The 122,254-nt window shown below is 50.9% G+C and overlaps 3 protein-coding genes across 3 annotated transcripts; 1 reads left to right on the top strand and 2 right to left on the bottom strand.

Moving 5' to 3' along the window:
- The first annotated feature begins 1,930 nt into the window (after window positions 1-1,930).
- On the top strand, window positions 1,931-22,629 carry Scnn1b (sodium channel epithelial 1 subunit beta). Its single transcript, XM_042689831.1, has 13 exons — window positions 1,931-1,990; window positions 8,232-8,549; window positions 9,982-10,237; window positions 10,589-10,779; window positions 13,400-13,503; window positions 15,558-15,721; window positions 15,846-15,953; window positions 18,235-18,352; window positions 19,020-19,095; window positions 19,277-19,334; window positions 20,208-20,269; window positions 21,351-21,426; window positions 21,876-22,629. The coding sequence occupies exons 2-13, from the start codon at window positions 8,239-8,241 to the stop codon at window positions 22,254-22,256; spliced, it is 1,905 nt and encodes a 634-aa protein (XP_042545765.1). The 5' UTR covers window positions 1,931-1,990; window positions 8,232-8,238; the 3' UTR covers window positions 22,257-22,629.
- A 2,155-nt stretch (window positions 22,630-24,784) lies between these two features.
- Cog7 (component of oligomeric golgi complex 7) lies at window positions 24,785-75,914 on the bottom strand. The gene is made up of 17 exons (XM_042689827.1): window positions 75,579-75,914; window positions 74,250-74,398; window positions 73,442-73,558; window positions 70,377-70,545; window positions 64,875-64,957; window positions 64,089-64,211; window positions 53,912-54,110; window positions 48,656-48,783; window positions 47,127-47,281; window positions 46,170-46,286; window positions 43,736-43,801; window positions 37,259-37,445; window positions 34,944-35,084; window positions 31,446-31,529; window positions 30,099-30,213; window positions 27,531-27,674; window positions 24,785-25,296 (listed from the first exon to the last, which is right to left on the bottom strand). Exons 1-17 carry the CDS (start codon window positions 75,745-75,747, stop codon window positions 25,130-25,132), a joined length of 2,313 nt encoding a protein of 770 aa, XP_042545761.1. The 5' UTR covers window positions 75,748-75,914; the 3' UTR covers window positions 24,785-25,129.
- A 4,233-nt stretch (window positions 75,915-80,147) lies between these two features.
- Gga2 (golgi associated, gamma adaptin ear containing, ARF binding protein 2) lies at window positions 80,148-116,472 on the bottom strand. Its single transcript, XM_042689832.1, has 17 exons — window positions 116,313-116,472; window positions 106,155-106,239; window positions 104,655-104,730; window positions 102,265-102,363; window positions 100,241-100,364; window positions 99,476-99,579; window positions 98,250-98,330; window positions 96,974-97,111; window positions 92,812-92,893; window positions 89,887-90,012; window positions 88,113-88,235; window positions 87,843-87,871; window positions 87,440-87,555; window positions 86,425-86,582; window positions 83,376-83,545; window positions 82,020-82,130; window positions 80,148-81,704 (listed from the first exon to the last, which is right to left on the bottom strand). Exons 1-17 carry the CDS (start codon window positions 116,410-116,412, stop codon window positions 81,594-81,596), a joined length of 1,833 nt encoding a protein of 610 aa, XP_042545766.1. The 5' UTR covers window positions 116,413-116,472; the 3' UTR covers window positions 80,148-81,593.
- Window positions 116,473-122,254: the final 5,782 nt, after the last annotated feature.

Here is a 122,254-nt window from a genome sequence, read left to right on the forward strand (position 1 = left end):
TAGTGCTCTACCATTTCAGCCATAGCTCCACTTCTGGCTTTTTTTTTTTTTTTTTTTGGTAGTTAATTGGAGATCAGAGTCTCATGGACTTTCCTGACTGTGCTGGCTTTGAACTGCCATCCTCAGATTTCAGCCTCCTGAGGAGCTGTATAGGTGTGAGCCACCTGTTCCTGTCTGTAAGATGGAGCTTGGAGGACTTTTCTCCTCAAGCTGGCTTTGAATCATGATCCCCATATTTTATGTTCCCGAGTAGCTAGGATTCTGGGCATGAGCCTGGCTATTTTGTGATGTTTTTTAAAGCCTTATCCTTAAATTCTTTGGTGGTGCTGAAGTTTGAACTCATGATCTTGCTCAGTCTTTTACAAAGCACAAAAGATTCCTGAGATCAAACACTTCAGAGAATTTCTGTGTTAGGACCACACATGGAGAAATCTCCATGGAGGGTTTAGGACCACTGGAAAGAAAGCAGGAGAGCCTGATGCTGATGGTTCATACCTGTACTCCTAGCAACCCAGGAGGCTGAGATCTGAGGACTGTGGTTCAAAGCCAACCTGGCGAAGGAAAGTCTGTGAGGCTCTTCTCTCCAATTAACCATTCAAAGAGCCAGAAGTGGAGTTATGGCTCAAGTGGTAAAATGCTGGACTTGAGCAAAAGTGCCCAGGGACAGCACACAGGCCCTAAGTTCAAGCACCCAGAATGGCCCGGGTACACACACACACACACACACACACACACACACACACACACAAATGGAAAAATTGGGGTGGGGAGGAAGCAGGAGAAATCCTAGTTGTGAGCTTGGAGTGCCAGGGAGCATCGGGGAGAAGGAAGGGGAAGCCGCTGGTGGGGGGGGGGGTACACCCCACAGCCTCTGGCCGCCTCTCGCTGACCAGGGCCTGCGCAGCTCGGCTCTCCTTGACAGCAGACCCAGTGGTGATCCCTGAAACTCACCCATCCACCGCCGGGGCCCGGTGATCCAGCCCATCACCCGTGGCTCCACTCCTGCTCTGAACTGGTCAGGGCCCAGCCCCCGTGCCAGGGGCCCTGTGGGGCTGGGCTTGGGGTGGGGGCTGGGCCGGGGGCTGGGCCGGGGGCTGGGCCGGGGGCTGGGCCGGGGGGGGGGGGGGACTGGGCCGGGGGCTGGACCGGGGGCTGGGCCGGGGGCTGGGCCGGGGGACGTGCAGGCCGGGGTGTTAGGGAAGCCGGCAGAGCGGCATGGGAGCCTGGGAACACGCGGGGGAAGGAGGGGTGCAGGGACACGTGTGAGATCTGCCTGCCCGCAGCTGCCTCCGAGGGGGACATTTTGGGGTGCACTTGAGTTCTGTGTGCTCCCAGTTGGGGGGTCTCTGGGAAGTATCTTGGGGCCTTGTGCTCATATTCTGTGTGTGTATTCGGGTCTGCGGGGACACGTGTGTCTGTGTGCAGGGCGGGAGCAGGGTGATCTGGGGGCGGGGCGAGCCAGAGGGCGGGGCGATCCGAGGCGGGGCGAGCCAGGGGGCGGGGCGATCCGAGGCGGGGCGAGCCAGGGGGCGGGGCGAGCCAATGGGCAGGGAGACCCGGGGGCGGGGCGGGGTCGTCTGGGGCGGGGCTATTCGGGGAGGAGCCGAGCCAGGGGAGAGCAGAGCAGGCACGAGGCGATCCGGGGGCGGGGCGATCTGGGGGCGGGGCGACCCGGGGGCGTGGTGATCCGGGGGCGGGGCGACCCGGGGCGTGGTGATACGGGGGCGGGGCGATCCGGGGGCGGGGCGACCCGGGGGCGTGGTGATACGGGGGCGGGGCGACCCGGGGGCGGGGCGATCCGGGAGCGGGGCGACCCGGGGGTGTGGTGATACGGGGGCGGGGCGACCCGGGGGCGGGGCGGGAGCCGGGCGCGGAGCGCAGGCCCCGCCCCTTCCCGCGCCCGCCCCTTCCCGCCCGCCCTCCGCGCTCCGCGTCCTCCTCAGAGTCGCCGCGCTCTGGCCGCCGCCGGCCGCGCCGCCGCCCGGAGCAGGTAGGAAGGCGCCCGGCCTCCGCAGGGTCGGCGCCGCGCTCGGCCGCGCTGGGGATGGGGCTGGGAACCGCGGGGGGGAAACTGAGGCTCGGCCGGGGGTGGGGGCGGGCGGTGAGGGCTGGGAGCCGACCCCCCTCCCACTGCCCCCTGCCGCCTGCGGCCACGGGGGAAACTGAGGCACGGGAGGACGCAGCCGGGCCTGACGCGCCTGAGCAGCACCGAGGGGAGAATAACCTGCTACACATGCGCATCTATGGAGAGACGGACAGACAGACAGGCCGGCCGGGGAGAGGGCGTGGTGGCCCACGCCTGTAATCCGGGTCCTGTGGAGGCTGCGGCCGCCGGGGCCTCACCGAGACCCACCTCCACACGGCGGGCCCCCGCGGGGCGGCCGCCTGGGCAGCGCGTCGGCGGAGCTGGTGCCGGAAGCCCTGCCGCGCGAGCGTGTGCGTGAGCGTGTGTGCGTGAGCGTGTGTGCGTGAGCGTGTGTGCGTGAGCGTGTGTGCGTGTGCGTGAGCGTGTGTGCGTGTGTGCGTGAGCGTGTGAGCGTGTGTGCGTGAGCGTGTGTGCGTGTGCGTGAGCGTGTGTGTGTGTGTGTGCGTGAGCGTGTGTGCGTGTGTGCGTGAGCGTGTGTGCGTGAGCGTGTGTGCGTGTGTGTGAGCGTGTGTGCGTGTTGCGTGAGCGTGTGTGCGAGCGTGTGAGCATGTGTGCGAGCGTGTGTGCATGAGCGTGTGTGCGTGTGTGCGTGAGCGTGTGTGCGTGTGTGTGTGAGCGTGTGTGCGTGAGCGTGTGTGCGTGAGCGTGTGAGCGTGTGTGCGTGAGCGTGTGTGCGTGTGTGCGTGTGTGCATGAGCTTGTGTGTGTGAGCTTGTGTGTGTGCGTGTGTGTGAACTTGTGTGTGTGAACTTGTGTGTGTGAACTTGTATGTGTGTGTGAACTTGTGTGTGTGTGAACTTGTATGTGTGTGTGAACTTGTGTGTGTGAACTTGTATGTGTGTGTGAACTTGTGTGTGTGAACTGTGTGTGTGAACTTGTGTGTGTGAACTTGTGTGTGTGTGAACTTGTGTGTGTGTGAACTTGTGTGTGTGTGAACTTGTGTGTGAACTTGTGTGTATGAACTTGTGTGTGTGAACTTGTGTGTGTGTGAACTGTGTGTGTGAACTTGTGTGTGTGTGAACTGTGTGTGTGAACTTGTGTGTATGAACTTGTGTGTGTGTGAACTTGTGTGTGTGTGAACTTGTGTGTGTGAACTTGTGTGTGTGTGAACTTGTGTGTGTGTGAACTTGTGTGTGAACTTGTGTGTGTGTGTGAACTTGTATGTGTGTGTGAACTGTGTGTGAACTTGTATGTGTGTGTGAACTTGTGTGTATGAACTTGTGTGTGTGTGAACTTGTGTGTGTGTGAACTGTGTGTGTGAACTTGTGTGTGTGAACTGTGTGTGTGAACTTGTGTGTGTGTGAACTTGTGTGTATGAACTTGTGTGTGTGTGAACTTGTGTGTGTGAACTTGTGTGTGTGTGAACTTGTGTGTGTGTGAACTTGTATGTGTGTGTGAACTGTGTGTGAACTTGTATGTGTGTGTGAACTTGTGTGTGTGAACTTGTGTGTGTGTGAACTTGTGTGTGTGTGAACTTGTATGTGTGTGTGAACTGTGTGTGAACTTGTATGTGTGTGTGAACTTGTGTGTGAACTTGTGTGTGTGTGAACTTGTGTGTGTGAACTGTGTGTGTGAACTTGTGTGTGTGTGAACTGTGTGTGCGCGCGTGTGCGTGCGTGTGCGTGTGTGCGTGTGCGTGCGCGTGTGTGTGTGCGTGCGTGTGTGTGTGCGTGTGCGTGTGCGCGTGTGCGTGCGCGCGTGTGCGTGCGTGCGCGTGCGTGCGTGCGCGTGTTGCGCTGGTGGTGCTGGTGCGTCTCTGTCTTACTGCGCTCGCTTGAAACGGCTGAGGCTCCGCGTCCGCAGTTCTGTGTTCTAAACGCACTGCGTGGAATCCACATTTGGGAGTGAGGCCCCCACGGCGGCCCCTGTGTGTGTGCCTGTGTGTACACGTGTGTTCACACCCGCACCCCATGCACACGCCACCCTTGCTAGTGCGCACGTGCACCCCGAATGCCTCTTTTTCTATCTGTGGTTAAGAAGAGTGCGGCACCTCTGGTGCCTACAGTTGCTATGAGGGCCAAGCCCCGCGGCAGAGGCCCGGCCCAGGCTCCCTCCACAGGAACCAGAGCCCACAGAGGGCCAGCCAGGGGTGAGCAGCCGTCGTGGCCAGGAATGGGGACTGCAACCAACAAAAATTGCCTGGAACTCTCCATAAAGCCAGCCGGGGACACTGAGGCTCAGGGCCAGGCGGGCGTGGCTCACACCCCTAACTCCTAGCTCCACACAGGCCTGAGATCTAGAGAGTTATAGTTCGAGGCCTGCTCAGGCAGAACAGTTCTTGAGACTCCAGCTGGAATGAAACAGAAAGCAAAAACCTGGACTGGAGGCATTGTGTAAGCGGCAAAATGCCAGCTGGGAATGAGGAAGCCAAGAGAGCAGAAGGTCCCGAGTTCCAATTCCAGTATGGCCAAATGAAAAAGAAAAGAGTGAGAGACATGGTATTCTCATCTCACTGTCAGGTGCTAGGCAGGGTGCTCCCACGAAGCACAAGTGTTATCCTGCACCAGAGGATCCCCCCCAGATGACCCCCTGAAGCCAGAGCCCTGGGCCCTGCGTCAGACCAGGATGGGGGTTCTGATTGCTCATAACCAAGTCTGGTTCACGGTGGAGTCTAACTGTTACCCTGGTACTTACAAAGAGCCTGCTGGGTGCCTGCCCAGCCTGAGGTACAGAAATGAAGTGGACTTTAAAAAAACAAACAAACAGATTTGTTGCCAGGTTGGGCACTGGTGGCTCACGCCTGTAATCCCAGCTACTCAAGAAACAGATCTGGAGGTTCAATATTTGAGGCCAACCTAGAGCCCCCTCAGAAAAGGTTCACGAGACCTCATCGCAAGTGAAAAAGAGAGGCGCATGGTGGTGCACTCCTGTCATCCCAGCGACTTGGAAAGTGTAAATAGGAGGATCACAGTCCAGGCTAATAGCAAAAGCAAGAAGGGCTGGAGGCACGGCTCAAGTGGTGAAGCACCTGCCTTGAAAGCATAAGGACCTGAATTCAATCCCTAGTCCAGCTTTAAAAAAAAAAAAGACATGGTTTATGAAATAAATGGTCCTTTTCCCTTTCAGTATTAACAAGAATATAATAATAACTATAATAATACTAGGCAGGTTTTTCATTATGACCCGGTCTGTATTTGGTGCTGGGCATAGAGCACAGAGCCTTGCACCCCTGGGAGCCCCGCCCCCAGCCCCTCAGCAGCCGCCTTGGGCTCAGAGACAGTCGTCGGCCTGGGTTTAAGCTCAGAGAGGTTCAGTAGTTTTCCCACGGTCACACAGAGCTGGCCAGCAGTGAGCTGGGGTTCAAAGCCAGGCCGTGGATGTGGTAGCCCAGCCGCTCCTCTGTTTCTGGGATCATTTGCGCAGAGAGGGGAATCAGGAGTGGAAAGCTTTTACAATTCCAGATGTGTGTTTATGCACGTGCACGCGCGTGTGCATGTGTGCACATGGGTGCTGGTGGTGGGGCTTGTGCTCAGGTTGGCTCTTTGTCCATGGGGAGTCGCGCTGGGTCACTGTGAAGGTGTCCCCCACAGACAGGGCGCCCAGTGCCCCATCCACACACACCCCCTCCAGCCTTCCTCCTCTGAGGCGGTGAAGTCTTGGCCTCCATGCCTCCCTGGAGGCCCAGCCTCCAAGGCTGGGCAGCTCAGACAGCCAGGGTTTGGGTGGGCCAGGCAGGGGGGAGAGGGGGGGGACCAACCAGATAAGGGTGCACAGCCCAGGCTTGGGGCACAGAGACACAACCTCTGCGAACTTGCAGTCTGAACCACCACCGTGGTCTAGCTGTGTGACCTCAGGATGCCCACCCAACCTCTCTGAACCTCGTGGGCTTGTCCATAAGATGAAGATGGGTCTGTGGCAGCGGCGGGGCACGGGGGAAGCACTGGGGCAGGTGGAGCCTGGCGCCCATCCTAAAAGCAAAACAAACACACACACATTGGCCGGGGCTGGGCTGGGCGGGAACTGCCCGGGGCCCTGGCAGCAGGTAGTTCCCAGCACCCCTGCTTTTGAGAAGGAGGGGGTGGGGGTGGCCAGAGCTGGATGGGGTGCATGGCTGCTGGAGAGACCCCTGGGGGACCCCGCTTGCTGCCCCCAGGTCGGGGATGGGGGCTCGACCTGGCCCAGGACTAGTGTTCCCAGCCACTCAGGAGGCTGAGAGCTGAGGATCCAAGTTTGAAGCCAGCCCAGGGTAGGAAAGTTCCTGGAGACTCTCAAAGAACCAGCAAAAAGCCAGAAATAGGGCTGTGGCTTGAGTGGTAGAGCAGCAGCTTTGAGTGAAAAAGCTTAGGGACACGGTGCCCAGGCCCTGACCCCAGGAGAGGTGCAAAAACACGAGAAAAAGCCAAGAGCTTGAGGTCCTCACACTTACACACACACACACACGCACACACACACGCATGCGCACAGTATATGTCCAGCCTACTGAAATGCCTACTGGGTGCTGTCCGTTATGAACGCTGGCCCTGGCGACATCGAGGGATGGAGGGAGGAGGAGGGGAATGGGAACCTTTGAAGGTCGTGGGGAGAAGTGTAGGTTTTATATTCTAAGTGACCTAGGGCGCCATCACTAGCGCCTCACAAGAAATCTGCAGGACCCCATTTGCCAGAAGTTCTGAAGTGAAGAAAAGAAAGAGGGAGAGGGAGGGAGGAAGGGAGAGAGAGAAGGAAGGAAGGAAGGAGGGAGGGAGGGAGGGAGGGAGGGAGGGAGGGAGGGAAGGAAGGAAGGAAGGAAGGAAGGGAGGGAGGGTGGACGGACAGGCATGGTGCTGCACGCCTGTAATCCCAGCACTCAGGAGCATGGCAGCTGCCAGGCCAGCTGGGATGTGTGAGTATGGGTTGTGTAGATGAGAGTTTGGGCGTCAGGTCCTGTGTTGTGGTTGGAAACGAGAGAGGACCTGGAGAACTGAGCGTGGGCCACCCAGGGACTGGGGGACACTTGGGGAAGAAAAAAGCAGGCTGGCAGGACGGAGGTGGCTGTGTGTGGCGCTGCGTGGCGGGTGCGCTGGGCCCTGTGGTTCCCACTCCAGGCCTGGGAGCCTCAGGCCCCCCCCTTACCCCCCCCCCCCCGCCCCTTTGCTGGCTTCTCTCTGCCCTCTTCTTTTCTCTCTGTGTTTCTTCTTCTTCTTTTTTTCTGAGTTTTGGGCTTGAACTCAGAGCCTGGGCGCTGTCCGGAGTCACAGCTCCACTTCTGGCTTTTTTTTCCTAGTCATCGGAGTAAGAGTCTTACCAAATTTCCTGCCTGGGCTGGTTTTTAAACCTCAGTCCTCAGATCTCAGCCTCCTGAGTAGCTGGGATTACAGGCGTGCGCAGCAGCACCGGTTTGCTCTGTCATTTCTGTCTTTGCAGTCAGCTCTAGCCAGGCTGGGGCCTCCCATGCTGGGCCTGGAAGCCTGAGTCCAGAGTCAAGGAACCAGCCAGTTCCTCTGCCTGAAGACAACCATACTGCCCTCCTGGCCTTCTCTGAAGGGCACCTCCTGGGGTCCCTTTGTATACCTCAGGGGTTTTTTGTTCTGGGGTTTTTTGTTTTTTGTTTTGGTCGGTCATGGGGCTTGAACTCTGGGCCTGGGCGCTGTCCCTCAGCTCTTCAGCTCAAGGCTAGCGTTCTACCACTTGAGCCACAGCGCCACTTCTGGCTTTTTGCTTATGTGGTGCTGAGGAATCGAACCCAGGGCCTCATGCATGCAAGGCAAGCGCTCTACCACTGAGCCACCTTCCCAGGCCCTTTGGGGCAATTAGTAGGTTTGGGGGGCACATAGTAGGTCCTCAGGGCACATAGTAGGTCTTTGGAGGGCACATAGTAGGTCTTTGGAGGGCACATAGTAGGTCCTTGGGGGGTACATAGTAGGTCCTTGGGGGGTACATAGTAGGTCCTTGGGGGGTACATAGTAGGTCTTTGGGGGGCACATAGTAGGTCCTCAGGGCACATAGTAGGTCTTTGGAGGGCACATAGTAGGTCTTTGGAGGGCACATAGTAGGTCTTTGGAGGGCACATAGTAGGTCCTTGGGGGGTACATAGTAGGTCCTTGGGGGGTACATAGTAGGTCTTTGGGGGCACAGCATGGATGGCTGCTTTGGGTTGGCCCGCGCAGGTGCAGCATGCCGCTGAGGAAGTACCTGCGCAAGGGCCTGCACCGGCTGCAGAAGGGCCCCGGCTACACGTACAAGGAGCTGCTGGTGTGGTACTGCAACAACACCAACACGCACGGCCCCAAGCGCATCATCTGCGAGGGGCCCAAGAAGAAGGCCGCGTGGCTCCTGCTCACGCTGCTCTTCGCCTGCCTCGTGTGCTGGCAGTGGGCCGTCTTCATCAACACCTACCTGAGCTGGGACGTCAGCGTCTCGCTCTCCATGGGCTTCAAGACCATGGACTTCCCGGCCGTCACCGTGTGCAACGCCAGCCCCTTCCGGTGCGCGACACGCTCAGAGCCATCTGCTCCTCCCTTCCCTGCTCCCTTCCCTGCCTTCCCTGCCGGCTCCACCTCTCCCCTCCTGCCTCCTCCCCCGCCTCCCCTCCCCTCCTCTCCTCCTCCCCCTCCTCCCCTCCTCTCCTCCTCCCCCTCCTCCCCTCCCTTCCTCCTCCTCCTCCTTTTTGGTACTAGGACTGGGACTTGAACTCAGGACCTCACCTGAGACGCTCACTTGACTTTCTCTCTCCAGGCTGGTCCTCTACTTTTTTGCCGGCTCATCGGACATAAGAATCGCACTGATTGTTCTTTTGCTCAGGCTGGCTTTGAACCTTCATCCTCAGCTCTCAGCCTCCTGAGTAGCTAGGGTTACAGGCGTGAGCCACCAGAAGCTGGCTTCCCCCGCTTCCCACCATCTTTCCTGCTTTCCCCCCCACCCCTTGCTTTTCACTCTTTTGCAACAAGATTAAACAATTGTAAGCTTCTTAAGCTTCCTAAAGAGAAATATATGTGGGAACTACTAGCACAGCAAGCGGTTCACGCCTGTAATCCCAGCACACAGGAGACTGAGGCAGGAAGATCTGAGTTCCAGGCCAGCTTGGGCTAGAGACTCTGTCTTTCAAAACACAAACACACAGGGTCTGGGAAGGTGGCTCAGCGGTAGAGTGCTTGCCTAACATCCATGAAGCCCTGGGTTCCATTCCTCAGTACTATATACACAGAAGAAGCTGGAAGTGGCACTGTGGCTCCAGCGGTAGAGCACTAGCCTTGAACAAAAGAAGCTCAGGGACAGTGCCCAGGCCCTGAGTCCAAGCCCCAGGACTGGAAAAAACAAAACCATCACAGCAGACAGAAAAGCCATATATATGTGATACTCCCTGTCTTCCGAAGAGCATGTGTCATTTTGTGTGGTCCTTCTGAGTTTACTGGGCATCTACTATGTGTTCTGAGGCCCTACTGTGTGCTGGGCACTGTTCTAGGCACCAGAAACACAGTAGTGAAAAGAACTCAGCTCCTGCCTTCTCTACCCAAGGGGGGGAGGGGAAGGCATCCAGATTTTCCCATAAATATTGAATTGTTACCCTGATGATTAACAATATATCAAGTTGCTGGGCACTGGTGGCTCACAGCTGTTACTCATGAGGCTGAAATCTGAGGATTGGAGTTCAAGGCCACAAAACCATGGGGAGAATGTTACGGCCAGTTAACCAGCCAAGAGCCAGAAGTGGAGCCATGGCTTGAGTGATAGCGTTCCGCCTCGTCTGTGGGTGGGCACGGTGAGAGGAGGTTGTGCAAGGAACGGGTTAGGGGTGTGAGGAGCACGAGGCCCCTGGCAGGGGCCATCACCAGCTACCAGCAGTTCTGTGGGTCGCATGCGGCTCACAGGCGCCTGCGCCCCGGGCGGCCTCCCCGCGCCCCGGGCCTCCTCCTGCAGGTACTCCAAGGTCAAGGCGCTGCTGCAGGACCTGGACCAGCTGATGGAGGCCGTTCTGCAGCGCATCCTGGCGCCCGACGCCAGCCACGCCAACGCCTCGCAGACCCTGAACTTCACCATCTGGAACCACACGCCCCTCATCTTCATCGATGAGCGGGATCCCCAACACCCCGTGACCCTTGACCTCCTGGGGAGCAACCCCAACAGCTCAGCCAGCACTTGTAATGCCCAGGAGTGCAAAGTGGCCATGAGACTCGTGAGTGATCCCCCATCGAGCCCGGTGCCTTTCCTCTCCTAAGTGTGATTGCTGGATGTGGGTGTGTGTGTGTGGGTGAGTGAAAAACTTCTTTACAAATAGAAATAGTGAAGCTGGGGCTCAGTGGCTCATGCTGGTAATCCTAGCTACTCAGGAGGCTGAGTTTGAGGATCATGGTTCCAAGCCCGCCAGGGCAGGAAAGTCTGTAGATTCTGATCTCCAATTAACTACTTAAAAAAAAAAGCACCAGGACCCCGCGTACAGACCCGGCACCGAGGGGTGGGCCGGGGCGGGGCCTGGCCCCTGGGGCCGCGACAGCCCCCGAGCCTGAGGGATACTCTGGACCCGCAGTGCAGTCTCAACAGGACGGTGTGCACGCTCCGGAACTTCACCAGCGCCACGCGGGCCGTGACCGAATGGTACGCGCTGCAGGCCACCAACATCTTCGCCCGGGTGCCGAGGCCCGAGCTGGTGGCCATGGGCTACCCGGCCGAGCGCCTGGTGCTGGCCTGCCTGTTCGGCACCCAGCCCTGCAGCCACCGGTGAGCCGGGCCGGCGGGCGTGGTCCGGGGAAGGGGGCGGGGCCGAGGGGTGGGCGGGGCCTGCAGTAGGGGCGGGGCTGGGAGTGGGCGGGGCCCTGGGAAAGTGGGCTCTGTGTGAGGGTGGGTGTGGCCCTGCGGTGGTGGGCGGGGCTGGGAGAGGGCGGAGCCATTTCAGGTGATGCCTGTAGCAATCTTTCCTCCTCCTCCTCCTCCTCCTCCTCCCCCTCCTCCCCCTCCTCCTCCTCCCCCCCCTCCCCCGCCCTGTGTCTGTCTGTCTGTCTCTCAGGCAGGCTCTGGCCCTGTCTAGGTGACCTCTAGGCTGAGGTGAGCGCGCCCCTGCCCTGGGGTGGGGAGCGGCGGGTGGCAGGCGTGCACAGCTGCACCTGCTTCCTGGCGTCTGTGCCCAGCGGTTGCAGGCAAGGGTTTGGAGGGAGCCCTGGCTGTGAGATCCGAGGCAGCCCGCGCTGGGCACAGGGCTGCTGACCCGTGAAGGGTTGGCACAGGAGATAAACCGGGAGAGTGGCAGCCCGCGGGGGAGGGAGCTGGCCAGGCCTGGGGACCGCGCGTCCTCGCAGCCTGGCCCTCCCTGGGGATTGAACTCAGGGCCTGGGCTCTGTCCTTGACCTTTTTCACCCAAGGTTAGTGCTCTAACCACTTGAAGCACAGCGTCACTGGCTTTTTGCTGCTTCAAAGAGACTTAGGGACTTTCCTACCCCAGCTGGCTTTGAACCTCGATCCTCAGAGCAGCTAGGATGGCAGATGTGACCCACAGACCAGTGGGTCACCCCAGGGCTTGTCTCAGCCCAAGCCTTTATCACAGATGACAGTTAATTCACCAAATATTTACCAAGTGTCTGTGGCCCTGCACCAGGCCTGGGCCTGGAAGGCCGGGTGGCTGCTGGCATCCTGGGGGAGGGGGAGAGACAGACAGACAGAGACAGAGACACAGACAGAGACACAGAGAAAGAGAATGCACTTTCAGAGCAGATAGACTTGAAGGAAGAGGAGACGCGCAGGGGAGCTGAGAATGGAACATTAGAGAATGTTCCAGATGCAAGAGCAGGTGCCAGGCACTTGAGCCTGGAATCATCTGGAGAGTTGCAGAAGTGGTTCATCAAGAGGATCAAGGCAGGGTGTTGGTGGTTTTTACTGTGGGAGCAGTGAATGCCCTGGGGTGGGGGTGGGTTTTCCCTAAGCATGGCTGGACCTTGTGCACCCACAGATGCAGGGATAGCTGGGGCCCCTTTTTGCAGCAGGATTGAAGGGAGAAAGAGGGAGGCCAGAAATCCTGCAGGGACCAGGCTGATTTTCTTTTTTGGTTTTGGAGCATTTGAGGCACCATCCCCCCGCCCCTTCCTGTTTCACTAAATATCAAAAAAAAAAAAAAGATATGAGGGGCTGGGAATGTGGCTTAGTGGTAGAGTGTTTGCCTAGCATGCATGGAGCCCTGGGTTCGATTCCTCAGCACCACAAACACAGAAACTGTTGGAAATGGCACTGTGACTCAAGTGGTAGAGTGCTTGTCTTGAGGAGGAAAACAAAGTTCAGGGACAGTGCTCAGGCCCTGAGTTCAAGCCCTAGGACTGGCAAAAAAAAAGAATATGAATTCATAGAAAGATTGACTCTGCCTCCTGAGTGGCTGATGTGAGCTCCACACCCACCCAGATCATCTAAGATGACGTCAGCTCAGGAGCCTTGCTTACAAGTGCCAGCGTCCAAGCTGGGAAATAGTGGCTCACGCCTATAATTCTAGATACTCCGTAGACTGACATCTGAGGATCATGGTTCAAAGCCAGCCCAAGCAGGAAAGTCCATGAGACTCTTATCTCCAATAAACGACCAGAAAACCGGAAGTGGTGCTGTGGATCTAGTGGTAGAGCACTAGCCTTGAGCTAAAGAGCTCAGGGACAGCGCCCAGGCCCGGAGATCAAGCCCCACAACCAACAAAAAAAAGTGCGAGGGCTCTTTGTCCAAATGAGGTTATAGCCACAGGTCCTTGCGGTTTAGGATATGGCTGTTTCTTTGGGGAGATGTGGGTGAGACAAGTAAACTTCTGAGAAAATTCTTTCGGATACTGGCACTAGTGGTTCACACCTATAATTCAGGCTACTTGAGAGGCTGAAATCTGAGGATCAGTGATCGAAGCCAGCCTAGGCAGGAAAGTCTGTAGACTCTCATCTTCAATTAACCACCAAAAAGCCGGAAGTGGAGCTGTAGCTTAAGTGGTAAACCGCCAGCCTTGAGTGGAAAAGCTAAGGGGACAGCACTCAGGCCCTGAGTTCAAGCCGCACTACCAGGAAAAAAAAATGCTCTGATCTAGGTTCAAAGTCAACCCAGGCAGAAAAATTCATGTGACTCTTCAGTTAACCAGCAAAAAGCCAGAAGTGGAGCTGTGGCTCAAGTGGTAGAGTGCCAGCCTTGAGTGAAAGATCTTTCTCAGGACTCACGGCTAAGGCAGAGGGACTGGGTCCCAAGGCATCTGGGAGCCCACCTTTGGCTTCTGCAGAGGGGTGACCTGTGGTTCATCTCCCTCCATTCTGTATAGCCAGGATGGCAGACACTCCCAAGAGGCTCGGCCCTTGGTAGTGTGCCCCTTCAGCCCATGATTCTTATTTTTTAGGAATTTCACACCCATCTTCTACCCATATTATGGCAACTGCTACATCTTCAACTGGGGCATGACGGAGCAGGCCCTTCCTTCTGCCAACCCTGGAACTGAGTTCGGTGAGTGTTGCTGGTGGAAGTGCATGCCTGTAATTCCAGCGACTCAGGACACCACAATCAAGAGAATCACAGTTCAAAGAGGCCAGCCTGGACAAAGGAACCCATTTCAACACATAAACTAGGGCTAGTGGTGCAATCTGCGATGCCAGCTATGCAGGAGACACACATAAGAAGGATCGAGATCCAAGGTCAGCCAGGTGCTGGTGGTTGATGCCTGTAACCCTAGGGACTTAGGAGGCTGAGATCTGAGGATGGAGGTTTGAAGCCAGGCCTAGGCAGGAAAGTCTGTGAAACTTTTATCTCTAATTAACCACCAAAAAGCTGGGACTGGAGCTGTGGCTCAAGTAGCAGAGTGCTAGCCTAGCAAGTATGATGTGCTGAGTTCAAACTCCAGTACTGAGAGAAAAACAATTAAAAAAAAAACAAACCTTAAGTATACTGAATATTCTACAAAGTTTTAAAAGTAATTTTCTCCACAATCTCCAATTTCTAAATGTCATTTATTTGCTCAGTCTCTCTGCCATGCAGTTTGTTATTTTGATGTTTTAAGCAGGGGTTAGACTGGCCTGGAACTCTCCATCCTCATTCTTTTTCCAGAGTGCCGGGATTATAGGTTTGTACCACCATACTCACCTTGCTTGTACGCTTCTTGAAGAGAGAAAATCCCAGAGACAGAGAGCGAAGGAGCAGGAGACAGTAGGGGGTGGTTGTGGGCCAAAGACCCTTCTTTTCAGGCGAAAGCCTTCCTCTGTCCCCTCGGGAAGGGCTGGGAAGAGCCTGGTGCGCACACCTGTAATCCCAGCAATGGAGAAGCATCATTGCCAGTGTGCGGCCAGCCTGTCTCACAATAAACACAATCGAAGGCAGCACTCCGCACGAATGGAGTCCTCAGTAAACGCCAGCCCTGCCGCCCTCAGCACAGCCTTAACTCCAAGCCCGCTGCGCTCAGGACCAGGGTGGGCAGAATACTGGATCTGCACCCTGAGGGGCTGGGAGGGGGGAGGAGAGAAAAGCGGGGCAAGGAAAGTTCCAAAGCTTCCGAGGAGGTGACACCTGGACTCCATCTAAGGAAGAGCAGGAGGTCCCAGGTGAAGGATGCCGGTGGGAACAGAGTTCTGGGCAGAGGGAACAGCACTGCAGAGGCCCCGCAACAGGAAGGAGCAGAGAAATTCAGAGGCGAACTTTCAGGAGAAGGGCGGGGCCTTGGAGGGGAGGGGCTGCGCGGGGAGGGCGGGGCCTGCTGACGGGTTGGCTGTGTGGAGTGGACCAAGCCGTGTGAGCAGGTGTGGCCTGTGGAATGGGAGGGGCTTGGAAACGAGGCGGGGCTAGGTGCTGGGAAGAGTGGGCGGGGCTTGCCGATAGCATGACTGTAGACTGGTCCAGGCGGTGAGTGGGTGGGGCCGTACAGGGTGGGCGGGGCTGTGGAGTGGGCGGGGCTTGACTGGTCCAGGCGGTGTGAGTGGGTGTGGCTGTACATGGTGGGCGGGGCTGTGGAGTGGGCGGGGCTTGAGTGGTCCAGGCGGTGTGAGTGGGTGTGACTGTACAGGGTGGGCGGGGCTGTGGAGTGGGCGGGGCTTGACTGGTCCAGGCGGTGAGTGGGTGTGGCTGTACAGGGTGGGCGGGGCTGTGGAGTGGGCGGGGCTTGCCTGGTCCAGGCGGTTGAGTGGGTGGGGCTGTACAGGGTGGGCGGGGCTGTGGAGTGGGCGGGGCTTGCCTGGTCCAGGCGGTTGAGTGGGTGGGGCTGTACAGGGTGGGCGGGGCTGTGGAGTGGGCGGGGCTTGCGGTGTGGGCTAGGTAATGATTGGGCGGGGCGTGCTGTACATCCAAGCTCCACCTGCTATGCAGAATAAAGGTTATGGAACTCGGGGAGAGAAGGGCCCAAGAAGGAAATCGTGGGTGCTTTGGAGAAGGCAAGAAACGTTTGGGGTCCATGTGTTCAGCCGCTGTGCCAGCCTCCTTGGCAGGCCTGAATGGGCCCCTTGGCTGTACAGAAGCTTGCTCCCCCACCCACATCCGGGCTCTTGCTCAGCAGCCCTGGCCCGCCTTCCCCGCAGGTCTGAAGTTGATCCTGGACATCGGCCAGGAGGACTACGTCCCCTTCCTGGCATCCACGGCGGGGGCCCGGCTGATGCTGCACGAGCAGAGGGCGTTCCCCTTCATCAGGGAAGAGGGCATCTACGCCATGTCGGGGACCGAGACGTCCATCGGGGTGCTGGTGGTACAGCTGGGGCCCAGAGGCTGCTGGGGCCGAGGGTGGAGGTGCACCTTCCCAAGCCTGGGGCCCAACTGCAGCGGGCTTCCAAGGGGGGCCTGGGGTCCCCATGAGCACCCTCTCCTCCCAGGACAAGCTGCAGCGCAAGGGCGAGCCCTACAGCCGGTGCACCGTGAACGGCTCCGACGTCGCCATCCAAAACCTCTACAGCAGCTTCAACACCACCTACTCCATCCAGGTGGGACTTGGGTCTCCAGGCCACGGGTACCCCTGGCCTACTGGGCCTGTGTGTGTGTGTGGTGTGTGTGTGTGTGTGCATGCGTGCGTGCGTGCGTGTGTGTGTGTGTGTGTGTGTGTGTGTGTGTAGGTCCCAGGGCTTGAATTCAGGGCCTGGTCATTATCATTATCCCTGACCTCCCCCACCCTTTTTCTGGTCCTGGGGTTTGAATTCAGGACCTGGACTCTGTCCCTCAGCCTCTTTGTGCTCAAGGCTAGCACTCTACCACTTGAGCCACAGCACCACTTCCAGCTTTTTCTGAATAGCTGATTGGAAATAAGAGTCTCATGGACTTTTCTGCCCAAGCTGGCTTCAAACCACGATCCTCAGATCTCAGCCACGTAAGCATAGCTAGGATTACAGGCGTGAGCTACTGGTACCTGGCTCATCCTGTAGCCTTTTTCATCAAGGTTGGTGCTCTACCACTTGAACCACAGCTCCACTTTCAACTTTTTGGTGTTAGCTGGAGATGAGTCTCACAGACTTTCCTGTGCAGACTGGCTTTGAACTGCAATCCTCAGATCTCAGCCTCCTGAGTAGCTGGGATGACAGGTGTGAGCCACTGGTGCCCAGTCCTGCTGGACCTCTGAAGGCAGAACAGGGCACGCTGACAGCACTGGCTGCCATTCCCCCCACCTGAAGACAGCCAGGGTGTCACTCTGCAGGTGTTCCAAGAAGAAGCCAGAAGAGATGATAGTTATCATCTGTGAATCATCCCTGTGGGTAACACACTGCGCTAAGTGTGGGTGCATTATTTTTTTTTTGTTGGTTGTGGGGCCTGAACTCTGGGCCTGGGCGCTGCCCCTCAGCTCTTCAGCTCAAGGCTAGCACTCTACCACTTGAGCCACAGCGCCACTTCCAGTTTTCTCGTGGTTTATATGGATTTTCCTGCCGGGGCTGGCTTTGAACCATGATCCTCAGATCTCAGCCTCCTGAGTAGCTAGGATGACAGGCGGGAGCCGCCGGCGCTGGCACATTACATCATCTTTGACCCCATTCCACGAGGCAACACGCTGTGGGAACACACCATGACAGCCGCTCACCTGGTGCTGGGCAGGCTCTACTACTGCAAGACATTACACGGATTATGTCATATAACCCTCACCTCCCAGCACCCTAATGATAGCCATGCTCTTTTCAATCCCTAGTTAGGAACAAGGAAATGGACTGACCAGCCCCAATCTACCTGCCTGGTCAATTTACCTGGGAAGTCCCCCTTTGTATCTGCCTTCAATCTCCCTTGCTGTAACTGGGAGCTTCCCTCTTGCTCTGGTTTCTGGGGTTGGCCCAGAGCAATCCATCCTTAGCCTCAGCTAACCTGAGAGGGCAAGGCTGACAGACAACCTTTTGCTGGTACTCTGTGCTCAGTCCAGCACGGGGAGGAGCCAAGGGAGGAGACTGAGTACCAGTACTCACTGAGCATGGCTATCCCCTGTGTGGCCCAGAGTAAACTGAGGCCCCGGCACATGTGGCTGGTCCCTGAGAAGACTGAAACCAGGTCAGGATGACCTGGACACACCACTGGAGGCCTCCGTGTCCCCCCTTGTCCGTCCCTGCTGGCCACTCTAACAGTCAAAGGTCATGCTCGGCTCCCTCCTGGAGGCGGGAGCTCCGAGCTAGCTTGCTGTGGTCAAGTTCTGGGTAGGCGCATGCGCAGAGCCGCTGGAAGAAGTATGCTGGTGAAGCCTGGGCGAAGCATGGGTTTGGGGCAAGCCACCCTCGCAGCGTCTGTGGTGCCCAGGATTCTGGGGCCAGGCCCAGGATGCAGGACAGTGCCCAGATCAGAAGGACAGCTACCCTACTACAAGGGCCTGAGTCTGACTTTAGGGTCATCTCACGTTGCAAATGGGGCCACTTCCAGCCCCTCAGCCACCAGGGCCTGACTTTAACCTCTCTGGATGAGTTTCTTTCCCTTCCTTCCTTCCTTCCTTCCTTCCTTCCTTCCTTCCTTCCTTCCCTCCCTCATTCCCTCCAGCTTTTCTCTCTCTCTTCCTCTCCCCCACCCCTTTCTCTCATCCCTTAGCTTTTTTTTTTTTAACTCAAAGCTGGCGCTTTACCACTTAAGCCGCACCACACACTTGCTGGCTAATTGCAGATAAGAGTCTCACCTACTTTTCCTGCCCAGACTGGCTGCAGCCTCCTGCGTAGCCAGGACTACAAGCATGCGCTACAGCACCCAGCCAGGCTCCTTTCTGTGGAGTGGGAGCCCCACAGGCTGCTTGTGTTCCCCCCACTCCCCCAGGCCTGTCTGCACTCCTGCTTCCAAGACCACATGGTTCACAACTGCAGCTGCGGTCACTACCTGTACCCGCTGCCGCCCGGGGAGCGCTTCTGCAACGACCAGGACTTCCCGGACTGGGGTGAGCAGGGGGCCCGGGTGGTCAGGGCGGGCGGGGAGAAGGGGCGAGTGTGTGCGTGTGTTCACCCATCTGCAAATGCACGTGTGCGAGTCACACTTGTGATGCAGAGGACTGGCGCGGGGGGTGCGGGGCCCGTGTGTGTGCACACCCAGGCTCTGATCACTCCACTGTCTGCATCTGCACGCACGCCCAGCCTGGGCGCACACGTTTGTGTGTGTGCACCTCACATCCACAGTGGCGGGGGGCCGGGATGGGGACCACAGGCTCGAACCTGGGGTCATGCAGGACCATGCCTAGCTGGAGCCCGGGCCTGGCAGCCGCGGGGGCCCACAGTGCCTGGATGTGGTCAGCGGCGAGCAGTCGCAGAGCATCACAGTGCACACTCGCATGCTTCATGGTCCCAGAGCTCCATGGCTCTGGGCGGGGTTCAAGGGGAGCCCCTCCGCCGTGCTGGGCTGTGTCCAGGACCTCTGCGGGGAACACTCCCCAGCCTGGCTGCGGGGCTGGACAGGGAGGGCCAGGCTTCCTCATGGCAGAAGAGCTAGGACCGAGACTCCCATAGATGCGCAGGGCATGGAGAGCAGACGCACCCGGGGAGGTCCCTGGGGGAGGCCCCCTCTGCCCCAGCTGGCCCCGCAAGGCTCCTGACCGCAGCCCCCCTCCCCAGCCTACTGCTACCTGGGCCTGCAGATGAGCATGGCTCAGAGAGAGACGTGCATCAGCATGTGCCAGGAGTCCTGCAAGTGAGTGTGGTGGCTGGGGGCGGGGCTTGAGAAGTGGGTGGGGCGCCCTGGGGCGGAGCCTGGGGGAGTGGGCGGGGCTGGGCACGGTGGCTTGGGCGTGGCCAGTGGATGAGGTCTGAGGTGTGGGCGGGGCCCGCTGGGGAGCCGCCGTGAATGGCGGCGCCTTGTCTCTCTCTGTCAGTGATACCCAGTACAAGATGACCATCTCCATGGCTGACTGGCCTTCCGAGGCTTCGGAGGTGAGCCGGCGGGGTGACAAGCTCCTGGTCCCCACCTTTGAGCTGAGGATATGTATAGGAATTAGGGGGTGCCCTGCTTCCCCTTCCTTCTCTTCCACGCACTCCCTCCCAGGTCCCCACTGTGCAGGGACGCATGTGACACCGCTGGGGAGGGAGACACACACAGAAACGAGATCGAAACAGAGACTGGTGGCTCACACCTCGAATTCTACTCTGATGATCACGGTTCAAAGCTAGCCCAGGCAGAAAAGACCAGGAAACAAAGCATCTCCAATGAACCCGCAGTAAGCTGGAAATGGCACTGTGGCTTAAGTGGGAGAGCACTAGCCTTGAGTGAAGAAAGCTAATGGACAGCACCCAGGCCCTGAGTTCAAGCCCCAGTTCCACACACATACACACAAAAAGCGGGGCTAGAGCCATAAGCAATAAAACAGTGTGAGGCCCTGAGTTCAAACCCTGGTGGAGGGAGGTCTGGGGTGGGGGTGGGGGGATTGTGCCATCAGGGCTATGAATCTGAGAGACAGGACTAAGGAAGAAACAAGGGAAGACCCCCTCTTAAAATGTGACATCTGACTGCACCGGAGGCAGAGCCAGGGAGGATTCTGGGAGCAGCAAATGTTGGATGTGGGGTGGGAATGGGCTGAGGACCCAGTGGCTGTCCCCTAGGGGAGGAAGCTGGAGACAGCAATGGGGGACCTCCCCCCCCCACACACACACAGCAGCCAGGCCTCCACTTTCTCCTGTGCCACCCCCCTGCCCCCAACCCCAACTTTGGGACAGAACAGGGCAGGAGCTCACCTCCCTTGGCCGGGGCGGGGGGCCAAGGGGGAGCGCTCAGAGGCCATGTTTTTCAGCTGTCTTTTGCGTTTCCAGGACTGGATTTTACACGTCCTGTCTCAGGAGCGGGACCAGAGCCCCAATATCACCATGAGCAGGTGAGCTGGAGCCTGGGCGGGGCTGGGAGGGCAGATTAGGGAGGAGCCACAGCCCCTCACGCTGGTGGGGCCAGGCGCAAAGGAAGGGCAGGAGGGGGGAGGCTGCCGGGCGGCTGGGTCTGCCAGTCCCTAAAGGAGCAGCACACGGCCCCACTTATGACTGGAACATCCACCCTCCATCCAGCACCCACCCATTCTTCCCCTCACCCATCCACCCCTCCATGCATTCATCCACACACCATCCCTCAGCACAAAGACACAGATGAGTGCTGGTGGCTCAAGCCTGCAATCCTAGCTATTCAGGAGGCTAAGATCTGAGGGTTAAGGTTCAAAGCCAACCTAGGCAAGAAAATTTGGGGGGCTGGGAAGGTGGTCCAGTGATTGAGCGCTTGCCTTGCATGTATGAGGCCCTGGGTTCAATTCCTCAGAACCGCATAAGCAGAAAAAGCCAGAAGTGGCGCTGTGGCTCAAGTGGTAGAGCACTAGCCTTGAGTTGAAGAGCTGAGGGACAGCGCCCAGGCCCAGAGTTCAAGCCACAACCAACAAAAAGAAAAGAAAAAAAGAAAGAGAGAGAGAGAGAGAGAAGGAAGGAAGGAAGAAAGGAAGGGAAGGGAAGGGAGGGAAGGAAGGAAAGAAGGAAGGAAGGAAAGAGAGAGAAAAAAAAATTGGGAGATTCTTATCTCCAGTTACCAGCAAAAAGCTGCCTTGGGCCGGGCGCCAGTGGCTCACGCCTGTCATCCTAGCCACGCAGGAGGCTGAGATCTGAGGATCGCAGTTCAAAGCCAGCCTGGGCAGGAAAGTCTGTGAGACTCTTATCTCCAATAAACAGAAAACTGGAAGTGGCGCTAGGGCTCAAGTGGTAAAGCGCTAGCCTTGAGCTGAAGAGCTGAGGGACAGCGTCCAGGCCGAGTTCAAACCCCACAACTGACCAAAAAAAAAAAAAAGCTGCCTTGCTCTGTGTGTGTGTGTGTGTGTGTGTGTGTGTGTGTGTGTGTGTGTGTGTGTGTGTGTGTGTGTGTGTGTGTGTGTGTGTCCTCCCTGAGAGGAGCAGCAGTCTCCACCATCTTGCTGTCTCCTACAGGAAGGACGTTGTCAAACTTAACATCTACTTCCAAGAATTCAACTACCGAACCATTGAGGAAACCCCGGCCAACAACGTGAGTTTGGGGAGCCCCTTCCCCCTTCACCTCTGCACCCCAAGGCGGGGATTAAGAAGGTCCGAAACTAGCTGCAGGCTGGTGGTTCATGTGTACAACTCTAGCTACTCAGGAGGCTGAGAGCTGAGGATGGAGGTTCAAAGTCAGACTGGGTAGGAAAGTCTATAAAACTCTTATCTCCAATTAACACCAAAAAGCCAGAAGTGGAGCTGGGGCTCAAGTGGCAGAGCACTAGCCTTGAATGAAAAAGCACGGGACAGTGCCCAAGCCAGGCTCTGAGTTCAAACCCCAGTACTGGCATGCAAAATATAAGGTCCAAAGCTGTCCCTACGCTGATGGCCACCAGCTCCCCTCCCCAGCTGTACCTCACCACCTAGGGGCCCCGGTCTGGGCTGGGGGCAGGAATGTGCCTGCCCTGACCCCCATCAGACCCGAGTCTCCTCCCCCAGATCGTCTGGCTGCTCTCGAACCTGGGCGGCCAGTTTGGCTTCTGGATGGGGGGCTCGGTGCTGTGTCTCATCGAGTTTGGGGAGATCATCATCGACTTCCTGTGGATCACGGTCATCAAGATGGTGGCCTTCTGCAAGGGCCTACGGCAGAGGCGAGCGCGGGCCCCGTACTCCGGCCCCCCACCCACCGTGGCCGAGCTGGTGGAGGCCCACACCAACTTCGGCTTCCAGCCTGACGCAGCCAGCCCCGACCCCCACACGACCGCCTACCCCGAGGAGAGGACTCTGCCCATCCCGGGGACCCCGCCCCCCAACTACGACTCCCTACGACTGCAGCCCCTGGACACCATCGAGTCTGACAGTGAGGGCGATGCCATCTAGACCGGCCGGACTGCGCCCGCAACCCTGCCCAGTGCCCTCTCTGGCCAAGCCAGAGCCGTGTTCCTCAGAGAAGCCAGCAGCAACCGGCCATTGCCCAGCCGGGGCGCTAAGGACCTGATGCCAGTCCCTCCATTGCAGTGGGCTACTCTAAAAAGGTTCAAAGTTGAAAAAATTAAAAAAAAACAAAAAAACAGAACATACTGTCAAATGCTGGTGGCTTACACCAGCTACTCAGGAGGCCGAGATCTGAGGCCTGCAATCAAAGGCTAGTCCTGGCAGGAATGGCCGTGATACTTTTGTCTCCCATTAACCAGCAAAAAGCCAGAAATCAGTTGAGCTGTGGCTCAAGTGGCAGAATGCCAGCCTTGAGCATTAAACCTAAGGGACATCACCCAGGCCCTGAGTTCAAGTTCTAGTACCATTATACAAACAAACAAGAAAACCAAGATGCTAGGTTCAAGATAAACTGTAGTCACCCTGTTTCTGCCCACCTGTCCTGATCTTTGGCCTAGATCAGGGTCCCTCCCCTACACCCTCTCCGGGTGGCAGCCTCTCTCCTCCCAGTGCCCCGCCCACTCCATCTGCACAAAGCTGTACAACTGGGCATGCCAACTTCTCATTGGCCTCTGCCGACCTCTGGGAACAGGCTCAGGAGGGCAGTGCTGGGTCAGAGCCGGGGAGCACCAGGCATGAAGTAGGATGGAGAATTCCACGCTTGCCTGGGCTGCGGAGCAAGTTCCAGACCACACAGTGAAACCCTGTCTCTAAAAAGAATGAAAAATAAATAAGGTAAAGAGGGGAAACACTGAGTGGTGCTTTGTTCTGGCTCCACGGGCAGCGTCTGGAAGGGCAGCTTCAGAGCCAGGCCCTCAGGAGGCCACGGGAAGCCCCTTGTGATTCTCACGGTTCTTCTCACGCTGGTCCTGACAGAGATCCAGCTGCTATTTTATCCTGTTTGATGGTACTGAGGTTTGAACTTGGGGTCTTGGGTTCTCAAGGCAGGCACTCTACCATGTGAGCCATACCCCCAGCTTGCTTTGCTTTAGTTATTTTTTCGGGAAGGGGCTCATACTTTTGCTCAGCGTTGGCCCAGGACCGTGATCTACCTATACTTCATGCATAGCACAGCATGCATATCGCCTTTGCGGTATAAACCATCCTGCTTCGGGGCTGGGAAGGTGGCTCAGTGGTAGAGCGCTTGCCTTGCATGCATGAGGCCCTGGGTTCGATTCCTCAGCACCACATAAGCAAAAAGAAAAAAGCCAGAAGTGGCGCTGTGGCTCAAGTGGTAGAGCGCTAGCCTTGAGCTGAAGAGCTGAGGGACAGCGCCCAGGCCCAGAGTTCAGGCCCCACGACCGGACCCAAAAAATAAACAAATAAACCATCCTGCTTTCCTAAGGGCAAAGAGAGACATTAATGCCTTCAGCGAAGCAAACTGATCTTATTCAAACCATCCAGTCTCTCTCTGCTTCCCAGGCCGCCTCTCTTTGGTCTTGGTCCCTGACCAGGTCACGTGACTGTTTCCGAACCAATCATCTGAACCAATCAGTGGGCCCAGCTGGACAGGCTGCTTTGACTGGTTGGACCTGAAGCCATGGATCACATGCCTAGGATCACTAGCCATAGTTGAAGCTGCTCATTTAAATTTGAGATCAGAAAGACAAGTCAATTTCTTAGTGGAAGTATATTCCCACAATATTTGAGACATATACCAGTAACTCAGTCACTTTTTTCTGAAATTCAAGTTCAAGCACTTCATTGCTAAGTATGGCTCCCCTCCCAGATAACAGGCTCTGCCCACCTCCCAGGCCCTGGGTTTGAAGGGGCCCTGAGTTCAGATCCTGCCCTACAGGACCAGCTGAGCGCCAGGGTCTGGCCTCCCATGTGGGTCTGGGGGTCCCCATGGAGGAAGGGTAGGGTGGCTAGAGGCTGTGGAGCACAGGCTGGGCTTGTTTGGAGACTTCTGCAAACTCAAGTCAAGCTCCACTTCTGGCTCTTTAGTGGCTAATTGGAGATAAAGAGTCGCAGACTTTCCCGCCCAGGCTGGCTTTGAACTTGGATCCTTTCATCTCAGCCTCCTGGGTAGCTAGGATGACAGGTGTGAGCCACCGGCTCCTGGCTCCCCTGTGCACATTTTAAAAAGGAAAAACTGATGGGCTGGGATGTAGCTCAGTGGCAAAGCGCTTGCCTAGCCAGTGCAACGTCCTGGGTTTGACCCCCAGTACCCCACCTGGCCTGGCTTCCTGTGTCCTCCTATTGCTGCTCTACCCGGCACCCCGGCAGCCCGGGGACCGGCCTCGGCCAGTGCTGCGCTGGGCCTGGGTGGACGCGCTCTGCCGCAACGCTGAGCTGCGGGTCCAGGCTGCCCGCTCCCCTCTGCACTCGCACTTCCCCCAACCCACCTCTGCCAGCCCCCCTGCCCTCCCCCTGCCCTCCCCCTGCCCTCCCCCTGCCCTCCCCCAGGGCCTCCGCATGGCCGAGGTGTGCAGGAGACGAGCACTCACTGTGAGACTGAGGAAGGAAGCAGCCGCTTTCAGCTCAGTGTTTAATTCGTGTTTAAGATCATTTATTTTAAAAAATCAACTGAAAAGTTCTAATAAATAATACCCTTCTCATTTATAAACTTTGTTTTGTCTGAGACAGGGTCTCACTGTGTAGCCGGCTGCCTGGACTCCTGCCCCGCGCCAGAGGCGCTGGCTAATCCCACTCCTGCAATCGGGTGTCTTGCCATGCCCAGCTTACCACCTTTCCTTCATTATACAAAAGAACCAAGTCACTTCAGAGCAAGCCCTACCCACCGCCGGCACTGTCGGCCCCGGTCCGTCTGATTGGCTGTGGCTGCAGACATCGGCCCTGACCTCTTCTCCAGGGGGTCAGAAATTCACACCCCTCATGGCAGCCACCGTGGTGGCCAGGCGGCGCGGCAGACCTTTGCTGGCCTGCCTGTAGTCCTCGGGCTTGGCCTTCAGGAGGGTCCCGATGTTCTGCAGGGTACGGGAGGGCTGCAGGCCCAGGGCGTCCATCACGTTGATCAGATAGTCTGTGGGGAGGGCAGGGGGTCAGCAGCATGCAGGACGGAAGGTCTCCCCACTAGGAGCGGGGGAGAAGCCCGCGAATCCCCAAATGCCGGACACCTGGCCTGCACCTACTGGCCTCGCCTGAGTGCAGTGATCCTAACAGAGGACTAGGCCACATGGCCACCCCCTGCCCCCCACCTACACCTGTGCCGGCACCCCGATATTCCCCACACACACCAAAGGCGCAGGGGACATGGCCGCTTGTTGCAAGGACCGTGGAAGGTGGAGGCTGCCTTCCTCTCAGAGGGTTCCTCGGGGCTCAGTCTGATCGGTGCAGATTTCTGGGTCAACCCTCTACATCCCCCTCCCCCCCCCCAATCAGATTGTGAGCATGCGCAAACCAGGACTCCAGGCTCTGTTGTCCCAAAACACAACTACCTGGAGAGGCACGGGTGGGGGGCTGGGAGGGGGAAACAGCAGCCAGGGACGCCCCTTCCTCCATCTGGCAAGGCACTGGTGGTACCAGGCGGAGGGAGGGACCCGAGTCATTGCATGGGAGGAAGGGCACAATGGCCCTGGCAGGCCAAGGGTGATCAAAGCTCAGGAGTCCTCTCCTTCCTCCTCCCTGGGTGGGCTGACGCAGAGCCCCGCAATGCTCTTGCCCCCGCCTTACTCTCACGGCTGCGTGGGCCTGTCTACCATCTTTCACTGGGCCTGGGTCTTCCCTTGGGGTCTCCCTTACAAGGTCCAGGTCAGGCTGGACCCCCAGGCGGTGGCTGCCCTGCAGATCACCAGTGGTTGTGTTGCTGATGCTGCTTTGCTGCAGCATCTTCAAGGAGGCCCACGCTGCCCTGGCCCTGGCCCTTGTCTACTGTCACTCCTGCTCAAGTTTCCCATCAGCCTTGCCTCCTCAGCCCAGGCCCTGCCCCTCACAGTGGAGCTCAATCACAAAAGGAAGCATCAAGTGGCTCACGCCTAGCTACTCAGGAGGCTGAGATCTGGGGATCACGGTTCAAAGCCAGCCCGGGCAGAAAAATCCCGAGACTCTTATCTCCAATGAGCCACTCAAAAACTGCAAGTGGAGCTGTGGCTCTGAGTGGCAGAGTGCTAGCTTTGAGTGAAAAAGCTCAGGGACAGCACCCAGGCCTTGAGTTCAAGCCCCATGACTGACAAAAAAAAAAAAAAAAAAAAAGGCAGCATCTAGTTCTCCCAGAAGGAACACTGACACACAGCAGGTGCTCAACCCGTGCTGAGAGGCAGAGCATGAGAACAACTGAAATCTTGGGAACCCTGCATCTCCCCCTCCACCCCAGACTTCCTAATCTACCTCCAAACTTGCTGCTCCCAGGGAAGGGCTGCAGCCCCCAGGCCCCCAGGCCAAGCCCAGACTGGGTCCTAGGGAGCTGATCAGCTGGCCACCCCAAAGCTGCCTTGCGCTGGAGAAGAGGCGAGTCAAAGCAAAGACGCCAGGAGACTGGGGAGAGCCTGCCAGCAGCCCTGACCTGGGCGCGGGACGGCCTTCTGGTGGGGACTGCAAAGCAACGCTGGCTATGGGGCCTCTGGAGGACGACCTGCCTTACCGCCCCGCACGAGGTGAGGGGTCAGCCTACCGGCACCCCGTGCCCCACGGTTAAACCACAGCAGACTTCTTCAAGTCACTCTCTGGGTGGGGCTGAGGAATCTGCGTTTTGTTGTTTTTGTACTGATAACTGGGGCTTGAACTCAGGACCTGGCCTGGCCTTTAGCTTTTTCCTCTAAAAAAAACCCAAAAAACTCACAGACTTTCCTGGTTGGAAAGTCTGAACCTGAACCCTGATCCTCAGATCTCAGCCTCCTGAGTAGCTAGGATTACAGGTGTGAGCCACAAGCATGGGGCTCAGAATCTGCTTTTTTTTGGTCATGGGGCTTGAACTCTGGGCCTGGGCACTGTTCCTCAGCTCTTCAGCTCAAGGCTAGCGCTCTACCACTTGAACCACAGCGCCACTTTCAGTTTTCTGGTGGTTTATTGGAGATAAGAGTCTCACAGCCTTTCCTGCCCGAGCTGGCTTTGAACTGCAATACTCCGATCTCAGCCTTCTGAGTTGCTCAGATTACAGGCATGCCCAGCCTTTGCATTTTAAAAAATCAGAAACATGGCCAAGTTTGGGGGCTGAACTTAACAGGAGACTTGGGGTAAGTTCCTGGAGGCCAGAGTGTTGGAAGGGGTGGGGTTGCAGGTGCAAAGCAGGCCCCGCACCGCCCAGCCCCGGGCACCCACCGATGTCAGTGGCCAGCTGCTTGGTGGCGTGTGGGGTCAGCTCTGGGATCTGGAGGACCACGTCGCAGTAGGTCTGCATCGTGGCTCTGGCGATGGAGCCCAGCCAGTTGTCGGCCATGTTGTCCAGCTCAGGCAGCTCGTCTCCTAGAAGGGACGGAAAGCCACTCGAGACCTCAGAACCCACTCGGGCGACCTGACCCACAGGAGTGCTGGGCACGAACCCACCATGGAGCTGAAGAGCGTGGAGGGAAAGACACAGGCAACAGGACAGCGAGGATCTGGGGCGGGGGCACCGAGGAGAGGCGGCGCAGCGTTACTTCACACGTCACAGACTTGCTTGATAGTTTCCTTCATTTCAAAAGGGCTTCTCTGCCCACCACCATGATTACGTGCGTAGCACCCATAGCCCAGCTCTAGCAAGCTTAGGTCTTCACATCATAAATTGTACATTCTAGCCCTTGAAAATGTATGAGTAAGCTGAGTGCCAGTGGCTCGTGCCTGTCATTCCAGCTCATCAGGAGGCTGAGATCTGAGGGTCTCAGTTCAAAGCCAGCCTGTGCAGGAACATCTGAGAGACTTTTTTTTTTTTTTTTTTGGTTGGTTGTGGGGCCTGAACTCTGGGCCTGGGTGCTGTCCCTCAGCTCTTCAGCTCAAGGCTAGCAGTCTACCACTTGAGCCAAAGCGCCACTTCTGGCTTTTTCTGTTTATGTGGTGCTGAGAAATCGAACCCAGGGCCTCAGGCATGCAAGGCAAGCGCTCTACCACTGGGCCACCTTCCCAGCCCTGAGAGGTTCCTTTTTTTTTTTTTTTATTGATTTTATTTTTTACATAAAAAGTTCAGTAAAAATTGGATAAAGTAAAGTGATTTTAAGCAGTAAATCAATCTTATCAACATAGCACGAGGCTGGCCAAAACTACAAGGCAGCCTGCTTCGGAATATTTACATGAAAACAAATTAAACCTTGCAGGAGAACTTAAACCGTCCTTACAAAGTTTTCCTGTGATCCTAGCACATGGAGGCTAAAAGCAAAACAAAACAAAACAAAAAAACTGGGGCGGGGCTGGGGGGGGAAACACATTATTTTCAATATATTCACATATACATCCCTGAGAGATTCTTATCTCCAATGAGCCATCAGAAAACCAGAAGTACACTGAAGGGCTCTCTTTGGGCTCATTTTATCAACATAAATGAATCACGGGTCCCAATTACTGTCTTTTGACTTGAATTTGCATCTACTTTTTTTTTTTTTTGGTGTCAGTACTGGGGCTTGACTCAAGGCTTGGGTGCTGTCCCTAAGCTTTTCACTCAAGGCACCCTACCACTTAAGCCACAGCTTCACTTCTGGCTTTTTGGTCATTTACTGGAGATAAAAGTCTCACAGAGGGGGCTGGGAAGCTGGCTCAGTGGTAGATGCCTCAGCACCACATAAGCAGAAAAAAAGCCATAAGTGGCACTGTGGCTCAAGTGGTAGGGTGCTAGCCTTGAGCTGAAGAGCTGAGGGACAGTGCCCAGGCCCAGAGTTCAGGCCCCACTACCGACAAAAAAAAAGTCTCACAGAGGAAGTGGCGCTGTGGCTCAAGTGGAAGAGCGCTCACCTTGAGCTGAAGAGCTGAGGGACAACTCCCAGACCCAGAGTTCAAGCCACGACAATAAGAAAAAAAAAAAAAGAAGAAAAAGTAATTTTAGGTGGGCACTGGTGGCTCACGCCTGTAATCCTAGCTACTCAGGAGGCTAAGATCTGAGGATTACAGTTCGAAGCCAGCCCGGGCAGGAAACTCTGTGAGACTCTTATCTCCAATAAACCACTAGAAAACCGGAAGTGGCGCTGTGGCTCAAGTGGCAGAGCGCTCACCTTGAGCTAAAGAGCGCAGGGACAGCGCCCAAGCCCAGAGTTCAAGCCCCATGACCAAAAAAAAAAAAAAAAAAAGTCTCACAGACCCTCCTGCCTGGGCTGGCTTTGAACTACAATCCTCAGATCTCAGCCTCCTGAGCAGCTGGGATGACAGGTGTGAGCCACCAGCATTTTCATCTTTCGGGGTGTTCAACGGAGATGAAGCCCAGGCCTTAGTGCATGGCGGGCAAGCACCCTGCCACTGCGCTATATCCCCAGCGAGCTGCTGTGTCTCTCAAGTTCCAAGCCATTCTTTCTCTGCTCAGCCTTACAGGGGAGGCCCACAATGCCTGACACTGGGTACTAAGATGCTTTGAGATCAGCAAGTACGTGGCCCCTGCGCAAGAAAAGGAAGAGGGTAGCGTGGCGGCTCTGCCTTGTTGTGTAGATTCATTCGGGAGCCCTGCGGAGTGAGAAGCAAGCTCCAGGCAGAGGCGGCGGACCAAGACACGAAGCACCATGCTGCCTAACTCCCACAACCACTGCTCAGGGCCGGGAGACCCCAGGTCAGGGATTAGACGGGAGTGTTGAGCAGAAATCTCGCCCCCAAGAGCTCACGGCCGCCGCCACCAGCAATCGCCTCGTCTGGAGCCCTGGGAGCTTCTGCCACTGCCGCCCAGCTGAGGGCCAGTGACTGCTGCCATCTACACCCAGTGACACGAGGCAGGCTCACCTTGCTCAGGAGGAAATGGGAGTTTCCCAGCGTGCAAGGCCAGCTCCAAGGCAGAGTCCTCTTGGGTGACGAAGGGCTCGAGATTCAGGGGCAGGGACATGATATACTGCCCAATCTGAAAGCAAAGGAAGACTTTCAGCCCAATGCCAGTGCCTCAGAGAGGTGAGCGAGGCGGTTCATCCATGCCAAAGGTGACACCTAGACACGGGTGAGCACCAGCATGTGGTGCTGGTTATGAGGACAGCGTGAAATCCCCCGGGGCCTTATACCTCATGTCAGATCCATGGATCCACTGTATCTGTGGATCCAGTGACTGCACTACACCAAGCATGATGTACCTCAAACGAGGCAGCAGGACCAGAGCGCTTTATGAGACTTGAAGCACTGTGCTAACATGACTTACAGGTGCGTGTGGGCGAAACACCATGATGCAATGCCAGCAAGTATCTGGCCCAATGAGGATTCAAATCCTAGCCCCTGGATTTTGACACAGTCCTCTCCTTTCAAGATGATCTAAACAATTGGATGGGGAGGGAGGAAGATTGGGTAGGGGGGGCAGGGGGGAGGACGGGAAGGGATGGGAAGAGGAAACAAAGGAGGAGGCTACAATGCTTGATAAGAAATGTACTCATTATCTTGCCCATGGAATTGTAAACCCTCTGTACAGTATGTTCACAATAAAAAAAAAAAAAGATGATCTAAACAAAGCCGGGCACCAGTGGCTCACACCTGTAATACTAGCTACTCAGGAGGCTGAGATTCGAGGATCACAGTTCAAAGCCAGCCTGGGCAGGAAAGTCCGTGAGACTCTTATCTCCAATAAAACCACTAGAAAACCGGAAGTGGCACTGTGGCTTAAGTGGTAGAGCGCTCGCTTTGAGCTGAAGAGCTGAGGGACAGCACCCAGGCCCAGAGTTCAAGCCCCATGACCGACCAAAAAAAAAAAAAAAAGATGATCTAAACAGGAGAGGGCAGTAACTGAAAATAGTTATGTAGGCCGCGCACAAAGTGGCTCACGCCTGTAATGCTAGCTATTCAGGTGGCTGAGGTGGGAGGATTGCGGTTCAGAGCCAGCCTGGGAAAGTCCAAACTCTATGGGACTCTTATAGCCAATTAAACAGCAAATAGCCTGAAGTGCAATTGTGGCTCATGTGATCGATGTTCTTGAAACTTTACCAAGTAGGTCCTAGCTAGAGGAAATGACGTCATCACGCAAGCTTGCTGAAATCCTGGGCTTTGTCAGTGATGAAAAATAAGTTCACTTAGAGGCGACCAAGTGACAAGGCGATACGGAGGGCGGCGCAAGGCGCCCACGTGGAGAGACGCGGGGAGCCCGCGGGCGCTTACATTGCTGATGTACTCCAGCGGGGTGAGGCTGAAGGCCGGCAGCTCATCCGTCAGCGTTTCTCCAATGCCAGCTGTGTTCCAGCTCTAGGGAGAGAGGGAGAGGAAGCAGTCAACCACACAACGGGGCAGGACACCAAGATGGCGCATGGAAGCTCACAGACAGCCTTCCTTACAGGACTGCCCGTGGTCCACGCTGCCCGCTGGGACGGCTGTCGCTCCCACCCAGAAGGGTTATCCATTCTCCAAAGCCTGGTTGCCTGTCGTAGCTAGAGTCATCATTTATTCTCAGACTTTCTTGCCTAAGCTGGCTTTGAACCACAATCCTCAGATTTCGGCCTCCCTGAGTAGTTAGGATTAGAGGCGTGCGCCACTAGTGCCCAGGCAATCATTCATTCTCTCTATCATCTCGGCCCGACCACCAGAGGGGCACGCATCTGTTTTGATCACCTTGCCAAGAAGATCAAATGGGAGTCAGATCTACACCTACGTCACCAGGCAGAAAAGCTGCCAGATGCGGGGAGCCCAGCAGCACTGTGCGGGGAGGACCCCACGCCTCCTCACAGGCAGCCCCTCGTCTTGGTAGGGCCCAGGACAAGCCTCTACCATCCACCAAAACTACTGTTTGCACTTCCCCTGCCTTCTAGATTCATCTCTCAAATTGTTCAGAGAGCAAGGAGAGAATGAGGCACGTGAGCGTGCCACAGGCGGGCCTCGGCGCCAGCACGTGGCTCCGGCCATTGGCTGTGAGTCTGAAGTCACTGCAGAAACTTCCCGGAAAACCCTCAGGACACACGTGCTTCTGTTGGCCCGCCTGCGCCGGCCTGGGCCCCAAAGGCCAACCCGGACAACAAGGCCCTGGCTGGCCGGGCTCCAGGAGTGACTCATGAGGTCACACGGGGGCTGCCTTCAGCCGCCACCTGATGCCCCAGCTGGCTGCCTGATCCTTTAAGTAGCATTCCGGGAATGGAAGCACTTCCGCCCTGGGGCCCCTGGCCCAGCTGAAGCCTCGGCAGCATCCCCCACGCTCTAGGTGACATTTCCTCTGCTAGAGATGAGGCCTTTCCCTCCCCACCCCCACCCCCACCCACTTGCTGGACAACTTGATCTCGCCGGAGAATCCTCCTCCATTCCAAACCCCCTCGTTTTCCCCAGCTACCGCCTCCAATCCCACGTGAAGGCATGCGACCCCTCAGGATGACCTGGTGCTCGTGATGCAGTGCCACGTGCTAGGCTTCGCTGACAGGACAGAGAAACTGAAGGCTTGGGTCTGAGTCTCATAAGCTACCTGAGAAACAAGGATCCCCAGATATTCCAACCCTCCCAGCCTGCGTCCCCTCCTCTCCTCTTCCTGTACAAGTGCGTGCATGTGCGCTACTTAGGAGGCTGAGATCTGAGGATTACGATTTGAAGCCAGCCTGGCAGGAAAGTCTGTGAGACAGCCAGAAATGGAGCTATGGCGCAAGTGGTAGAGCACCGGCCATGATCACGAACACTCTCGGGACCGTGCCCAGGCTGTGAGTTCAAGGCCCAGTACCAGTACATACAAAAAGAAGGGGCGGGGGGGGGGGGGAATTGCTTTGTGAAGAAGGCACAGCTCTGGGAACACAGGGGAAGCCAGGGGAGCGCAGAGTGGAGCTCAGGGAAGAGGCCGTGATGGGGGCAGTGGCCATGGAAACAGGTGGAAACCCACAGACCAGGAGGAACGAGAAAACTGGGGGGGTGGGGCTGGCCAAGAGAGGCATGGCAGGACTTGGGGACAGGGCAGAGCGGGGAGGACTGAGGTGGGCAGCAAAGACCAGCGACACACCTGTCCACTGGGGTCAGGCACTGCAGGTAAGGCTGGGAAAGGTTCTGAGAGCGCGGGAAGAGCAGGTGAGGATGAGGCCGGGCACAGGAGAGACAGGGAAGGAAGAGAGGCGGAAGGAAGCTGAGGATGGGGCAAGCCCTGAGCAGCGGGCAGGAGAGGTGCGCTTGAAGAGGACAATAGGGAAGCCATGCGATTATTCCGCCATTGTCCACGATTTATTTAAACATGTCCTTCACAGGGGCTTTTTCTAGTCATCTGTCATCAGGCACTGTGAGTACCAGTGATCTATTCTGAAATCAAATACAGTGTTAGCTTATAGTCTTAGAATTCAAAAGAGCAATGGGATTTACCAGCAAACACTAAAAACAAACATCTAATGACCAGGGCTTAATTTCCAAATTCTTTAGGCCCAGTGTTTGCCTTGGGATTGTGTGCTAGGGGCTGGCTCTAGCCAACGTCTAATCTCCAAAGCCACACAGCCTGGCCCGGTGCAGAGGCCGCCGTGAGAAGATGCGACCCCAGGACCACAGCTGAGTCCCAGCGGAGGCCGAAGGACAGGCAGGAGCACTGGACCAGTTCCGGGTAGAACAGAGACCAAATCCTGGGAGAAAACAACTCCCTGATCAGGAGGCCAGTGCCTGAAGGTTTTTTGTTTTGTTTTGTTTTGGTCGTGGAGCTTGAACTCTGGGCCTGGGCGCTGTCCCTCAGCTCTTCAGCTCAAGGCTAGCGGTCTACCACTTGAGCCACAGCACCACTTCCGGCTTTTTCTGCTTATGTGGTCGAACCCAGGGCCTCAGGCATGCAAGGCAAGCACTCTACCACTAAGCCACCTTCCCAGCCCCTTGCCTGAAGTTTCGAATCTGCAGGCAGGGGAGAGAGAGGAGCAGCGTTAGGAAGAGTCATGCCCCGTCTTAGTAAGCTAATTAGTAAGTAATTAGTAAACTCTGGAGTTCTCAGGAACGAACTTTCTCAACCTTGCAGAGAGTTTCAGGGAAATAATAGCTTCCGCGATGAGGAAACATGATTTCTAGTTTAACAACTCTTGGGTTTCATTTCGTTTCTCTTTGCTTCCTAGCTACATTCAAATGTGTTTATATTGTACACATTTTACAATAAACAAAAACCAAGAACCATGTGGGGGGGGGCAGGGAGGGGTGGCTAGAAGCTCACGCCTGTAATCCTAGCTACTCAGGAGGCTAAGGTTTGAGAATTGAGGTTCGAAGCAAGCTTGGGCAAGAAAGTCCATGAGCCTCATCTCCAATTAACCAGCAAAAAGCTAGAAGTAGAGCTGTGACTCAAGGATGCTAACCTTGAGCACAAAAGCTCAGAGACAGTGCCCAAACCCTGAGTTCTAGCCCTAGGACTGTCACGTGCATGCACGTGCGCATGCACACACACACACACAACCCACTCAAACCCACAGGATGGAGTCGGACAGGCACTCTCCTGAGTAATATTCCAAAGCTGGTTCTGCCTCAACGCTTCTCTTTCTGAGGACTCAGGGCTGTCCTGACACAGCCTCCCCCTGCACTGAGCTCCCTGACTTCTCAAGCATTGTTCACAGCCCAGACACTTCCAAGTGGCCACAGCTGTGATGAGCTGACAGGACAGGGACTGTGGCCCCAGACTCCCTGAGTGGGCCAGAGACCACGCAGGCCTAGTGAAATGGACTGCAGACACCGGGGACTCACGTCCATCTTGGAAACGAGCAGCAGCTGCTGTTTGATGCGCAGGAAGACGGAATCGAAGGCCAGCTGGTGGGCTTGCTGGTTGAGCCGGGTCAGGGCTGCCCGGGATGAGGCCAGCAGGGTGTGATTGCTGCAGCCTTTCTCCTTCAACGAGAAAACACAGAGGCAGGCTGTGAGGCCTCGAATCCAACTGAGATTATCAGCTGTCAGCCCAGAATAGTGAGCATTTTCCAGAAGAGAGCAGATCTGGAGTCTAGCTTGTCCCCTCTCCCCCCACTCCTGGAGAAGCAGGCTGAGGGTCAGACCTGTGAGCTACACCCAGGCCAGATTCTATAAGGGCTGGTCACTGCCCCTGAGCTTTTACACTCAAGGCGAGCGCTCTATCACTTTGAGCCACAGCCCCACTTCCAGTTTTCTGGTGGTTCACTGGAGATATGAGTCTCATGGACTTTCCTGCCCAGGCTGGCTTCAAACCACAATCCTCAAATCTCAGCCTCCTGAGTCGCTAGGATGACAGGCATGAGCCTCAGGTACCTGGCATATTATTCTCAACTCACTTTTCCATGTGATTCTGATCCATCTGACCTGAGTATGAAGGCAGCCTGCGATCGACCCTCGAGGACCGAGGAGATGGAAGACAGCAGAAGCCTCACACATGGACAAGAGTGGTTCCCAGGGGGTCAGGTCAGCTCTGCTTGGCTGAAAGCCAGAGCATGCAGAACCTGTGGGAGTCCCTTCCCACAGCCCGAGAAAATGCAGGGATGGAAAATGTGCCCCTACACTCACCAGCACAAATGAACTGATTACAACAGACATAAATCAGATTAGCAATAAAGATAAACAGAGTTGCCCCAAGCTTAATCTCAAAAGCATGGATGAATGAGTTTATAGAACGGCTCCGAGTAGTGTGTTTGGCAAGCTCAAATCCAACCGGTTGGTGGGCTGGGGTGCAGACGGGGGCGATCTGGGAGGGCACACCAGGGCCTCACACGGGGCCAGGCACACCATAGCGTTCACCCCCTGCACTCAAGGCTGGTCAGCAAATTATAGATTGCATCTCCAATAAAGGGAGGACTAAACCAGACTGGGAAGGAGGGGGCAGAAATGAATGACACCCCTGCCCTGTTACAACCCTGGGGCGCCCCTTGACTCTCCATTTGATGGGAAGTTCTCCAGTGTTTGCACCCAGTGGGCCCAAGACTCAAAGCCAAGGGCAGCTGTGTGGCAGACCAACTAGGGCTGCAAAGACAAACCAGGAGCCTTTCATGTTCCCCTGTGAGAAATAATTACAGTAAGGCAAGTCCTGGCATCCTACAAGCCCTCCCCCAAGGAAGCGGTAACATCTCCATCTGCTTAGTTGTTGTTGTTGTTGTTTTCTGTTGTTGTTTTGTGGCAGTCCTGGGGCCTGAGCACTGTCCCTGAGCTTTTCTGCTCAAGGCTAACACTCTACTTCTTGAACCACAGCTCTACTTCTGGCTTTCTGGTGGTTAATTGGAGATAAGAGTCTTACAGATTTTCCTGCCTAGGCTGGCTTCGAAAGTCCATCCTCAGTTCTCAGCTCCTGAGTAGCTAGGATGACAGGCATGAGCCACCAGCATCCAATTTGGGGTCCTCTTTTTCAGGGTCAGCCTACCTGCAGCCTATACACATCCAGTCCCATTTACCAATCGGTAAAGAGCACTGTCCCTTGTTTCATGGACATTTTAAATTCTGGAGTCAAGTTCAGCAAGGCCATAAGGCTACAGGCCTAAAACCACATTCTTCAACCCGCCTTTGATCATCCACACAAGGTGTGACATGATACACCTGTAATCCAGCCCTCAGGAGGCTGAGACGGGAGGATTTGCAAATTCCAGGCCAGCCTAGGCCTCACAGAGACCTTGTCTCAGAAGTCCAGTGGGAGAGCTGAGTACTGGTGGCTCAGGTCTGTAAACCTTAGCTACTCAGGAGGCTGAGATCTGAGGATCAAAGTTCAAAGCCAGTCTGGACAAGAAAGTCTATGAGACTCTTAATCTCCAATTAGCCACCCACAAGCCAGAAGTGGAGCTGTGGCTCAAGTGGTAGAGTGCTAGCCTTGAGAACAAAAAAAGAAGAAGCTTGGAAGTAGTACCCAGGCCCTGAGTTCAAGCCTCAAAACTACCACCAAAAAAAAAAAGGGGGGGGGGAGATTGGGAGTAGAGAGAAAGACCCCACAGCTCCAGCTCAGTGGGTTTCATTGAGTATAGTTACAGTTGATTAGCTACCTCATATCTCAATATAAATGACAGTGGCAGCAGGCCACGCCACAGGCCAGGCCAGAAAGCCTGCAAAATTGATACCTTGAGGTTATAGAGCATCTCCATCAAGCTGGCGTACTCGGTCGGGCTGTCTTTCTGGAGGTAATTGTACTCCTGCCATGGGTTCCGGGCCGAGTTCTTCTTGTCTGCGAGGACGCCCTCCTGAAGGCCAGCCAGGCTCCGAGGGCTGTAGGAGTCGCACAGATACTTCCCAGCAGTGGCCAAAATCCTGAAACCCAAGCCAAGACCATAATGCCTGGAGCTGGCGGCACTGAGGGCTCCTCTCTTACCAGAGAGCAGGGCGAAGTCAGCTGGCACCACGTTGAAGGGGGTTGGGGGTTTACTTTCTCCTGAATACTCCTGCCTCGGGAGGACACCATCTTCCCAATATGACAGCCAGCCATCCCCACCATGCGTATCACTGGGCGCTTGCTCCGTTCACCCTTTTTTGCTATATAAGCACCACCAGGTGGAACTGTCAATGCCAGCATGCGCCGCTACAGACCACTGTGGCTGCAGCGACTCACTGCCCTGCACAGCATTAGTGTTCCCTGGCACTGCCAAGTTGACTTTTGTGCCAGGCACTGGTAGTTGACACTTGCCATCCTAGCTACTCAGGAAGCTGAGATCTGAGGATCACAGTTCCAAGCCAGCCTGGGCAGCAAAGTCCATGAGACTCTATCTCCAATAAATTGTTCAAAAAAAAAAAACATGGGCTGGGAAGGTGGCTCAGTGGTAGAGCGCTTGCCTTGCATGCATGAGGCCCTGGGTTCGATTCCTTAGCACCACATAAGCAAAAAGAAAAAAGCTGGAAGTGGCGCTGTGGCTCAAGTGGTAGAGTGCTAGCCTTGAGCTGAAGAGCTGAGGGACAGCGCCCAGGCCCAGAGTTCAGGCCCCATGACCGGACCCAAAAAACAAAACAAAACAAAAAAGCTGGAAATGGAGAGATGGTTCAAGTGGTAGAGCACTAGCTTTGATCACAAAAGCTCAGGGACAAAGGTCAGGCCCCGAGTTCCAGCCCACAGCTGACAACAAACCAAAAGAACAGGACAAAGTTGACTTTTGTGGCTTGGGTGCTTCAGAGTTCTACTCAGAGAAGCTGGCACTCCCCAATTCCTCCGAGAAAGACCACCATCTGACTCGCCATCTATGTGAGACTCTCCTCTGGGACTGCTGGGGGCTGTGACCCCACGCCGTGAGCATGCGTACCCTGCCACTGAAAGCACTCTGGCTTCTTGTACCTTCCCTTGCCAACCGGCCTGGCACTATGAGGACAGTATCATTAGAAGAGCATGCCATCACAGTCTCAGGACCGTCCGGGATTGTGCCTAGCCCAGCCACCCACCACTCTGGTTTTCATGACACTCATTCAACTGCGCCCCACCCTCCCGCCCCCCAGGATTGCCCAGAGCTGTGCTCCTCACACACAGATCCATTTGCTACAGTCTCCCCGCTTCCCCAGGCCAGGGAGGCCCTGCTTCTCCTCCAGGGTCTGGTCCTGGAGCCTCCTCCTCTGTCACACCTGTCCTCATGTCCCCTGGTCCTGACACCCCTCCAGTCCGAGCACCCCCTGTGGTGCCATGCATGAGCCAGAGGAATCTGCATACCTGAATTTCTGGTACCTAGCAAAGTGCCTGGCACACGGCAGGCACTCAGTAACTATTTGTGAAGCTGAGTACAGATGGTCACACCTTTAATCCCAGCTACTTGGGAGGCTGAGATTGGGAGGATTGTGGTTCTAGGCTAGCTGGGCAGGCCAGTCAAGCCTCCATCTCAACAGAAGAGGCTGGGCATGGTTCCATGAGCCTCTCACCCAGCTCTGACGGGAGGAAGCCTAGAGTAGGCAAACTGTGGGTGAGGCATGCACTAGGGAGACCCCATCTCAAAAACAACTAGTGCAGAAAAGGGTTGGAAGCAAGGCTCAGCTGGTGATCTGGTGATCCACCTGCCTTGCTAGTGGGAGGCTTTGGGTTCCAACTCTACAGCACCAAGATAGTGACACTGAGGAGTGCCAGGGGTCTGCTGACGCCGAAGGCGGGCCCTCAGGCATCAGCTCTCCTTTGCAGGGTAGTATGACTATACCTCAGTCTTGGGCAGCTCAGGGAACTGTCAGCTCCCTGCCCCGCTCTGCCATCCATGCCCCACAATATCAGTCTACGCTGGCCTGTTCTCGGCAGCACCACCAGCTTCAAATGGCAGAAGTACAACCCCAAACCCGAAAGAACTGACACCATCTTTCCCTCTCATCTGGATGGCAGTAGGGGGCATCCACTGCCATCACAGTGAAGAGCTCCGGGCTGGGGGGGCGGGGGGCGGGGGGGGGGAACAACTGGCATTTAGGCCTTGTCTCCAAAGAGCTCAGAGACCAGTGGTGGTGTCTGTGTGTGCCCCAGCACCATCAGCCCCCAACCCCGCCCCTTCTTGATCATGCCAACGTGTGCACTTACGCTGGGTTCCCGAAGCTGCAATCTACTTTACCACCGTTTCCTGGTGAATCACAGATGATCTAACACTGACAATGGGGAACATCCCAACAAGCTCCCCACGGGCTGAAGATCTCATCTGATACACCCAGCCTCCTGCGCACTGCAGCTCAGGCCTGCAGCACACGGGCGCAATGACTGTCTGCAGGTGACAAAGTAGGTCGGGGTGGGGGTGTGGCCCTCGGCAACTGTCCAGCATGGCAGGGTGGCAATGCACTAACCCGGCAAAGACATGATTCCAACTTATTAGTATGGTTTCCCCTGAGTGTGTACCTTTTCTGCACCGCCATAAAAGTGGAATGCTAAGAATCGAGGAGAAAGCCAGGCATCAATGGCTCACACCTGTAATCCCAGCCACTCAGAAGGCTGAGATGTGAGGCTCAAGGCTGAAAAGCAGCCTCGGCTGGAAAATCTGAGACTCTGATTTTTTATTAACCACCAAAAAGCTGGAAGTAGAGATGTGGCTCAAGTGGCAAAGTGCCAGCCTTAAATGGAGAAGTCTAAAGGACAGTACCCAGTCCAGACCCCAGTGTCAATGCACATGCACACGCACGCGGGTGTGTGCGCACGCGTGCACGCATGCACGCGCGCGCACACACACACACACACACACACACACACACACACACACACACACGAAAAGCCATCATGAGAGGCCCAGTCTGTCAGGGCTCCAGCAGAGACTAGAAAAGCCATGCTGCTCCCTGCCCAGGGCACAGGCTGCCACCCAGCCCAGCCCATCCTCAGCCCGCCCCCTTCTGCAGGGGTGACCTGAGGAGCCCGGGAGCCCGTGCCAGCCTGATGGCTGAAGGTGTCCGTGGTGCTGAGGGCTGCCCCGGCCTGCTACTCCACGCAGCCATGTGAGGAGTGGTCCCTGAGAAGTCTGGGTTTTGCAGGTCCATCGATGGGGGAGATAAGCTTTACAGGGAACTGCCACACACGCTCTGTGCGCCCCCAGATGGGAACGCAGATGGTGGCTGTCCCTTTCCAGGCGCAGAGCTCCCAGGATAACATCACCCCTGTCACAGGCTGCCTTGGCCACGCCCAGGCTGCCCCTGTCACACCAAGCGGGCTTTCAGCTTGGCTCCAGGAATACCCAGTGCAGCACCCAGCCCCAGCCCCTCACCCCCCTCCCAGATCCTCCCCTACTGCAGCCTGGTGAGGAACGGTGTGTGATACACGCCAGCCTAAGAGAAAGACACTCAGACACTCCCGTGACTCAGGTGACACGAAGGTGCGAGTCAGTGCCTCTCAGACACAGCTCTGGTCCTGGGGCTTGAACTCAGGGCCTGAGCGCTGGCTCTGAACGTGTTCCCACAGCTGTTTCTTTTAACCTAAGAGGCTGTTGCTGGGCTCAATGGCCCATGATATGTCCGTAAAGATGGAATGGGAAGAGTGCCCACCTCTTCAGGCACGGGGCGGGAGGGGAGGTTAATGAGTTGATTCATATTAGTCCCTCCTGTCAGCTCAGTGACAGGGATTGGGAGAGAGACCGGAAGTGACGCAGCCTGTGGAGGAGGATGTTTTAAGGTGAGAGATTTTCGGGTTTCACTTTGCTTTTCTCTGCGTGTGTGCCTGCAGGGAAACATGATCTCAGGGCCTCTTACTCTTGCTTAGCTTTTTCCATTGAAAGCGCTTACCACTTGAATCACAGCTCTACTTCCAGCTTTTTGCTGGTTAACTGCTGTCTATCCAGGCTGGCTTCAAACCTCAATCCTCAGATCTTAAGCCTCCTGAGTAAGCAGGATTACGGATGTGAGCCATCGATGCTCAGCTTCAAGTTTTACTCTGAATACTTGTGAATTGCTTTGCTGTCCCTTTTTTCCTCTCCCCTCCCCTACCTCCAGCGCTGGTGATTGAACCCAGGGCCTTGCACATGCTGGGTAAGGACTATACTGCTGAGCTACAGCCCATTTTGATTCTTGCAAGGACAAATACTATTTAAGAAAATGTGATAATGCATTTCTCCCCACTCCACCCCCCCCTTTTTTTTTTAAAAGACAGACAGTCCCACCATACATCTCTTTTAATTATGTAAGAAATTAGCCAGGTGCTCCTGGCTACTCAGGAGGCTGAGACCCGTGGATCAAGGTTCAAAGCCAGCCCAGGCAGGTAAGTCTGTAAGACTTTTAGCTCTAGTTAACCCCCCAAAATGACAAGTGGGACCATGGCTCAAATGGTAGAGCACTAGCCTTGAGCAAAAAGCTCAGGGATGATGCCCAAACCCTGAGTGCAAGCCCCAGGACCAGCATGCACGTGCACAGGCACACAGGCACACACGCACACACACACACACACACACACACACACACACACACACGCACGCACAATGTAAGAAATCTCCATCCCCCTTTCAAGCCCCAGGACCAGCATGCATGTGTACAGGCACACACACACACACACTATGTAAGAAATCTCCATCCCCTCTTAAGCATCCGCTGAGCTAACCTGGATTCAACCCTAGGCCAGCTCCTGGTAGCAGAGCCCTGTGTGCCTGTGGAGGTGGACGGCTCACTTAGCTTCTGGTGTTTACATATGACCCACTGCAGGGCTGCGCTGCGTAGGTTTTAGTCACTCTGCCTGGTTTCTGAGAGGGGCAACTTAGGAGTTGCAGCAATGACAGCCACCTCTACTCTGCCCTGACACAGGACTTCACATATCATGAGAGCCTTCCCCCACCCCCCCCGCCCCACGAAAAAGTGCTACATGTGAAGACAGAGTCATGACAAGACTGCTGTGAGGAGAGAGCAAAAGCTGCTTGGGCAGGCCGTCCCGTCCCACTGCCTCCCACAGTCCTGCCACCAAGACGCTGCTCTACAACACAGGGAGGTTCAAGTAAAATGTCTGTAGGAGCCAGGCATGGAGTTCATGCCTGCTATCCAGCACTCAGGAGGCTGAGTCAGGACTACATTGAAAGGCCAGGCTGGACTGCATAGAGAAACCCAGTATTAAAAAAAAAAAAAAAAAAAAAAAGGCACGCCTAGAATCCTAGCTATTCAGCAGGCTGAAATCTGAGCATTACACTTTGAAGCCAACCCCGGGCAGGAAAATCCATGAGCCTCTTTATCTCCATTAAACCACAGAGAAAAAGCTGGAAGTGGTGCTATGGCTCAAGTGGTAGCACACTAGCCTTGAGCACAAAGAGGCTCAGGGACAGGGCCGAGATCCTGAGTTTAAAGCTCCAGGACTGGCAACAAAGAAAAAAAAAAAAGAGGGGGGGAGGGGGAGAAAGAAGAAGAAAAATAATGTGCGTGGAGGGGCTGGGAAGCTGGCTCAATGGTAGAGTGCTTGCCTCGCATGCATGAGGCCCTGGGTTCGATTCCTTAGTACCACATAAGCAGAAAAAGCTAGAAGTGGCACTGTGGCTCAAGTGGTAGAGTGCTAGCCTTGAGCTGTCCAAGCCCCACACTAATCAAAAAAATAAAATAAAAAATAAAAAAGTGCATGGAACTCCTAGACTACAGAAATCAGTTGAACTAAGGGAATCTGTGAGCCCTTTTCTGAGCTGTCTTGATGGGTCGATGGGTCTTCCCGGGGAACTTAAGCACAGCTGGGGAAGGGACAACACATTTCTCCTAGAGAGCCCCTGTCGGAAAACACACCCCTTGGCACCCCAGAGTTCTGCTTTGGATGCAAGGCAGCTGTCTGGAGCCTGACTCACCACTTGCGACACTTTATTTCTCCAGGGAAATTTATTTGGAGCCCAATAACAGCCTTACAAGCAATCAATAGGAGCCCAGCCCATGTATAATTTGGAAACATGGTGTACTGTTTCCTCATTTAGACTGAGACCTCCATACCTAACCAAATTTACGTGAGCACTGCCAAGTAGGATGGAGCCTTGCCCTTCTTCGGTGGCTCAATAAATGTTTAATGATGACAATAATGACACCTCATGTCTGGGGACAGACAGTTCCCGGGCCCCGTGGCTTCTAGACCATATATTTCCCTTGGGGTGCTGTGTACTAGATCAAGCTCCTCCCAATCCAGAACCCCAGGCGTAAGGTGGAGGGCAGGGAGGCCGCCCCTCTCCTACCTGTTTGCTAGCTGCTGCTCAAAGTCCCCACACTGCCGCAGGAGCTCTCCACAGGTGGCTACTATCCTAAACAAAGCAGAAAAAGCACTTCAAGTTCAAGTGCCTGGAATGCCAACATTTACAGGGCAAACACTGTCTCATTCATAAAAATTCTAAGTATTCACTCCTCCTGGTGCCACTGGGTTCTGGGAACCGTGTTAACCACTTGCTGGCCCACGGCTAAGCTGTCATTAGTTGGTGGTTCATGTAAAAGGTAAATGTCTGTCCTTTCCAATATCCTCCCAGGTAGGGTCGCTTCCAATAACTGACATTTCCAACACACTGAGGAGATTTGCCTTTGAGAAGTAAGGTTAGGAATACTTTTTATTTAAATGTTTAAGTTAAGGGCTGGGAATGTGGCTTAATGGTAGAGTGCTTGCCTAGCACACATGAAGCCCTGGTTCGATTCCTCAGTACCATCTACACAGAAAAAGCCAGAAGTGGTGCTGTGGCTCAAGTGGTAAGAGTAGCTTTGACTGGCAATAAACAAACAAACAAATGTTTCAAAAGGTATTGACTTATTATCTTTGGATGCCTGCTATCTGCAACACTAGACCTGTTACTTGGTATTCCATGTCTCTTCTCCGCTCTCCTAAAAGGCAGATGAAGACTAGGTCATTTGTGCCTCAGAGATCAGCCTGGGTGATGGGCTGTGTGTGCCATTCATACGCCTTTAATTCTCAGGTGACTCTGTGCCAGGTCTCAAGCTGTAGTGGCTACTGAGTCCTTCAACGCTGAGCTCATAATAATGTCAGGACAAATCCAAGGATTAAAAAAAATACTTCAGGTCTAGTTAATGTTTAACTTCCTCTAAAAGGGCCTGTCATCACCAGGGTATCTGAGCATTCCATCATAAGAAAGGTTTATGAGAAAGTAAAATATTCCATTTGCCTTTGGCACAACACAGCTAATGTACGCAGACTATTTCCCCACACACCAAGTCACCAATAGGCGACAGGGGTTACAAGTTGGCATCGAGAACGTTGAAAGTCTATAAAGCAATGGCCTGAAGTCCTTAGAGCTTATCTGACAGTCTCAGCGGGTCATGATCACCCAGAAAAGTCGAGGTGATGCAGGCGGGCCCCAGGTGGAGGTCAGGCAAAAAAATGCAAGTGGGTGCAGTGGGCCATGTGAAGAGCAGCTTGTATCTTTGGAATGTAGACCCGTGAAGAATGGTTTGAAAGAAACGTTGAGATTTGTGTATCACCTGAAGAATGTAGTTGTTAGGCCACTTGGGAAGAGAAAAGTACAGAGCCAGGCCTAGTGGAGTGCAGGGACAAACTGACAGTTTGGCTCACTTAGACTATGGCTTCCAGTTACAGAGGAAATCAGAATTCTGTGGCCAGGCATCCATGGCTCATCATCCCCCTCATCCCAACTAATCAGGAGGCTGAGATCTGAGAATCCCAGCCCAAAGCTAGGTCTGGCAAAAATGTCCATGAGACTCTTATCTCCAGTTAACTACCGAAATGCCAGAAGTGGAGGTATGGCTCAAGTAACAGAGTGCCAGCCCTGAGTTAAAAAGCTAAAGGACAGTGCCCAGGCCCTGGAGTTCAAGCCCCAGGACTGGCACAAAAGCAAACAAACACAAGAGATCTGGATTGGGTTAATCTGGTTTTAAAATGTTGGCAATGAATCCCAATTGCTTCCAAATGTTATGATCAAAAAAAGCATGACTGTGGGGCAGACCTGCTAGCCTGCCTTCTCTGGCTGGATGTGTTCAAGGGCCAAACCTCCTGGGGAAGGGCAGCAGGGTGTCCACTATGGGCCCAGGATGGCGAGGACTAAGTCAGAATCTGACCAGTCACTCAATGCCTTTCAGACAGACACATAGCCCTGCCTCACGGCTTAGCCCTGTGCATCTCAGACCACCAGAGCCTTCTCTTAGAGCCTTCTCTAAGCATACCCTTGATATTCCAAGTAAAAACTACAGGCTAAGTGGGAAAATCCCATACCACATAGAAAAACTTGAAACTTGAAGTCAAAACCCAAGATGAGGCATTCAGAAGGCACTTTAAAAAACAGTTCAAGTGAAAGCCGGGTGCTGGTGGCTCACACCTGTCATCCTAACTACTCAGGAGGCTGAGATCTGAGGACTACAGTTCAAAGCCAGCCTGGGCAAGAAAAATACATGAGACTCTTTATCTCCAATGAACCACCAGAAAACCAGAGTGGCGCTGTGGCTCAAGTGGTAAAGCACTCAGCTTGAGCTGAATTGCTCAAGGACCGCGACCAGGCCTGGAGTTCAAGCCCCACAACCAACAACAATAACAACAACAAAAATTGAAATAGGAAAGGATAATGAAAGAGAAACATGAATGCCTTCTAAGGCCACTTGCTTCCTGCACACACAATGCCAGCACAGTGGTGTTTGCTACAAGTCATGCTCCGTTACCTGATGGAATTCTGAAAAGCCGTCCAGTCTTCCTGGAACAGGGAGCTGGGAGGGATGTCATCCAGTTTGCACTTCTTCCGGATGGACTGGAGCGCATTGGTGAAATCTGACACATACCTAGGGGAAGGGAGGAAGGACAGATCTGGGCACACCCACAATCCCACAGCTGTGAACAGACTGCTAAAAGCCTTGAGAAGGTTTTTCAAGGCTCCCAACCCTTAGTAACATGAATGAAAAACATGTCCATGTGACAGACCATCTCAATCATATGGAAGGGCAACAGGAGAGGTATGGAATGCTAGGGCTGATGGTTCAACGGCCATAATGCTAGCCACTCAGGGGGCTGAGATCTGAGGGTTGCAGTTCAAAGCCAGCTCTGACAGGAAAGTCTGTGAGACTTTTATCTCCAATGAACCACCAGAAAACTGGAAGTGGAGCTGTGGTTCATGTGGTAGGGCACCATCCTTGAATGAAAAAAGTGAAGTACAGCACCTAGGCCCCAAATTCAAATCCCAGTACTGGCTCAAAAAAGCAAAACACAAAGGCAGAGTACTGAAAGCTGTTCTCTGCTGTAGAATCCAGACCCAAAGATCTGCTATCCTTCTCTTTGCAGAAAAAGCTTTCGAAAATATATTCCATGGTTTTCAGTTCTTTCTCACGTGGTGTACTAGCAGCCTTTGCATTGCGCTACAACTGCTTTTCACTTAGTAGTGTTTTTGAGCTCCACCTGCATCATTATGTGCAGAGTTCCTCTGTGAATATCTCATTTGCTGAGGAATGGCTGAGCCCTAGAGGAGAAACACTGGGTTGCTTCAAATCTATCTTTGTGATCCGTACTGCAGTGGACATCTGTAAGAACGTCCTGGGGCTCAGATGCAGGAATACAGAACATACGTTCAAATGGCTCAGCCGCTACCCTCCAGAAGGCCCAGCCCCAGCCCCGCACCCTGGCCTTACTTGGCAAAGAGGGATTTCAGGGCTGTCAGCAGGCCACAGGTTCCCAGGCCATTGGTGAACTGGGCACATCGGTCGACAGCTGCAGATGCCAGGCCGAAGAGCTTGTTCACGGAGTGGCTCAGCTCCTGCACACAGTCAATGACTTCCCCGTGCTCCTGCAGTGATGCCCACCAGTGGGAGCCGCATCAGACTCCAGTAGCCCAGGACAGGCAATATTAAGACAACGGAGGGGCTGGGGATGTGGCTTAGTGGCAGAGTGCTTGCCTGGCATGTGGAAAGCCCCAGGTTCAATTCCTCATTAACCCATAAATAGAAAGGGCTGGAAGTGGTGCTGTGGTTCAAGTGTTAGAGTGTTTTTGTTTTGGTGTGCTAGTCCTGGGGCTTGAACTCAGGGCCTGGGCGTTGTCCCTGGGATTCTTTTTTTTCTCAAGGCTAGTGTTTGACCACTTGAGACACAGCTCCATTTCTGGCTTTTTCTGAGTAGTTTATTGGAGAATAGTCTCATAAACCTTCCTACCCAGCCTAGCTTCAAACTGTGATCCTCAGATCTCAGCCTGTAGAGTAGCTAGGATTACAGGCTTGTGCCACTGCACCCAGCCACCCTTGAGTTTTTAATTCCTTCCCTCTTTCTTCTGTGCTACAGACCACACTTTGTCACCGAAGCTCTCAAGCTATGATTCAAATTCTCCCTATTAGGCACTCCAGAATGGACCAGGAAAATGCTTCCTTCCCAAGCAAGAATGTAACCGGAATGGAATAGACTTTCTAGGTTTGTCCCTAGAAAATAGGAAAAATGGCAAGAGGCAATGAAGCTTCACCAGCTCAGATCAAAGCTTATGCGGCCACTCCCCTCCTGCCACACAATCTTAAACGACTTGAGCCAAACAGACATCGTCTGAGACAGCAGATGGCCTGTCCCTCCTTCTCCTGGGGCCTGCACAGTGCCCCTGGCCCACAGCAGTGTCCTTGAACACTAAGCTCCTCCTTGTTTACTATTTCTAAATTTCATGTTCTCTATAAAGTAAAGGCCTCTTTAGGAAGAAACTGCTGAACCCATGGTAGGTAACAAATTCTCTTTTCTAGATCTCTAGTGGGGATGTGTGTGTGTGTGTGTGTGTGTGTGTGTGTGTGTGTGCGCGCGCGCGCTCATGAGCACGCACGTTCACACATGAGCATGAACGCATGCACCAGTACTGGGGCTTGAACTCAGGGCCAGAGCACTGTTCCTGACCTTTTTATGCTCAAGGTTAGTACTCTACCATTTGAACCACAGCTCCACTTTCAGCTTTTTGCTGGTTAATTGAAGAAAAGTCTCACGGACTTTTCTGCCCAGGCTGGCTTCAAGCCATAATCCTGAGATCTCAATAACAAGCGTGAGCCACCAGCACCAGGCTTTTAGTGGGGATTCTAAATGAGTATGTGGTCACTCCCATACTCTCATTTTACAGTTAGTCAGAAGCCCTCCCCGCCCTCCGGGGTACACTGAGGGCCTGGCACACAGAGCGCTCCCTGGTGGCCAGAGGCCTTACCAGTGGCACAGCGCTGATCTGGATGAGGAGGTTGCTCTCTTCTAGGCTGCCATACTTCAGCTGGTAGGGTTTGTAAGGCCCATACACCGCATCTACCAGCTCCACCACTTTCACCAGGTTGTACTCATCTGTAAGGGATCAGACATCAAGAACAAACAGCGAAGGCAACAGGCTAGAACTTGTCCTATTCTGTCTTTGGGGTGACTGTATTTACTTCATCTGCTTTTAACGCTCATGGAAGCTTCTTTAATCGTCTCTTCAAAAAGCATCTCCAGAAATCTGGCTTTGTAAAAGCACATTATTATAAAGACTCCAGCCTCACAGTCTCCTAACCTGTCCCTTCCCATGCAAACTCTTGTCAGGGACGCACGCAAAACTGCTACTGAATGCTGAGCACTGGCAACCCATGCCTATAGTCTTAGCGATTCAGGAGGCTGAGGTCTGAGGATTACGGTTTGAAGTCAGCCCAGACAAGAAAGTTTATCTCTAATTTATCAGCCAAAGCCAGAAGTGGGGCTGCTGCTCAAGTGGGAGAGTGCTAGCCTTGACTGAAAAAAGCTAAGGGACAGCACCCAGGCCCCGAATTGAAGCTCCAATACCTGTGTTAAAAAAAATTTTTAAGTCGGGCGCCAGTGGCTCACACCTGTAATCCTAGCTAGCTTGTCAGGAGGCTGAGATCTGAGGATCGAGGTTCAAAGCCAGCCCAGGCAGGAAACTCTGTGAGACTCTTATCTCCAATAAACTACCAGAAAAACCAGAAGTGGTGCTGTGGCTCAAGTGGTAGAACGCTTGCCTTGAGCTGAAGAGCTGAGGGATAGCGCTCAGGCCCAGAGTTCAAGCCCTACGACCAAAAAAAAAAAATCTTTTTTTAAAGACACCCTGGCTTCTGACAGGTTAATAAAAGGATCTGTCTGCCTGGGATAACTTTGAACTGAGATCTTCACATCTCAGGCTTCTGAGCAGCTAGGACTACAGGCATGAGCTACCAGCACCTGGCCCAGAGTCTACTTACAGTTGAGTGAATAAAATATTTCACTATCCAGAATGCAGCCATAGAAAATTACATGTGGCATGCACATATTCTCTTCTCCCCACCCCTCCCTCCCTCCCTTCTTCCCTCCCCCCCTCCCGCTCTCTCTCTCTCTCTCTCTCTCTCTCTCTCTCTCTCTCTCTCTCTCTCACACACACACACACACACACACACACACACACACAGAGCTGAAATACAGGAAACTCACTGAATGCTGAGAGAATGCCATCGAGGGGATTATTCTGCTAAAATATAGTATATGAACATGTAAAATGCCACGGTGAATCTCCCTGGTATGACATACACTAAAAGTATGAATGGCAGGAGAACAAAGCAGGCTCCGTTGGAGATGGGAGAGTATGATCCAGTACTTTAAATGCACATATGAAGAAAACAGAACAATCACACCTGCTGAAATGGCTTTAAGGGGGAGAGCACAGGGGAGAGCGGGAATGAGTTTGGTGAGTAGACTGTATGCATGTGTGGGAACGTCACAGTGAAACCCTATTGTAATGTATGCTAACACAAAATTCCTTAAAAAAAAAAAAAGAGGTAAAAAGAACAAGTGGTATTAAATTTGATTCAGAAGTAAACTAGTCATTTTTGTTTTTAAACCAAAACAAGATTTTGTTTGGGGTTTTTTGTGGAGATAGGGTTTTTCTGGCCTTAAAGTCACTATGTACTCTAGTTGGCCTTGAAATAAAAAACTCTCCTGCCTTAGCCTCCAGGGTGCTGGGATTACAGATTACAGCCATCATACATGGCTTCATCTAGGCTTTTTAAAATAATAATAATTTTGACAACAAATGCAACAGTGGTACTCACTAGACACCATGCTGAAAATGAATTACATAACTTTTTTGTTTTGGGGGGGGAGGGTCCGGTCATGGGGCCTGAAATCTGGGTCTGGGCGCTGTCCCTCAGCTCTTCAGCTCAAGGCTAGCGCTCTACCACTTGAGCCACAGCGCCACTTCTGGCTTTTTTTTTTTTTTTTATGTGGTGCTGAGGAATCGAACCCAGGGCCTCAGGCATGCAAGGCAAGCACTCTACCACTGAGCCACCTTCCCAGCCCTGAATTACATAACTGATAGGTGGGGATGGGTAGGAAAAACTAGGAGAGAGAGAGAGAAGGGATGACAGTGTCCAAAAAGAAATGTACTCTTTACCTGACTTATGGAACTATAACCCCTCTGAACATCACCTTTATAATAACAATAAAAATAATAATTCTGATACCAATAAGAATAGTAACAATGGCGGGAGGGCGGGGGGGAGGCTGGGAAGGGATGGGAAGGGGAAACAAAGGAGGAGGCTATAATGCTTGATAAGAAATGTACTCATTATCTTGCCCATGTAATTGTAACCCCTCTGTACAGTATTTTCACAATAAAAAATAAAATTAAAAAAAATAAATTAAAAAAAAGAATAGTAACAATGGATCATAACACATTGAACTTTTTTAAAACCATGAGTTTGTAGTGATAATAACGAGAAAACCAGATGTAGTAACGTGTACTTAAAATTCTAGCATTTGGAAGGCTGAAACAAGAGGATCTTCTATTTGAGGACAGTCTGGACTACATAGCAAGATTCTGTCTCAAAAATAAACTGAAAGGATGGAAAAGAAGAAATGAGAGAGTGAAGAAAAGAAAGTGTTCCCTCTACAAAATGCCACAGAATAAGAGTTCAGAAATCTGTTTCATAATCAACAATGTAAGGAGTTATCAATGGAGGCTAAAGTAAATGCCGCTTAGGGAATGAGACAGTCCTGTGAGCTCAGTGTCTGGCTCCATACTTAATAATGCCCCAAATCACACGCACCACATGGTTAATCTAGCCTGTCACTAACAGCTGGACGGCCTGTGCCTCCTGAAGCAATACAATCTATGCACTGGTGTCAGCGCAAGACTTTTGCCAAAAAAATGTCTGATCTAAATCTAGGAATGAGGAAGAGATGGACAACTGAAAACTTGGGGCCGTCCTATGGGAAAATGACCCTGTCTTCTTCACAAATGGCAATGAAATGCCTGCTAGAGATGAAAAGAGATGGACGAGACGGGCAGCCTAGCACGACCATCCACACATTGAATCTCAGCTGTAAGGGCATCTACAGAACCGGGAGAGTAAGAGCACTGACTGTATCACAGACAATATGGAATCAGTATTAAAGTTCTCGTTGTGATAATGGCAACAAAACATTCTACTAAAGACACAAAATCCCAGCACTGGTGGCTGAGTCAGAAGAATCATGAGTTCAGGGACAGCCTGAGGTACATAGTAAGAAATTTGACTCAAAAAACTCATATACAGCCGGGCGCTGGTGGCTCACGCCTGTAATCCTAGCTACTCAGGAGGCTGAGATCTGAGGATCGCGGTTCAAAGCCAGCCCGGGCAGGAAAGACCATGAGACTCCTATCTCCAATAAACCACCAGAAAACCGGAAGTGGTGCTGTAGCTCAAGTGGTAGAGTGCTCGCCTTGAGCTGAAGAGCTGAGAGACAGCGCTCAGGCCCAGAGTTCAAGCCCCACAACCGCCAAAAAAAAAAAACTCATATACAAACTCTATTGGGATGGTAGACTGATGATTTTTTTTTAATCCTTCCTTGTATTTTCAGATTTTTCTATAATAAATACATATTGTAACCAGGCACAGTAGCCCACACTTGTAATACGAAAATACTTGAGAAACTAAGATAAGGAAGACTATGATTCAAGGCCAGCCTGGGCAATACAGTTCATAAGACCCCATTCTCAGTCAATAAAATATCTGGGCATAGTGGGATGAACTTGTTATCCCAGATATGCAGATAGTAAGACAGAAGGATCATAGAGCAGCCAAAAAAGCAAAACCCTATTTAAAAAGTGACCAAAAAAAGGACTTAAAAAAAAAAAAAGTTGGCAAGTATGGCTCAGCAGTAGAGCACCAGCCTAGCAAGAGTGAGGGCCAGAGTTCAGACCCCAGTAGTATACAATAAATAAATACATATATACTTGCTGCTTTCTGATCATAAAGTCAATCTATATTTGTGTGTGTCTATGTGTGTGCACGTGCACACACACACACACACACGTGCGCACAACAGGCCTGGGGCTTGAACTCAAGAGCCTGGATGTCCCTGAACTTTTTTTTCCCCTCAAGCCTCGTGCTCTACCATTTGAAGAAGCAGAAGGGTCCCCTGTCCCACTCTGCTTTGGCAGGACTCAGGGCTCAACATTCCGGAGCCACTTGCACCCGGGCAGCTCCTAACATCCACTGTGCCTCTCCCAGTACTGGGGCCTGGCCAGGGAGTGTGCCAAAAATACCTGTGAATCACCAGGAACCCGAACAATAAATACACTCCCTGGGAATGTCCAGGTAATTAAACACAAGGTAATTAAGGAGAGTAACTATTAAATAAACGGAGTCAGTGACACACGGCAGCCACATGGCAGAACGGGGACCTTCCTGAAGCCATTTCCTGATTTGCCAACAGCATACGTCAGGAGGGCAACACTGACACTTGATGAGGCTTCCACATGGATGTGAACAGCTGGCAAGAGGCACAGACCAGATGTGCTGACCCAGAAGGGAAGGACAAGTGTTTTGCTCCTAGTTGGCCTTGGAGAACCTCCATTCCCTCCAGCCTAGCCATCCTAGCCCGGCTCCCCTGTCCTGCAAGCCTGCACGAGTCCTTCCAAAAACTGCCCTGTATACCCAGTACCTGGGAAGCACGGGGCCTGAGACAATACACTAAACACCATTTCCCCCAGGGTAATGTTCCCATGGAAAAGCCTTATGTATGTATGGGAAGATCATCACTACACTGACCCCCTTCTTCTTCATCGCGTGTGTGTGTGTGTGTGTGTGTGTGTGTGTGTGTGTGTGTGCGCGCGCTGGTATTAGAGGTTGAACTCAAGGCCTGGGAACAGTCCCTGAAAGTGCTCTATCACTTGAACTCCAGGGCTAGGCACCGTCCCTGAGGGTGCTCTACCACTTGAGCCACAGCTCTAGTTCCAGCTTTTCGCTGATGCATTAGAGGTAAGACTCTCGTATACTTTCCTGCCTGGTCTGGCTTCAAACTGTGATCCTCCTATTCAGCCTTCTGAGGTAGCTAGGTTTACAGACATGAGCCACCAGCGCTCATGGACACCACCTCAGAATATTGTGCCCAGGCCCCAGAAGCCTCCACATGAGTGAGCGGGGTGAAGACAAGCCAGAGAGGAGGGGAGACATGACTCCTCACTCACGTGGGTGGGGAAGAAGAGCCATCTCCAGTGCCTTGGCGAAGTGGGCGGTAGTATCATAGAACTCCAGCAGCTTGCTGAGCTCCAGCTCGGGCCCCGCCCGCTCCACCCCGGCGCTGAGGCACCCGGGCAAGGAGGGCACCAGGGCCCCCAGGGTCTGAATCAGCAGCACCGTCACCACCTCGTGGGGATTTTTGAAAACCTGCAGAGGGAGAAATGGATGAGATTGGGTAGCATCCAAGTACACGTGCCTCCAAGAAACGAATGGCCCTGATCAGCCAGGCTGGAGCTGCAAGCTTAAGAGGGCTCAGGAAGGAAGGGGGCACACTGGCAACATCACAGCTGCCACTGGCCCGAATGCTGTTTGCAGATTTATGGACTATTCTCCTGTAGCATTCAACTGACTAAAGAGAACTTGAGAAGGGGAGGATGGAGATGCTACGTGGCCAGGTAAAAAGTGAGGAATGGAGATGGAATGAAAGGAGTGAGACACTGAAGGAGAGCTGGAAGCATCTGTCCACAAAACCACAGTCGGCCCTGCACCACTGCTACCCAACACGAGCCTTCTGTCTAGATGGACTCTCACAGTGTCAGCAGGAAAGGAGTATCTAGAGTCTTCCATTCTGAACTCACTGACAGCCTCTCTCCCCATTCCATGTACGCTAGCTCTGTTGGACTTACTCAAATCATGTCAGCCCATTCAGAGGGGCCTCATACACACCCCAGGTTGAGTAAGTTACTGTAATGACGTATCTCAAACACATATGAACAATAAAATAAAAATATAGAACTGCTTTAGGCAAATCTAAGGCCAAAAAAGGTATAAATCTGCCACCAATAAAATTCAGTTTGGAGCCAGGTGCTGGTGGCTCACACATGTAATCGTAGCTACTCAGGAGGCTGAGATCATGGTTCAAAGCCAGCCGAGGAGGGAAGTCTATGAATCTCCTATCTCCAAATAGCCACCAGAAAACAGGAAGTGGTGCTGCGGCCCAAAATGGTAGAGCACTAGCCTTGCACAAAAGAGCCCTGACCCTGAGTTCAAGACCCAAGACTGGCACCAAAATTAAAAAAAAACAAAACTAATTTTTATTAGAAAATATCTTGAGATAATTGAAAATGAGAACATAGTGTAAGAACATTTTCTGAGTACAGCAAAAGTAGAGGAACTGACAGCTTAAACATAGACAATATAAAAGAAGACAGAACTGGGTACCTAGGCTTCCATTTGTAATCCCAGCTATTCAGGAGGCTGAGATCTGAGGATTGTGGTTCAAAGCCAGCCCAGACAGATCCAGAGTATGTGAGATTCTTATTTCCAGTTAACCACCAAAAAGCCAGAAATGGGGTATAGCTGAAGTGGTAGAGTGCTAGCTTTGAACAACAACAACAAAAAAAAAACCTAAAAAAAAAAAAATCAAAGCTAAGCAAGAGGGTGAGGCCCTGAGTTTAAGCCCCTGCACCAGCACTAAAAGAAAAAGAAAAGATAGATCTCAAGTTAATGACCTAGTTGTATACATTAAAGACCTAGAAAGCAAGCTAAGCTCTTTAACTTTAGAAATGACCACTTCTCATTCTAGCCAAAGCAAGAACAAGTGTGTTTAAATAACCACCAGAAAACAGGAAGTGGTGCTGTGGCCCAAAGTGGTACAGCACCTTGCGCAAAAGAGCTCAGGGACAGTGCCCAGGCCCTGTGTTCAAGCTCCTACATCAGCAAAAAAAAAAAAAGAGGAAAAAAAGAAAAAGAAAGAAATGTCACTGGCAGCCCTACCTCCTCTGCTGCGCAAAGCCTCTCCCAGAGAAATGTTTCCAATGGGCTGGGAAGGTGGCTCAGTGGTAGAGCGCTTGCCTTGCATGCATGAGGCCCTGGGTTCGATTCCCCAGCACCACATAAGCAAAAAGAAAAAAAGCCGGAAGTGGCGCTGTGGCTCAAGTGGTAGAGCGCTAGCCTTGAGCTGAAGAGCTGAGGGACAGTGCCCAGGCCCAGAGTTCAGGCCCTATGACTGGACCCAAAAAAAGAAAAAGAAAAGAAAAAGAAATGTTTCCAATGTTCGGCAGTGGAATGACGCTGAGCACTAGAAGTTACACAACACCTCTTTTTCTTGAGAAGGCTGAGAGTCAGGGGAACTAATCTCCAATTGTGGCCCTGGGCTTCTGGGGAGACAGTGAGGGGGGCTCAACAGAAGTAGGTATGTGATCCACTCATTAGACTCCGAGTCACATACTGTACACTATCGTCTTCCTGCTGTTCTTGGCAGAAAAGCCTAAACATGATTAATAAAGAGAGCTGCTCCATTTCCAGGAGCCAGTGGCTCATGCCTACAATCCTAGCTACTCAGGAAACTGAGATCTGAGTTTTGGGTTTTTGTTGTTTTGTTTCATTTTGTTATGTCGGTCATGGGACTTGAACTCTGGGCTTGGGCGCTGTCCCTCAGCTCTTCAGCTCTACCACTTGAGCCACAGCACCACTTCTCGTTTTATAGTGATTTATTGGCGATAAGAGTCTCACGGAGTTTCCTGCCCAGGCTGGCTTTGAACCATGATCCTCAGATCTCAGCCTCCTAAGTAGCTAGAATTATAGGCATAAGCCACCGGCGCCCAGCTGAGGCAGAGATCTGAGGATCAAGGTTCAAAGCCAGCCTGGGCAGGAAACTTCGTGAGACTCTTATCTCCAATAAACCAGCAGAGGGCTGGGAAGGTGGCTCAGTGGTAGAGTACTTGCTTTGCATGCATGAGGCCCTGGGTCCAATTCCTCAGTACCACATAAGCAGAAAAAAAGCCAGAAGTGGTGCTGTGGCTCAAGTGGTAGAGCACTAGCCTTGAGCTGAAGAGCTGAGGGACAGCGCCCAATCCCAGAGTTCAGGCCCCACAACCGGAAAAAATAAAAATAAACCAGCAGAAAAGTGGAAGTGGTGCTGTGGCTCAAGCAGTAGAGAGCTCGCCTTGAGCTGAAGAGCTGAGGCTCAGAGTTCAAGCCCCACAACCTACAAAAAAGAAAGAGAGAGATGCCCTTTGCTTTGTTGAAAATGAACTACACAACTTGTGGGTGGAGGCAGGAGGAATCAACTGGGAAAGAGCAAAGGAAGGGGTGACGATATGCAAAGAGCAATGTATTCATTACCTGACATGAAATAGTCAGGTATATCAGTACATCTGTACATCACCTTTATAACAATAAAATTTTTTAAAAAAAGAGCTATCCCTTCATCATAATAAATATCAGAGTCAGGCATGGCGCTGCACATTTATAATCCCAGCACTCAGGAAACTGAGGCAGGGGGACTATAAGTTTAAGTCTAGTCTGGACTACACAGAGAGACTCTCAAAAATAAATAAATAAAACATGCAGGCAACCAGTGGGTACTTGGGAAACTGAGAACAGAAGGATTGAAGTTAAGAGTCCAACCTGGGCAGAAAAACCTATAAGACTCCATCTCCACAAAGGGAAGCTGAATGCAGTGGCACATACTTGTAATCCCCGTGACAATGGGAGGCCTAAATCAGGTGGATCACTGTTTAGACTAGCCTGAGCAGGAATTGAGAACCTAGCCCCAAAACAACCAGGGAAAGAAAAAGTATACCTCTATGGTATGGGGCTTGTCTACCAAGCACAAGGCCCTGAGTTCAGACCCCAATGCCAACAAAACAAAAAAATTAAAAATTAAAACAGAAGTAAGTAAAATAGAGAAAAGAAAAATGACTGAAGAAAAGCCAGAGTACCTGTTATTAGTCCCTTAGAAAGATCAATAAAACTGGTGATCTTTACCAAGACTAAGAGGAAAAAGAACTCAAATTACTAAAAGTAGTTATGAAACCAGAGACATGGCTACCACCTATATAGAAATGAAACAGGGCTATAAAGGAATCTTATTAACTGTCTGCCAACACATTGAAAGAAATGAATACATTACTCAAAACAACCTACCAGAACTGACTCAGAAAGAAACAGAAACATGAAAAGACTTACAACTAGTAAGAAGACTGAGTCTACAATCACCACTCTCCAACAAACAACAATGGGTTCTATAAGAGTTAAACAGTAAGAATTAGGGCTGGGAGTATACCTCAGTGGCCAAGTGCCTGTCTAGCAAGTTGCAAGGCTCTGGGTTCAATCCCGAGAACCATAACAAAACCAGAAAAGCTAAGAAAGTTACTTGCATTTAAAAAAGAAAAAAGGCCAGGTACCAGTGGCTCACACCTATAATCCTTCTGAGTACAGAAGGCTGAGATCTGAGGATCGCAGTTCAAAGCCAGCCCAGGTAGGAAAGTCCTGGGACGCTTATTTCCAATGAGGCACCAGAAAACTGGAAGTGGTGTTGTGGCTCAAGTGGCAGAGCATTTCCCTTGAGCTGAAGACCAGAGGAACAGCACCAAGGCCCAGGGTTCAAGCCCCACAACCAAAAGCAAAACAAACAAACAAAAACAAAAGACTCTGAAAGAATAGACATCCATACACATCGATACCCCTTACAAATGCTCATTTGTGTGGGAGTTGGGCACCACTGGCTCACATCTGTAATCCTAGGAGGCTGAGATCAACATTTTGGTACAGTGCTTTGGGCTTTTCATTTGCATTTCCCTGATGACTAAGCACTAAGCACCCACTCTTGTGCTCACTGTCCCTTGCAACACCTTCTTTTGTGAAGCACCTACTCAAGTCTTTTGTCCGTTTAAAAAAACCCTGGGAGCTGGTGGCAGTATCACACCTGTAATCTTAGTCAGGAAGCCTGAGAATCATGGTTCAAAGCCAGCCTAAGCAGAAAAGCGGGTAAGACTCCATCTCCAATTAAGCAGGTGGAAAACAAAAAAAGCTAGAGTGGAGGTGTGGCTCAAGGGATACAGCACCAACCACAAACAAGAAAGCAGAACAGGGCAGGGAAGGTGGCTCAGTGGTAGAGCGCTTGCCTTGCATGCGTGAGGCCCTGGGTTCAATTCCTCAACACCACATAAGCAAAAGGAAAAAAGCCAGAAGTGGTGCTGTGGCTCAAGTGGTAGAGCGCCAGCCTGAAGAGCTGAGTTCAGGCCCCACGGCCAGACCCCCCCCCAAAAAAAAAAAAAGAAAGCAGAGCAAAAAGCACAAGAACAAGTTCAAGCCCCATTATCAGTACACACACACACACACACACACACACACACACACACACACACACACACACACACACACACACACACACACACACACACACACACACACACACACACACACACACACACACACACACACACACACCCCATGAGTTATTTCCTTCTTATTATGCAGCTGGAGGAACTCTTTATCTACTCCAAATGAAGTCCTTTATCTGATGTTTTTAGGATACTGCCTCCCAGCCTGTGGTTTAAGCAGAGGTTCAGTATTGATGAGTTGGGGTTGTTTTATTTTGTTTTGTTTTGGGGGGAGCAAGTCCTGGGGCTTAAACTCAGGGCCTGGGCACTGTCCTTGAGTTTCTTTTGCTCAAGGCTAGCACTGTACCACTTGAGCCATAGCACCACTTCCAGCTCTTTCTGTGTATATGGTACTGAGCAATCGAACCCAGGGCTTCATACATGCTAGGGAAGCACTCTACCACTAAGCCACATTCCCAGCCCCGGTGAGTCTTTCTTTATGTTTTTTCTTTAACATGTACACTTTTGTTGGTCTTTGGCAAAAAGCTAGAGAATCCCTGCCATCATACCTATAAGGAAAGGGGAACTGTGAGCACAAGGGAGCCAGTGTGGGTCCCTTAAACAGTTTAGGGTTACACATTGCAGGTCTAGGAAAGAATTTATATACAGGATAGTCAACCAGAACTCTGTGGAATGTAGCCATTTCCTCTAGCTCCCTCCCACCTTTCCCAAATCTTTTACACAGGACATAAGAACACAGTGGGTCTTAACCTTCCAGGACCAAGACTACCAACAGGGATAACCTAGTTAACTAGAGCCAACCTAACTGCAGAACTAAATATAAACAAATAAATAAGTCCAGCTGTAAGGCAGAGGACCCGGGGATCCCAGTTTGAGGCCAGCTAGGGCAAGAAAAATGAAGCCCTATTCAAAACATTACCAAAGGGGCTGGGAATGTGGCTTAATGGTAGAGTGCTTGTCTAGCATGTGTGAGGCTGTAGGTTCAATTCCTCAGTACCACATAAACAGAAAAGGCCAGAAGTAGTGCTGTGGCTCAAGTGGTAGAGTGCTAGCCTTGAGCAAAAGAAGCTCAGAGACAGCGTCCAGGCCTTGAATTCAAGCCCCAGAATTGGCCAAAAAAAAAAAAAAATTCCAAAGCAAAGGTGCTAGGTGCTGCCAGTGTGGCTCAAGTGGTACAACCTGGTAAGGAGGAAGCCCTAAAAGACCAAACCCTAAAAGACCAAAAAAACCAAAAACATGCAGCAGATAAAAAGCGCCTACAACTATGTAACAAAATAAAAAAGAACCAAGTTTGTTTTTTTAAAAGTGAGCAACAGACTTGAGTAAGCACTTCACAAAGGAAGGTAGTACAGGGGCCAGGCAGCACATGAGTGGGTACTCAGTGCTTAGTCATCCGGGAAATGCAAATAAAAAGCCCAAGGAGATGCTACCACACACCCACCAGAACAGCTAAAAGGAAAAGGAACGACACAGCTTTTATTCACAAACAGAACTCTCACACCCCAGTACAGAAGGGGAAAATGTCCAACCACCTGGGAAAAAAAAAGCCTGGTTGCTTCTTCTAAATCGCAACATACACCTGCCTTAAGGCCCCATAATTCAGAGGTATTTACCCAAGAGACAGGAAAACATGTGCCTACAAGAGGCCTCAGGGAACAATGCTGAGGCAACTTTCCTCATAATAGACCTCCCTGGAATTAGACCAAGTGCCCATCAAAAGAGAATGGGTACACAAGCAACTGTGTATTCATACCACGTCCAAGAATCCAGCAACACACAGGAACAATGTCATAGTCATACTATCCCATGAATACACCCCAAACCCTGCTGAATGACAGGCCACAAGGTGTGTATGAGTCCACCCCATGAAATTCTACAGCAGAATGGACTGACTCATGTGGAAAGCAATCAGAGCATCGGGAAGGAGGAGAAGGAACTTCCCAGGGTTAGGAATGTCCTATGTTTCCAAAGGGGATTAGCGGCCAGGTACCAGTGGCTCATATCTATAATCCCAGGAAATACAAATAATATAATACTATAATAACTGAGTCTGTAATACTCAGGAAGCTGAGATCTGAGGATAATGGCTCAAAGTCAACCAGGGCAGGAAAATCTGATACTTGCTCAAGTTGTAGAGCACCAGTCTTGAGCAAAAAGCTATAAGACAGCCAGGCGCCGGTGGCTCACGCCTGTAATCCTAGCTACTCAGGAGGCTGAAATCTGAGGATCACATTTCAAGCCAGCTGGGGCAGAAAAGTCCTTGAGACTCTTATCTCCAATAAACCACTAGAAAACCAGAAGTGGCGCTGTGGCTCAAGCTGTGGCTCAAGCGGTAGAGCACTCGCCTTGAGCTGAAGAGCCTAAGGACAGCGCCTAAGCCCAGAGTTCAAGCCCCAAGACAAACAACAATAACAACAAAAAAAAGGACAGTGCCTAGGATCCGAGTTCAACCCCCAGGACCAGCGCATGCACGTGCATGCACGCACGCACACACGCGTGCATATACACACACACAGTAGGAGGGCGTTAGCTTATGCAAGTATTTGCATTTTTCCAATTACTCAAATTGCATATTTAAGATCACTACATTTATAACTCTACCTTTAAAAATCTTATTAAAAAATGACAAATGTTGAACTCTAGTTAATAAAGCGTGTATGATCTACAAGGAATGATGCTTGTGACTTACTCTGAAATGAATCAAGAAGTAAGAAGGCTCAATGAGCAGATGGAGATGTGGATAGGGGCAGATTGGTGATAAAGCACACATGCCCGAAGCTCACTATGCAACAAGGAAATGGCAACATGTGGCTATTCATTGTATAACTCCTTCCACATTTATGTGTACAGAACTGTTCAAATTAAGATACTTGGGGCTGGGAAGGTGGCTCAGTGGTAGAGTGCTTGCCTTGAATGCATAAGGCCCTGGGTTCAATTCCTCAATATCACATAGAAAAAGCCAGAAGTGGGGCTGAGGCTCAAGCGGTAAAGCACTAGCCTTGAGCTGAAGAGCTGAGGGACAGTGCTAAAGGCCAGAGTTCAAGCCCCATGACCGACCAAAAAAAAAAACAAAGATACTTGAAGAGGGCGAGGAGTATGGCTCAGTGATACAGTGTCTGCTTAGTGTGCTTAGGGCTGGGTTTGTATGCACATGTGTGTGCGTGTTCATTTAAAATACTGGCAGTAGCCCGGCATAGGTGGTTCCTATCTGTCATCCTAGCTACTCAGAAAGCTGAGATCTGAGGATCACAGTTCAAAGCCAGCCCAGGCAGGAAAATCCTTGAGACTCTTATCTCCCATGAACTACCAAAAAGCCAAAAGTGGAGTTGTGGCTCAAGTGGTAGAGCAAGCCTTGGCCACAAAAGCTCAGGGACAGCGCCCAGGCCTCAAGTTCAAGCTCCAAGACTGACACAAAAAATAATAAACAAAGAAACAAATAAATAAAGCAAGCTAAGGGAAAACACTCAGGCTCTTCACTGGCATTAAATAAATAAACCTGGCAGTTTGAAAACAAACAAACAAACCTGAAGCAAACCACTGCCCTCAGTGACTCTGGCCTTACTCTGCGCTCTTCTGAGCTTTGGGAGATGAAAGTATGCCTGTCATGCCTACATCCTGTAAAGAGCAAGTGCTGAGCTATGCAATGAGCATCAACTCCTGCCTTAGAAAACAGAGGCAGGGGCTAAGGTGGCTAAGTGGTAGAGCGCTTGCCTTGCATGCATGAGGCCCTGGGTTCGATTCCTCAGCACCACATAAAAGCAAAAAGAAAAAAGCCGGAAGTGGCACTGTGGCTCAAGTGGTAGAGCGCTAGCCTTGAGCTGAAGAGCTGAGGGACAGCGCCCAGGCCCAGAGTTCAGGCCCCACGACCAGACCCAAAAATAAATAAATAAATAAATAAAAGAAAACAGAGGCAGAAGATTCCCAGGGTAGGCATAAACTGTTTTACCCTGGCTGTAGAACTTTTTTTTCGGTCATGGGGCTTGAACTCTGGGCCTGGGTGCTGTCCCTCAGCTCCTCAGCTCAAGGTGAGCGCTCTACCACTTAAGCCACAGCCCACTTCTGGTATTCTGGTGGTTAATTGGAGACAAAGAGTCTCACAGACTTTCCTGCCCAGGCTGGCTTTGAACCTCGATCCTCAGATCTCAACCTCCTGAGTAGCTAGGATTACAGGCTAAGCCACCAGTATCTGGTTGCTACAGAACTTCGAAAGGACCAGTGAGCATGCACTGGATAGGCTTCCTGAAAACTGCTAATTAATAAACATGGCAACCACCCCAGGAAGCTAAAACCTAAGTGAGAATAAGGAAGGTCAGTTCAAGGATAAACAGACAGAGATGGAGAAGAGTGCTTTCACCAATGTGACATGGCCTAGGCAGGAATTCCTCCCAGGTGCAGTCCAGTTCACTCCAGCCGGCAACTGACAACCTTCTGCAGAGCGAGTCACTGCTGATGGTAGATGATCTAACAACCACATCACCACCACCAGCTCCAGAGTCATCACTCCCCAGCAAGATAGCTTTCCCTGTGCACAAGAGGATGGGCGTGGCCCGGCACTGGGACAAGGACGTGGGTCACTTCCAACGTCTGCAAATGGCTGCAGACATTGTTAGATGGAAAGTTTCCACTGAAGACTGTCTCCCTCCACCCTGGTCACATTTAACACTTCTCCAACTCACGGGGGGAAAGAGAGAGAACAAGGCAGGTGAAGTGCAGGCTGGGTAAACCTGACCTGAAGTCAAGCTTTAAAAAAAAAAAAAAAGCCACCCTCATTCACTGCCACCTGACTGGGGCCATGCTTGGAGATGTGAAGATAGCCACTCAGGAATTCCAGAGCCCTCACTGAGCGACCGCCACCCTGTCACATTAGACCCTGGGAAAGACTCCGATAAGCATGATAACGACTTTTCGTGGTGGCCGAAAGGGTTCACTGAGTTCTAAGCCTATCCTTTAACCCGTGGGTGACGGGCAGCGATGGAGCGATTTCTGCAGGGGGTGTTGCACAGTTACCAGTGGCTGGTCCCTCGTGGGCGACCCTGGAGCCCCGCTGAGCCATTACCTGTGAGGCCCACTGGATCTGCGTGTGCCAGGCACCAAGCAGGGCGTCGTACAGGCCGGTGAGCTGCCGGTCCAGCGGAAGGTCGCTCTGACACAGTTCCTGCCAGGTTGCGAGAAGGGGTGCCTGCAGAGGAAAGGGCTACCTGCTGACGCTGCCCTGCGCCCACCAAGGCACCAGGGCCCCCCCCTAAGCCCAGCACCCACAGCGCTCCGCTCCCTGAAGACAAAAGAGAGAACAAATAAGCAGGGCATTTACAGGACCTGCTTTCCCTCACCCACAGCTGGACCGTTCCCTCCATCTGACCCTGTGTCCTTTGCACCCGGCACACTGTCCTCACCTAACTGACCTCAGCGCAGGGCGGGGCGTGTCCTGAACCTTCATGTCTTTCTCTCGTGTCCTCACCTCCCAGCTTAGAAGACACCTGAGCACTGGGCTGGCTGGCATTCAGGCTGGCCCAGGAAGCTGCCAGGGTTTTTTTGGACACCTAACCTGGACACTGTTAGAGAGCGTAACATTCTTTCAAGTGGCTGAGGGCACAATAAGGCTTAAGGCACGAGTCTCTCTTGAGAGACAAAGAGGAAAGGTTGAAGCAACTCTTAAATGTTGTACATGAATCCAGCTGTAAATGTAAAAAGATGAAAAGCAGTAACTTTTTTCCAGCGGGCGTTTAACTACCACCGCAGGCTGGGCCAAGAGCACCCCCTGCTGGCCAAGTGGAAGAACACAGCCAGGGGACAGGAGGCCACCTTCCCCTCCTTGAGGCCACAGCCAGGGCCTCTTTCCCACCTTGTGGCACTTGTAGTAGTAGGCCAGGAGCTGAGGCATCCGGTCAATTTCACTGAAGATCTTCACGAATGCTTTGGACTGATCTAAAGGACACAACGTGGGGATAGAGTTAGCAGGCTTTCTGACAAAGCCAAGAGAAAGAATTCACAAGAACAAGTGTGAGTTAAGAGCATCTAGGACTCCCTCCTTCCCACCCAGTGAACTAACTCAGGCCTGGGGGATCACAAGTATGAGGAACAAGCGAAGGACCAGACACGTGACTCTCGATCAGACCCTGCATGCCACGGCTTGTTATGTAATGTCTCCACCACTCACGGCTAGGATGCCACACTGGCAAAGGGATGGGCACACATGCATGGTAACAGGAATTGCACTGGAGTTGAGGACTGAGCCTAGAATGGATATTTTTGGTTGAGTTTTTCTTTTTCTTTTCTTTTTTTTTTGTCAGTTGTGGGGCCTGAACTCTGGGCCTGGGTGCTGTCCCTCAGTTCTTCAGCTCAAGGCTAGCATGCTACCACTTGAGCCATAGCACCACTTCTGGCTTTTTCTGCTTATGTGGTGCTGAGAAATCAAACCCAGGGCCTCATGCATGCAAGGCAAGCACTCTACCATTGAGCCCGTTTTGAGTTTCTCAATTATATACTTTTTCTTTATCGGTACTGGGGATTGAACCCAAGATGTTGCACTTGCTAGGCAAGCGCTTTCCACTGAGCTACATCCCAGTCCCTGGGATGTAAATTTTAAGGAGGCTTTTCCCTTCAGGGATGTGTCAGGCACCATCAGGCCTGGCCTTGGTCCTCATCAGGAGACTGAGCCAAGAGGAATGAGAGTTCCGGGTTAGCCTGGTATATACAGACCCTCTCAAAACAAAACAAAAACAGCATGTATAGCTCACACCTATAGTCCTAGCTACTTAGAACCCAAGTTAAGGAGGCCTGTGGCTGAGGCCAGCCTATACATACCTATAAGGCCCTTCTCAGCCCAACAGCTGAGCTTTGTGGCACATGCCTACAATTCCAGCCACAAGGGAGGCTGAGATTAGAACTGTGGTTCCAGGCCAGCCTGGGTGGGTAGCCAAGTCCATAAGACTCCATTTCAATAGAAGAAATTCAGCATGGTGGTCTATGTCTGGGACAGGAAAAGTAAAAATGGGAGGTTCAAGGCCCAGGCACATTCCTGGGAAGAAAGCAAGACCTTATCTAAAAAATAATCAGGAGGCTGAGATCTGAGGACTGCAGTTCAAAGTCAGGCCAGGCAGGAAAGTCTATGAGACTCTTATCTTCAATTAACCACCAAAAAGCTACAAGTGGAGCTGTGGTTCCAGCAGCAGAGGGCTAGCCTCAGGCACAAAAGCTGAGGGACAGTGCCCAGGCCCTGAGTTCAAGGCCCAGAACTAGCACCACCACCACCAAAAAAAGACTGACAAAGACAGGAAAGTAGAGACAGGATGAGGGGGTGGATTAGAAGCATCTGCCATTTTCACTCCATGAATATGAAGAATCTTCTGTCAGAGAAAAGACACGATTCTGAAAAAAGAAAGGAAACAACCAGAAACCATGAAGAAAGGTGATGGGGAGGCAGAGAACCAAAAGAAACTATCCCAGCAGGAGAAAAAGCAACAAGGAGGTCCGAGCCCCACTCTGCTTCCCCTGAGGAGAAACAAGAATGGAACATGAGGTAAAACAGATGGCCCTGCGGTGGGCCCACCAACGCTACCCATGGAAAGCCCACTCACTCCACCAGCCTTAGCTCCAATACAGGAGTCAGGGGAGGCCAGGGCTGGCAGGGAAAGGCATCCTGTGGGCCCCTGATCACAGGGAGCACCCGTGAGTCACCATACTGAGAGTCTGCTGCCAGACTCCGGTACTCTAGGGTCTGGGGAGGGAGCTGGTTGAAGAGAAGAGAGAAGACCCCATAGGGCACCACTGTGGGAAGCTACACTGTCAGTTTAGACAGCAGAGGCCTAGCAAGCCTGGCTGTACTTGGAGTCCCTGCTAGTCACACAACAGTGGTACAGTCCCACAGCTGTTGTTTTTACCTATGGAGGACCACAAGGGCAACTCCTAACACCCACAGAAGCCACCATTAGAGACAGCTGCTCAGATACCTGGCAGGGAAGGACCCTTTTCAGGTTACACAGAGGTGCCATTAAAGGTAACTGGGACTCTGAAGATCTGAATATGGCTCCACCCTTTCAAGGCTCCACCCTGTCCTGGCTCCACCCTCTCTCATGGCTCCACCCTCTCTCATGGCTCCACCCTCTTCCATGGCTAGATTAACTAGATTTCTTTCCAACTTACCTCACCGCACTTTCTCATTAACCTCTCCTTTTAAACTTGTTCCCACCTCTTCCTTCCTTCTATAACCAAATACCTAGTACTCATTAAATAGTACTATAACCTTCCTGTTACCTCTCCTGCAAAGGTCTTCCCAAGTCATGAAGACACATTCTTCCCCTTATATTCATCTATAATCACTGAAGACTGTCACAAACACAAGGCTGTGGTTTATCAAATGCAACAGGTTTGTGTGAGTGTGTGTGTGTGCGTGCGTACCAGTCCTGGGGCTTGAATTCAGGGCTTGGGGACTGTCCCCAGGCTTTTCTGCACAAAGCTAGTGCTCTACCACTTGAGCTACAGCTCTACCTTCTGGCTTTTTTTCTTTTGGTAGTTAATTGGAGATAAGAGTCTAAAAGACTTTCCTGCCCAGGCTGGCTTTGAACCCTAAGTCTCCTGAGTAGATAGGATTACAGGCATGAGTCACCAGTGCCCAGCTGTACAACAGGTTTTATAACTAAACCTCCTTACCCTGAGTGAAAAAGAGCTCCCATAGTGTCTTAGACATTAAAAATGAATATTTGACAACTGAGAATCACCCCTCCAATCTAACAACAGGAAAATATACTGCAACCCAGCCATTACCCAGTCTTATGTAATCTCAGACAAACTGCCAACTAAAATGACATGGAAGACTGAAATCTCCATCAGAACTTGGCCACAGATGCATAAATCCTGGAAAAAGATCACTAACCTCATGAATAAACAAAAACCAAACCACTCCACTTAAGTGACAGTGAAAAGGAAGAAAGTTCAACAAATCCAAAGCAACAATGACAAGAATGATCAATGAAATAAAAGAGCTGGGGGCTGGGAAGGTGGCTCAGTGGTAGAGTGCTTGCCTTGCATGCATGAGGCCCTGGGTTCGATTCCTCAGCACCACATAAGCAGAATAAGTCGGAAGTGGTACTGTGGCTCAAGTGGTAGAGTGCTGCCTTGAACTGAAGAGCTGAGGGACAGTGCCCAGGCCCAGAGTTCAGGCCCCATGACCGACAAAAAATAAATAAATAAAAGAGCTGATGCATAAAAAGCAGAACAAATTCAAAGAGGACACAAACAACCAGAAAGTCAAACAAACAACTAAATTAATTAAATAAGATAATGCAGGATATAAAAAAGAACATATAGAAATCTTGAAAAATAAAACACAAGCTGGGTACCGGTGGCTCACGCCTATAATCCTAGCTACTCAGGAGGCTGAGATCTGAGGATCACGGTTCAAAGCCAGCCTGTGCAGGAAAAGACCCTGAGAATGTTATCTCCAATAGACCACTCAGAAAACCGGAAGTGGTGTTGTGGCTCAAGTGGTAGAGTGCTAGCCTTGAGATGAAGAGCTCGGGGAGAGCACCCAGGCCCAGAGTTCAAACCCCATGACCGACAAAAAAAAAAAAGGAAAAGAAAAAGAAAACTCATCTTGGAAATGAAGAGTTCATTTGCCCAAATTAAAAACTCAACTGAATGCCTAGCAAAAGCCCAGCAAATACAACAAAACAAATTGAAAATAGGTGATCATGGAATGCACATAAAGCAGGGGAATTAGATCAAAGACATGAAGACACTACAAAGCTATAAATGCAATTCAAGAGATCTTTTGGACTCCATTAAAAGATCAAACCTATGAATCATAGGCGTAGAAGAAGGAGAAGAGATACAAACTAAAGGCACTGAAAACCTATTCAATAATATAATAGCAGATTAATTTCCCCAACCTCAAGAGAGTCATCTATGTGGAAGAGGCTCTCAAAACACTAAACAGACAAGATCAGAGAAGAAACATTCCCTGACACATTATAGTTAAAACACTAAGCAAACAGAATAAAGCAAATATTGAAAGCTGCACAAGAGAAAAGACAGGTTACCTACAATGATAAGTTTATAAGAATAATAGATTTCTTTAAAAAAAAAACACACACACACACACAAAAAAAAACTCTAAAAGCAAGAAGGAACATACTTCAAGCTCTGAAATACAGCAATTGCCAACCTAAACTAATGTACCCAGCAATGTTAACACTTCTTAATTGAGGTAGAAATAAATATCTTCCATGATAAACAAAGCTAAAGGAATCCATGATGACTAAACCAGCACAGAAGAAACTTAAAGGAATTCTAGTCACAGAAGGAAATAATAAGCCAGGAAAATACAGGAAAGAATAAATCCTGCTAGAAGAAATTAGCCAAGTAAGAATAAGAAAGTAACAAGAAAGCTGGGCGCCAGTAGTTCATGCCTGTAATCCTAGCTACTCAGGAGGCTGAGATCTGAGGATCACGGTTCAAAGCCAGCCTGGGCAGGAAAGTTCATGAGACTCTTATCACCAATTAACCATCAGAAAAAGGAAATGGTGCTGTGGCTCAAGTGGTAGAGTGCCCAGGCCCTGAGTTCAAGTCCCAAGACTGACAAAAAAAAAAAAGAATTACTTAAAATATAGTAACAATAAAGTCAGGTGTTCAAACTTACAATTCTAGCTACTCAGGAGGCTGAGATCTAAGGATCATGGTTTGAAGCAGCTATTCAGGAGGCTGACATCTGAAGATTATAGTTTGAAGCCAGCTTGGGCAGGAAAGTCTGAGACTTGTACCTGCAATTAACAAGCAAAAAGCCAGAAGTAGAGGCATACCTCAAGAGGTAGAGTACCAGCCGTGAGCAAAAAAGCTAAACAAGAATATGAGATAAGCTAGGTGCTGGTGGCTCACCTCTGTACTGTAATTCTAGCTATTCAAGAGGCTGAGATCTGAGGATTGCAGTTCAAAGTCATCCCAGGCAGGAAAGGCCGTGAGACTCTTATCTACAATTAACCAGCAGAAAACCAGAAGTAGAGCTGTGGCTCAAAGTGGCAGAGTGTTAGTCTTGAGCGAAGGGTTCAGGGACCATGCCCAGGCCCTGAGTTCAAGCCCCACAACCAACAACAACAAAAAAGAGCAGAGCATGAGGTTCAGAACACTGGCAAACAAACAAACAAAAAAACAGTGCTAATGCTGGAGTCCAACCTAGAGGATGTATTCATGGTGCCTGTTTCAATTTTTCTATATGCTGAAAAACTGTGTATAGGGTTGAAAACATGTAAGCATCATACAGAGACAGGTTTATTTGCAACCTTCATAATTAATGCCAGTCAGAGCATCGTACAGGCTCAAGATGCAGAGTATGTGCTGTGATGACACTCACCGACAGACTGGGAGTTGAATGCTGTCACAATCTGGGGGCTGGCCAGGGCCTCCAGCCTGTTCTTCAACGCCTCCAAGTGCACACACTTTTCGGAGTAGTCTGGGGTATCCACAAGTATCATCAAGCTGTTCTGCATACCAATGAGCTTGGCAGAAATCACAGCTGTATCCTATAAAAAGACCAGGATGGGGACATGTATTTTAAAGATGCTTACTACTTCCATATATGAAAGGGCCTAAAATTAAATGGCCCAGAGATATTACATTCACCATTACTGGTACTGAAATAAATGCAAATTAAAACAACGAAGGGCCATTTTCCTGAGCCAATTGGGAAAGCCTCTGAAAAATCACAATGTCCATTACTGGTAGAGAGCAAAAGGAAAATGACCATCTGTTGCCATCGTTACTGTGCCACCAGCTTACTGAAAGGCAGCTCAGCAACAAGTAGAGAGTTTTAAAAATATTTAAAATAAGCCAGGCACCGGTAGTTCACACCATAATCCAAGCAACTCAAGAGGCTGAGAGCTAAGGATGGAAGTTCAAAACCAGACGGGGTATAAGATGTATAAGATGCTTATCTCCTTGTTTCTAACATATTTATAAGATTATGTCTTTGTTGCTTTGTATGTCCCTCCCCCATGGTATAACCCCTGGTTTCACTGTATTTGATGTTGGTATATGTGGAGGGGAAGGGAAAAAACAAATCGTTAAAACAGGGATACAGGAGGACCCATTGCAACAATGAGATGTACAAGTCGTTATGTCGAAAAACGAACTTTACAACTTTGGTAGGGGAGACGGGGGAGGTGGGGATGGGAAGGGATGGGAAGGGGAAACAAAGTAGGCTACAATGCTTGATAAGAAATGTACTCATTATCTTGCCCATGTAATTGTAATCCCTCTGTACAGTATTTTCACAGTAAAAAAACATGTTTATAAAAAATAAATAAAAATAAATAGTACTTAGAAATTAAAAAAAAAAAAAAGATGCTTATCTCCAATGAACTACCAAAAACCAGAAGTGATGTTATGGCTCAAAATGGTAGAGCACTAGCCTTGAGAGCAAAAAAAAGGTCAGGGTCAGCAAGCACCCAGACCCTGAGTTCATTCCCCAAGGCAGGCAACAAAATGTATTTTTTTTTAAATAAAATTCAGGTAGATATTTGAAAGCTGAATTTGAATATTTTATGAAGTAAATTAAGATATTTAAAATAAAAAAAATTCAGGGGCTGGGAAGGTGGCTTAGTGATAGAATGTATGCCTTGCATGCATGAGGCCCTAGGTTTGATTCCTCAGCACCACATAAGCAGAAAAAGCTGCAAGTAGCACTAACCTTGAGCTGAAGGGCTGAGGGACAGCACCTAGGCCCAGAGTTCAAGCCCCATGACCAATTAAAAAAAATTTTTTTTTTAAAAGATGAGCTGTAGGTAGTGGTTCATACATGTAATCCCCAGCACTTGAGGTGTGGCAGGAAGATCATAAGTTCCAGACCAGCTTGGGCTACATAATGAGGCCCTGTTGAGAAAACCCAAATGGAGAACACACTCCTCATTCTCCTCTTTCCACATGATCCAGGGCAATGTTAAGACCTGAGCTTACATCTATGAGGCCAGCAATAGTTAAACCCATGAAGTACCCAAGGGCTAGATAGGGGAAAGGGCAAACAGGGCTTCCCTTACTGAAGACCTTAATAATTGATAGGGGAACAAGAGGCAAGCAGTGGTAAGCAGTGCTCAAGATGAGGGACTGTTTGTGAGAAGAAGGCCTGTGTGGACAGCAAGTGTAAAGCTGCTAAGAGTTTCTGTCAAAAGCCAGGTGCTAGTGATTCACGTCTGTAATCCTAGCTGCTCCGGAGGCTGAGATCTGAAGATCATGGTTCAAAGGAAACCTGGGCAGGAAAATCTATGAGACTCTTATCTCCACTTAACAACTAAGAAGCTATAGCTCAAGTGGTAGAACATTAGCCTTGAACACAAAAGCTTAGGATAGAACCAAGACCCAGAGTTTAAGCCCCTGCACTAGCACCAAAAAAGAAGAAGAAGAAGAAGAAGAAGAGGAGGAGGAGGAGGAGGAGGAGGAGGAAGAGGAAGAGGAAGAAGAAGAAGAAGAAGAAGAAGAAGAAGAAAAGAAGAAGAAGAAGAAGAAGAAGAAAAGAAGAAGAAGAAGAAGAAAAGAAGAAGAAGAAGAAGAAGAAGAAACCAAGTGTCTGTGGCTTATACCTATAATCCTAGCTGTTCAGAAGGCTGAGATTGGAGCACCATAATTTTTAGCCAAGCCCAGACTGGAAAGTCCATGAGACTCTCATCTCCATTTACCTACCAAAAAGTTGCAAGTAGAGCTGTTGGCTCAAAGCACTAGTTTTGAGCAAAAAAGCTAAGATAGCCAGGCGCTGGTGGCTACTCAGGAAGCTAAGATCTGAAGGTCACAGTTCAAAGCCAGCCTGGGCAAGAAAGTCCACGAGACCCTCAGCTCCAACTAACCACCAGAAATGACACTGTGGCACAGTGGTAGAACGCTAGCCTTGAGCTGAAGAGCACCCAGGCCAAGTTAGCCCCATGACAGACAAAAAAAAAAAACTAAGACAGGCCTTAAATTCAAGCCCCAGTACCAGCACACAAAAAAAAGTTTGTCAGTGGAAGAGAAGGCAGGGGAGGGATGCTCAGTATAATCATTATTTTGCTTCCCACTGGGAAAGGCATCCAGCACTGCATTCCAGCCTTGTGCTGGTGTCAGGAGCTCCCACTGTGCTGCCTGGGAGGAGCTGGCCTGCCCAGGTGTGGCAGGCCCATCCATCCAACTTCCACTCTACGCTCCCATTCCCTATTATCTCCTCTGCTTCTATGTGACTACTGAGGCTTCTTCTGAACTCCCCTTTGTGCCCACGGGTTTCAGTCAGGTAGAGGGTGCCAACGAAGGAGGGTCAAAGAGCTCAGAGCAGTTCCAGACCTCCCCACACACTGATGTCTGATTGTCTCTGCGTGCCACTGCTGACATCCTTGTAGTTCTGATAGGTGGGACACCACCTATCATGACCCCACTCCATCCCCTAAACAGGACGCCTACCTGAGTCTTAAACGTCTCCTCAATGTCAGCGCTCAGCGTGCTCCACTTGTCAGCTTCCTGAAGAGACTCGGCAGCAAGCTGCATCCTGGATTTCACCTGGTCAATTTCCACCAGCACCTGAGAGCAATGGGGACAAAGAAGAAAGAAGTGTCATTCCAGGCCAGGCACTGGTGGCTCACGCCTGTCACCTTACCTACTCAGGAGACTGAGGTCTGAGGATTGAGGTTCAAAGCCAACCCAGGGAGCAAAGTCCATGAAGACTCTTTTTTTTTTTTTTTGTCGGTCATGGGGCTTGAACTCTGGGCTTGGGCGCTGTCCCTCAGCTCTTCAGCTCAAGGCGAGCGCTCTACCACTTGAGCTACAGCGCCACTTCCAGTTTTCTAGTGGTTTATTGGAGATAGGAGTCTCACGGTCTTTCCTGCCCGGGCTGGCTTTGAACCGCGATTCTCAGATCTCAGCCTCCTGAGTAGCTAGGATTACAGGCGTGAGCCACCGGCGCCCGGCTCATGAAGACTCTTATCTCCAAAGAACCACCAAAAAAGCCAGAAATAGACGTATACCTCAACTGGTAGAAGGCCAACGCTGAGTGAAAATGCTAAGGCCCCAAGTTCAAGCGCCAGGACTGGCACCAAAATAAATAAGTGCCTTCTCTTTCTCTCCCTCCCATCAATACCCTGAAACCGAAGCACCCATGGCACCCTCTCTCTCTAGGAAACTTCTACCCCCCAAATTCTAGCCACCCAGTGATTTCACAGCCTCCCAAAACATTGTGCTACTCTAACCCCTCATGACAAGACAGAGCCAGAACCTGCATTGACTGTGATGTATCCTGCTCAAATTTCTTAATGTCCTCCTTGACAAGAATCATTTGTTCTTTCAGGAATGACGCCTCCTGTTTCAGGGCTTCGACATCACGGAGCACTTTGGGCATGCTCTGAAGGGCCTGGTGACTCGTTTCTGTCTCAGAAATCAAGAACAGCAAAGTAAGCTGAGGGTTGGTGGCTCATATCCGTAATCCTAGCTACTCAATATGAGGATTGAGGTTCAAAGCCAGCCTGGGAAGGAAAGTCTGTGAGACTCTTTATCTCCAATTACCCACAAAAATGCTAGAAGTGGGGATGTGGCTCAAGTGGTAGAGCACCAGCCTTGATCAAAAAGCTAAGAACAGGGCTGGGAAGGTGGCTCAGTGGTAGAGCGCTTGCCTTGCATGCATGAGGCCCTGGGTTCAATTCCTCAGCACCACATAAGCAAAAAGAAAAAAGTCGGAAGTGGCGCAGTCGCTCGAGTGGTAAAGCGCTAGCCTTGAGCTGAAGAGCTGAGGGACAGCGCCCAGGCCCAGAATTCAGGCCCCACGACCGGACGCCCCCCACCCCCCAAAAAAAAGATCCAACTGGGCTGGGAATGTGGCTCAGTGGTAGAGTGCTTGCCTAGCATGCATGAAGCCTTGGGTTCCACGCCTCAGCACCACACACAGAGAAAAAGCCAGAAGTGGTGCTGTGGCTGAAGTGGTAGAGTGCTAGCCTTGAGCAAAAAGAAGCCCAGACACAGTGGTCAGTCCCTGAGTTCAAGCCCCAGGGCAGGCAAAAAAAGAAAAAGAAAAGAAAGAAAGAAAAAAGAAGGAAGAAGACGAAGAAGATCCAGCCAGGAGCCAGGATGTTACGTGCCTGATATCATGTAATACAGCAGGTGGACACTGGCAGCCATGTCTTAAGAAAACTGAGTGTTGTAATCCCAGCACTCAGGAGAGGATTGTGAATTCCAGACTGGGCTGTACACTTCTTAGCTGGACTCTACTCTCTACCCCCCCCAACCCCACCCCAAAGTTAAAAAGCTAGGGACCCCGCTCTGGGGCACATGACAGGCATGAGCCTGTGAAAAGTTAGCTGCGAACGGGGTAAAGGTTGGGGGCGTGGCTCTAGGGCTGGAGGGCCAACCCAGCACAACAACAGTAACGATCATGTAAATGTTCAAAGGAAACTCGGGCATTGGCCAACACGGAGCTGAGCCGCCCGGGATGCGGTCGGCCGAGTGCGGGAGGGGCTGGCCGAGGCCGGGGGCCCGCGCCGTGCACCCCCCGGCCAGCCCCGCGCCCCGGGCCGGGCCCCCGCGCCCCGGGCCGGGCCCCCGCGCCGCTCACCTTCCACGGCGTGGTTCACTTCCTGGATGAACAGCTGCAGCTTCATGACCAGCGTGGCCGCGTGGCCGTCCGCCGTGCCCGCGGCCGCCTCCTTGGGCCCGGCCCTGAAGGCCGCGTTGATCCAGTCCTTCACGTCGAAGTCGTCCGCCAGGAACCTGGAGAAGTCCATGGCGGCGCGGCTCGGGCCTGACGGGCCAGGCCTCGAGAGCTACCCCGGGGTGGCCACGGGGACGCAGAGGCGGGCGGCACCGCGAGACGGCAGGGCCGGCCTCAGAGAACGCCCGCCCAAGGCCGAACTTCGAAATTCCTGCTGGCGTGGCCCTCGCCGCGCGCCGTCCCCCTCCCGGAAGTGGAGGGCCGTTACCACGGCGACGGCCGACGCTGCGCCTGCGCAGTGGGTCTGAGTAGGAAACGCCGGGACTGGGAACTCGGCAGAAACGGCCATTGCTCTTCTGCTTGCTGAGCAGTAAGCCGTGCGCTTACTATGAGGTCATCACATCGCCACTACGGTCTTGATGCCACGTTTATTCCTCACAACGGGGCAGGAAGAAATGGGTTGAAGGTCGCCGCTGTAGAAAGCGGAGCGCGGGGCCCCTGCACCGGCGTTCTCCCTCCGGCGCGGGCAGGTGAGGGGACCACACCTGGCATGTGGCGCTCGCGTCGCTCCGGGACGTTGCTGTCCCCTCAGACCTCGCCTGCACTTACTGTTTCCTATGGCTTAAAAATGAACCTTAAAAACCTATCATGTGAAAGGAGGGACGGGATAGCGGCTTCTATGACGGGAAATGCAGCTTTTCAGTTCTTCTTTGGCCCATCGTGGGGCCTGAGCTCTGGGCCTGGGGCTGTCCCTCAGCTCTTCAGCTCAAGGCTAGCACTCTACCACTTGAGCCACAGCGCCACTGCCGGCTTTTTCTGCTTATGTGGTGCTGGGGGATCGAACCTAGGGCCTCAGGCATGCAAGGCAAGCGCTCTACCACTGAGCCACCTTCCCAGCCTTCGGTTCCTTTTTGTGTGGTTGACAGTCACTATTTTTCTATTCTCGTGTTCACAGTAATTGTTGAGCACTCTAAACCTAAGTATGTGAGTCCAAATCAGGAAAGCTAGTATACTAGGCTAAGTGGGAACAAATTGAGCCAGAATCATGGAGGCCTCTAAAACATGCCCCTCTTTCACTACCTGACAGGCATTTTTGTTTTTACTTTTAGGTGAAGGTACTGAGGTTTGACCTTTTCCACGCAAGGCTGGTGCTCTACTACTTGAGCCACACCTCCATTAGCACCTTTTTTTTGTCAGTCATAGAGCTTGAACTCAGGGCCTGGGGCTCTCTGAGCTTTTTTGCTCAAAGCTAGAGCTCCGTCACTTTGAACCACAGGTCCACTTCTGGTTTTCTGGTGGTTAGTTGGAGATAAACATCTGAATCCTCAAATCTCAGTCTCCTAGGATTATAGGCTTGAGCCACTGAACTCCAGCTTGACTTAGTGCATTTTGCTCACGACTAATACATCCCTTTTAACTTTGTTATGGTTCCCACTCACACCTCCAACCTTTTATCTTTCTCCTAGTCCCAATACCTTTGAAAACCTAAGGGTGTCTCTTGCAGATAACATATACTTAGACCTCCGTGTTATTATTCCAGTCAAACTTCAAGCTTTTTTTTTTTCATCTTGTAGCCTTTGATTGGGGGCAATTTTTGACATATGCAGATTTACACTGATGTTTTACTGTTTCCTTTTTGCCTCCTTTATGTCATTGTTCTATTTTGGCAGTTCTAGGGATTGAACTCAAGAGCTTTACATTTGCAAGACAGGTGCTCTATCACCTGAGCCATGCCTCTGGCCTCAATTTTGGTCCTTCCATGCCTCCTTTACATTTTTTTTTTCATTAGAAGAGCTTTTTTTTTTTTTTCACTTTTGATGTTAGGGATTGAGATCAGAGCTTCATGCATACTATTCAAGCATTCTACCACTGAGCTATAACCAGTCTTTTTAAATGAACTCAGGGCCATGCATTTGCTAGATAGGTACCCAGCCACTTTACACTCCATCCCTTTTTTGTTTTAGTTATTTTGTAGATAGGGTCTTGACATTATTTTTCAAGACTAACCTCAGACTATGACTTCCTACCTGCATAGCTGGAATTACAGGTATGCACCAATAAACCACGTAGGCTCTTGTAACCACTGGTGAGGGTTTGGTTTAGTGGGTAGAACACTCCCGTAGCACAAGTGAGCCCTGGGTCGGCACCCTAGTCCTCAACTCCACAAAAGCATGGATGGAAAGAAAAGAACTTGGCTCAGGTGAGGAAACACATGACCTGCATTTCATTCAGCAATAGTTCAGAGTAGCATGTGCCCCAATAAATCGCCCTATCTTGGAGCAATCCACTAAATTACTACTCCTTCCTTAGTAACCAAACCTAACTTGGTAGTATAGCATTGTGTACAAATTTAAGACTTTCTTGGTCTCCAGTGCAGAAGTGTGGCCATACAGCTCACCAGGACAAGATATGAATGTAAACATCCCATGGGACTTGCAGGAGGCCTTTGTAATAGGAATGATAGCATTTTCTCCTTCTTTATCCTCTTCCTTCTTGATTTACAAGGTACACACAGATGCAACCGTCTGAAGCTGAAGGCATCACTCAGCAGGCAGTGAGGAGTAGAGTGTCATAGTGTGTGTTAATAGCCTAGGTCTTTAGTGACTTGTAAAGCCCACACTAGTTCTGGCTTGCTTTCACATTGTACTGTTTCTTCTTTGTTTTGTGCCAGTACTGGAGCTTGATCTCAGGGCCTCAAGCTCTTGCTTGGCTTTCTCACTCTCAAGGCTAGTGGCTCTATTGAATCACACTTCTACTTCTGTTTTTTTGCTGGTTAATTGGAGATGGAGTTTTACAGACTTTTCCTGCCCAAGCTGGCTTCCAACCATGATCCTCAGAACTCAAGCCTCCTGAATAGCTAGGATTACAGGTGTGAGCCACCAGGATCTGGCTCATACTGTATTCTTTCTTTATGAAGCATGGGGCTGGGTACTTGATTAGAAATGCCATTCTACACATATCAATATGACAAAGGCTTCTGAGCTATGAATAGAGTTAACTAATACCAAGAAGATGCTAAGTTGCTCTAACAAATGTATCTTGGGGTTTTCTTTTGTGCCAGTCCTGGGGCTTTAACTCAGGCCCTGGGTGCGATCCCTGCACTCTTATCACTTGAGCCACAGCTCCACTTCTGGCTTTTAGGTGGTTAAGTGGAGATAAGAATCTCCCAGACTTTTTCTGCCTAGGCTGACTTCAAACTGTAATACTCAGATCTCAGCCTACCTGGGTAGCTAGGATTACCGGTGTGATCCACCAATGCCTGGCTTATAGGGTTTGTGTTTTGAATATACCATTGTTTCTGAAGCCAAGATTTTAGTAAAATATTTTGCTCTTAATTTCTGTATATTAAAAAATTAAGCCGGGCGCCAGTGGCTCACGCCTATAATCCTAGCTACTCAGGAGGCTGAGATCTGAGGATCACGGTTCAAAGCCAGCCCAGGCAGGAAAGTCCGTGAGACTCTTATCTCCAAAAAACCACTACAGGGCTGGGAAGGTAGCTCAGTGGTAGAGCGCTTGCCTTGCATGCCTAAGGCCCTGAGTTCGATTCCTCAGCACCACATAAGCAAAAAGAAAAAAGCTGGAAGTGGTGCTGTGGCTCAAGCAGTAGAGCGCTAGCCTTGAGCTGAAGAGCTGAGGGACAGTACCCAGGCCCAGAGTTCAGGCCCCATGACTGGACCCAAAAAAAAAAAAAAAAAAAAAACCACTACAAAACCGGAAGTGGCGCTATGGCTCAAGCAGTAGAGTGCTCATCTTGAGCTGAAGAGCACAGGGACAGCGCCCAAGCCCAGAGTTCAAGCCCCACGACTGACTTAAAAAAAAAAAAATTAGCATAAAGGCCAGTGTGGTAATGTACTATGAGCCCTTTTCTCTGAAGAATAAACATTCAGGAAGCCAGGGACTTCTGTCAGAATTGTATCTGCAATGGATAGACTTAGAACAAATCAGGTTAAGGGAGGTAAGCCAAGCTCAGAGAGACAAATGATCATGTGTTCTTTCATATGGAGAAGCTAGATGTAAAATACACTGGGACATGATAAATTATACAGGCTTTCTATACATTAACATACAGACTAAAAGCAGGATACTCTCAGGAGAGGAACACAAAGGCCCAACACCTATGTACCTCTGATCATGCAGAATAATATTTACTGAAATGAATTTTTAAAATTCTATGTGCAATCTCCTCCAGCACCTGGCTCAAGGGAGCTGGTTGTGGCTGAATGAAGAGACAGCACTGGGCTTGACGTAGTTGCTGAACCTAGTAATGAGAAAGCTCTGCTGACATAAATCAAGAATACTTCCAGGGTGGCTACCATCCTTTGACCCCTCCCACCCCTATGCTGCCCTACTCCACATGGCAGAGTGACCCCTCGTTCACCTTTGAACTACAAGATGAAAAGTGTCTCTCTTCATCTACCCGTGACACTAGCATTCTGTGATGGCTACAGAGAGAAGCTACAAGAACACTCAGTCTTACACGAATCATTATCTGCTTTATAACTTTTCACACTGGCTTCAAAATCAGCATGCCTTGATTATCTTTACAGCCCCCACCCCCACCCATGACTGTGAGATTTCCAGCTGTATATAGAGGTAAATGATCAGAATGAAAGTATTGGATCTCATCAATAAGAACTCCAAAACAGCCTTGCAGTTTGAGGTAGAATCCTGCCCAGCCTCCCCGGCTCCTCTCCTCACCCCTCCCTCCCAACTCAGCATCCTCCTCCCACTGATGCACTAAGTGGACTTGTTAAACATGAACATCATGTTCACAGCACACAGTAGGTATGTGTGAGCATAATCAGATTGGTACACCTGAGTCTGCCCTTCAGATTCTAAAGCTCTCCTCTCCAGCTTTCTTCAGGGCTCCTTCAGAGGGCTCTTCAGCGCTCTGTTCTGGCTGGGATAGTTCCAAGTTTTCATCACTGCTCACCAGAAGACAGCTGTGGCCTGTCACCTCTCAATGCCTTGGCACCACATCCACTTGACACCAAGAGGCCAGTTTGCTACGTGGTATTTATTCAATGACATTCTGGTTCAGTGACCACCTACATCATTGCTAATCTCTTCTGGTCACCTGCACCCCTCAACTCTCCATCTGGGATTGAGAGGTCACCAAGCCAGGGCTGACCTGCCAGCTGGAGGTTCCGATGACTAAATGGGGTTCACATTAAAGAGCTCAAAGGGAGCTGGTGAAAGAAGAGGATGAGGATGGACATGGGGGTCCTGAGTCAGGGCCCAGAGGCCTAAGCAAGGTCTGGGGTCAGCTTTGCCCTCTGTCTAGAGGCTCCATCTAAGGGCAATACTAAGGCACAGTGGTGAAGGACAGGACTGACCAACCAAATGTGGTTTCTGGTCTGGCAAGCAGCCTCCCGCCTGCAGACAGCTCAAGAGGCCAAGTATTCTACCTAGATCACTCCGAACACATGCAAGTGGCACACTCAAAATGATGGAGATGAGGTCTTCCTTGGAAGAGAGTGCCTGGAGGCCCCTCTGCCCCAGGACCAACCAGGTCCCTCAGAAGGTCCCTGAGAACAGCAGCCTGGGAGCAACAAAGACTTTCAAAGGCTGACAAGGCACAGATTGGGTAGATGAGAAGGTAACAATCCAGGAAGAAAGCTTTGGCAGAGACTGCAGTGCCCACCAACATGCAGAGACAAGACAGCTGTCAGCCCAAATGGTCATGTGAAATGCTTCCACATCTCCCATGCTGCCCCTACAAAACACACACACACACACACACGCACACGCACACGCACACAGAGACACGCACACAGTGTCTACAGAACAGGCCAGAGACTGGCATTCAGAGCCTGACATCAGGAGAGAACAGTTGGCACTCTGCACTAAAGCCCTGGGATGAGACCCAACAGTAAAAGGAACGGTAGCCAAGTTGAAGTCAAAGGCCCATCTGGAAAGTTAGGCCGCACCTAAGACAGCCAGGTCTGGAAAGTCTCTCACTTCTCCCACTTCGCTGAAGGGCTGTCCACCCTGGTTGAAGGTGAGTTTATACCGTAACCGGATGGGTTCCTGCAACAGAAGGGAGGGAAGATGTTAGATTCCAGGGGAGGAGGCTCTCAAAACTGTCCATGGACAGAGGCATACTGGCCTTGCCTCCTTGGGGCTATCTACACTTCTGAAGGTCTGGGACCCATTAGGAAGACAGGTGTTAGGCCGTTCCTGTCTCTCCCTCAGTTGGAAGCTATGATAATCCACCATATATCTTCTCGTAAGTCCCAAAGACAACCAGCCCCCAGCAACAGCTGTCCTATTCCCAGCATGGGAGTCATGTGAGATCTTAGAACCAGTCACCCTTCCCCTGCTAAGGCCTCCAAGAGCACATACTTTATGTGGATTGTCGAGCAGCAGCATCTGGGAGATCACGGCTGGAGGCATCAAAGGGCTGAATGCAGGCAGCTTGGAGCTGGAGGCCGGCTGCAGCTTTACCCGCATGGACTGCCAGGGGAGAGGGGAAGACATAATCCACCACATACCTCACCCCCAAACCCCCACAAGCTCCTGCCTCAGTGACAGCTCAGGTAGGCAGGAGCATGACTCCACCTCCCAGAGGAGATCAGGCATCTCGGGGGCCATGGGCGCCATCCAGTGGTGGAGCCCCATGGTGGTTCCTTCCAGTGGAGGGAGGAAAGGAGTCCTAACAGCCTTTCCTCCATTCACACATCTGAACCAGTGGCAACAGCTGGCACCTGACAGGCCACATGAGAAGAGCAGCAGCTCATGGTGCGCTGAAGTCTCTCTGTTTCTTACTAGCTCTTATGATCCTGAACGAAACATTTAATTTCTGAACCTTCTGTATAAAACATTTAATAACTGCCAAAGACTGCCATTAAGGATTAAAGACTGCATGTCTTTCCTCTAGGATCTCTTCCCTTCAAGTGACACACCCCTTCAGGTGATGGTGGTATGGCTGACATCCTTCGAAAAGGGTGGACACATTGGCCAAGTCCCTCTACACCCCAAGTCCAACATATATGAGTGCCATCAACGAGGCCAACCACAGCCTTGGCCTGAGGGGTCCTTATGCACACCTCAGGCCAGGTGACAGTTTTTAGTTTGTTTTCTTAAGATAGGCTGTCACAGCCAGGCACCAGTGGCTCACACCTGCAATCCTAGCTACTAAGGAAGCTGAGATGTCAGGATTGTGGTTCAAAGCCAACCCAGGCAGGAAAGTCCATGAATTAACCACCAGGAAACCAGAAGTGGTACTATCGCTCAAGTGCTAGAGCGCTCGCCTTGAGCTGAAGAGCTGAGGGACAGTGCCCAGGCACAGAGTTCAAGTCCCATGACTAACCAAAAAATAGAAAAAAGAGATAGGCTGTCACACTATGGGGATCTCCTGAACTCCTGTGATCCTCCTGTCTCATGTTCATGTACCACTAACCTGACTTAAAGTTTTAGTGATGAAATGGGCTTAGGACCATGTAAGCCTGAACCTGCTGGCAGTCACTTTCCTGCTCTGTGTACACAGTATGAGAATAATGCCAAGAAGGAGTCAAGAGATGGAAAGAGCCTCAAGGAATCACTGAAAAACCTGCCTGGATACGCTCGCAGCTGAGGCCAAATAGCCAATACAATTACAATTCCCATCTGACGTTCCACAAGTTAGCGTGAAGATTCTCATTCCCAATGATGATGGGCATGACTGGAAACGCCACAGGAGCTGGCCAGCAGAGGACTCACCTTGGGCACAGCCACCTGAAACATGATGTCCCAGACAGGCTGCGTGGCAGTGCTCATCATAGTCAGCAGTAAGACCTGCACCTCCGGATGGCCCGGGGCCCCGGTCTGGGAGAAGTGCAGCAGAATGCGGAAGCCATTGCGGTCATATACGATAACCGGGGGCAGGCTGCCTGGAGACAAGGATCCAAACACAAGGGTTGGTTCGGGTCGGCTGCACTATGTTGTCCTAGGCTTCCCAACTACCTGCCCCCACCATCAGCAGTTTTTGAAGAGAGGTAAGATTATGGTTAAAATAATGCACAAACACTTTAGAAAACAGAGAATATTAAAAGAAATTTTTTAAAAAACCCTTTGGCTGGAAGTGTGTCTTAGTGGTAGAGTGCTTGCCTAGAATGTATGAAGCCCTGGGTTCAATTCCTGAGTACCACATACACAGAAAAAGCCGGAAGTGGCACTGTGGCTCAAGTGGTAGAGTGCTACTTGCTAACCTTGAGCAAAAGAAGCTCAGGGACAGTGCCTAGGCCCTGAGTTCAAGCCCCACAACTGAAAAAAAAAAAAAAGACTTTACAAATGGGCTTGTTTTATTCTCTCATACTACTTCCACATACTCACACTCACCTTTATATTTAATTTTATAAAATTGTAAAGAAGCTGAGCACTCCTGGCTCAGGCCTGTAATCCTAGCTACTCAGGAGGTTGAGATCTGAGAACACTGTTCAAAGCCAGCCTGGGTAGGAAAGTCTGTGAAATTCTTTTCTTTTTTTTTTTTTTTGTCGGTCATGGGGCTTGAACTCTGGGCCTGAGCGCTGTCCCTAGCGCTCTACCACTTGAGCTACAGCAACACTTCCGGTTTTCTGGTGGTTTACTGGAGATAGGAGTGTGAGTCTTTCCTGCCTGGCTGGCTTTGAACCATGATCCTCAGATCTCAGCCTCCTGAGTAGCTAGGATTACAGGCGTGAGCCACCAGCGCCCGGCTGTGAAACTCTTTTTTTGTTTTTTTTTGGGGGGGCGGGTCTGAACTCTGGGCCTGGGCGCTGTCCCTCAGCTCCTCAGCTCAAGGCTAGCGCTCTACCACTTGAGCCACAGTGCCACTTCCGGCCTTTTTTTTTCTTTTTGCTTATGTGGTGCTGAGGAATCAAACCCAGGGCCTCATGCATTCAAGGCAAGCGCTCTACCACTGAGCCACCTTCCCAGCCCCTTAAAAGATGTTTTAATTTACCTAAGAAGTGACTATAACATTAATTTGAGGAGAATAATAGATGGTATTTAAATAAAAATATTACAATAAAACTCCTATTTTCTAGAATATACACTATTTTTTTTTTTTTTGGTTGGTCGTGGGGCTTGAACTCTGGGCTTGGGCACTGTCCCTGTGCTCTTCAGCTTAAGGCAAACACTCTACCACTTGAACCACAGCACCACTTCTGGTTTTCTAGTTGTTTATTGGAGTCTCATGAACTTTCCTGCCTGGGCTGGCTTTGAACCGCTATGCTCAGCTCTCAGCCTCCTGAGTAGCGAGGATTACAGGCGTGAGCCACCAGCGCCAGCATTAATTTTTTTTTAATTTAAAAATTTTCTGGTCCTGAAGCTTGAACTCAGGGCCTGGACACTGTCCCTTTTGCTCAAGGCTAGTGTTTTACCACTTGAGCCACAAATCCACTTCTGGCTTTTTTCTTGGGAGGGAGGGAGTGCTTAATTGGAGATAAGAATCTCATGGACTTTCCTGCCTGGGCTGGCTTTGAACCTCAATCCTCAGATCTCAACTTCCTGAGTAGTTAAGATTACGAGTGTAGGGCACTAATGTCCAGCTAATACACTAATTTTTAATGAGACCAACAAAAGAAGAACAGGCACATTTGTATTAGCAAATGCTTGGAGATAAAATTGCAATTCAAATAAAGTGACATAAAACAGAGCATGCAGCGGGTGTGGTTGTGCATGTCTGTAATCCCAAGCTACTTGAGTGTCTGAGGTGGGAAGATCAGGCGTATAATTCGTCCTGCCCCTCCCCCTAATAAATGCACAGAGCATGAGAAATCAACCCAAATATGGAACTTAACATGAGAATAAATACTTGACAAATCAGTGGCTGACTCAACACAAAGCACAAAGATGATTGCCCAACCATATGGAAAAATCTACCAGCCAAAGGCCACTTATCAAACTGTATAAGATAGCCAGGTGCCAGTGGCTCACTGGCTGGGCCTTTCATTGTTCTTCTGGAGCAGAGGTAATACCCACTTTTATGAGTGTCAAATCCCTTTTCCTTTTTTTTTTTTTGTCAGTCGTAGGGTTTGAACTCAGGGCCTCCATCTCTGAGATTTTTTGCTCAAGGCTAACGCTGTACCACTTGAGCCACAGCTTCACTTCTGGCTTTTTAGTGGTTAATCAGAGTTAAGAGTCTCACGGACGCTGGGTGCTGGTGGCTCATGCCTGTAATCCTAGCTACTCAGGAGGCTGAGATCTGAGGATTGCGGTTCAAAGCCAGCCCGGGCAGGAGAGACCGTGAGACTCCTATCTCCAATAAAACCACCAGAAAACCGGAAGTGGCGCTGTAGCTCAAGTGGTAGAGTGCTCGCCTTGAGCTGAAGAGCCGAGGGACAGCGCCCAAGCCCAGAGTTCAAGCCCCACGACCGACCCAAAAAAAAAAAAGTCTCACGGACTTTCCTGTCTGGGCTGGATTTGAATCGTGCTCCTCCAATCTCAGCCTCCTGAAATTACAGGGCGCTCCAGAATTACAGATGTGAAAAATAATGAAAGGAAAAAGGTCTGGCTGTGTGGTTCAAGTGATAGAGTACCTATCCTGAAAGCACAAGACCGAAGTCCTAACCCCAATACTGACAAAATACATATACATACATACACACATAGACATATAGATATGTATAATCTGTATCTATTAAATATCTATATAAATGTATGTGTGAGAGAGAGACAGAGACAGAGAGAGACAAGGAAGTCTCCATTTATCCTCTGCCCCAGGCAAGCTGACCAGGAGGAAGCCCAGGAGGCTACCAGCAAGAAGAAAAGCAGGAACAACCATACTTACTGGGCTTCACAGACTCCAAAGGGACAAACACCTGAGCCAGAGGTGTGTTCTGTGATGCTGGGGAAGAGGCCAGGGAGCCAGCCTCCCACGACCAGCCCGGGGAGGACTTGGTACCTGGTGGCACTTCCTTTGGAATACTTTTCTGTGGCACATAATTCCTACAGAGAGACATACAAATAAAACAAAACTCAAGACTAGTCAAACCTTCTAAGGATCCCAGGAATCCATGATTTGGCTCTCTGAAAAACAAGGTGAGGAAGGGAAATACATACTCGATACACACGGAAGGAATGACGGACCACTACACACAGCCAATGACTTGAAGCCAGTAAGGATGGGGCACACGGAGGCCCAAAGATGACCCATGACATGAAAAGAGACAGGCTGGCCGGGCACCGGTGGCTCACGCCTGTCATCCTAGCTACTCAGGAGGCTGAGATCTGAGGATCATGGTTCAAAACCAGCCCAGGCAGGAAAGTCTGTGAGACTCTTATCTACAATAAACCACTCAGAAAACCAGAAGTGGTGCTGTGGCTCAAGTGGTGGAGTGCTCGCCTTGAGCTGAAGAACTGAGGGACAGCACCCAGGCCCCACAACTGACAAAAAGAAGAGAGAGAGAGAGAGAGAGAGAGAGAGAGAGAGAGAGAGGCTGGATGGAGCACACTTTCTAAGAACCAGCTACAATAATGCACTAACTTCTATATTATACACACACACACAAAGCAGAGATAAAGTGCTACATTGTTTTTACAGACTAGCACTTAGGACCTCCTGTTATATTTCTATATATATTGTATATTATATTTATATTTTATCCCCCTAGTCTTTATGAAACTCCTTCAGGACACCCCAGCCAGAGCATGTAGGCTGGAAGGAGAGCAGGAAATGGGGAAGTGGCACACTGCGGCTGAATAGCAAGAAGACGCTGATCCATGGCTGCTGGCTCCCAGCGCCACCCCAGGCCCTACAGCACGTGCCAAAGCCTGACGCTTTCACTTCCTATACCCAGACTCACAGGGACCCTGGAGACAGCTGTGGCGAGAGGAGATCCAGCAAGTTCCTGTCTCCAGAAGGGCTCTGCATGCCGCCTTCTTGGGGATTCTTTTCCTTGCAGCAACTCTGACCAGCAACCTGTATGAGGCGAGGGGGAGAAGCAACACAGGAGCTACAGCCCTAGCTTCATGTGTGCCTGGAACGGAAGAGAGAGGGCAGAGCAGAGGACTTCCGAAGAAGGCCCCCCCTTTCTTCAGGAAGGGGGCAGGAGAGGTTTGCTGCAGACTGGGTGAAGAAGAGCTCTGGGCCACCAAACCCACCGGCTGTTCCTGCAGGTCCCTTGGGATCCAGCCAACACCTCTACCCTGGGGCAAGTGTATTGGAAACCCTTCCTGCCCCCTCTCAGGGCTAGCATCCTTTCTTACCTTATTCAGAACAGGAGCATCACTGATCCCTGTAAGAGAGAAGCAAGAGTGAGGGAGGCACTCGCTAACCACCAGACATGAGACCAATGGCACAGCTGCCCTCCCTGGACATGGAGAAAGTCTACACAAACCTAATGTATGCACAGTCACCAGACCCCGCAAACCTGAAGGGACTTTTCTGAACTATGTACATTGAGCCCCTCAAAAGCAAGGCTGTGCTCCCCACTCTCCACTCAGCACCACAATGCTCACCCCCAATGGCTGTCTCACCTAAGGCTGCCAGGTCCTGATGAAGCAGAGATGGCGCCACAGGCCCAGCCTGCCCGGATGCACTGTGCATGTCCAGGTCGATCAGGGGGCAGTTCTTGCTACAGCCTGTGGGATTCTGAAACACTAGAAATAAAGACAGTCAAGGTTAGTAGGCTCAGCCAGAGGTGAGAGTCCAGGCTCTGCTGAAATCCAACCAGCATTCTACAATGTTCCCTGAATCTGAAGACATCAGACCTCAACCCTCAAGCACCTCCCACTGCAGCTGAGCATCTGGACAGAGCCAGGACTAGAGTTGGGACCAGAGGATGGCCTTCCTGGCCAAGACTACATTGTTCTCCCAGGGGCCCATGAGCCCAGGCCTCAGCAGATTAGGTTTCTTCTTCAACTTGAAGGCCTTTAGAGGTTTGTGACCAGATAGGATCAGGTCACCTGCACATATCCCAGGCCTAGCATAGTAGGGGCTACAAAGATATCATACCAAGCTAGGCCAAGCTCCAAGTAATCTCCCCCCCACTCCCACCTTGGCAGTTCTGGGGCTTCAACTCAGGACCTCACAGTTCCTAGGCAGGCATTTTACCACTAAAGCCACACCCACAGCCTTTTTTATTTTTTGCCAGTCATGGGGCCTGAACTCTGGGCCTGGGTGCTGTCCCTCAGCTCTTCAGCTCAAGGCTAGTGCTCTACCACTTGAGCCACAGCACCACATCTGGCTTTTTCTGCTTATGTGGTGCTGAGGAATCAAACCCAGGGCCTCATGCATGCAAGGCAAGCACTCTACCACTGAGCCATCTCCCCAGCCCCAGCCCACAGCCTTTTTGTGCTTAGTTATTTTTCAAGTGAGGTCTTGAAATTTTGCCTGGGTGTGGCCTTAAGGACCATGATCTCCCTACCCCTGATTACAAGTGTGACCCATCATGGTTGGCCTGCCAAACAGCGCCAGTACAGAAATATTGCAATGTAAATGCCTTTTCTTTTTCTTTTTTGTCAGTCATGGGACTTGAACTCTAGGCCTAGGCTCTGTCCCAGGACAGATAAGAGTCTCGCCAGGGCTGGGAAGGTGGCTCAGTGGTAGAGTGCTTGCCTTGCATGCATGAGCCAATGGTTCACGCCTTTAATCCTAGCTACTCAGGAGGCTGAGATCTGAGGATAGTGGTTCAAAGCCAGCCCATGAAGGAAAGTCCCTGAAACTCTTATCTCCAATAAACTGGCAAAAAACCAGAAGTGGTACTATGGCTCAAGTGATAGAGCGCTACCCTACCACTTGAAGAGCTGAGAAGCCGAGGGACAGCGGCCTGGCCCAGAGTTCAAGCCCCATGACTGACCAAAAAAAAAGTCCCACAGACCTTCCTTCCCTGAACTGACTTTGAACCACAATCCTCAGATCTCAGCCTCTTGAGTCTCTAGGATTACAGGCATGAGTCACCAGTGCCCAGCTGCCTTTTATTTCTTTATTGATTGCATTACTGGCATAAAACCTAGGGCCTTGTGCTAGGCAAGTGCTGAGCCGCCAAAGACTATTTCTGGGACTTGTAGCTCTGGTAAGTGAGCACTTAGGAGAAGATGCAAATCTGGGCCCGGCACAGCCTCTGCCTGTGTGTGTGATCACAGCGGAGGCCCAGCCAGGCAGTGGCAAGTGGATGCTGTTGTGGTACTGGAGAGGAGAGAGGGGAAAGGGGACAGAGACAGGTCCCTTTTCTGTGCCATATCCTCCCACCCCCCTCACCCCCCCAACACACATACACTTCTTTCCCAAGCAGAAGACAGAGACGCATACCTCTAGAGACAGGAATGTCTCCCACTGAGCTAGTCACTGTGTTCCCAAAGGTGACTCGGCCCTCCATCACCTGTTTGTACAGCAGAACTCCCTGGGTGAGGAGGTCGTTGGCCTGGAGAATCTCCGCTGAAGGAATAAGAGAATGAGAACCCTGAGTGAGCAGCCCCGCCTCCATGTTTCTCAGCCAGTCCACAAAGCAGCCCTCATGAGCCGAGTCTATGATCCTAGCTACTCAGGAGACTGAGATATCTGAGGATCCCAGTTTGAAGCCAGTCCAGGCAGGAAAATCTCTGAAACTCTTATTTCCATATATCCACTAAAAAGCTGAACGTAAAGCTGTGGCCCAAGTACATGAGTGCTAGCCTTCAGCAAGAAAGCTCAGGGACAGCACCTAGGCCCTGAGTTCAAGACCCAGTATGGGCATACACAGTAAAATAAGCAGTCTTCACACACCAGGCTGAGCACACTCAAACCCCAGCACTTCACCACTCAATTCTGAGTCTCTCTTTGCTCTCAACAGAGGAAACAAATACTCCACCATGTTCACACCACTATCACGTTGCTGACATGTACTCTCAAAATGCTGCTCTTTGAGGAACTAAAAGGAACACTTTAATTTTAGTCTAAAACTAAAATCCAATCCCCGCATGCAGGAGGCTGAGGCAGCAGAAATGTTTCAGCCTATGTAGGAACCTGTTTGAGAACCAAACAAACCAAAGAGCCATCTTGTCAATGTGGATGCAACTATGAAGAGAGTTCTGAGGGCAATTTGGAACACAAATCGGCTTTCGAGCCCAGCAGTTCCATAGAAGTATAGAGCTAGTTCTTCCCGTGAAAACTTGGCATCCAAATTGTAATGTGCTTAAACATAATCTGCACACTTGGATTTCGAAACTGCCTGAGCATTTGTGACAGGGTCCAGCGACCTACAATGGAGTCTCTCCTGGAAGACGGATAGAACAACATTCACAGGCCAAAGTACCATACACTACTTCTAAGGAGTAGGCTAGTGCTAACCCTGACCCTGACCTTCATGTCCCCAAATGTTTAGCTGCTAAAGGAGGCTCCAAATTGCCAATGAGGCAGAATTGAGTAGCAAGAGACTTTATTTGGCATGTCTCTGCCTACTTAGGCTTAACATTAAAACTCACTGCAATCACCAAGAAAATAAGGGATTGCACAAGAATTATATCACAAAAGCAGGCAACCTCCTATGTACAATGCGCCTCCTGAACATCATTTGCAATATATTCTTTGGTTTTTTGTTGTTCATTTGTTTTTTTGTTTTGGTAGTGGGGCTTGAACTCTGGGCCTAGGTGCTGTCCCTCAGCTCTTCAGCTCAAGGCTAACACTCTACTACTTGTGTCACAGCGCCACTTCTGGTTTTCTGGTGGCTTATTGGTTTTCTGGTGGCTTATTTCCGGTGTCTCACACCTGTAATCCTAGCTACTCAGGAGGCTGAGATCTGAGGCTCAGGTTTCAAAGCCATCCTGGGCAGGAAAGTCCATGAGACTGTTATCTCCAATAAACCACTAGAAAACTAGAAGTGGTGCTGTGGCTCAAGCAGTAGTATGCTTGCCTTGAGCTGAAGAGCGTAGGGACAGCGCCCAAACGGAGTTCAAGCCCCATGACAGACCAAAAAAGTCTCATAAACTTCCCTGCCTGGGCTGGCTTTGAACCCTGATCCTCAGATCTCAGGTTCCTGAGTAGCTAGGACTACAGGCATGAGCAACTAGCGCCTGGATTTCATTTGTTTTCTTTTTCTGTGCCTATTCTAGAGCTTGAACTCAAGGCTCAGGTTTTCTTGCCTGATTTTCTTGCTCACAGCTGGTGCTCAACCACCTGAGCCATGCTCCCAGTCTGGCATTTTACTGATAAATTAGAGATGGGAGTCTTTCTAACTTTTCTGCAGGGCTGGCTTTAAACCATGACTATCCCAAGTTTCAGCCACCTGAGTTGGTAGGAGCACAGGTGTGAACCACAGGCATCTGGGCTTTTTTCTTTTTTTCTAGGTTTCACTATGTAACTAACCTAGGCTGGCCTTAACTCTCAATCCTCTTGCCTCCACCTCTTGAGTGCTAGGATAACAGACCTGGGACAATATACCTGCCTTGTTAATTTTTTTTGTCCGTCATAGGGCTTGAACTCAGGGCTTGGATGCTTTTTTGCTCAAGGCTAATAGTGCTCTACCACTTTGAGCCACAGCTCCACTTCTGGTTTTCTGCTGGTTTTCTGGAGATAAGAGTCTCATGGACTTTCCTGCCCACGCTGTCTTTGACCCATGATCCTCCCAAGTAGCTAGGATTACAGCATGAGCCACTGGCACAAGCCACCAGCATCTGGCTTTCTTGTTTGCTTAGCTGAGGCAAAACCTAATCAAGTCCCTATTCAAATGAGAAATGTAAGAAGTAAAACAGAAATGGAGGGACAGAGGGTGAACAAATGTAGCAGTAGTACACACTAGACACTATGTTGAAAATGAACTATAAAACTTGTGGGTGGGGACTGGAGGGAAAAACTTGGAGAAAGCAAGGGAAGGGATATTGTCCAAAAAGAAACGTATTCTTTAGATGATTTATGTAATTATATGTATATAATTACAATAACGATAAAAAAAATTTTCAAAAAATAAGAATACAAACATTCAACAGGTTTGCAAACAGCAAAACTGAAGGAGATCCAGAGAACTTTCCTAGGGATCTGTTTGTTTTGCGCTGCTTCTCAAAGCTCTATGAGGCTGCTCAAACACCTAACTCCAAGTAAGCTCTCTCCCCTTTCTAACCTTTCAGATCTGTTCTTTGTTCAAGCCTAGATTTCTCTGGAAGTCACACCTTCCCAGCTCAACTGCTGCAACAGGACCCAGAGGCTCTTCATCTTGCTGCTGGCCCTGCAGCTTTTTAGCGCTTGGGGAAACAGAGCCCTTACCGAGCGCATCGTCGTCATCTGTGGTGTCACTGGCCAGCCGGAATAGGGTGGGCCGCAGCTTCTCACACCTTTCATACACGACCTGGAAAAACACAGCCTGATTTGCACAGTCCTAGGCCCCCACATAAGATCCTAAACCCCACCACTCAAACAAGCAGCAGTTCTGATGCAGGGTAGATTCTTCAGGCTATTCCAGATTCATGACAACAGGTATAAAGTAAGATGTTTCACAAAGTCTAGGCTTGTTGTATATGACGTGTGTGCGTGCGTGCGTGCGTGCGTGCGTGCGTGCGTGCGTGCGTGCGTGCGTGTGTGTACCAGGACTAGAACTCAACGCTTCACACTTTCTTTTAGCTTTGGCACTCAAGCCTGGCACTCTTACCACTTGAGCCATACCACCTCCACTTCTAGCTTTTGACCACCTTCACTTCTAGCTTTTGGGGCTTAAGCTGGTGCTTAATTGGAGATAAATGTCTCAAGGATTTTTCTGCCTGGGCTGGCTTTGAATTGAGACAATCAGATCTCAGCTTCCTCCTTTTTTGTTGTTGTTGTTGGTTGTTGATTGTGGGGCTTGAACTCTGGGCCTAGGTGCTGTCCCTCAGCTCTTTAGCTCCAAGCAAGCACTCTACCACTTTGAGCCACAAGGCCACTTCTGGTTTTCTGGGGGTTAATTTGGAGATAAGAATCTCACGGACTTTCCAGCTCGTGCTGGCTTTGAACCTTGATCCTCAGATCTCAGCCTCCTGAGTAGCTAGGATTACAGGCATGAGCCACCTGCACATGGCCCTTCTGATTTTTTAAGAAGTGGATAAGCAGAGCACGGATGGTTCACACATGTAATCCTAGCTGCTCAGGACACTAAGATCAAAGGATTGAGGTCAAAGGACTGTATTGCCCAGCCTAGGCAGTACATTAAGGTCTGAGAGATTCCATCTCTAACTTATCAGCAAACTGTCAGACTGGAGGTGTGGCTCAAGGGGTAGGGTACCAGCTGTGAGTGGAAAAAGCCAAGCAAGAACTCAAAGCCCCAAGTAAAAACCCCAGTACTAGCAAAAAAAAAAAGTTTAAGTCAGGAAATACCATATGGTTTCCTAAGGCTGGAACAGCTTTAACAGTGGATGAATCCTCCCCGCTTTACCACTGTTTGAGAACTTCCCACTCCAAGTGTCTTGTGACCATCTCAATCCCTTAACAACACACACTGTTTCATGGCCTCCTACTGAGGAGTAAAAGCTCTGCACAGCTTCACTCTGCTCCCCTCCTTCAAGGAGCTCAAGAACTAAGGTGACCTGCCAGGCCTTCCCTGCCTGCTGCCTCTCTCTGGGCCCTTTGCTGGGAGGGGAACTGTCCTGCACTGACCTTCCTGATGTGACCTCACTGTGGGAGGAAATGGATCCTGCGATGCCCGCTGGATGGAGCTCAGAAATCTGACCCTTTCCCTGCCACCCAGACTAGGGCTAGTGTGAGGTTCTCCCACTGTACCCAATCCAGTCATGGCTAGGAGCTGGGGCAGATGCACAAAGCAAGCTGGCCACAATGAATTCCCCTCAGGAGTTCATAATTGGGAGACTGTAGTTCACTTCTACCAATATTGTAAAATGGACAGTCAAACAAAGGGCCTGGAAGGCCATCTTTCCTGGAATGGAGAGAAGACTGAAGTCAGCCTGCAGGGGATGCTGTAAAGCCCTAAAGACCAGGAGAATGGTCACCTCAGCCACTACCTCACTATGAAACCAGCTGCTGGCTTCTTCCATAGAACAGGGCATCAGCAAGAAAAGGAGAAAAAAATAAGCTAAGCTTCACTAAAATTTGTGTGTGTGTGTGTATACGCACGTGAGCATGTACTTTAAAACATGCAATTGCTTGGCACCAGTGGCTCATGGCTGTGATCCTGGATACTCAAAAAGCTAAGATCTGAGGATCATGGTTCAAAGTCACCCTTGGCAGGAAAGTCATGAGACTCTTATCTCCAATTAACCACTAAAAAGCCAAAACTGGAGCTGTGGCTCAAGTGGTAGAGCACTAGACTTGAGCACAAAAGTTCAGGGACAGCACCCAGGCCCTGAATTCAAACCCCAAGACCAGCATCAAAAAAATAAATTAATAAAATAAAATTCATGCCAGCATGATGACTCACATCTTCAATTACAGCTATTCGGAGGGCAGAGATCAGAAGGATTGCAGTTTGAGGCTAAGAATGGCAAGACCTCATCTTAACCAATAAGCTGGATGTGGTAGGTGCATGCTGGTGGTCCCAGGTACTGGGCAGTATAAGTAGGAGGACTGCCATCTGAGGCTGGCCCCACACAAAACTCAAGACTATCTGAAAAATAAGCCAGAAAAGGTTGGAGGTGTAGTTCAAGTGTGCCTAGCAAACAGGAGACCCTAGATTCAAACCTCATTACTGCAAAAACAAAACAAACAAAAATGCATGTAATACAAAAATGAAGACAAGGGCTGGGAAGTTGGCTCAATGGTAGGGTGCTTACCTTGCATGCATGAAGCCCTAGGTTCAATTCCTCAGCACCACATAAGCAGAAAAAGCTAGAAATGATATTGTGGCTCAAGTGGTAGAGCACTAGCCTTGAGCTGAAGACCTAAGGGACAGCACCCCGGCCCAGAGTTCAGGCCCCATGACCAACCAAAAAAAAAAAAAAAAAAAAGAAGAAGAAGACAAAAAGATCTGTGCAGAAAGGATATACAAATGGCTAAAAAGCCCATCCAAGAGCTGGGAATGTGGCTTAGTGGTACAGTGCTTGCCTAGAATGCATGAAGCCCTAGGTTCAATTCCTCAGTACCACATAAACAGCAAGGCCAGAAGTAGTGCTGTGGCTCAAGGGAGAGTGCTAACCTTGAGCAAAAGAAGCTCAGGGACAATGCCCAGGCCCTGAGTTCAAGCCCTACAAAAAAAAAAAAAAAGAAAAGCCCATCCATCATAGATACTCAGGCATGAGTTAGTGACCTATGTCTGTGATCCTAGCTACTCAAGAGGCCAATACCAAGGCTTTGAAGTCAGACCACGGGGAATAGTATACAAGACATTCATTTCCAATGAACCATAAAAATAGAACACTCAGTGGCTCAAGTGGTAAAGTACCAGCTGTAAGGCAGAGTGCAATACCTTGAGTTCAAGCCCTAGTACTGACACCCAAACTATATAAATAAAATTAATTAATTAAAAAAATAAAAGGTGCTCAGCATAGCCATCAGGGAGGTACAGAAAGCCGTCACTTCACACTAGGGTAGCCATAATAAAAGACAGGGCCAGTTAATGGTGGCTCATGCTTGTGCTTTTAGTTACTCAAGAGACTTAGATTCCAGTTCAAAGCCAGCCAGGAAAGCTCATGGGATTCCATCTACAATGAACTAGCAAAATGTCAGACTGGTGATATGGCTCAAGGGGTGAAGTGGCAGCCCTGAGCAAGAAAGCTGAGCCAAAGTGTTAATCCTGAGTTCAAACCCCAGTATCGGGTCTGGGAAGGTGGCTCAGTGGTAGAGCGCTTGCCTTGCATGCCTGAGGCCCTGGGTTCGATTCCTCAGCACCACATAAGCAAAAAGAAAAAAAGCTAGAAGTGGTGCTGTGGCTTAAGTTGGTAGAGCACTAGTCTTGAGCTGAAGAGCTGAGGGACAGTGCCCAGGCCCAGAGTTCAGGCCCCAGAACCGGACCAAAAAAAAAAAAACAACAAAAAAACAAACAGTATCAACACCAAAAAGAAAAGGGGGAGAAAAAAAAAAAAAGTTAAATCTTGGCTTCGAATATGGCAATCACACAGGTAGATGCTACCCAGGAGAACTACAGAGTTGGTTCTCATGGCATTCTGCGCATCACTCCTTAGGGCCACTTAATCCACACTCACCCAAAAGCTGGAAACCACCAGTAACCACAAGCAGATGCACACGCGCACACACACACACACACACACACACACACATCAATCAGGAAAAAGTAGCAAGTATACTCTACCTACATGAGTCTAGCCAGAATTGAAAATAAATCAATGTCTGCTAAGGGATGAGGAGCTGGGGGGGAGGAAGGGATTGAGGAAATTGGGAGGTGATAGCCACATATCCTGTCTTCGTGTGATGATGAGTACAGTGCCAAGCACATGAATGTCATTTTTAGGAGAGGCAAAGCCCCAGGGCTGGTGTCCTGCCAGGGTACCTGCAGGGCTTCCTGGTCTGGTGGGGCCTGGCCCGGCCTGCGGTACGTGCTCAGCATCTCCCGTAGCACTTTCACGTGGCTTCGGACCTCCTCCACCGCACTCACCCTCCTGGACACTTTCTCTGATTTTTCTTGTTCCTTTAGGAAGAAAGAAGAGGACGCAAGTGAGAGCCAAGGCCTAGATGATGCCTGAATATGAAATAGGAAGGGAGCTCCAGAGGTCCTGAGTCAGTGAACAGGACTTACTGGGTGGTGAGGAAGATACCCTTGGACACCCTGGGCAGGACAGGGTGGGGGAGACGGGGGGGGGGGGGGGGAGTGGTGACTACAGTATGGGAGCCCTGAGACCCACGCCTTTCTATCTCAGACCATCATCTATAAGAACCGACCCCACCACGTACTGGTGGCTCACGCCTTTAATCCTAGCTACTCAGAAGTTTGAGATCTGAGGATCATGACTCAAAGCCAGCTGGGGCAGCAAAGTATGTGACATTTTTTTTTTTTTGGGGTCCGGTTGTGGGGCCTGAACTCTGGGCCTGCGCTGTCCCTCAGCTCTTCAGCTCAAGGCTAGCACTCTACCACTTGAGCCACAGCGCGACTTCCGGCTTTTTCTTTTTGCTTATGTGGTGCTGAGGAATCGAACCCAGGGCCTCAGGCATGCAAGGCAAGCGCTCTACCACTGAGCCACCTTCCCAGCCCCTGTGACATTTTTTTTTTTAATCTCCCATTAATCACCTCAAAATTGGAAGTGGAATTGTGGCTCCAAGTGGTAGAGTGTTAGCAAAAAAAGTGAGCTTAAAAAAGGCCCTGGGTTCGATTCCTCAGCACCACATAAGCAAAAAGAAAAAAGCCGGAAGTCGCGCTGTGGCTCAAGTGGTAGAGCGCTAGCCTTGAGCTGAAGAGCTGAGGGACAGCACCCAGGCCCAGAGTTCAGGCCCATGACCGGACCCAAAAATAAAATTTAAAAAAAAAAAAGCTCAGGGACAGCACCCAGACCCTAAGTTCAAGCCCCACACTGACAAAACAACAACAACAAAAATCTCAAAGTTGGCCTCTGTTGCCACCACCACCATCAATGGGACAGAAGAGGGATCACAGAATGCATTGAGCATGTAGATAAAGGAGCCAAAGTCACAGCAGAATGACTGCTGCTTCTAGTCACCAACTTGCTGCCCTTCAGGGACACAAGGCTCCCTCTCACACAGAGAGGGCCATCCTCCCACCCTCTGATATGCCACCCCCACCCCGACCCCTGCCTAGGGAACTGAGTGCCCACCTCCTTGACCAGGTGCTTAATAAGCCGGTTCGCAGCCTGGAGGTCCTCGGGGTGGCTGCTCTTGAGAAGTCTTGTCAGCAGCTGAACATAACGAAAGGGAGTAAAGCGTGGAGGTCCAGTGGAATTGGCACCAACATTGCCCCAACAATCTGTGTGTGCTACCATACAAAGCTGACACAGTGACATGAGGACGGGCAGGGCCCAGGGCCAATCCCGAAATACCACTAGCTATCATGGGGTGGGACATGGGAGGACAAAATGCCCTAGGGACATCTGGGCACCCTTCCAGATTGCAACAGCTGATAGGGAGGTTCTACTGGCTGCTAGCGGTAGAGGCCAGGGCAGCTGGCACAGAACACTTTAAAGGCCAAGTGTGGGGCTAAGCAGGAGCTCAGGAGGAAAACGCAGGCCTGACATACACAAGGCCCGTGATCTATGATGGGATAGACTCTGATGGTCCTCTTTGTCACTATGTCCCAAGGCCTGGCCAGGCAGCTGGCACAAAGGCCCCTCAACATGAGCTGGGAGGACTGGGGGAAGAACTACAGGAACACAGCTTCTGCCATTCTTTGAGATCACGCCACACTGTCTACAAATGTCACATCCCAGCAGAAGAGGAGCTGGTATGGAAGACAACCCAGACCCCAGACCAGCCTTGCTTGCTGTGCACACAGCAGCCAGAGGGCACGCTGAGTGGGTGCAGCTGGAAGGAGCGCCTACCTCTGTCCTAACAGAGCCCCCCGATCTGCAGTCACCAAAACATAATGACTGTGAGGGGCAAAGGACTGTGCCTGGGTCCTGGCCTAGGATATAAGCACCTTCTCCTGCCAATGGCTTAGGACCAGCCATCCTGGGAGGCCTTGGAGGAGAGGACAGGGGTGGGTCAGGACAATGGCACTAAAATGATCTGTAGCCACACACTGCCCTTTCCTTTCCAGTGCTGCCCCAAGTCCCAGGCCCACACTTCACCCTCCCCTCATGCTGTCCTCTGGAGCCTTCTTTCCCCAGGAATACTTGTTCAAACACGGGGAGGGACAGAGGAGCATTTTCATCTGGTCCATCCATGGACACACCAGACCTTCTGCTACCTCATATCTAAGAGTCTGCTCCGGGGCATGAGGCTCACCCCTCCATCTTCCCACAGTCTACACTCATGCTCACAGACCAGAGAGCATCTGAGGAGATTTCCCAAGAAGGGCACCAAAGCCAAGGGAGGAGTGCCTTACCTTGGACTTCTCTTCATCAGCATCAAAGATGGAGCTCTTGGGCCAGGGGGAAGGTGGAGGCAAGATCTTATCCATAGGCAGTTTAGGGTCTTGCTTTATGATTCCTAAAATATGCAATGCACAAGGTTCAGACATGGACACAGTACCTCCTGACTTCAGTGTGATCCAGAACAAAGTCCAGGTAGCCCTGGCTCCTGATACACTAGGAAAGGAGCTCAGTAGTAGATCTTTGCCAGTCTGCTCAAAGCCTGAGCTCCATCCCCAGCACCTACCCAGAATAAAATACTTCTAGCAAGAAAGAAACATCATTCCCCAGGCAGGAAGCATGTCCTGACTGAGGCCGGACTGATAACAGCCCACATAAGCCCCTGGGACCCATGGCCAGTCAGGGATGGAGATGGAATCAGAACAGACTGCCCTCGGCTTCCTGAGGCTAATATTGGAGGGCAAGAGCAGAGAGAAAAGGCGCCTCTCCTGAGCACAGGGCAGCAAGAAGGGGAGCAGGGACTCAGAAAAACTCCAGTAAGTCAGCCCCTAACCCAAACACCAGTGATCACTAGAGAAATCTGAAGGCTGCTGGCACTGTGGAAGTTCAGGGCAACAGCATCTATAACAGCCTACCCTCTGTCCATCAGAAAGAAGTGTGGCCTATGTCCAGGGCTACAGGCCTGTGACATCGGTTCCACTGTCCTACACAAAAATGGGCCTTTTCCACATAGAAAGCCTACAAAGAGTAGGCAGATGGCCTTGGGGACACAACCCAACCTTGCTTCTTCAGCATCTGATAGGCATCTCGGATCTTGATGTCCTCAGGGAACCAGACAGTCCAACTGAAGAGGATCTCAATGACGCGACCTTTCACTTTCTCGGTGGCCCAGGCGCCCAGGTACTAAGGAGGAAGGAGCAAGCGGAAGGGTCTGAGACTACCTGGCCATCACTCCAGAGGTACTGCTGAGGGCCAGAGCATGAGCTGCTCCAGGTTCAAGCCAGGTAAGAGCCCATCTACAACACTGCCATAGTCATTCTTTGACTACATATAGAATTCTTTACAAGCTCAGATCTTTGTCCCTCTTCCTGGCACAGACTCTAAGAATAACCTGTGGAATTTCCTCAGTGATAATGGTGTTTTGTTATTTCAAAGAAGTTTCCTTGGGCTACAGCAGAGTTTACAGTAATGGCTATTGATGGAGTGCTTCAATTGTCTCTAGGGAGTCTGGTTACCCACCAAAGACTAGCCACATAATTAGAGAGATAGAATTTTCTGCCTCATTCCTTGGCCTGTGTGTGTGTGTGTGTGTGTGCGCGCGCGCGTGTGTGTGTGCGTGCGTGCGTGCGTGCACGCACGCACGCGCACATGCATGTATGCACTCATGGGGGAAGGGGGGGGTTGTACACAATGCGCGCGCACTGGGGACAGCATTCCAGCGGGCAGCCAGGGACTTCCTCAGTATGACAGGTCTGGAGAGCTCACTGACTGGTGAGCTACTGCCACCCTAGGAGGGCATAGGCTCGACTCCAAGTGGATGCAGGGTGTCCTCTGCCCACACCAAGCCCAGCTTGAGGATCACTTCTATTCATACACTTCATGATGAAGCACTAATAAAAACAGAGTGCCACTGGGTGATGGTGGCTCACACCTATAATCCTAGCTACTCAGGAGGCTGAAATTTGAGGATCGTGGTTGGAAGCCAGCCTGGGCAGGAAAATCTATGAGACTCTTATTTCCAATTAAGCACCAGAAACAAAAATCGGAAGTGCTGCTGTGATTCAAGTGGTATACTACTAGACTTGAGTAAAACAGCTCAAGGATAGTGTCCATGGCCTGAGTTCAAAGCTGCTCCAGGACTAGCAAAAGAGAAAGAAAGAGATGGAAAGAAGGAAAGAGAGAGAAAGAGAGAGAGGGAGAGAGAGGGATGGAAAGAAGGAAGGAAGGAAGCAAGCAAGCAAGCAAGGAAACTAGGAAGGAAGGAAGCAAGCAAGCAAGCAAGCTAGGAAGGAAGCAAGCTAGGAAGGAAGGAAGGAAGGAAGGAAGGAAGGAAGGAAGGAAGGAAGGAAGGAAGGAAGGAAGGAAGGAAGGAAGGAAGGAAGGAAGGAAGGAAGGAAGGAAGGAAGGAAGGAAAAGAAAAAAAGCAGAATGCTGTGAGCTGTATGTGGCTCTAGTGAACTGCACACCCTGGGGGGGGGGGGGGGTAGTAGTGAGCAGTGCACACAAGTGCCTGCTGACTTGATGCCAAAGCTCAGGGCTGACACCCGAAGCACGGGGAGGTGGGAGTGAGCTCTTCATGTGCAGGGTATATGAACAACATGCAACCCCACGCAGGGCCAGAAGTCAATTGAAATGGACCAGAGAATTGCTGGCTCCAGAGAAAAAGGGCTCAGTTGATGGGTAAGTGGGAACGGGCGTGGCAACGCTGACAGGTGAAGGAGGAGCTATGTAGAGGATGAGGCCAGAGGCAATTGGACACTTAATCAGACCTAAGCTCAGAGGAACTTTGGGCCTCCAGGCTGGAGCAGCTCACCTCCTGTAGGCCACATGACCCCAAAAGAGGTGGCCATTTTCAAGGAGGAAATGTGGAAATGCTAACTAATGAGGGGTGGGGGTCAGCTGACAAGCTGGACTGTCACCCCCCACCTGGCAGAGGAAACTGCACACCTGTGCTGGACCTCTTCCCGCAGCAGCTGGGAGGCACTGCGCATGCGTGAGCCTGCCCTGCTCTGTGAGGCGACAGGACCTTGAAGGTGGGGGGAGGCAAGTGAAATGGGGGCAAGACCAAGCCCTAGGTACTCACCTTTGGGGACAACACTTTGATCAGCTCATTCAGGAAGCGGAACTTGGCCACCTCACTGTGGAACTTCTCCCCGCAGTGGTTCATGCACGTCTCCAGCACCTGTGCACATGGGTCCCCAGTCAGAGAAAGCCAGCAGCTCCAGGACTCACCTTGAGCTGAGCACAGGGTGACATCGGTACAGCTCACTCCTCTGAGAGCCCACCATAGCCCTCCCCTGCAAGCCCACCATGCTGCTAGTGCTTTGGAAAAAGGAAACACTTTCAGATCAAGAGGAAAAATGGCACCTATATGAGTCCAGGAAGTAGCTTGTGGGGATGGGGAAAGTGCACTCTGAAGCTATCTCACTGTGAAGAGGACTTTTGAGCAGGTGACCAGGGTCTGAGAATCATGCTCTTCCCTGAGGTGGACACCCAGGCATTCCCCCCAAGAGGTTATTCCAGGTACTCAAAAGCAAGCTGATCCTATAACTGACCTCTCTGGTTCTTCAAATGTTCAGCTTGGGTTTTGTTTTTTGTTTTCTTCCCTTTGTGCATCACCAAGGCTTGGCCTCAGGTCATTGTTTCTTAGCTTTTTTTTTTTTTTTTTTGGTAGGTCTTGGGCCTGAACTCTGGGCCTGGGCGCTGTCCCTGGGCTCTTCAGCTCAAGCTCTACCACTTGAGCCACAGTGTCCCTTCCAGCTTTTTCTGCTTATTTGGTGCTGAGGAATCGAACCCAGGACTTCATGCATGCAAGGCAAGCACTCTACCACTGAGCCACCTTCCCAGCCCTCATAACTTTTGGGGGGTTTTTTTGTTTGTTTGTTTGTTTTTTGTTAAGTCGTAGGGCTTGAACTCTGGGCTTAGGCACTGTCCCTCAGCTCTTCAGCTCAAGCTCTACCAATTGAACCATAGCACCACTTCCAGCTTTTTCTGCTTATGTGGTGCTGAGGAATCAAACCCAGGGCCTCTTGCATGCAAGGCAAGCACTCTACCACTAAGCCACCTTCCCAGCCCTTAATTGGGCCAGGCACTGGTGGCTCATGCCTATGATCCTAGCAACTCAGGAGGCTGAGATCTGATGATCCAGGTTCAAAGCCAGCCAGGCAGGAAAAAGTCTATACAACTCTTTTTTTTTTTTTTTGGTCGGTCGTGGGGCTTGAACTCTGGGCCTGGGCACTGTCCCTAACTCTTCAGCTCAAGGCTAGCGCTCTACCACTTGAGCTACAGCGCCACTTCTGGTTTTCTGGTGGTTTATTGGAGTTAGGAGTCTCATGGTCTTTCCTGCCCGGGCTGCCTTTGAACCAAGATCCTCAGATCTCAGCCTCCTGAGTAGCTAGGATTACAGGTGTAAGCCACCAGCGCCCAGCTTGTACAACTCTTATGTCCAATTAACCACCAGAAAAACAGAATTGGCACTGTGGCTCAAACTGGCAAAGTGCTAGCCTTGAGCAAAAAGGCTCAGGAACAGTGCCAGACCCTGAGTTGAAGCCCCAAGACAGACCAAAAACAAACAAAAAGCCTCCACAAAAAAAACAACCACCACAAAGGTATTAATTGGCTTTGTTTCTAATTCTAGAATTGGACAGCGCTTTATTTCACAAAGCAAAATAATAGGTCCTGTGTACAACACTGGGCCCAGAGCCAGGCTTGAACTGCAGCTGCTGCCCTCTGCAGGCAGGACAAGGCCTCACCCAGCCGCTTTGCTCATTTCTGTTACTTGTTACTTGCCAGCACACACAGAGGAAGGACAAGCAGGGAGGCTCACACCTATAATCCTAGCTGCTCAGGAGGCTGAGATCTGAGGATCAAGGTTCAAAGCCAGCCCAGGCAGGAAAGTCTGTGAACTCTTATCTCCAGGGCTGGGAAGGTGGCTCAGTGGTAGAGTGCTTGCCTTGCATGCATGAGGCCCCAGGTTCGATTCCTCAGCACCACATAAGCAAAAAAAAAAAAAAAACCAGAAGTGGCCCTGTGGCTCAAGTGGTAGACCACTAGCCTTGAGCTGAAGAGCTGAGGGATAGCACCCAGGCCCAGAGTTCAGGCCCCACGATCGGACCCCTCCCCCCCCCCAAAAAAAAAGTCTCTTATCTCCAATGAACCACCAGAAAGCCGGAAGTGGCACTATGGCTCAAGTGGTAGAGCGCTCTAGCTGAAGAGCGGAGAAACAGCACCCAGATCCAGAGTTCAAGCCCCATGACCAACCAAAAAAAATTCTCAGTGCTCCTTGCTAGAAACAGATCTGGGAAGGACACTGTGATCCAGAGCTCATTCCTGCCTGCTGCTGCTGGAGGCCTGTGAAGCAGAAGTGCTCAGATGCCATACAGAGGTAGCACACAGAGGCCTGGGGCAGATGCAAAGATCCTCTTTCTAACACTGGGACAGGAAAGCCTGAGGCTGAGGAGCGCGCCCACTCACCATCAAGGCATACAGAGCTTCCTTCTCTTGTGGAGACTGGATCTTGTGGGCCAGCAGCCAGGGTGCATGGGTTGGCCTACGGGGAAGAAAAGGCATGTGGCAGGGAACACGAACTAGTTTGGCTGCATGTGCCGGAGCTGTTATCCCAAAGCAGAGGGACAATGCTGTAGGACCTCTCCCCATCCCCTGGGTCAGGGACCCACTCTCACCCACTTGTGCTGTGACCCTTCCAGATCAAGTCCCCTTTCTGCCAGGCCTCCCCTCAGTCACCCAAGAACTCCAGATCACAGTCAGGCCCACAACCACCACAGTACCCTCTGTTCTACCATTAACTGCTATGTAAACAGTGGAACAGCAAGTGTCAACAGAGGGAGGCCACATTCCAGGCCAGACAGGCACCTTGGGTGAGTGACAACTCCTCAAAAGCTACCAAGGGGTTTTGGAAACAAACTCAAGAAAAACCTCACCCTGGGCTGGGCTGGGCTGGGCTAAAGCTGAGTCTGAGTGGTGGAGTGAATAATTAGCATGCATGAGGCCTTGGGTCCAATAAATAAATATTAATAGTTGCAAAAAAGTACTTTTTAAAAAAGCAAAGTGAAGCCAGACACCAGTGGCTCATACATGGAATCTTAGCTACTGAAGAGGCTGAGTTATGAAGAGCACAGATCAAAGCCAGCTGAGACAAGAGATCCTGTTAGACTCTTATCTCCAATTAACCACCAGAAAAGCCTAAGTGGCCAGGCGCTGGTGGCTCACGCCTGTAATCCTAGCTACTCAGGAGGCTGAGATCTGAGGATAGAGGTTCAAAGCCAGCCCAGACAGAAAAGTCCGTGAGACTTTTATCTCCAATAAACCACTCAGAAAACCAGAAGTGGCTAGGTGGCTCAAGTGGTAGAGCGCTAGCCCTTGAGCTGAAGAGCTGAGAGACAGCGCCCAGGCCCAGAGTTCAAGCCCCACAACCAACAACAACAAAAGCCTAAGTTGCTCCAGTGATAAAGCACAGGCTTTAGGGCAAAAAACTCAGAGACAGCACCGAGGCCCTGAGTTCAACTCCAAGATAGGCCAAAAAAAAAAAAGCAACATGAATTTGCTGACTTTAGAAAAATACCGTGATGACCATGATAATGACAATTTGCCTTGTGAAGGTTAAAATGTGTTTGTGACTTTAACTAAGTATGACTATTTCACAATACTGTGAAATATGTGAAACTTATGTAATCACCTAATCTCAATTTTAAAAAAAGAAAAGTGAGAGAAGGGATGGATTAGGAGTATGGGTAAAAATGTTGTCAGACACCTTGTATTCATTCATGTACTGTTCTGTAGAATGGGAACTTCTTTGTACAACTACTTAAAGATAATAATAATGAAAATGTTAAAAAGAAAAAAGAAAGGGAAGAAAGAATGAAGAAAATCTCAAGTGTGTAACAGATGGTCCCAAGACACCCAGGCCTGTGCTCAGCGTGGGTGACAGTCGATCACGCCTGTGAGTGACCTTACCCATTGGGGTCGATGTTCACTTGCTCACAGAAATTCTGGATAGCTGACCAATCCTGTTCCAATGCACTTGGGTCTGTGGCTTTATCTATCAAGCAAATAAAATAATCAATGTAAACAAAGTTATCACCAGAACTGTGGGGATCAAGAGCTGTGGCATTACCCTTGGAGGGGACTGGAGTGGGCAGAGACCAACAAGGGTAGAAGCAGGCCAAGTGTGCACATGAGCAAATTAGCTCACAGGCAGTGACCCAAAAGTGGCCCCATTTCCATGTGGAGGCCAGAACTACCATGTGGTCAGTGAGAGCCAGCTGCTGGGAAGTTGCCTTAAGTCGCCTAGCTGCATCACAAGAAGAAAGCACCTATCACAAAAAGGCTGCCTCAGTCCTGCCCTTTCCTACAACTTCCCCCACTGATCACCTTCCAGGCTATCCAGCGTCTCCAGTGAAGTCTCTGCTGGTCCCAACAGAAAGGCTCTTTCAGGTTAGAAACTTGAGGGTAACACAGGGATTTTGGTTTTGTTTTGTTCTTTTACTTGATGTCAGGACACACACACTGACCCTTAACTTTTTCCCACAAAGCTACCCACTCTACCACACTTGAGCCACACCTTCACCCTTGGGTTTTTGAGTAGTTAGAGATAAGTGTCTCTCAGATTCATTTGCCCAGGCTGGTTTCAAACCTGGATCCTCAGATGGAGGATTACAGGAGGCATGAGCCACCGCAGCCTGGCAGGTTGTATTTTTGTTGTTGGTGGTAGTGGTGGTGGGGCTTGAACTCTAGACCTGGGAGCTGTCCCTCAGCTCTTCAGCTCAAGGCAAGTGCTCTACCACTTGAGCCACAGTACCACTTCGTTTTCTCTGGTGGTTTATTGGAGATAAGAATTTCCTGGACTTTCCGGCCTGGGCTGGCTTTGAACCACGATCCTCAGATCTCAGCCTCCTGAGTAGCTAGGATTACAGGCGTGAGCCACCAGCACCCAGCTCAGGTTGTTATTTTTTTATGTTATTATTACTGTTGTCCAAAGGTATACTCCTCTCCACTCAAAATTCTCCATCCTTGAAGACTTGTGAGAATTCACATTTCCTGTAGAAAATCTCCAGCCCCTAACTGCCCTCAGGTCTCACTGAGAGCCCCACCAGCAACACAGAGCCTTCCTTCCAAAGGTGGCAAACTCAGGGCATGTGCAAGCCTCATGCCTGGACTGCCAGTCAAAGGCCACACCCACTGACTCCATTCCAAACTCAAACAGCCCAAGGGGGAGGGCGGACACCGCACATGCACCCCCCCCCCCCAACCCTGGTCTAATCTCAAAACCCTCTCTATTACTTTCCAGGTCCCAAGGCAAATGTCCCACTTTCAAAAACACCTCCTCTGCTTTTTTTGTTTTTTTAAATCGCCTATCCCACAAAATATAAGCTATTTTTAACTCCTCAGAACTTTTTTATTTTTTAATTTTTTTTTTGAGGCAGCGTCCCTGTTGCCAGCCTGGTCTAAAATTCCTGGCTCAAATGATCATTGCCTCCGTCTCAGTCTCTCCCAAGTCTCTAGGACTAAGGGCATGTGTCCCGATGCCCAGTTAAAACTCTGCCATTTTACCTGCCCCTCCCCCCAGGCTATGGTGAAGCTCTCAAGCTCCACCCTTCATCAGTCACAAAGTCCCCGGACTCTTCCTCCAGGGACTGTCAGGGGATTAAATTAGATAGTGTCTACAATAGCTAGCACCGTCACACAGAAAAAGAGAGAAACAACCAATGAAGAGAGATCTGGAGGGGCTGAGGGTGTAGCTCAATGGTAGGTGGCTTGCCTGCGCATGTGTGGGACCAGAAGTAGCATCTCGAGAAGTGCAAGAAACAAGAAAAAGAAAAAATATATATATAGCTCACACTCAGGAGGACGAGGTCTAAGGATCTCAGCTCAGCCAGCCGGCAGACACACTCAAGAGACTTATTTCCAACTAACCAGCAAAAAGCCAAAAGCACAGGGGTGACTCAAGTGATAAGCGTTCCAGCTTTGAGTGCCCAGTCCCTGAGTTCAAACCCCAATATCACCACAGCTGATGTAATTATTTACTATTACAATACAGAGAGTCTCTGCCATTTCCAATGAAACAAAAACAAAAAACTACCTGTGCAGCTGGGTGCTGGTGGCTCACGCCTGTAATCCTGATTACTCAGAAGACTGAGATGTAAAGATCAAGGTTTGAAGCCAGCCTGCACAGTTAAATATGAGGGACTTGCTGGGCGCTTGTGGCTCAGGCCTGTAATCCTAGCTACTCAGGAGGCTGAGATCTGAGGATCAGGGTTCAAAGCCAGCCCAGGCAGAAAAGTCTGTGAGACTCTTATCTCCAATTAAGCACCAGAAAACCAGAACTGGTGCTGTGGCTCAAGTGGTAGAATGCTCACCTTAAGCTAAAGAGCTTGGGGACAGTGCCGCCCCACAACCGACAAGTGTGTGTGTGTGTGTGTGTGTGTGTGTGTGTGTGTGTGTAAAACTTATCTCCAATTAACCAGCAAAAAGCCTTAAGTGGAAGTGTGATGCAAGTGGTATACGGCAGCCCAGAAAGCCAAATGAGACCTCAAGGCCCTGAATTCAAACCCCAGTACCAGCACCAAAAACAAACAAAAACACAACAGGTTGTACATGCGTTATGTGGCTGAAGAAACACAGCCCTTGAAGACCAAGGTACAGATTTCTTCCAATGCTTAGTACAATGCCTTTCTTCCTCATAGCTACAAAATACACACCGCCTCCACTCTCCATGAGCTTATATGCCAACAAGCCAAAAAACTGTAAATCAGGGACTATCAGTGACTATTTGAATAAATGATTCAAAGCAATGATTCAGATTTGGCATCTGCTTTACTTAAAAGTAATTCTACACCATCTAAGCTTCAGTTTCAGTTCATGACAAGGTCAGGGTTGACACCTGAAAGGAATTTCCAACGGCCGTATGTGATTGGTCCTGGCAGCAGAAAACAAGGCAGGCAAGCCCAGCCTCCCCCTTCTCCCGGCTGCCCAGGCCCAGGGCCAGAAGGACAGGCATCAGCCTTTACAAAGAAAAGGAGAAATTTCTGGGAGATTAAGTCAATAAATTTTGTTTTTCTTTTTTCCTTTTAAATGTACTAGATCTTGTATCATGAGGATCTGAAAATGGTAATAGTATATAGTAACAGCTACACTGGGCACTATAGAGGCTTACACCCATAATCCCAGCTACTCAAGACGGTGAGACCTGGAGAATCATAGTCCAAAGCTAGACCTGATAGAAAAGTCCAAGAGACGCCACCTCCAAATAATGAGCAAAAAATGCAGGGTTGGAGGCATGGCTGAAGTGGTAGAGTATCAGTTGTACAAGAACACCTAGCAATTGCTTGAGGTCCTGAGTTCAAGGCTGGTACCATTAAAAACAAAAAAAAAGGTCCGGTGCCAGTGGCTCAGGCCTGTAATCCTAGCTACTCAGGAAGTGAGATCTGAGGATCATGGTTCAAAGCCATCCCAAGCAGTAAAACCCTTTAGACTCAACTCCAATTAACTATCCCTACCCCCGCCCCCCCCAAAAAAGGCCAGAAGTAACCAGGCACCAGTGGCTCACAGTTAAAATCCTAGCTATTCAGGAGGCTGAGATTTGAGGATCACAGTTTAACGCCAGCCCAGGCAGAAAAGTCCTTTGTGGGACTCTTGTCTTCAATTAACCACTCAAAAACCAGTAGTGTAACTATGGCTTAAAGTGGTACAATGCTAACCTAGCTCAAAAAGAGTTCAGGAGTGGAGCTGTGACTCAAGGGATAAAGTGCTTGCCTGGAGCAAAAAAGTTGTGGGGGGGGGGGGGGGGCGGTGGCTCAAGCATGTAATCCTAGCTACTCAGGAGGCTGAGAGTTAATGATCCCGGCTCAAAGCCAGCTGGACAGGAAAATCAATGAGACTCTATCTCCAAGGAACCACCAGAAAACTGGAAGTGGAGCTGTGGCTCAAAGTGGTAGGGCACTAGCCTTGAGCAAAAGATCTCAGGGACACTGCCTAGGCCCTGAATTCAAGCCCTAAGAGCAGCACAAAAAAAAGAAAAAGAAAAAGTCTCACAGCCTTTCCTGCCTGGGCTGGCTTTAAACCCAGATCCTCAGATCTCAGCCTCCTGAGTTCCTAGGATAACAGGCGTAAACCACTGGCACCCAACTGCTATTTCAGTTTTGAATAAGCAATCTAAGCTGGGCTCAGTGGCTCACACCTGTTATCCTAGCTACTCAGGAGGCTGAGATTCGAGAATCACCGTTCAAAGCCAGCCCACACAGGAAAGTCTGATAAACCACTAGAAAACGGGAAGTGGCGCTGTGGCTCAAGTGGTAGAGCGCTAGCCTTGAGCTGAAGAGCACAGGGACAGTGCAGTGCCCAAGCCCAGAGTTCAAGCCCCATGGCCGACCAAAAACAAAAACAAAAACAAAACATGTATCTAAGTACATAACCCTGGCTGCTCAGACTAGTTCAGAGGCCTCAGGCAGCTTCCAGAGAAAATTATCCCCAGAGGGTCAGCAGCTGGCCAGGTCGCGTTACACCAATCTGCTCTAAGGGGGGGCCAAGAAGAAACTCAAAAGACACTTTCTCTCTCGGTGTCTATGAAATCTCCAGGTCTGAGACTCAACTGAGCTGGCACATGGGCAGGACCCAGAAACCACACTACAGCCACAGACTTACTTCATAAAAGCAACGTTTTGTAGGGTTCACTTCAAGTCTGCTCCTGGGTCAGCTGTATTAAGAACACAGCTGAGACTCTGGCTGGGAGTGAAATAACTCACCCAAGAGTGACTAATTCACAAGCTGAATCTCTCTTTCATAGCAGCTGCCAAGCACCGGCCGGGAGTCTTGACCCTGGCACCAGCAGCAGCGGGGGCTGGCAAGGGGGAGGTTGGGGGAGATCACTCAGTCACCTTCAGGGAACACCTTCCCCAGGGGTGCTCAGCAGTCAACAATTCAGCACTCATGAAACACCAACGAGACCCACAGGAATGTCCTCTGCTGGATACCAGCCCTGCTATAGCTCAAAGTAGACACGGACAGCAATCTAGACCCCTGAGGAGGCCAAGGGAGGAGTAAAAGCTGTAGGAAGACGGGATCTATCACTAGGAAGAAGTCCAGGCAGAAGGAAGAGAGGATTTACTTTTAGCTCAATTTTTACTAAGCTACTCCTCTGACAGCACTATTAGAGCCAGGACCCACATTCAGATACCAAAGGGACCAAGTCCTTTAAAAATAGCACCCAAAGCTCACACCAGTGGCTCACACTGAAAATCAATCCAAGCTACTCAAGAGGTGGAGGTTAGATCTAGAAGTCTGAAACAAGCCAAGGCAGAAAAGACTCCCATCTCCAATTAACCAGCAAAATGCTGGACTGGAGGGGCTGGGAAGGTGGCTCAGTGGTAGAGTGCTTGCCTTGCATGCATGAGGCCCTGGGTTCGATTCCTCAGCACCACATAAGCAAAAAGAAAAAAGCCGGAAGTGGCGCTGTGGCTCAAGTGGTAGAGTGCTAGCCTTGAGCTGAAGAGCTGAGGGACAGTGCCCAGGCCCAGAGTTTAAGCCCCACAACCGGACCCAAAAAAAGCTGGACTGGAAGCATGGCTCAAGTGGTAGAGTACCAGTCCTGAGCTGAGAGAACAAGGCCCTGACCTAAAGTCCCATACCAGTGAGCCAGTGCATGCATGAGCATATACACATGCATGAGCATACACACACACACACACACACACACACACACACACACACACAGAGTACCTGACAGTGCAATGTCTCACACTTATAATCTTAACTACTCATGAGGCTGAGATCAGGAGAATATCAGTTTGAGGCCAGCCAGGGCAAATACTTATCAAGACCTCCAAGCCAACCAACAAAAATCTGGTTCTGATGGCCCAGGTCTGTCATCCCAGCTACACAGGAAGCAAAAGAGAAGAATTGAAGTCCCGGATAAAAAGTGAGAGCCTTTTCCAAAAAAGTAGGGTTGCTGGTGTGGCTCAAGTGGTAAAGCACCTGCCTAGCAAGCAACCTGCCTAAGGCAACAACTAAAACTTCTCCAGCAGGGAGCTTCCAAAATAAACTATAGCACATCCACACAATGAGCACATAAGGTTTTTTATTAGCAGAAGTCAGGCAAGCATACATGAAACGACATGGGTCAATGATCCAATACATGGTGTGCGGACGGAAGCTGCAGAGCAGAAGGTACAAAAGCTGCTGTTTGTATTTTGAAAGCTTTCTCTTCGGGGAATTATTCCTCCCTATCTCCCACTCTAGAGGTTGCTGCCTCCATCCTACTCTTGGTCTGCAAATCTTTGTTAATTCATCTTCTGGGTCATCCTATTCCAAGATGGACCTGCTGGATCAACAAGCAGGAGAGCCGTAACTTTCCCAAACCCATTACTTCCACTGGCGGATAGCAAGGGACAGAACAAAGTAGAGAAAATCAGGAAAAGAATCTTGGTGCCAACAAGGAGCGCCTGGACTGAACTTAGCCCTAATGTAGGGCCTTTCTTTTGGCTTATTAAATGTATTGTCTTGTACTGGTACCACAGTAAGGCAGGATTTCAAGTGCTTCAACTGTATGAACTTTGATTTTCCCAATAACTCTAAGGGGAAGGCATTAGTCTCCACGTTCACCTTAAAGACACAATCTAAGCCAGGAGCTAGTGGCTCACTCTTGTAATCCTTGTTACTCAGAAGACTGAGATCTGAGGGCTATGGTTTGAAGCCTGCCTGAGCAATCAAATCCCCAAGACTCTTATTTCTAATGTAGCCAGCAAAAAACTATAAGTAGACGTATGGCTCAAGTACTAGAGCATCAGCCCTGAGTGAAAAAGCTAAGTGAGAGTGTGAGGCTCTGAGTTCAAGTTCCAGAACACAAAATCAGTCTAGAAGGACTCATACCTGTAATCCTAGCTACTAAGGAGGCTGAGATCTGAGGATTGTGTTTCAAAGCCAGCCCAGGCAGCAAAGTCCATGAGACTCTTCTCTCCATAAACCACCAGAAAACCAGGAGTGGCACTGTGACTCAAGTGGCAGAGCACTAGCCTTGAGCTGAAGAGCTGAGGGACAAACACCCAGGCCGAGTTCAAGCCCCACAACTGACAAAAAAAAAAGAGAAAGAAAGAAAGAGAGAGAGAGAGAAAGGAAGAAAGGAAGGAAGGAGGGAAGGAAGGAAGGAAGGAAGGAAACAAAAGAAGGGAACAAAGAAGGGAACAAAGAAAGAAAGCTGAGATCTGAGAATCATGGTTCAAAGCCAGAGTGGGAAGGAAAGCCCGTAAGACTCTTATCTCCAATTAACCAGCAAAAGCCAGAAGTGGAGGAGTGGCTCAAATGGTAGAGCACTCAGGGACACTGCCCAGACCCTCAGCAGGGGGAAGTGTGGATAGAGATGATCCAATCCCTTTCTCCTGTATATCTGGCAATACCAAAGACATAAGCTCTTTGCCAGGTCTGGGCAGGGAAGGGATACTGTTGGGGTCAAGGCCAGGGATGTGGCTAAACATTGGATAGTGCTGGAGACAACTCACCACCAGACCCTATTATCAACCCTTTTGCTTCTCCTATCAGCCTCTAAGGGTGGAGTGACAAACTAATTTGCAAGAGCAGTCACCTTTATCTCCCACCCCAGACACTCAGAGACAAAAGCTGCCCCTCTGCCAGCCTGTCAGGCTTCCTGTTTTGGCTGTGACATCCTCCAGCACCTCCCAAGGGAGCCAGTTCCCCTACTGAGGGACCACCAGTACAAAGCGGGGACCACCTCTCTCCTCTTCTGCTCCTAGATTCTCAGTAGCTGCCCTCTCTCCTCCTCTTTCCCTGCAAGCACCATGAAAAAGACCATCTGGCTCACATCTGTAATCCTACCTTTGCAGGAGGCTGAGATCTAGAGGAATAAATACAGTTGGAAGCCAGCCCAGAGAGAGTAGTTCAGGAGACTCCCTCCCCAATTAACCAGCAAAAAGCCATGCTGGAGGCATGGCTCAAGTGGTACATTACCAGCCACAAGCAAGAACTTCAACTGAGCATGAAAGTCCCTAAGTTCAAGCCCCAGTACCCACAAAAAAAAATGTTTTTAAGAAACTTTAAGGTCATGTACCACATTCTCCTTGCAAATGTGTTCTGCCTGACCACTGAAAAGAAAACGTCTAAAGTACTAAGTTATGATTCAAAGTAGTGGCCAACTTTTGAAAAATTCACACACAAAAAGGTTCTAACCTCCCTGACTATGTGGAAGATAGCCAGGACTAGACCTTATCTGAGAAACTAAAAACAAATGGGCTGGGGGTATATATATATAGCTCAAGTTCACACTTGCCCAGCAAGCTCAACGCTGAGTCTAATTCCCAGAACCATGAAGAATAATTGGAGGACAGGGAGAAACCAAGCAGTTTTAGAATATTCTACCCCAAAAGCTGGGTCTGAAGGAGCCTCTCCATGGGCAGCCACTCATAATTCCTGAGCTTGCTTTGTTATACCACCCAGCAGACTGCTCCATTCTCCATTCTGTGCAGCCTCATAAAACACAGCCTCAGTTAACTAGTTAGCTCAGATAATAGCTCTCATTAGTAACCTTTCACCTGCTGAATTCAAAATTCCCCCTTTTTCATTTTTAAGCAAAAAAACTACCCAAAACAGCGCTTTTAGGAGTCGTGTGATTCACACAGCTCCCCAGTCTTCCCCTAGGCTCTTCCACAGTGCCTTCAGTTTCCAGGCTATTCTTCCCATCTGTAGCCTTACACGTTGGGATTCCTGGGGATTCACTGCCAAAACCTCAGCTCTTCTTCACAGGCAACATTCTCCCTGAGCAAACTGCCTGGCAGACACAACTCCTGCGCTCTCTCTCCCTGGAAGTAGCCCAAATGCCTGCAGCATTCCTTTCTGTCCCAACTGTCTTCTTATAAATCACCTCCTCCTCATTATCCATGAGCCCCAAAACTTGGGATCCACCCTACAGTCTTCCTCCACTGAGGACAGCCAGTAGGCTGTTGATCCGGCAAATCTTTTCTCCTCTCCTTCCCATTGCCTTTGTCCTGGTGCAGCCCCAAGACTACCAAGAACTCCCCAGATCTCACCATCTCCGTGTGGGTACAGTACGAGCCTGTCAAGCGTACAAGGATGAGCTTCTCCAGCTAAAACCTCCCCACGGCTTCTCCCCACTGGCAAAGATAAACTCCCTTCGGTGGCTCACCAAATCCCACCTATCCCACCCAATTAGCACGTTAGCACACAGCAGCACAGTCCTCCGCAGGTTCAGTTGGAGGCTTGGCACCCGCCAGGCCACTGATGGAACTTGTTCCCCAGGCCAGGGTGTCCCCTAGGTTCTTGTCCTCTTTCTGGAATGGGGTGGGGGGCAGGAGGGAGAGGTAAGTGCAGGGGGTTCCCACTGTTTACTCAAACACCTCTCTGTCAACTGGGACAATTCCCCCAGGGTCAACAGACCCCGCCAACCCACCGCCAGCGCGCCGAACCCGCGCCCCTCCCCCAGCCCGTTAACCCGGGGCTGCTCCCCGCAGCCACGACCCGGATGGCACGCCGCAGCGCCCCCCAAGCATGCAGCCCGGGGGCCGGCGGCGATCCCCTTCGCACCCCGATTCCGCAGTGGTAGCGGGGTGCAGGAAGAACCCCCCCACACCCTACCCCCACCCCCACCGCGGAGAACACGGACCAGACTGGGCACGGGGGAAGCACGCGCAGAACGGCACAGCGGACAGGAGCAGGATAAAGACCTCGGCCTCCCGAGGGGGCCGCGTCCGCCTGCTCACTCGCGCGCCCCCCCCCCCCGATCCCCCAGTTTCCGATGCCCCCCGCCCCCACCGACCCTGCACCATCCCCCACCCCGCGGACGGGGCTAGGTCGGTGCGGCCCTGTCCGGGTCGCCAGTCGGGACTATAACAATGGCTGGAACGCGCCGGGTACAAAAGCAGCCCCCCCCCGGGCGTTCGGCACCGCCACGGAAGAGCGCGGTGATCGCGGGTGCGGGGGAGCAGCGCGCACCCTTCCCCAGGCCCGGGGGAACCCCCGGGGCGATGCCTTCCCGCGCCACCGCCGAGACCAGGCCCCCGGAGGCGGCGGGAAGCGACGCCGCGCGCCGGGCCTGTCCCCCCCCCCGCCCCGCCCCGCTCCCGCGCGCCCAGGGGCGGCCCCGCCACTCACTGAGCCACAGCTCCAGCGCCGCCGCCGGCCCCGGGGGGCCCTCGGCCGACTCGGCCCCCGCCGCCGGCCCGCTCCCCGCCGCCACAGCTGTCGCCGCCATCCGCCCGGCCCCGTGACGGTCCCGCAGCGGCCGCGGCCCCGGAGACGCTGCTGCAGTCGCCGCCTGGCGCGCTCCGGAGCTGCTGAGGCGGCGGCACGTGACTGGGGCGGGCCCCGCGCGTGGCCACGCCCATACCGGGGGCCCTCGTGTGACCACGCCCCTCGAGGCCACGCCCCCACGTTGCCTCTGGCCTGAGTCTCTGCTGTTGCTGTGGGTCTCCTTGTCCCGGAACTCTATCTAGCAAGGGTCAGAGCCTACAGTTAACCTCACAAGGCTAGTACGCCGTATTTCTTCACAAATAAGGTCCCCAGATAAAATTCAAGACGCCCAGCTAATGCTGAAATGCAGAGAAAGAATTATCCTTTAGCATTTGTATGTGTGTGTGTGTCTGCATATGTCCGTGTCAGGGCTTGAACTCAGGGCCTGGGCACTGCCCCTGAAGTCTTTTAGAGATCCAGGCTGGATCTCTACCCTGTGAGCCACAGCTCTACTTCTGTCTTTTTGTTGGTGAATTGGAGGTAAGAGTCTCATGGACTTTCCTGCTCCAGTGGGCTTTGAACTGGGATCCACGGATCTTAGCCTTCTGAGTAGCTAAGATTATAGGCATGAGTCACCCAAACTTGGCCTTCCTTTATTTTAATCATGGATGGTCTACCTAGATTTTCAGACCACCCTTTCTAAAGTAATATCCAGCTTCCCTCCACACTCCTTTTCTTTTTCCAGTACCAGTACTGGGGCTTGAACTCAGGGCCTTGGCACTGTCCCTGAGCTTTTTCATTCAAGGCTAGTGCTCTTATGAGGCACAGCTCTACTTCCACCTCTTTGGCAGTTAATCAGAGATAAAGAGTCTCATGGACTTTCCTGCCTGGGATGGCTTTGAACTATGATTCTCAGATCTCAGCATCATAAGTAGCTGGGATTACAGACATAAACCACCAGCTTTCTCCTTTGTTTTCTCCATAACATATTAAGCCATCATCAACTTAATACACACCACACACACTTAATTTGAGAAAGGATACATCCTGCTTGTCCCAAAAATGTCAGTTATGATTCTCCAACACTGTGAAATGGGTTAATTAAGTATAATTCTTAGCTGGGTGCCAGTGGCTTACTCCTGTAAATCCTAGCTACTTAGGAGGCTGAGATTTGAGGATCATGATTCAAAGATGGCCGCAGGCAGAAAAATTTTTGAGATTCTTTTTTTTTTGGTTGGTCATGGGGCTTGAGCTCTGGGCCTGAGCGCTGTCCCTCAGCTCTTCAGCTCAAGGCTAGTGCTCTACCACTTGAGCTACAGTGCCACTTCCAGTTTTCTGGTGATTTATTGGAGATAAGAGTTTCACAGACTTTCCTGCCTGGGGCTGGCTTTGAACAGAGATCCTCAGATCTCAGCCTCTCCAGTAGCTAGGATTACAGGCGTGAGCCACCAGCGCCTGGCTAAGTTTTTGAGATTCTTATCTCCAAAAATCAGGATGTGGTAGAGCTCTAGTGGCAAAGCTCTAGCTTTTAGCACAAAAGCTCAGGGGCAGTGCTCAGCCCCTGAATTCAAGCCCCAAGACTGGCTCACGCATATGTGCGTGCACACACACACACAAACACACAGAAATATTTTGTAACTTTTAAACCAGGCACCTCATATCTGTAATCCTACTCAGGAGGCTGAGATCTGAGGATCACTGTTCAAAGCCAGCCTGGGCAAGAAAGTTCTTGAGACTCATCTCCAATTAACCACTAAAAGCGAGCTGGAAGTAGAGCTGTGGCTCAAGTGGTAGAGCACTAGCCTTGAATGAAAAAAACTCAAAGACAGTGCCTAGGCTCTGTCTAGTACCAACACAAGAAAATAAACTAAAATTAAAAAAGTATTTTCACTTGTGAGTTAAATGAGGGAGGGAACCAAGCAGATCTTATCATCTGCCTACAAGAGAAGTCAGAGAAAGGCAAATTTCTATGAAATAAAGGACTATTGAAACAAATATGAAAAAATATGCAAATAAGCACAAAACTAGCTTCTATTGGCAGAAAGAGTTGTTCTTGCTGTGGACAGAATTAATTTGCAAGTCCACAGGCTGGAATTATTTTGCACTGCTATTAGTGATCTGCTGACAGTGATCTGTGAAATGAAAGGCTAGAACATGGAAGAATGCTAGATAGGGCACCCTTTTCCCAGATACTTCCAGTACTTTGCTACCATCCCTTCCCCCTTGCATATCACTAATACATTTCAAGCAGTTCTGTATCTCCCCCACATTGAGCAGTGTTGGACAAACCAGTGAATCAAATCTTTGTAGAATGAACACATAAACTGTGGAGGCAATAAGAGGAGGCTCACACCTGTAATCCTTACTCTTGGGGGGGAGGGGGCGGAGATCTGAGGATTGAGGTTCAAAGTTAACCTTGGCAGGAAAGTTCACCAGACTCTCGTCTCCAATTAACCATTAAAAAGCCAGACTGGAAGTGTGGCTCTCAAGTGGTAGAGCACCCAGCCATGAGCAAAAAGCTGAATGATTGAATGATAGCTTATGGCCATGAGTGCAAGTCCTGGCACACACACACACACACACACAGTGGTAGTAAACATTTTTTTTTTTTTTTTTTTTGGGGTCCGGGGCCTGAACTCTGGGTCTGGGTGCTGTCCCTCAGCTCTTCAGCTCAAGGCTAGCGCTCTACCACTTGAGCCACAGCGCCACTTCCAGCTTTTTTCTTTTTGTTTATGTGGTGCTGAGGAATCGAACCCAGGGCCTCATGCATGCAAGGCAAGCGCTCTACCACTGAGCCACCTTCCCAGCCCAACATTTTGTTTTATATTATTGTACTCTGCCTTAGTCAGTTGAAGCTGCTGTAACAAAATACCGCAGCTGGATGACAAATGACAGAAATGCATTCTCATTTCTGGAGGCTGGGATGAAGATGCTAGCTCCCTAGGCCCCCAGTGACGACTTCCTTCCTCACTTCACACAGACACCTCTGCACTCCCTTCTGGCCCTTGCTCAGCGAAGAGGCAGGAGGAAGTAAGGGGGTTGCTCCTTCTTATAAAGACATCAGTCCTTATAAGGACATCAATCACAAGCTTATGGCTCCTGCCTGAAATCCTAGCTACTCAGGAGGCTGAGAGCTGAATAGGATCCAGATTCAAAGCCAGACTGGGCAAGAAAGTCCAGGAGACTCTTATCAATTAACTACTCAAAAAGCTAGAAGTTAGAGCTGTGGCTCAAGTGGCAGAGCAAAAAAGCTAAGCAAGAGCTCCAGGACCTGAGGTCAGCCGCTAGAACTAGCTCCAAAAATAAAACAACCAAGTATTAAAAAAAAAAAAAAAAAAAAAAGCGAGGGGCTGGGAAGGTGGCTCAGTGGTAAAGTGCATGCCTTGCAAGCATGAGGCCCTGGGTTCGATTCCTCAGCACCACATAAACAGAAAATGCTGGAAGTGGTGCTGTGGCTCCAGTGGTAGAGCGCTGGCCTTGAGCTGAAGAGCTGAGGGACAGCGCCCAGGCCCAGAGTTCAGGCCCCAAGACCGGCAAAAAAAAAAAAAGTGAAACCAAACCAAACCTTCTGCTATAGAAAGGGAAACAAAGAATTCTTTGGTTTCATTTCCCTTCAGTCTCCATCCCTGTCATTTTACCTTGGTCTCTGCACACTGGTGTTACTGCAATTGTTAGTGTCCCTTGGCACTGGGAGCGTGTGAGCGTGTGTGTGTGTGTGTGTGTGTGTGTGTGTGTGTGTGTTGGTACTAGGACCTGAACTCAGGGCCTCACTTCCGTTGCTATTTTAAGACAGATCTTGCTGTATACCCTAGGCTGCCCTGGACTCACCATTCTGCTTCATCTTCAACAGGGCTGGGATTATAGCACTGTGGGATTATATACCACACTTGGTTTAATAAGGGTAACATGAAGTAGATGGGGTAGCTCAAGTAATAGAGAGCCAGACGAGAAAAAAAAAACAAGAGCACAAAGCCCTGATATCAAGTACTAGTACAGGCAAGAAAAAAAAGAAAAAGAGGGCTGGGAAGGTGGTTCAGTGGTAGAGCGCTTGCCTTGCATGCTCAAGGCCCTGGGTTCGATTCCTCAGCACCACATAAGAAAAAAGCCGGAAGTGGCACTGTGGCTCAAATGGTAGAGTGCTAGCCTGGAGCTGAAGAGCTGAGGGACAGCGCCCAGGCCCAGAGTTCAGGCCCCATGACCGGACCCAAAAAAAAAGAAAAAGAAAAAATAGTGGGGTAACGACATTAGTGGGCGAGTCCTCTATTCTTCCTGTGTACACTTCCAGATCTAAAAGTGTTAGTACTGTAAATGAATGGAGAGGGGCTCTGTGGACAGGCCAGACTGTGGCTGGGCCATCCTGCTGAAGCCATGACTGTGAGTGGTCAGGGGCACGGCTCACGTCCTTGGCTGGGACCCCAACGTGTTGCCTGGGCTTGAATGTAAGTTGGAAATCCCCCAGGGCATCATAAAGATCTTAGTGAGAACCAAGCCAAATTTGTCCAGCCTAATAAAGTTGTTACATTTGGGCTGGGAAGGTGGCTCAGTGGTAGAGCGCTTGCCTTGCATGCATGAGGTCCAGGGTTTGATTCCTCAGCACCACATAAGCAAAAAGAAAAAAGCCGGAAGTGGCGCTGTGGCTCAAGTGGTAGGGTGTTAGCCTTGAGCTGAAGAGCTAAGGGACAGTGCCCAGGCCTAGAGTTCAGGCCCCACGACCGGACCCAAAAAATAAAATAATAATAATCAACAAAGAACCAGGAGCCAGGCACAGATGGCTCATGCCTGTAATCCTAGATACTCAGGAAGCTGAGATCTAAGGATGGCAGTTTGAAGCCAGCCCAGGTAGGAAAGTCCCCATGAAACTCTTTTTTTTTTTTTGGGTCCAGTCATGGGGCCTGAACTCTGGGCCTGGGCGCTGTCCCTCAGCTCTTCAGCTCAAGGCTAGCGCTCTACCACTTGAGCCATAGCGCCACTTCCAGCTTTTTTCTTTTTGCTTATGTGGTGCTGAGGAATCGAACCCAGGGCCTCAGGCATGCAAGGCAAGCGCTCTACCACTGAGCCACCTTCCCAGCCCCCCATGAAACTCTTATCTCACTAAGGGAAGTATATCTTCGGCTCAAATTGGAGACTGTTAGTCTAGAGTTCACAGACAGTGCCCAGGCCCCAAATTCAAGCCCCACAACATCAACAAAAACAACAAAGCCAGGGGTTGGGAATGTGGTTTAGTGGTAGAGTGCTTGCTTAGCATGCAGGAAGCCCTGGGTTCAATTCCTCAGTATCACATACACAGAAAAAGCCAGAAGTGGCACTGTGGCTTAAGTGGTAGAGTGGTAGCCTTGAGCATAGAGAGGCTCAGGGACAGTGCCCAGGCCCTGAGTTTAAGCCCCAGGACTGGCAAAAAGAAAGAAAAGGAAAAAAGAAAAGAAAAAAAAAGGCAGGCTGAAGACATGACCCAAGTGGTGGAGCACTGGCAGAGCAAGCTAGTGAGGGCAAGAGGCCCTGAATTCAAACCCCATTACTTAAACAACAACACCAACAACAAAGACACCAACAGGGAATGAAGCAGGGTTGAAAAACCTATATCCAGGAGTTTTCTAGAAAGAACAGCATGAGAAAAGACAGGAAGGGGCCCTGGGCACTAAGGGAACTAAAGTGGCTGTAAATGAGAACAAGTTTAAGGCCTATACTGGCACATGCATGCACACACCCAAATCCTCACACATGCAATCATGTTTCACTGTATGGAAAGAACATTGCGGGCTGGGAAGGTGGCTCAGAGGTAGAGTGCTTGCCTTGCATGCAATGAAGCCCTGGGTTTGATTCCTCAGCACCAACCACATAAGTAGAAAAAGTCAGAAGTGGTGCTG

The sequence above is a fragment of the Dipodomys spectabilis genome, unplaced genomic scaffold, assembly GCF_019054845.1.
Source record: "Dipodomys spectabilis isolate Male_0828 unplaced genomic scaffold, ASM1905484v1 ptg000127l, whole genome shotgun sequence".
Taxonomy (NCBI): Eukaryota; Metazoa; Chordata; class Mammalia; order Rodentia; family Heteromyidae; genus Dipodomys; species Dipodomys spectabilis.

Coding starts and splice junctions, on each gene's coding strand:
- Scnn1b (XM_042689831.1), top strand. CDS start 8,239: ATGCCGCTGAGGAAGTACCTGCGCAAGGGCCTGCACCGGCTGCAGAAG. Junction 8,550..9,981: donor TGCAACGCCAGCCCCTTCCG/GTGCGCGACACG, acceptor CTCCTCCTGCAG/GTACTCCAAGGTCAAGGCGC. Junction 13,504..15,557: donor CAACCCTGGAACTGAGTTCG/GTGAGTGTTGCT, acceptor CCTTCCCCGCAG/GTCTGAAGTTGATCCTGGAC.
- Cog7 (XM_042689827.1), bottom strand. CDS start 75,747: ATGGACTTCTCCAGGTTCCTGGCGGACGACTTCGACGTGAAGGACTGG. Junction 47,282..48,655: donor AGATCAGCGCTGTGCCACTG/GTAAGGCCTCTG, acceptor GCATCACTGCAG/GAGCACGGGGAAGTCATTGA. Junction 25,297..27,530: donor GCAGCTGGCCACTGACATCG/GTGGGTGCCCGG, acceptor CCCTCCCCACAG/ACTATCTGATCAACGTGATG.
- Gga2 (XM_042689832.1), bottom strand. CDS start 116,412: ATGGCGGCGACAGCTGTGGCGGCGGGGAGCGGGCCGGCGGCGGGGGCC. Junction 104,731..106,154: donor GTGAACATCGACCCCAATGG/GTAAGGTCACTC, acceptor TCTTCCCCGTAG/GCCAACCCATGCACCCTGGC. Junction 81,705..82,019: donor TGCTCGACAATCCACATAAA/GTATGTGCTCTT, acceptor CTTCTGTTGCAG/GAACCCATCCGGTTACGGTA.